General features: G+C 47.6%; 1 protein-coding gene across 2 annotated transcripts; it reads left to right on the top strand.

The window, feature by feature from the left end:
• Positions 1-123,141: 123,141 nt before the first annotated feature.
• Positions 123,142-125,420, top strand: LOC123071013 (uncharacterized). 2 transcript variants are annotated; one of them, XM_044494469.1, is made up of 5 exons: positions 123,142-123,400; positions 124,117-124,367; positions 124,448-124,517; positions 124,627-124,822; positions 124,913-125,420. In XM_044494469.1, the coding sequence occupies exons 2-5, from the start codon at positions 124,186-124,188 to the stop codon at positions 125,140-125,142; spliced, it is 678 nt and encodes a 225-aa protein (XP_044350404.1). In that variant the 5' UTR covers positions 123,142-123,400; positions 124,117-124,185; the 3' UTR covers positions 125,143-125,420. The 2 variants fall into 2 exon arrangements, with proteins under 2 accessions (XP_044350404.1, XP_044350405.1); XM_044494470.1 differs by having other exon boundaries at positions 123,156-123,400; positions 124,197-124,367.
• The last annotated feature ends 18,759 nt before the right edge of the window (positions 125,421-144,179 follow it).

The following is a 144,179-nucleotide window of genomic DNA, read 5'->3' as shown; positions in this document are numbered from 1 at the left end:
CCCCCGCAGGCGGCGCCCGCCTTCCCGCCGGGCTTCCCGCCCACCCCACCAGTCCCCTTCCCGCCGCCCCAGCCGGCGGCCAATGGAGGAGGCCGTCGCGGCGGCCGCCGGGGTGGCCGCACGCAGGGAGGCGGCGGTGGTGGTGGCGGAGCTCAGGGAGGAGCGCCACGCCAGCAGCAGCCGGCTCCTCAGCCGGCGGCCCCGTGGTACGCCGGTCAGAACCCGTGGACCGGCGTCGTCCATGCCTATTCCATGCCGGTTCCACGGGCTCCAACTCCGGGTCTTCTCGGCGCTCGGCCTCCGTCACACCAGGCGTATTACGCCGTGCCGCAGCCCTATGCGGCGCCCTACGGGCAGCAGCCGCCGCCAGGCGGGCCGCCGCCGCTGCCCCTAACGTCTGCGCCGTGGGACCCGGCTCTCCTGGCGGCTCTCCACACCGCCCCCTCCCCGTCCAGCTACACCGGCGGCGGCGATTGGTACATGGACAGTGGCGCCACCGCTCATATGGCGGCGTACCCCGGTAACCTCCATACTGCTCACCCTGTCCACACCTCCAACCGCATCACCGCCGGTGACGGTTCTTCTCTTCCTATCACCCATATTGGACATACATATTTTCCGTCTAACTCCACTCCTATATCCATGTCTAATATTCTTGTTTCTCCTGATCTTATTAAAAATCTTGTTTCCGTTCGTTCTCTTACACGTGAAAATCTGGTGACCGTTGAATTTGACGAATGTGGTTTTTCTGTTAAGGACGCTCGCACGCGGATGGTGCTCCACCGATGTGACAGCCCCGACGAGCTCTACCCGGTTCACTCCGCCGCCTCCACCACTTCCGCCGCCCCTGTCGCTCTCGCCACCGGAGTGGATCTCTGGCACGCTCGCTTGGGTCATCCTAATCATGCCACCCTTCGCCACATACTTCGGAGTTTTTCTTTCACGTGTAATAAGAATGAGGATTACTCGTGTCATGCATGCCGCCTTGGCAAACATGCTCGCCTTCCGTTTAGGGCTTCTTCCTTTGTTGCATCGTACCCGTTTGAGTTGATTCATAGTGATGTTTGGACATCTCCTGTTGCAAGTAACACGGGCTTTCTTTATTATCTTGTTATCCTTGATGATTTTTCGCATTATGTGTGGACCTTCCCGTTGCGCCGCAAGTCGGACGTCATCTCCACTCTTGTCGGTTTCTACTCTTATGTCCGCACGCAGTTTGGCCGGCCCATTCTTGCGTTGCAGACAGACAACGGGAAGGAGTTTGACAACACCGCTGTCCGCGATATTCTCGCCACACATGGCACGATTTTTCGTCTCACTTGCCCGTACACCTCGCAGCAGAACGGTCGTGCTGAGCGCATCCTTCGCACTCTTAATGACTGCGTTCGGACTCTTCTCTTTCACGCCAATGTGCCCCCGCGCTTTTGGCCTGACGCTCTCGCCAGCGCTTCTCTTCTCATAAACATCCGTCCATGTCGTACTCGCGGGAACTTTACACCTCACCACCTTCTATTCGGTGCACCCCCCTCTTATGAAGGGCTTCGCATCTTCGGCTGCCTGTGCTACCCTAGCATCGCTGCCACTGCGCCTCATAAGCTCGCACCCCGCTCCGTCGCCTGCATCTTTCTCGGCTACCCACCTAACACTAAGGGTTACCGCTGCTACGATCCAGTCTCTCACCGTGTTTTCACCTCCCGACACGTTTACTTTGATGAGATGGTCTTCCCGTTTCAGTAGCAGGCACCCCTCGTCGTCTCGTCACCGCCGGCCACCGGCGGCCCATCGACGACCTCGTCAGGTGGACGAGCACGCCTGGTTCGTGGACCGCCTCCGGGCTTTGGCGGTCCACGGGCCCTACTACCGGCGCCCCCCACGGCCGGCGCCCCGCCTTCACCCGCCGCCCCCGACTCGGGCGCTGCGGGGTCGGGCGCCTCTACGCCGGCTCCGTCGCCGGCCGCTTCACCGGCCGCCTCGACGGCCTCGCCGCCGGCCGCCTCGCCGGCCTCGCCACCGGCCGCCTCGCCGGCCGCCTCGCCGGCCGACTCGGGCGCCGCGGGGTCGGGCGCCTCCTCGCCGGCTGCGACGCCGGCCTCGACACCGGCGGTGACGCCGGCCTCCTCGCCGGCCGCCTCGCCGGCCCCGGTGGCCCCGTCCGGCCCTGTCACCCGTGCTCGCGCCGGCATTCACTGCCTGAGCCTCCGGTACTCGCGTGATGAGTACGTCCTCGCCGCCTCTGCCGCGGAGCCGTCACCTATTCCTGCGTCCGCCCGCGCCGCCCTACGTGATCCTCACTGGCTTGCGGCGATGCAGGAAGAGTTTGATGCTCTCCAGCGGAACCGCACCTAGACTCTGGTGCCCCGGCCTCCTCGCGCCAACGTCATCACCGGCAAGTGGGTCTTCCATCATAAGACCCGCTCAGACGGTTCACTTGAGCGCTACAAGGCTCGCTGGGTGGTCCGCGGTTTCCGCTAGCGCGCTGGAGTCGATTTCACGGAGACGTTTGCCCCGGTTGTCAAACCGGGCACGATCCGCACTGTCCTCCAGCTCGCCGTCTCTCGCGGCTGGCCCGTTCACCAGATGGATGTCTCCAACGCCTTCCTCCACGGCCATCTTGAGGAGCAGGTGTTTTGTGAGCAACCCACCGGTTTCGTCGACGCCTCATTGCCCGGCCATGTGTGCCTGCTGTCGCGCTCTCTTTACGGGCTCAAGCAGGCACCCCGCGCCTGGTACCAGCGGATCGCCGGGTTTCTTCAGACACTGGGCTTCAGCGTCACTCGCTCGGACGCCTCACTGTTTGTCTATCGCCACGGTGACACGACTGCATATTTGCTGCTCTACGTCGACGACATCATCCTGACAGCCTCCTCCGCAGCCGTTCTTCAGCAGATCACTCTATGGCTGCGTGACGAGTTCGCTATCAAGGACTTGGGTGCTCTCCATTACTTCCTTGGCATTGAGGTTGTTCGGCGCCAGGACGGCTTCTTTCTTCATCAACAGAAGTATGCCCATGAGCTTCTTGAGCGCGCTGGCATGCTCAACTGCCATCCGGTTGCTACTCCTGTTGACACGAAGGCCAAGGTTTCTGCTCTTGAGGGTTCGCCTGCGTCGGATGCTCCATTCTACCGGTCTATTGTCGGCGCTCTTCAGTACTTGACTCTCACCAGACCGGATCTTCAGTATGCTGTCCAGCAGGTGTGTCTCCACATGCACGCCCCTCGTGACTCTCACTGGACTCTCGTGAAGCGGATCCTTCGCTATATCCGCGGTACGATGTCCCTTGGGTTGACACTCACGACGTCCACTTCTTTGGAGATGGTGGCTTACTCCGATGCAGACTGGGCCGGCTGCCCCGACACTCGCCGGTCCACCTCTGGCTACTGCGTCTACCTCGGTCCTTCCCTCGTCTCGTGGTCGTCCAAGCGACAACCCACGGTTTCGCGCTCTAGCGCCGAGGCTGAGTACCGAGCTGTGGCCAACGCTGTCGCCGAGTGCACCTGGCTTCGACAGTTACTTCAGGAGCTACATCACGATGTCTCCCAGGCTACGGTTGTCTACTGCGACAACGTCTCTGCGGTGTACCTCTCCGCCAACCCCGTTCATCATCGCCGGACGAAACACATCGAGCTGGACATTCACTTCGTGCGCGAGCAGGTGGCTCTTGGACGCATGCGGGTTCTCCATGTGCCAACTGCTCAGCAGTTCGCTGATGTGATGACGAAGGGACTGCCGACTTCCACCTTTGAGGAGTTTCGTTCCAGTCTCTGCGTCACTGGCGCCGCTTCGACCGCGGGGGGGTGTTGAGTATATTGTGTACGTGTATATGTGTGTGTAGGCCCACCTCCTGTTTTTCCTGTATAGTTGAGGTTGTGGCCTACCTCTGTACTTATATATACGTGCCTGGTGCACCGATCAATACATCGCGATTGCACAGCCCATAATCTGTCTCTCTACATGATGGAAGAGACTAGGCAGCACATTATACGTCAACACTCCCCGCGCCCGTTGTACTCCTGCTCCACCGCCGGACGAGCAATGTGCTCCCACGACCACGCCGCCGGGAGAAACTGACGTGGGTCACCACCAACGCCCAGCGTCGTCGCACACCAGAAACGCATGGACTGAATCCAGTGCCTCCAACGGAAGAGAAACCTTGTGCGAACCAACAACGGCGGGACGCCATCCAACCCCCTAGGCACGGCCAGGAAGATGTCTGCAGCTGCTCCAAGCTCTGCGTCGGCTGCAGATCAGAAATACACATGCATAGTACGTACGTTAGGAATGTGATTTCAGTATCTGCAGTTTAGTTCAGTTCAGCACCCCCTTCACACGTTTTTTCAACAAATTTACGCATAATATGCATCATTCTCAACAGAGATTAGGCAAACTATCTAATTGAAATCTATAACAGCACATATAGGACACTTTGTTTGAATCAGGGACACTAGCTAGTATGAAACCAGCTGCAATGCTATTCTTATGTGCAAGTTCTACAAAAGTCTTACATACTGTACTTTAGTTTGAGCCGGCCACTTCCACGTTCTGTTGTAGGCCCGTTTTTGTAACAATTACCTAAGTGTTTTGTAACAATTGTACCTAGGAACAGTGTATACAGTGCTAGACAGCAGTTCAGCACCAGTTCACACGTTTTCCAACAGAGGATTTACACATAAGAGTAATATGCATCATTTCTAAACAGATTAAGCAAAAGACTCAATTTGTCACAGTATCGAAAGAAAACCAAAAACTAGTTTCTTGTCAGACTCAGGGGAGGGAACTACTTTCAGCAAACTGTTGCCACAAGCCTGGTGGGCCAAGATGCTCTCACCTGGAATGTCGCTGCTAGTGCTTGGCTCCCGGATGTGCGGGCCCTCCAGTACCCACTCGTACATCCCACATCGGAAGCTGAACCTGCCGTCGTCGCCTGCCCGCCGACGCCGGAGCCTGTACTCATCGGTTCTCTGCAGTTTAGTTCCAAAGAAGATAGTTATGTTTAGGAGACCCAAAGATCTAACTTGAACCAAAAACAGAGCACACGCGGATGCAAAGAAACAGAGCTAACTTATCAAGAACATGATTGCGGGTCCGGCCAAATTTATAGCCGACGGAGGACACGCGAATGCAAATTAAACACCCAAGAACCAAGCACAGAATTCGCAAGAAAAGATTGCAATCGGGGTGACGAGGGACCGACAAGAAACTGCGGCGAGCAAGAACCGCACCCCAAATTGCCCGACAACTGCTACAAAGAACGGAAGAGGGGGGCATGGCCAACTCACCGGCATGCTGTTGTTGTCCACCGTTGCCGCCTGCGGTGGCTCGTCGTAGCCGTGCCCCTCCGCGGGCGCAGCGGCAAGGTAGCGGCCGTCGGAAGCGCTGGCGCACATGGGGTTGCCCTGGTAGATGTCCGCAGGCAACGGGCCGTTCGGAGGTGCGCCGCGCGCGCTGAGGGTGGCGCCCTCGCGGGGGTGGGGGGAGGCCGCGTGCGTGCAGCTCCGCAGCCGCACGCGGTGCTCTGCGGGCGGCGCGGTCGAGGTCCTGGACGTGATGCAGAGGGGCCCGTCGCCGTGGTAGATGCGCACCGGAGGCACGCCGCTCGATCCGGGCGTGACGCCCTCCCCGCCCTCGCCGGGGTGGGGTGACGCCGCGTGCGCGTGGCTGCGGAGCCGCATCTCTTGCCCGTCGTGGAACTGGACCATCGGTCAGCTGCGGTGGCTGGTGTCGGGAGAGACGGAGGCGGTGGACGCGGTGGACAGAGGAGGGAGGTTGAGAATGGATTCTTGGTTTCTTGGGGTTCAGGCGAGGGCTCTTGGAGCGGAGAGCGCGAGGTCCAATATTTAAGGGGAGAGAAAGGTGTAGCTGCTCCTGGGTGCAGGTGCACCCGTGTGATCAGTAAATTCAGAAAAAAGATGCATAATAAATTCAAAAAATTGTGATTTTTTTATCATCAAATAAAATCAAAAGTTTTAGCTTCTTGAAAAATTCCGTCCACGAATAGCAATCCAGGAGCCCTCACCAAAAAGCAACAAAAATCCATGCTCAAAATTTAAGAGAAATTGATTCGACGTCGACCGTCGGAACGTGCCCGATTGTGCGGCGCTGGGAAGTCGGCAATGATTCACACGGCGCTGCTATCGCCAGGTGCTGCATGAGGGCCCTATCCGGGGTGCTCACCAGCGATTCAGGCGGCGCTGCATGAGGGCCCCGCCCTGGGTGCTCGTCAGTGATTGATGCGCCACTGCATAAGGGCCCCATCTAGGGTGCTTCCACCAACTTGATTGGCTCTCCACCAGATCTCGTTGCGCTCACTTGCAGAGAGGAAGAGGGCAGACGAAGCATGTGCGATTTGGGGGGTGATTGTGGCGGTGTCGGCGAAGGTAGACGACAGGTATGGTTGTAACACTCGCAACAACTCGTTGATTCAGACATTTCGCATTATAATCGGTAGACCAGAGAACACGGGGGTTGAATTTTGAGTAGATCGGAGGCAAGCCCTAAGGTTTCAGGGTCTATTTGACCCTATTCTTCACCCCCCTCCCCCCGCCCCCCAAAAAAATATTATGCAAGGGTTCTACTATTCATGTCCCCAATGGCTCAAGGCTTTATCATATCCAAAACATCTTATCATAGGCAATCCTATAGCTTCGGTCAATTAACCGAATCCATGACGATCTGTTTTCAACTACTTAACAGTTGGCTTAGTGCCCAGGTCACAAGCCTCGATCTTCGCACTTAGATGGCAAAGTAAAATGATGATGGTTTTTTATAAGAAAACGGAAACTAAGAAAGTATCACACTAAAGGAGTTGATCATTAGGCAATAGGGAAGCCTTAAAATCGATATTAGTGAAAGGAGTAGGAGTATCCATGCAACAGATGCACCAGAGTGAGTATATGAAAGCTCTCCAAATAAAACTACTGGGTCTGCATCCAACTTGCTTGCTCATGAAGACCTCAAGCATTTTGGGAAGTGTCGTGGTTCTAAGTCTGACAGTAGAGTGGGGGTAGGTATGGAGAGGCAAGGTCCTAGCTATGGAGAGGTTGTAAACACAAGCGATGTACGAGTTCAGGCCCTTCTCGGAGGAAGTAAAAGCCCTACGTCTCGGAGCCCGGAGGCGGTCGAGTGGATTATGTGTATATGAGTTACAGGGGTGCGAACCCTTCTGCCTGTGGAGGGGGGGTGGCTTATATAGAGTGCGCCAGGACCCCAGCCAGCCCACATAATGAAGGGTTTAAAGTACATTAAGTCCGGGGCGTTACTGGTAACGCCCCACATAAAGTGTCTTAACTACCATAAAGTCTACTTAACTACTGACCGTTGCAGTATAGAGTGCTTCTTGACCTTCTGGTGGTCGAGTGAGTCTTCATGGTCGAGTCCTTCAAGTCAGTCGAGTGGGCTCCTCGTAAGTCGACTGGAAGGCGATCTCTTCTAAGGGTGTCCTTGGGTAGGGTACTTAGATCAGGTCTATGACCCTACCCTAGGTACATGAATCCATCATTAGCCCCCGAATGGATTGAGGCTTGAGTGAGGAAGGAGTTGATGCAGTTTCCGATTGACTTTTGCATACTGGTCATGCGTTGTTTTGGACTAAGAATCTCTTTGTTGATAACGAGCAACTTTTCTTCAGTCGACTCGATCCATTCTTTTCTTTCGTCGAGTGATCTTTTGGACTTTGTGCCGATTTCCGAGCGACGGATCGCAGGAAATCCCGCGTCTGACAGACCGATCTGCCGTTCGCGGATTCTGCGGGATATGAAATTTGGGGAAGCGCGCGAAGCGGGGCGGACCGCGGCGCTCGGATGGGATAGGGCATAGACGCCTCGATCCTCGCGCCGCTTTTTTCGCCACGTATCGCGTCCGCGCAACTGTTTCGGGATATGATTAGATCGACCGGGCCCACCTGTCATCCACTCGGAAGGGATCTTATAAATGCGCCCGGCAAGGGTTTTTGAACAGTGCCTCAACATTCCCTCTCTGCTCTCCTCGTCTCTGCCCAACGCGCCCGCTCTCGCCTCCACACAACTTCTCCTCGTGCGTCTCGCCGGCAGCCATGGTGAAGGAGAAGACGGCGGCGCTGGAACACATGAAGAAGGCGTCGGCGACGGAGAAGGCGAAGGGGAGATCCACCAGCCGCGGCGGGTCTTCGTCCAGATCCCGTCTGCCGAACGGCTGGGTCCAGGGAGACTGGATCCGGTCGACCATCACGGAGAAGGACCTCCTCGACATGGCCAACGACTGTCTGATCCCCCACGGAGCTGCAAGGCTTCCAGGAAAAGAGTGGCAGCCCCAGCCGGCGGAGGGTGAGTGCGTGCTTCTGGCTACCCACGTCGACCGCGGATTTTCTTTGCCACCGAGTGTTTTCTTCCGTGGTTTTTTGAACTTCTTTGGAGCCCAACTCCACCACTTCACCCCGAATTCTATCGCCTATCTTGCCGCGTTTGTGTCCATGTGTGAGAATTTTCTAGGCTGTCGACCGCACTGGGGCTTGTTCAAGCACATATTCACGTGTCGCTCTCAGACCGTGAGGAAGGCGAGCCCAGGCGACGAAAAGACCCAAGTTGTCCAGATGTGTGGTGGTCTGGGGATCCAGATGAGGAACAAGAGCACCTTCCCAGCCATGTCGTTTCCCGAGTCAGTCAGAGGCTGGCAGTCGACCTGGTTCTACTGCCAGAATGAGCCGACGCCGGGGCAGTCGAGTGGGCTCCCTCAGTTTACCATGGACCGAGTGAACAAACCTTCTTCACTGAAGGTGATTCCGGAGGAGAAAGCCGACGTGAAGATGCTGATGGAGCGTGTAGTTCAGCTGGTTCGAGATGGAGTAACTGGTATGGATCTCTTGGAGGTTTTCCTTAGGCGGCGTATCCAGCCTCTTCAATTCCGGAGCCACTGCATGTGGTTGTACTGCGGGACTGAAGATGAGACTCGGATCCACCCAGAAGCAGTCGACGATGCCACGCTGGAAAGGTGGATGGCTGCGGTCACTGGGAACAAGGATAACCCCCGTGGAGCCAGAAGGATCCCTCCACTCGACCATCACAGCGTTCCAGACAAGGTATGTCCGCTCTACTTTCCATTGTATTCTTGTCATATTTATTTCTGTTTCATACGCAAATTGGTCGATTGATCTTTGTCTTGACGTCTATCAGGCCCTCACCGAGCTGTACTCGATGCCCAATGGAGCTCAGGCTCCGACTGAAGAGGGAGAAGCAAGCGGGGGCGAGAGCCAGGAGGAGTGGGACTCGGACGCCGCCGAAGATGATGATGATGACGATGATGATGAGGAGGAAGAAGAAGAGGAGGAGGAGGAGGTCGCACCACCGCGCTCGGAAAGGCGGTCGAAAATTGCCCATGGCCCTGTGACTGAGCGTGGGAAGGGGGTCGCGACTGTCGCGCAGTCGACCAAGCGCCCTCGGACCACTTCTCTGGTGCCGACTGAAAAGGCTCCGAAGCAGTTCAAGGTGGCCCCGTCAAAGCCGACCAAGCTCCTGCCGAAGATGAAGGTGTCCATCCCCACCATATCAGGGTAAACATGTTGCTTAAATCTTCTTGTTTTGTGTGAGCTTTATCTCTGACTGACACTTGAGTTAACCGACTGATTCTTTGGAATTGCAGCGCTGCTACTTCTGAGACTTCAGCCAGGGCTGACGACCATGAGATGGAGGACGCAGCAACCTCAAACCCTGATACTATACTCTTAATTCCATTTTAGTCGATTGACTGTTCGTCCCTAATTCTGATTCTTTTCTGTAGTCTCATCCAATGTCGTTATCACTCTTCCTGATGATGATGATGACGAGGAACCACTGAAGCATAGGAGGAGCAGGAAAGCGTCTACCGGCAGGGTGGCCCAGGATGTGGTGGCGCCCGAGACTCTGGTTGCGGAGGAGGAGAACACCACTCGACACACCGTGTCTTTCGCGGTGCCGTTGACGAGTGCTCATCCTGCTTCGTCGAGTGTCGCACAACCTTCTCTCTTCACGATGCACCACGTCCCAGAGGACCAAGCCAGTGCTGCGAAGGAAGCGATACACCAAGCAGGGGTCATGATGGAGCAGGTGAAGGCCATCTGGGAAGCAAGTCAAGCAGCTTACGACGCTAGCTCCGCCCTTCAAAGCAATGTTCAGGTCAGTCGACCATCGCTTGTTCTGTTAGGATATGCTATCAAGAACTTTTCTTTCCGGAATCCATAGCAGTCACCCACTGGGTGTGTCAATTGAAACTCCGTGTTAGCGGGGGCACGTTGAGTGCACCCGCTGGGTGTAGTCCCCAAGGCTAAGGTCGACTGCTGGCAGCCGGCCTTAGGCTTTATAAGTAAAGTCTTTCCGTCATTCGACTGAGGCGAATGAATTTCCCAAACCGGTGGGGGCACGCTGAGTGCACCCACTGGGTGTAGTCCCCGAGACTGTGGTCGACTGCTTGCAGTCGATTACAGTCTAGAGAATACGTCTTGTTTTTTTAGGGGGTCGACTGGTCGACTCTGTCTTTAATAGAACTAGTGGGGGCACGCTGAGTGCACCCACTGGGTGTAGTCCCCGAGACTACGGTCGAATGTTTGTATTCGGCTGTAGTCTTAGAAACGTATGATTTTCTCTTATTCACTCTGAAGTGAATTATCCTTGACATTTTGTCGATTGGTTCTTCGCAGAAATCCTGTGACGTTGCGGCTCGTTACACCGAGCTGGAAAACAAGCACATTCAGCTCGAGCTGGATCTGAAGCTGGTTCAGGAGAATCTGACAAAGGCGAAGGAGGAGACCAAAGGTATGTTTGGTGAGACCTCGACGACTGCTTTTTCCCTTCATTTGTTTCAAAATCTAATCTTGCCGTAATTTGCAGGTAAGGTGAAGGAGGCCCAGAAGAAAAAAGACCTTGAGCTGGCTGAGAAGATCAAGCTTGCTGACGAGAAGCTAGCTTCAGTCACCAAGCTCGAAGAAGAAAATACTAATCTGAAAGCTGCTCTTGGGATTGCCAACAAGGAAGTCAGTCGACTGAAGACTGACAAAACTGCCCTGACCGACAAGATCAGTCAGTTGACTGGGAAGAAAAATGATCTAGAGGCCTTCCTGAGTGGACTTGCCAAGAAGTTGTTCCTTATGCTCAAAGGTAACCTTTACGCTCGACAATTATTTTCAACTGTGATCTTTCCATTCGACCATTGTCTTGACTCGGTGATTGTCCTTGCAGAATTTTGCCAAAACTTTGAAGAAGAGACTAGCCAGCTGGAACCAAACCTTGACCCCGTCAATTCTCCAGTGAACGACGAAGTTGCCATGAATGTTTTCCGACTGGAGTCCCGTGTTGCAGCTGTCGTGGACTATCTTGCAAGGCTGAAGGTCGCCACTTCTCGCATCGACTCAACGCTCTGGCCCAGGGAGACACTCCAGAACGACCTCGAGTCGCTGATGGCTCGACTGAACACGGTTCCTGATCGAGTGCAGGAGTGGAAAAAGTCCTCGGCTCGGTGCGGTGCAGATGTTGCTCTATGTCTGGCCCGAGTCCACTGCAAAGATGCGCGAGAAGACAAGCTGGCGGCTCTCCGGGTGGCCAACACCAAGAAACACGACTTCAGGTCCTTCATGGAAACCTTCATCGCTGCTGCCACTCGGATCGCAGACGGAATCGACCTTGATGAGTTCGTTGCACCTTCCAGCCCTCCACAGGAGGGGTAAAAAACTTCTTTTAAGCTCGACACTTTAAATTTGCCTCGGTATGCCGAGTGGAGTTGTAACCGATAAACCTTAACAGGCTTAGCGCCTGAGCACTTTCGGTTCCTTTAGGTATCGATCTGAACTTGGATTTGATGTTTGAATATGATTGCTTTTGGCTCGAGATGTCTTTTGCAGGTTCAAAGCAAAACGCTCACTGCAGTCGACTTATTCCTTAATCCACTTAGGCGAGCGTTGGGCTGCAGCTAAGCCCCCGAGTGAGAGGTTTGCTCTTCACTCGGTAGGATTTTTATATCTTAGGCGAGCACTGGGCTGCAGCTAAGCCCCCGAGTGAGAGGTTTGCTCTTCACTCGGTAGGATTTTTATATCTTAGGCGAGCACTGGGCTGCAGCTAAGCCCCCGAGTGAGAGGTTTGCTCTTCACTCGGTAGGATTTTTATATCTTAGGCGAGCACTGGGCTGCAGCTAAGCCCCCGAGTGAGAGGTTTGCTCTTCACTCGGTAGGATTTTTATATCTTAGGCGAGCACTGGGCTGCAGCTAAGCCCCCGAGTGAGAGGTTTGCTCTTCACTCGGTAGGATTTTCACGTTGTACTTGTGGTGAAGCTCAGAGGAGAGGGTCGCAGTCGACCTGCACCTCGTCCTCCTTACGAGCGCACATTGTACTTATGGCGTAGCTCTGAGGAGAGGGTCGTAGTCGACCTGCACCTCGTCCTCCTTACGCGTGCACATTGTACTTATGGCGTAGCTCAGAGGAGAGGGTCGCAGTCGACCTGCACCTCGTCCTCCTTGCGAGTGTACATTGTACTTATGGCGTAGCTCTGAGGAGAGGGTCGCAGTCAACCTGCACCTCGTCCTCCTTACGAGCGCACATTGTACTTATAGCATAGCTCAGAGGAGAGGGTCGCAGTCGACCTGCGCCTCGTCCTCCTTGTGAGCGTACGTTGTATTTGTGGCGTAGCTCAGAGGAGAGGGTCGAAGTAGACCTGCACCTCGTCCTCCTTGCGAGCGCACATTGTACTTAGGCGAGTGTTTAAACTGCAGCTAAGCCCCCCGAGTGGGAGTCTGGCTTGCCACTCGGTAGGATTTATATAACTTAGGCGAGTACTTGGACTGCAGCTAAGCCCCCGAGTGGAAGTCTGGCTTACCACTCGGTAGGATTTTTATAACTTAGGCGAGCACTGGACTGCAGCTAAGCCCCCGAGTGGAAGTCTGGCTTACCACTCGGTAGGATTTTTATAACTTAGGCGAGTACTTGGACTGCAGCTAAGCCCCCGAGTGGAAGTCTGGCTTACCACTCGGTAGGATTTTTATAACTTAGGTGAGTACTTGGACTGCAGCTAAGCCCCCGAGTGGAAGTCTGGCTTACCACTCGGTAGGATTTTTATAACTTAGGCGAGTACTTGGACTGCAGCTAAGCCCCCGAGTGGAAGTCTGGCTTACCACTCGGTAGGATTTTTATAACTTAGGCGAAACGGATTCGCAGCTAAGCCTCCGAGTGGGAGTCTAGCTCACCACTCGGTAAGGATTTTTACAAACTTAGGCGAAACGGATTCGCGACTAAGTCACCCACTGAGGGGAAAATTTTATTGGTCAAATAAAAAGTGACAAAAATTATGGAGGAATTATGACACTATTATTTTGAAATCCATGAACTACAGAAGTACTTTATTACAACTCATCCGAGTGAAAACTTTAAGTGTAAAATGGGCGGAGTAGTTCCGCGTTCCAAGCTCGGGGCTCGTTGATATTGTGTTCGACGTTGTAGAGACGGTACGCCCCGTTGTGGAGAACCTTGGTGACGATGAAGGGTCCTTCCCAAGAAGGAGCAAGCTTGTGTTGTTTCTGCTGATCCACTCGGAGAACTAAATCCCCTTCCTGGAAGGCTCGACCTCTCACATTTCTGGCGTGGAAGTGACGCAAGTATTGTTGGTAGATGGTCGATCGGATCAGAGCCATCTCCCTTTCTTCCTCTAAAAGGTCGACTGCGTCCTGTCGCGCTTGTTCAGCTTCTGCTTCGTTGTAGAGTTCAACTCGAGGAGCATTGTGAAGAAGGTCACTCGGCAAGACTGCTTCAGCTCCGTAGACCTGGGTGTGGTCCGCAGTCCCCAAAGCACCGATGGAAGTTCGTCGACCCATGCTCTAGCCGTATGCTTGAGATCACGCATCAGTCGGGGTTTCAATCCTTTGAGGATCAGGCCATTGGCTCGCTCTGCCTGTCCATTCGACTGCGGATGGGCGACTGAAGCGTAGTCGACTCGTGTGCCTTGAGAGTTGCAGAAATCCCTGAATTCCTCCGAGTCAAAGTTCGACCCATTATCTGTGATGATGCTGTGCGGGACTCCATATCTGAATATCAGTTCCCTGATGAAGCTAACAGCAGTACCGGCGTCAAGGTTCCTAATTGGCTTAGCCTCAATCCATTTGGTGAACTTGTCGACTGCCACCAGTACATGCGTGAAACCACTTCGACCTGTTCTCAAGGGGCCGACCATGTCCAATCCCCATACTGCGAAAGGCCAGACGAGTGGAATGGTCTTCAGAGCTGACGCAGGCTTGTGTGACATATTTGAGTAGAACTGACATCCTTCGCACTTGTCCACTATTTCCTTTGCCATCTCATTCGCCTTTGGCCAATAAAATCCGGCTCGGTATGCTTTGGCCACGATGGTCCAAGAGGACGCATGATGACCACAGGTCCCCGAGTGGATATCATTGAGAATGATTCGACCTTCCTCCGGCGTTATGCACTTTTGACCAACTCCAGTCGCGCTCTCTCTATACAACTGTCCTTTGATAACGGTAAAGGCCTTGGATCAACGGACGATCTGTCGAGCCTCTTCCTCATCCTCTGGGAGCTCTTTTCTCAGGATATACGCGATATATGGAATTGTCCAGTCGGGTGTGACTACCAAGAACTCCATAACCAAGTCGACCACTGCTGGGACTTCTACCTCAGTCGGATCCGTGGCACTCTTGGGTTGTGGGGTTTCTTCAGTGAAAGGGTCTTCCTTAACTGACGGAGTATGAATATGCTCCAAGAACACACCACTCGGAATGGCTTCTCTCTTGGAACCTATCTTTGCTAGATCATCAGCTGCTTGATTTTTCAGTCGGGGTATATGATGGAGCTCCAACCCCTCAAACTTCTTTTCCAGCTTCCTCACTGCATTGCAGTATCCAGTCATGGCTGGGCTTCTCACGTCCCACTCCTTCATCACTTGGTTGACCACTAAATCTGAATCGCCATAGACCATCACGCGACGGACGCCGAGTGAAATGGCCATGCGCAATCCATATAAGGGGGCCTCATACTCTGCCTCATTGTTGGAGGAATCAAAGTGAATCTGGAGCACATATTTAAGCTTATCTCCTCTAGGGGAAACCAAGACCACCCCAGCACCGGAACCATTTAGCATTTTAGAGCCATCAAAGAACATGGTCCAATGCTCCGAGTGAACTTCAGTCGGCTGCTGTTGTTCAATCCACTCGGCGAGGAAATATGCTATTGCCTGGGACTTAATGGATTTCTTTGCCTCAAACTTGATATCAAGGGGAAGAAGTTCAATCGCCCATTTCGCTACTCGACCAGTTGCATCTCTGTTGTGCAGAATCTCTGAAAGTGGAGCGTCGCTGACGACTGTGATGGAATGATCAGAGAAATAATGAGCAACCTTCTTCATGGTCATGTATATCCCATACACAAGCTTCTGATAATGAGGGTATCTCTGCTTGGATGGAGTCAAAACTTCAGACAAATAATACACTGGGCGCTGAACTTTGAAGGCTTTTCCTTCTTCTTCTCGCTCGACCGTAAGCACTGTACTGACGACTTGTCCTGTGGCTGCGATATAAAGCAACAGAGGCTCTTTGCTGATTGGAGCAGCAAGCACCGGCTGGGTGGAGAGCAGAGCTTTTAGCTCGGCAAACGCTGCATCAGCTTCTGGAGTCCACTCGAACTTGTCTGCCTTCTTCATCAGTCGGTAAAGAGGCAATGCCTTTTCACCGAGTCGTGAGACGAATCGACTTAATGCGGCCAAGCATCCAGTAAGCTTCTGGACATCGTGCACTCGCACAGGGCGTTTCATTCGGAGAATTGTGCCGATCTTCTCTGGATTAGCGTCGATCCCTCGCTCGGAAACGATAAAACCGAGTAACTTGCCACCAGGAACTCCGAATGTGCACTTTGATGGATTGAGCTTGATATCATACCTTCTGAGGTTGGCAAATGTTTTGGCGAGGTCAGCGAGCAGGTCGGAACCTTTTCGTGACTTGACGACGATATCATCCATATACGCTTCCACATTCCGACTGATTTGAGTGAGCAGACACTTCTGAATCATTCGCATAAATGTGGCTCCGGCATTCTTGAGGCCGAATGGCATGGTGATATAGCAGAAGCACCCGAATGGAGTGATAAAAGCTGTTTTTATCTCATCGGGTCCGTACAGACGGATCTGGTGGTACTCGGAATAGGTGTCTAGAAAAGACAATCTCTCGCATCCCGCAGTCGAGTCAACAATTTGATCTATGTAAGGGAGAGGAAAATGATCTTTCGGGCAGGCCCGATTGATGTGCTTGAAATCAATGCACATTCGGAGTGATTTGTCCTTCTTAGGGACCATGACGACATTAGCGAGCCACTCGGAGTGGTATATCTCGCGGATAAATCCTGCCGCCAACAGTCGAGCCACTTCCTCACCAATAGCCTTTTTCTTCAGGACGGCAGACCGCCGTAGATGCTCTTTAACTGGTTTTGCTGATGAGTCGACTCTAAGACGATGCTCAGCCAGTCCCCTGGGAACACCTGGCATGTCAGCTGGCTTCCATGCAAAAATGTCCCAGTTCTCACGGAGGAACTGGATGAGCGCTTCTTCCTATTTCGGGTCGAGTGTTGTGGAGATGTGGGTCGGGGCTGCACTGGGGTCGGTCGGGTGAATGTGGACAGGCTTCGTCTCACCGGACGACTGAAATGCAGATTCTGTGGCGGGTTTCTTGGATCGCAGCAAATCACTCGGATCTGCGCTTTGCTTATACTCTTCAAACTCGACCGCTGTCACCTGGGAATCGGCAATCTTCGAGCCCTTCTGAAAGCACTCTTCTGCCTTTTTCCGATCACCGGTGACAGTGATCACTCCTTTGGGACCGGGCATCTTCAGTTTGAGGTACACGTAACATGGTCGAGCCATGAACCGTGCGTAAGCTGGCCTCCCCAAAATGGCGTGGTATGCGCTTTGAAAATCCACGACCTCGAACGTCAACTTCTCTTTGCGAAAATGTTTTGAATCACCGAACACCACGTCCAGAGTTATTTGGCCGAGTGACTCGGCTTTCTTTCCTGGTATAACTCCATGAAAGCTCATGTTGCTGGTGCTCAGTCGGGACATCGGAATGCCCATTCCTTTCAGTGTGTCTGCATACAACAAATTCAACCCACTACCACCGTCCATCAGCACTTTCGTCAGTCGAGTGCCTTCGACAACTAGGTCGACCACCAAAGCTTGCCTCCCAGGGGTGGCAATATGAGTCGGGTGATCTGACTGGTCGAATGTGATGGGTGTTTGGGACCATCTCAGATAACTTGGTTTCGCTAGGGCAACCATGTTCACCTCACGATTAATGACTTTCAGTCGGCTCTTGCTTTCCACATCTGCGAAGATCATCAGAGTGGAGTTGACATGTGGATATCCTTCCTCACTGTCCTCCTTGTCTTCGGCCTTGTCCGACTCCTTTTCCTTGTCCTTAGACTGTTTTCCTTGAAACTGCTGGATCAGGAGTCGACATTGGCGAGTGGTATGCTTTGGGTAAATGATATTGCCCTCTTCATCCTTCTTCGTGTGGATGTGACACGGCATATCCATCATGTCGTTCCCTTCTTTATCCTTTACTTTATTAGGGTTCCAGGATCCTTTTGGTTTCCCTTTGAACTTTCCCTGAGTCACGGCCAGAGCCTCTCCAGGAGCTGCTGGTTCAGTCTTCCGCTTCTGTTTCCGACTGGTGTTTCCCTTCTCCGACTGACTAGGCTTGTACTTGCCGCTTCGGAGTCGGTCTTCTTCTTCGCCGTTGGCGTACTTGGTAGCAATCTCCATCATCCGACTCAAGGTCATGTCTCCGGTTCGACCAAATTTCAAACTCAATTCTCTGTTCTTGACACCATCCTTGAAGGCGCAGACTGCCTGATGATCAGACACGTTCTCCACGGTATGATGCAAAGTGATCCATCTCTGAATATACTCTCTGAGAGTCTCATTCGTCTTCTGCACACAGACTTGCAGCTCCGTCAATCCAGCTGGTCGCCTGCAAGTTCCTTCAAATGTTCCGACGAACACTCGGGACAGATCTTCCCAAGTGTAAATGCTGCTAGGAGGTAACTGATTCAACCACGCTCTGGCAGAACCTTCCAACATGAGGGGTAAATGCTTCATGGCCACCTCGTCATTCCCACCACCAATCTGAACCGCCACTCGGTAGTCCTCAAGCCAAGTTTTAGGCTTAGATTCACCAGTGAACTTGCTGACTCATGTTGCCAACCTGAAATTGGGGGGGATCACTGCGGCTCTGATAGCCCTGCTGAAACACTCTGGACCAGAAACATGCACTCGACTGCTCGTGGGCGCATCTCTGTCAGGCCCACCCCGATGGGCTCTGTTCCGGTCGACCAAGCCTTGCACGATAATAGATCGCGCGTCGAAGCCTGGTTCCCTGGGGTCGACTGGAGCTCTTCGCCCCACACTGAACTGACGCCTGTCATCTTGCTGCCGAGGAGCGTAAGACCCGCCCCTCGGAGGGGAAGTGGGTGCTCGACACCTATAATCTCGGTCGTGTCGGTCTCCGTACTGGTCCCACCGATTCTCGCGTCCTTCACGCCGCGGAGGCGATCTGGGACTATGAGCCGACTGAACCGTATTCGCAGCGACGGATCGACTGTGAATTCTGTTGCGCGACTGCGACACGGCTGAATTCTGGTCTCCTGCTGCCCGGAGAAAATCTCTGATCTGCATCAAACCTCTCCCAGCTTCCGACTGAGAGGGCTGGATGGACTCTGCTATACGGGTCGCAGCTGCTAAATTCTGGATTGGGGTTCGATATACCTGAGTCAGCGGGAAGAGTTGACGTCGATTGGCGTCGGGAACTCGTTGCCGCGCGCGCTCGTCGAGTGCTCGCTGAAGGTTCTCCAGACGAGCGCGTTCAGCCAAATTGGCCAAACGTGCCTCCTCCAAGGCGCGAGCCTCGGGGGTTTCTCCCGCGATGGGAGTATGCAGGGCATCCATGTTCCTGCGGCGAAGCTCTTCCCTCTGCAGAGAGTCGAGTGGCTCGGGCTGGTACTCTCCGTGGTCCCGTACGGGGTCGTCTCCGCCGCCTGCCCCGCCCTCATGGGCGAAGCCAGGAGGACTGCGGGGTCCGTTGACCATCAGGATCTCCACCGCTGGATCACTGCTATCGCACTCGGATGCAGTCTCTACGGAGCCAGTCGACAGATCGAACAGGCCGTAGAGAGACTCGTCGGGCTCGATTGTCGCAACTTGGGTGGTGGCTGTCTGGCGAGCCACCGCGTGCTTCACCCACCGCTGGAGCCTCGACCTACCAGAGCGCTTGCGCTGGTGGGAGACCGGGAGGGTGACCGATAAGGGAGTCGACCGATATGGGGTCGACGGTTGTCGCAGCAGAACGCCGCGGACACATGCGCGAAAATGCGTCGCACCGCGGATAGGGAGCGCATCAACGTCGAGTGGAGCCTCCTGGAGCCAGGCGGAGTCGACGGCGACGAAGGTGAGAGCGCCGAGACGGATCTCGCGACCCTCGACCAAAACTCCAGCAGTCATCATGATGAATATACCCGGAAGAATCGCAACTTCTCCAAAAAATCGCTAAAACACCGGCCCCATGGTGGGCGCCAACTGTCGTGGTTCTAAGTCTGACAGTAGAGTGGGGGGTAGGTATGGAGAGGCAAGGTCCTAGCTATGGAGAGGTTGTAAACACAAGCGATGTACGAGTTCAGGCCCTTCTTGGAGGAAGTAAAAGCCCTACGTCTCGGAGCCCGGAAGCGGTCGAGTGGATTATGTGTATATGAGTTACAGGGGTGCAAACCCTTCTGCCTGTGGAGGGGGGCTGGCTTATATAGAGTGCGCTAGGACCCCAGCCAGCCCACATAATGAAGGGTTTAAAGTACATTAAGTCCAGGGCGTTACTGGTAACGCCCCACATAAAGTGTCTTAACTACCATAAAGTCTACTTAACTACTGACCGTTGCAGTACAGAGTGCTTCTTGACCTTCTGGTGGTCGAGTGAGTCTTCATGGTCGAGTCCTTCAAGTCAGTCGAGTGGGCTCCTCGTAAGTCGATTGGAAGGCGATCTCTTCTAAGGGTGTCCTTGGGTAGGGTACTTAGATCAGGTCTATGACCCTACCCTAGGTACATGAATCCATCAGGAAGCTCGTCCTTGGAACATACATGCCAAGTTCTATCAGGTAAAATTCGCACTAGCATAATCATGAAGCATATGAAAACTCCATATATGAAAGGCATGGTGCTACTCTGAAGCTAAAGTGTGTATAAAGGATAGTAGTGCGCCCCTTTCTCTTTTTCTTTCATTTTTTGGGGGGATCTTTTTGGCCTCTTTCTTTTTTTGGGGCGCTTTTGGCCTCTCTTTTTCTCACGCGTAGAGGCACAATCTAAATGACATCACATTTTATTTACTTACAACTCAAATAAATATGATGGCTACTATTAATGTGACCAGGATGTGCAATGAAAAGGAAGTCATCCCACATGATTTGGATGCACCAGTGAACTATGCACCATGTCGTGATGCAAGAGTGGGCAATGCACGGTACCAAAGAGGCTAGAAAATATTTGTATAGGTGGAAGTTGTTGGGGAACGCAGTATTTCAAAAAATTTACCTACGATCACGCAAGATCTATCTAGGAGATGCATAGCAACGAGCGGAGAGAGTGTGTCCACGTACCCTCGTAGACCGAAAGAGGAAGTGTTTAGTAACGCGGCTGATGTAGTCGAACGTCTTCGCGATTCAACCGATCCTAGAACCGAATGTACGGCACCTCCGTGTTCAGCTTACGTTCAGCTCGATGACGTCCCTCGAGCTCTTGATCCAGTTGAGGCTGAGGGAGAGTTCCGTCAGCACGACGGCGTGGTGACAGTGATGATGAAGTTACCGGCGCACGGCTTCGCCTAAGCACTACGATGATATGACCGAGGTGTATAACTCTGCAGGGGGGCACCGCACACGGCTAAGAGAAGACTTGGTGTGCCTTTGGGGTGCCCCCCTCCCACATATATAAAGGGGGGAGGAGAGGTGGCCGACCCAAGGGCGGCGCGCCAAGGGGGGGAGTCCTACTTGGACTCCCGGTCCAAGTAGGATTCGGCCCCCTCCTTTCCTTTTCGAAGAAGGGGAAGGGGAAACAGATGGAGGAGAAGAATGAAAGCCCCCCCCCAACCCTAGTCCAGTTCGGTTTGGGCTTGGGGGGCGCGCACCTCCACCTGGCCGCCACCGCCTCTCTCCATTAGGGCCCAGGAAGGCCCATTAACTCCCCAGGGGGGGGGTTCCGGTAATCACCGATACTCCGAAACTTATCTGAGACGACCCGAACCATTCCGATGTCCGAATGTAACCTTCCAATATATGAATCTTTACCTCTCGACCATTTCGAGACTCCTCGTCATGTCTGTGGTCTCATCTGGGACTCCGAACAAACTTCGGTGATCAAATCACATAACTCATAATACAAATCATCATCGAACGTTAAGCGTGCGGACCCTCCGGGTTCAACAACTATGTAGACATGACCGAGACACATCTCCGGTCAATAACCAATAGCGGAACCTGGATGCTCATATTGGCTCCTACATATTCTACAAAGATCTTTATCGGTCAAACCGCACAACAACATACGTTGTTCCCTTTGTCATTGGTATGTTACTTGCCCGAGATTCGATCGTCGGTATCATCATACCTAGTTCAATCTCGTCATCGGAATGTCTCTTTACTCGTTCCGTAATGAATCATCCCGTGACTAACTCATTAGTCACATTGCTTGCAAGGCTCATAGTGATGTGCATTATCGAGAGGGCCCAGAGATACCTCTCTGATACACGGAGTGACAAATCCTAATCTCGATCTATGCCAACTCAACAAACACCATCAGAGACACCTGTAGAGCATCTTTATAATCACCCAGTTACGTTGTGACGTTTGATAGCACACAAGGTGTTCCTCTGGTATTCGGGAGTTGCATAATCTCATAGTCTCAGGAACTTGTATAAGTCATGAAGAAAGCAATAGCAGAAAAACTAAACAATCATTATGCTAAGCTGACGGATGGGTATTGTCCATCACATCATTCTCTAATGATGTGACCCCATTCATCAAATGACAACACATGTCTATGGCTAGTAAAAATAACCATCTTTGATTAACGAGTTAGTCAAGTAGAGCCATACTAGGAACACTCTGATTGTCTATGTATTCACACATGTACTAAGTTTCCGGTTAATACAATTCTAGCATGAATAATAAATATTTATCATGATATAGGGAAATATAAATAACAACTTTATTATTGCCTCTAGGGCATATTTCCTTCACTCTCCCACTTGCACTAGAGTCAATAATCTAGATTACATAGTAATGATTCTAACACCCATGGAGTCTTGGTGCTGATCATGTTTTGCTCGTGAGAGAGGCTTAGTCAACGGGTCTGCAACATTCAGATTCGTATATATCTTGCAAATCTCTATGTCTCCCTCCTTGACTTGATTGCGGATGGAATTAAAGCGTCTCTTGATGTGCTTGGTTCTCTTGTGAAATCTGGATTCCTTTGCCAAGGCAATTGCACCAGTATCGTCACAAAAGATTTTCATTGGACCCGATGCACTAGGTATTACACCTAGATCGGATATGAACTCCTTCATCTAGACTCCTTCATTTGCTACTTCCAAAGAAGCTATGTACTCCGCTTCAAACGTAGATCCCGCCACGACGCTCTGATTAGAACTGCACCAACTGACAGCTCCACCATTCAATATAAATACGTATCCGGTTTCAGACTTAGAGTCATCCGGATCAGTGTCAAAGCTTGCATCGACGTAACCGTTTACGACGAGCTCTTTGTCACCTCCATAAATGAGAAACATATCCTTAGTCCCTTTCAGGTATTTCAGGATGTTCTTGACCGTTTTCCAGTGATCCACTCCTGGATTACTTTGGTACCTCCCTGCTAAGCTAATAGCAAGGCACACATCAGGTCTAGTACACAGGATTGCATACATGATAGAACCTATGGTTGAGGCATAGGGAATGACTTTCATTTTCTCTCTATCTTCTGTAGTGGTTGGGCATTGAGTCTGACTCAACTTCACACCTTGTAACACAGGCAAGAACCCTTTCTTTGAATGATCCATTTTGAACTTCTTCAAAACTTTATCAAGGTATGTGCTTTGTGAAAGTCCAATTAAGCGTCTTGATCTATCTCTATAGATTTTGATGCCCAATATATAAGCATCTTCACTGAGGCCCTTCATTGAAAAATTCTTATTCAAGTATCCTTTTATGCTATCCAGAAATTCTGTATTATTTCCAATCAACAATATGTCATCCACATATAATATTAGAAATGCTACAGAGCTCCCACTCACTTTCTTGTAAATACAGGCTTCTCCAAAAGTCTGTATAAAACTATATGCCTTGATCACACTATCAAAGCATATATTCCAACTCCGAGAGGCTTGCACCAGTCCATAAATGGATCGCTGGAGCTTGCACACTTTGCTAGCACCTTTTGGATCGACAACATTTTCTGGTTGCATCATATACAACTCTTCTTTAAGATATCCATTAAGGAATGCAATTTTGACATCCATTTGCCAAATTTCATAATCATAAAACGCGGCAATTGCTAACATGATTCAGACAGACTTAAGCATCGCTACGGCTGAGAAAGTCTCATTGTAGTCAACTCCTTGAACTTGTAGATAAACTCTTGCAACAAGTCGAGCTTTGTAGACAGTAACATTATCGCCAGCGTCAGTTTTCTTCTTGAAGATCCATTTATTTTCTATGGCTTGCCGATCATCGGGCAAGTCAACCAAAGTCCATACTTTGTTCACATACATGGATCCCATCTCAGATTTCATGGCCTCAAGCCATTTAGCAGAATCTGGGCTCATCATCGTTTCCTCATAGTTCGTAGGTTCGTCATGGTCAAGTAACATGACTTCCAGAACAGGATTACCGTACCACTCTGGTGCGGATCTTACTCTGGTTGACCTACGAGGTTCAGTAGTAAGTTGATATGAAGTTTCATGATCATCATCATTAGCTTCCTCACTGATTGGTGTAGGAATCACTAGAACTGATTTCTGTGATGTACTACTTTCCAATTCGGGAGCAGGTACAATTACCTCATCAAGTTCTACTTTCCTCCCACTCACTTCTTTTGAGAGAAACTCCTTCTCTAGAAAGGATCCATTCTTAGCAATGAATATCTTGCCTTCGGATCTATGATAGAAGGTGTACCCAACAGTTTCCTTTGGGTATCCTATGAAGACATATTTCTCCGATTTGGGTTCGAGCTTATCAGGTTGAAGCTTATTCACATAAGAATCGCAGCCCCAAACTTTAAGAAACGACAACTTGGGTTTCTTGCCAAACCACAGTTCATATGGTGTCATCTCAATGGATTTAGATGGTGCCCTATTTAACGTGAATGCATCCGTCTCTAAAGCATAACCCCAAAATGATAGTGGTAAATCAGTAAGAGACATCATAGATCGCACCATATCTAATAAAGTACGATTACGATGTTCAGACACACCATTACACTGTGGTGTTCTAGGTGGCGTGAGTTGCGAAACTATTCCACACTGTTTCAAATGAAGACCAAACTCATAACTCAAATATTCACCTCCACGATCAGATCGCAAAAACTTTATTTTCTTGTGACGATGATTTTCCACTTCACTCTGAAATTCTTTGAACTTTTCAAATGTTTCAGATTTATGTTTCATCAAGTAGATATACCCATATCTGCTCAAATCATCTGTGAAGGTAAGAAAAGAATGATACCCGCCGTGAGCCTCAACACTCATCGGACCGCATACATCAGTATCTATTATTTCCAACAAGTCAGTTGCTCGCTTCATTGTTCCGGAGAACGGAGTCTTAGTCATCTTGCCCATGAGGCATGGTTCACAAGCATCAAGTGATTCCAAAAGCCCATTAGCATGGAGTTTCTTCATGCGCTTTACACCAATATGACCTAAACGGCAGTGCCACAAATAAGTTGTACTATCATTATTAACCTTGCAACTTTTGGCTTCAATATTATGAATACTAGATGACACCCCGCGTGTTGCTGCGGGACTTTGTAGAAAATTTTCTGAGTAATACCCACGTCGCAAATATAACAATGGGAATCAATTAATGATGGATTTGACTTACATGCAATGAAATGTGTAGTCATTGGTGGTAGCATGAACAATGTTCTTAGCGATACTAAACTACAATGTAGTGCATTCATTATCTGTTGAAAGAAGGCACTCTCTAAGTATTCCCAGCATTATGAACTACATTACCATTAGCAGGTCATGAACACATGACCATGATGATTTAAAAAAGTTAATTACAGTTGCTGAAATATATAAGATGTTCAAAAAAACAACCTGCAATGTGAGTGAACATAGCAATATGCCCCAATAGCTAGACCAGTTCTAGCACCGACTGCTTCTAAAATTGTCAAAATGCCATATAAAAGGAACAACATCAAGATGTAAACCATTCAATATAGTAGCCCTTGGTATAGGAAGAACTAGTAGTAATCCATCGCAAAATAAAAGATATTAGATGATAGATCGACATAGTATATTTTCGTACAGAAGACAACATTAATATTACAATACCACAACAATGTTGCAGAATTATGTACAGATAAGTGTACCACTTGTGAAGTCAGAATGTAGTTGAAATTTTCTAAAGAGCCCACATGCGTGGCCATGATTGCGACAAAGAAACGGAGATTGTAGGTGTGTTGCATAAGTACAGGTATGTGCAAAGAAACGGCGACTATCAGCAGCAGAAGGCATAATAAAGTACAACAAAATAAGACAATTGTTTAAGGGAACATAAAATATAATTTCTTCTTTCAAACCTTGGTAAACTATTACTCAGTTTTATACATGAAACTAAGAAAATAGTACTCCCTTTGTACACTAATGTAAGATGTTTTTCCTATACAAATTGAACTACAAAAATGTCTTATATTAGTGTACATAGGTAGTAGTAAAAAATTGAATGGCTGCCAACATCTTTCAAGAACATATCGTCAAATCTAAATGGTGGCAGCAACATTCTTCCTCCTCTACAACACAAATTCTAACTTGGATCCTAAGTGATCTCTGCGAACACGATCTTCATACCAAAATAAACTCCAAAATGTCCTCAAGAATGCTGAGATCCCTCGGGTCTGTGACGCCCCCGATTTGACCATACACTAATCATACACACAAACATGTACGATCAAGATCAGGGACTCACGGGAAGATATCACAACACAACTCTAGACACAAATTAAAATAATACAAGCTTTATTTTACAAGCCAGGGGCCTCGAGGGCTCGAATACATCAGCTCAAAAACACAAGAGTCAGTGGAAGCAATAACATCTGAGTACAGACATATGTTAAACAAGTTTGCCTTAAGAAGGCTACCACAAAAGTAGCAACGATCGAAAAGGCAAGGCCTCCTACCTGGGACCTCCTAACTACTCCTCGAAGCCGAACTCCACGTAGAATCATCCTCGGAATCTCTAGCTCCTGGACTCCAGCATCTGGTTGCGACAACCGAGAAGAATGCAAAGGGGGAAAAGAGGGAGAAAAGCAACCGTGAGTACTCATCCAAAGTACCCGCAAGCAAGGATCTACACTACATATGCATGGGTATCTGTGTAAAGGGGCAATATCGGTGGACTGAACTGCAGAATGCCAGAATAAGAGGGAGATAACTAGTCCTGTCGAAGACTACGCTTCTAGCAGCCTCCATCTCGCAGCATGTAGAAGAGAGTAGATGGTAAGTTCACCAAGTATCATCGCATAGCATAATCCTACCTGGCGATCCTCCCCTCGTCGCCCTGTGTGAGAGCGATCACCGGGTTATATCTGGCACTTGGAAGGGTGTGTTTTATTTAGTATCCAGTTCTAGTTGTCATAAGGTCAAGGTACAACTCCGGGTCGTCCTGTTACCGAGGATCACGGCTATTCGAATAGATAAAATTCCCTACAGGGGTGCACCACATTACCCAACACGCTCGATCACCTTTGGCCGGGCACACTTTCCTGGGTCATGCCCGGCCTCGGAAGATCAACATGTCGCAGCCCTACCTAGGCACAACAGAGAGGTCAGCACGCCGGTCTAAATCCTATGGCGCAGGGGTCTGGGCCCATCGCCCATTGCACACCTGCATGTTGCGAACACGGCCGGAAGCAGACCTAGCCCCCTTAATACAAGCGCAGGCTTACGGTCCAATCCGGCGCGTGCCGCTAAGTCGCTGACGTCAAGAAGGCTTCGGCTGATACCACGACGTCGAGTGCCCATAACTGTTCCCGCGTAGTTGGTTAGTGTGTATAGGCCAGTGGCCAGACTCAAATCAAATACCAAGATCTCGTTAAGCGTGTTAATTGATGTAACCGCAGACGCCGACCAGGGCCAGGCCCACCTCTCTCCTAGGTGGTCTCAACCTGCCCTGTTGCTCCGCCACAAAGTAACAGTCGGGGGCCGTCGGGAACTCAGGCCCACCACTACCTGGATGGAGCCACCTGTCCTTTCAGCCCCCAGATCAGAATCACTTGTGAGTACTCTACGAGCCGACCTGACTTTAGTCACCACATGTATCATATAATATGTATGTAAGTATTTACCCGTGATCACCTCCTGAGTGATCATGGCTTGATAGTATAGCATGGCAGACGGACAAGAATGTAGGGCCACTGATGGAATACTTGCATCCTGTACTAAGCATTTAGGATTGCAGGTAAGGGTAACAACTGTAACAACAATGACAGGCTATGCAGCAGAATAGGTTTAACTGAAAGCAGTAACATGCTAAACTACTCTAATGCAAGCAGTAGAGAGAAGGAATAGGTGATATCTGGTGATCAAGGGGGGGGGGCTTGCCTGGTTGCTCTGGCAAGGAGGAGGAGTCAACAACGTAGTCGATCGGGGCACCAGCAGTAGCGTCAGTCTCGTAGTCTACCGGAGAGAAGAGGGGGAAGAAACAATGAATACAATGCAAACAGATGCATATCGCTGCATGACATGACAAGTAACGGTGCCACGTGTGCCCTAGCGCGTTAGGAGGTGATACCGGGGAAGGGGGGAAACATCCGGGAAAGTATTCCCGGTGTTTCACGTTTTCAGACAGATGAACTGGAGGGGGAAGTTGCGTGTTCACTATGCTAGGGATGTGTGGCGGACGAACGGGCTTCGTATTCAGATTCGTCTCGTCGTTCTGAGCAACTTTCATGTACAAAGTTTTTCCATCCGAGCTACGGTTTATTTTATATTATTTTTAAAAGATTTAATCAATTTTCTAGATTTATCCATCTAATTAATTCTAACATTATCCAGAATAGTGTCTGCTGCTGTCAACATGATGCAATGCTGAGGTCATCAGTCAACAGTGTGGTTGACTTGGTCAACAAACATGTGGGTCCCGGTTGTCATAGACTGTTAGCTAATTAACCTAGTTAATTAGTTTAATCTAAACAAACTAATTAGGTTAATTAAACACAATTAATTTAGTTAATTAATAATAATAATAATAATTTTTTTTAAATTCTTTTTTAACGTTCTGGGGCTGGGCCCTAGGAGTCAGTGGCCCAGAAGCCACCGTGGGTTAACGGGCGTGGGTGCAGTGATTGTTTGGGCTCACGAGGCAGGGTGGGGCGGAGGCCGAGAGGGTGCTCGCCTGCAGGGATAGCGAGGCCATGCCCGCGGCCGGTTTCGAACTAACGCGAGATTAGCAACAGTAATCGAGGTGACGTGGCATCATCAGCAGAGGTTCACTGTAGCTTAAATATCCGAGCGTCACAATTCTCCTCCACTACAAGAAATCTCGTCCGAGATTTAAGAGGTAGAGTAAGGGGCAAAGGTCTGGTTACGATATTCTAACATATCTTCTCAAAGAAGTTAATCCCTTTCATTGGTGTATTCATTTCCCCGCTTTAGTTCATTATGATGAAGCCAACATCCTTTCTTCAGGATCTCCATCGTACTTATGGAAAAGATAAGGGGGGAGACTCGGGAAGGACGGAGCTCAACACATGTTTGGTACCTGGGGGCTATCTCAGTGAACGAGGTATAGAGGCATCTCTCGAGTTGAAATTCGAGAAAGTCATCGAGAGCAAGGTAAGAAGGTGAAATAAGAAATTTCAAGCGGATAGGCAATCGTTCATTGCCTGTAACAGAGTGTGAAAGGGTTCAAAGCGATGGGAATAAGTATTGTGTCTGATACCAGAATTGATGATCTCTCGGAAGGTGGCTCGTGAATTACTTACGAGGCCACGTGCGAGTAACAACCTTGGGAAGAGGGGGTGTACAGAGAGTCAGGTTTCGATCCTGTGGAACTGTGGGTTATGGGCCCACCATGTGGGTTAAAAAGTAGGAAGGCAGTGACGTCTTGCACAATCATGTAAGCAAGGCATTGCTACCTCTTGAGCACTACGTTGGTATTCCCTTGAAGAGGAAAGGGTGATGCAGCAAAGTAGCGTAAGTATTTCCCTCAGTTTTTGAGAACCAAGGTATCAATCTAGTAGGAGGCCACACGCAAGTCCCTCGTACCTACACAAACAAATAAGAACCTTGCAACCAACGCGATAAAGGGGTTGTCAATCCCTTCACGGCCACTTGCAAAAGTGAGATCTGATAGAGATGATAAGATAATTTTTTTGGTATTTTTACGATAAAGACTAAAAGTAAAGAAAGCAAATAAATGACGATAGAAATAGCTTGTTGACGGAAGATTAATATGATGGAGAATAGACCCGGGGGCCATAGGTTTCACTAGTGGCTTCTCTCAGGATAGCATAAGTATTACGGTGGGTGAACAAATTACTATCGAGCAATTGATAGAAAAGTGCATAATTATGAGAGTATCTAGGCATGATCATGTATATAGGCATCACGTCCGCGACAAATAGACCGACTCCTGCCTACATCTACTACTATTACTCCACACATCGACCGCTATCTAGCATGCATCTAGAGTATTAAGTTCATAAGAACAGAGTAACGCATTAGGTAAGATGACATGATGTAGAGGGATAAACTCATGCAATATGATATAAACCCCATCTTTTTATCCTCGATGGCAACAATACAATACGTGTCATTTCCCCTACTGTCACTGGGATCAAGCACCGCATGATTGAACCCAAAGCTAAGCACTTCTCCCATTGCAAGAAAGATCAATCTAGTAGGCCAAACCAAACTAATAATTCGAAGAGACTTGCAAAGATAACCAATCATACATAAAAGAATTCAGAGAAGATTTAAATATTGTTCATATATAATCTTGATCATAAACCCACAATTCATCGGATCTCGACAAACACACCGCAAAAAGAGTTACATCAAATAGATCTCCAAGAAGATCGAGGAGAACTTTGTATTGAGATCCAAAGAGAGAGAAGAAGCCATCTAGCTAATAACTATGGACCCGAAGGTCTGTGGTAAACTACTCACACATCATCGAAGAGGCTATGGTGTTGATGTAAAAGCCCTCCGTGATCGATGCCCCCTCCGGCAGGACGCCGGAAAAGGCCCCAAGATGGGATCTCACGGGTACAGAAGATTGCGGCTGTAGAATTAGGTTTTCCTAGTGCTCCTCGATGGTTTCGGGGTACGTAGGTATATATAGGAGGAACAAGTAGGTCGGTGGAGCCACGACGGGCCCATGAGGGTGGAGGGCACGCCCCCTGCCTCGTGGCCTCCTCGTATGTTTCTTGACGTCCACTCCAAGTCATCTGGATCACGTTTGTTCCAAAAATAACTCTCTCGAAGGTTTCATTCCGTTTGGACTCCGTTTGATATTCCTTCTCTATGAAACACCGAAATAGGCAAAAAAACAGCAATTTGCACTGGGCCTTGGGTTAATAGGTTAGTTCCAAAAATAATATGAAAATGTATAATAAAGCCCATTAAACATCCAAAACAGAATATATAATAGCATGGAACAATAAAAAATTATAGATACTTTGGAGACGTATCAGGCATGTCAGAGGATAGCCTATCAGTTATGTCGACAACAACATCGGTACCAAGGGCGAGGGACGAAGAGAACCATTCTTCTGCTCGTTGAACGAGGCGGACCAATAGGCAAAGTTCTCGTCCATCGGTGGCTACCGGAATGCTACCAACTAGCTAATAACTATGGACCCATAGGTCTGTGGTAAACTACTCACACATTATTGGAGAGGCTATGGTGTTGATGTAGAAGCCCTCCATGATCGATGCCCCCTCCGGCAGGACGCCGGAAAAGGCCCCAAGATGGGATCTCACGGGTACAGAAGGTTGCGGCAGTGGAATTAGGTTTTCGTGGTGCTCCTCAATGGTTTTGGGGTACGTAGGTATATATAGGAGGAAGAAGTAGGTCGGTGGAGCCACGACGGGCCCACGAGAGTGGAGGGCGTGCCCAGGGGGGTAGGCGCGCCCCCTGCCTCGTGGCCTCCTCGTATGTTTCTTGACGTCCACTCCAAGTCCTCTGGATCACGTTTGTTCCAAAAATAACTCTCCAGAAGGTTTCATTATTTTGATAAGCTCGTCTTCGTGACATAAAAATAATAATACTTCAAGCATGCTAACCAAGCAATTATGTCTTATCAAAATAACATAGCCAAAGAAAGCTTATCCCTACAAAATCATATAGTTTGTCTATGCTTCATTTTTGTCACACAAAATGCTCTCATCATGCACAACCCCGATGACATGCCAAGCAATTATTTCATACTTAGCCTTTTCAAACTCTTTCAACTTTTATGCAATATATGAGCGCGAGCCATGGACATAGCACTATGGGTGGAATAGAATATAATGATTGAGGTTGTGTGAGAAGACAAAAAAGGAGAAAGTCTCACATTGACGCGGCTAATCAACAGGATATGGAGATGCCCATCAATTGATGTCAATCCAAGGAGTAGGGATTGCCATGCAACAGATGCACTAGAGCTATAAATGTATGAAAGCTCAACAAAATAAACTAAGTGGGTGTGCATCCAACTTACTTGCTCACGAAGACCGAGGGCATTTTGAGGAAGCCCTTTATTGGAATATACAAGCCAAGTTCTATAATGTAAAATTCCCACTAGTATATGAAAGTGACAAAATAGGAGACTCTCTATCATGAAGATCATGGTGCTACTTTGAAGCACAAGTGTGGAAAAAGGATAGTAACATTGTCCCTTCTCTCTTTTTCTCTCATTTTTTTATTTGGGCCTTTTTCTCTTTTTTTTCTTTTTTTGGCCTCTTTTCTTTCTCTTTTTTTTCGTCCGGAGTCTCATCCCGACTTGTGGGGGAATCATAGTCTCCATCATCCTTTCCTCACTTGGGACAATGCTCTAATAATGATGATCATCACACTTTTATTTACTTAACCAAATTAAACTCAATACTTAGAACAAAAATATGACTCTATGTGAATGCCTCCGGCGGTGTACCGGGATATGCAATGAATCAAGAGTGACATGTATGAAAGAATTATAAAGGTGGCTTTGCCACAAATACGATGTCAACTACATGATCATGCAAAGCAATATGACAATGATGATGCGTGTCATAATAAACGGAACAGTGGAAAGTTGCATGGCAATATATCTCGGAATGGCTATGGAAATGCCATAATAGGTAGGTATGGTGGCTGTTTTGAGGAAGATATAAGGAGGTTTATGTGTGATGGAACGTATCATATCACGGGGTTTGGATGCACCGGCGAAGTTTGCACCAACTCTCAAGGTGAGAAAGGACAATGCACGGTACCAAAGAGGCTAGCAATGATGGAAGGGTGAGAGTGCGTATAATCCATGGACTCAACATTAGTCATAAAGAACTCACATACTTATTGCAAAAATCTACAAGTCATCGAAACCAAGCACGCGCATGCTCCTAGGGGATAGATTGGTAGGAATAGACCATCGCTCGTCCCCGACCACCACTCATAAGGAAAGCAATCAAAGAACACCTCATGTTTCAAATTGGTCACATAACTTTTACCATACGTGCATGCTATGGGACTTGCAAACTTCAACACAAGTATTTCTCAATTTCATAATTGCTCAACTAGCACACCTCTAATATTACCACCTTTATATCTCAAAACAACTATCAAGTATTAAACTTCTCTTACTATTCAATGCACTTTGTAAACTACCATGTTGTTCTAAAGGACTCTCAAAATGATATAAGTGAAGCATGAGAGATCAATAATTTCTATAAAATATAACCACCACCGTGCTCTAAAAGATATAAGTGAAGCACTAGAGCAAAATTGTTTAACTCAAAAGATATAAGTGAAGCACATAGAGTATTCTAATAAATTCCGAATAATGTGTGTCTCTCTCAAAAGGTATGTACAGAAAGGATGATTGTGGAGAACTAAAAAGCAAAGACTCAAATCATACAACCGCTCCAAGCAAAACACATATCATGTGGTGAATACAAATATAGCTCCAAGTAAAGTTACCGATGGACGAAGACAAAAGAGGGGATGCCTTCCGGGGCATCCCCAAGCTTAGGATTTTTGGTGTCCTTATATTTTACCTTGGGGTTCCTTGGGCATCCCCGAGCTTAGGCTCTTGCCACTCCTTGTTCCATAATCCATCAAATGTTTACCCAAAACTTGAAAACTTCACAACACAAAACTTAACAGAAAATCTCGTGAGCTCCGTTAGCGAAAGAAAACAAAACACCACTTCAAGGTGCTGTAATGAACTCATTATTTATTTATATTGGTGTTAAACCTACTGTATTCCAACTTCTCTATGGTTCATAAGCTTCATTACTAGCCATAGATTCATCAAAATAAGCAAACAACACACGAAAAACAGAATCTGTCAAAAACAGAAAAGTCTGTAGTAATCTGTAACTAACGCAAACTTATGGAACTCCAAAAATTCTAAAATAAATTTCTGGACGTGAGGAATTTATCTATTAATCATATGAAAAAGAATCAACTAAATAGCACTTTCCAGTAAAACGTTGTAGCTAATCTCGTGAGCGCTAAAGTTTCTGTTTTTTACAGCAAGATCGCAAAGACTTTCCCCAAGTCTTCCAAAAGGTTCTACTTGGCACAAACACTAATTAAATCACAAAACCACATCTAAACAGAAGCTAGATGGATTATTTATTCCTAAACAGAACCAAAAAGCAAAAAACTAAAATAAAATTGGGTTGCCCCCCAACAAGCGCTATCGTTTAACGCCCCTAGCTAGGCATAAAGGCAAGGATATATCTAGGTATTGCCATCTTTGGGAAGCAATCCATAAGTGGCTCTCATGATAGATTCATAAGGTAATTTTATTTTCTTTTTAGGAAAGTGTTCCATGCCTTTCCTCAACGGAAATTGGAATCTAATATTTTCTTCCTTCATATCAATAATTGCACCAATCGTTCTAAGGAAAGGTCTACCAAGAATAATAGGACATGAAGGATTACAATCTATATCAAGAATGATGAAACCTACGGGCACATAATTCCTATTTGCAACAATAAGAACATCATTAATTATTCCCATAGGTTTCTTAATGGTGGAATCCGCAAGGTGCAAGTTTAAAGAACAATCATCAAATTCACGGAAACCCAACATATCACACAAAGTTTTTGGAATTGTGAAAACACCAGCACCCAAATCACACAAAGCATAGCATTCATGATCCTTAATTTTAATTTTAATAGTAGGTTCCCACTCATCATAAAGTTTTCTAGGGATAGAAACTTCCAATTCAAGCTTTTCTTCATGAGATTGCATTAAAGCATCAACGATATGTTTAGTAAAAGCCTTATTTTGACTATAAGCATGCGGAGAATTTAGCACGGATTTCAACAAGGAAATACAATCTACTAAAGAGCAATTATCATAATTAAATTCCTTGAAATCCAAGATAGTGGGTTCATTGCTATCTAAAGTTTTGACCTCTTCAATCACACTTTTACCAAATTTTGCATCAAGATTTAAAAACTCTGAACCATTGGACGCCTTTTAACTACAGTTGACTCATCTCCCGTCCCATCATTATCCAAGATTCATATTGCAAAACAAAGTTTAATAGGGGACACATCAATTACTTTTAGATCTTGATCTATTACTACCAAACTCTCAAAAATCTTCCGTTAGCGGCCATCTTATTGACTAGGTGTGCCTCTTATCGAATTTGGGTAATTAATTTTTCAAGATTGAGCAATACTTAAGATTCAAAGTTAAATCTTAGACAGATATATCAGTGCTCTTATTATTGTAACTCCATAAGCTTTTTTGTTCTTTAATCGTTTTAAAGAAACTAATATTGCTAAGTCATAAAGCTTGACTGTTGTTTTCATTTCTTCCAACCTTTTAAGTAAGATCACGTTTATTAAGGGCAGAGCCATTAGGGCAAACAGACAACAAGTTTAAGTCGACGAAAGAGGTCAACGGAAGAGAGGGCGAATAAAACGGGCAAGGGTGTAAGTGGGGGAGAGGAAAACGAGAGGCAAATGGCAAATAATGTAATGCGAGGGATAAGAGTTTCTGAGGGTACTTGGTATGTCCTGACTTGTGCGTAGACTCCCCAGCAACGACGCCAGAAATCCTTCTTTCTACCTCTTGAGCATTGCGTTGGTTTTCCCTTGAAGAGGAATGGGTGATGCAGCAAAGTAGCGTAAGTATTTCCCTCAGTTTTTGAGAACCAAGGTATCAATCCAGTAGGAAGCCACACGCAAGTCCCTCGTACCTACACAAATAAATAAGAACCTTGCAACCAACGCGATAAAGGGGTTGCCAATCCCTTCCACTTGCAAAAATGAGATCTAATAGAGACTAAAAGTAAAGAAAGCAAATAAACGACGATAGAAATAGCTTGTTGACGGAAGATTAATATGATCGAGAATAGACCCGGGGGCCATAGGTTTCACTAGTGGCTTCTCTCAAGATAGCATAAGTATTACGGTGGGTGAACAAATTACTGTCGAGCAATTGATAGAAAAGTGCATAATTATGAGAATATCTAGGCATGATCATGTATATAGGCATCACGTCCGCGATAAGTTGACCGACTCTTGCCTGCATCTACTACTATTACTCCACACATCGACCGCTATCCAGCATGCATCTAGAGTATTAAGTTCATAAGAACAGAGTAACGCATTAGGTAAGATGACATGATGTAGAGGGATAAACTCATGTAATATGATATAAACCCCATCTTTTTATCCTCGATGGCAACAATACAATACGTGTCATTTCCCCTACTGTCACTGGGATCAAGCACCGCATGATTGAACCCAAAGCTAAGCACTTCTCCCATTGCAAGAAAGATCAATCTAGTAGGCCAAACCAAACTAATAATTCGAAGAGACTTGCAAAGATAACCAATCATACATAAAAGAATTCAGAGAAGATTCAAATATTGTTCATAGATAATCTTGATCATAAACCCACAATTCATCGGATCTCGACAAACACACCGCAAAAAGAGTTACATCAAATAGATCTCCAAGAAGATCGAGGAGAACTTTGTATTGAGATCCAAAGAGAGAGAAGAAGCCATCTAGCTAATAACTATGGACCCGAAGGTCTGTGGTAAACTACTCACACATCATCGAAGAGGCTATGGTGTTGATGTAAAAGCCCTCCGTGATCGATGCCCCCTCCGGCAGGACGCCGGAAAAGGCCCCAAGATGGGATCTCACGGGTACAGAAGATTGCGGCTGTAGAATTAGGTTTTCCTAGTGCTCCTCGATGGTTTCGGGGTACGTAGGTATATATAGGAGGAACAAGTAGGTCGGTGGAGCCACGACGGGCCCATGAGGGTGGAGGGCACGCCCCCCTGCCTCGTGGCCTCCTCGTATGTTTCTTGACGTCCACTCCAAGTCATCTGGATCACGTTTGTTCCAAAAATAACTCTCTCGAAGGTTTCATTCCGTTTGGACTCCGTTTGATATTCCTTCTCTATGAAACACCGAAATAGGCAAAAAACAGCAATTTGCACTGGGCCTTGGGTTAATAGGTTAGTCCAAAAATAATATGAAAGTGTATAATAAAGCCCATTAAACATCCAAAACAGAATATATAATAGCATGGAACAATAAAAATTATAGATACTTTGGAGACGTATCAGGCATGTCAGAGGATAGCCTATCAGTTATGTCGACAACAACATCGGTACCAAGGGCGAGGGACGAAGAGAACCATTCTTCTGCTCGTTGAACGAGGCGGACCAATAGGCAAAGTTCTCGTCCATCGGTGGCTACCGGAATGCTACCAACAAGAGCAACAGGGTCTTACTGACAGGGTTGTACACCGAGGTGTTTTCATAAGCAGTGAATTATCACTGCTTAGATCATATAATTCACAAGAAAGGTTAAACAAAACAATGGAAAGGAAAATGTGATTATCAGATTGAACAAAACAATGGAATGGAAAAATGTGCTTTCAGGGGTCCTTCCCAAGGACAAGCAAAGCATGATATCCACGACAGGATAGAAAGTAGAAACCGTTTAGGTAAGGGGAGAGGAATTTCATGACATTACCCATACAACAGTGTTTGGATATTTGATAAAGAGAATTTAGCATTGCTTCAACTGTTCGTTTTGAAGATCGGAGTACCACAGACATGCTTCGAGATAGCATTGGCATGGTTTTCAAGCAAAGGTCAGACTTTGGATACACAAAGGATCCATCAGGAGCAACTTATAAAATAAGTCTTAAGATTTCCTCATGGAAGAATCGCTAAGCTTGCTAAAAAGAAAACTATAACAATAGGTCCTCCGGCCAGGTGTGCTAGGCATGACATCATCTTACTGGGTCATATAAAGACCAATGTTATAACTCTTGGAAATATGTTCCAACCATCATATCTGACCGAGATTCAGATCTGATTGGTGTCAGGATATCGCAGACTCGGGATGCCTGAGTAGAAAAGGGTGCGACACAAATTGACAAGATGACATTGCAAGATTCTCGGGAAATGAACTTATGGAAGCAAGTTCCGAAATAAGAGTTCATCATTAACCAAGGAGAGGAAGAGGATGTGGCTGATGGACTCAACGACAATTTATCGAGATTTTCAAAAGATGGGTTTCCACAATTATGTGAACAAGGAGATAACATTTGTTAGATCAAATGATATAATGTTGTATGCTGGAGGAAAGCATACACAATTAAACATTGGTTGAAAGGTGCACCCGAAATATGGGCTGGGTTGCACGACCAACGTCAGACTGGCGATTGAGCAACCCACACTAAATTGGAATTATTGTCCAATAACTCCAAAGAAATAGGATTGCTAGAGATACTAAATTCGCACAACAGAGTTCACTCAACACGGGGACCAAGAAAAGAATGGTGATGGCGAGAAGCATCACTGTATCACGAATTCTTAAGAGGTGGTGAAATTCTCACAACATTGATGACATAAGAGATGGTAATGTTCCAAGGTAAAGAAGAACAATTGCTGGATAGCAAGGAACTCAAGGTATAACACCAAACACTAACAAGTTTGTGTTGGTAGGAAGGCAATAAAGGGGTCGATGATAATACAAATCATCGAGGGCAAGAATGGTATTTCTCATCATGAATTCAATTGATATCCTAGAAGATCTCAGAATGCTGATGATGACCAGGACACAACTTTTGAGAGATTTCATGCAGGTGTAATCGATCGGCGATGACATCAATTCAAAGAAAAGATGAAGCGAAAGGTTATTGGAATCAAGGATAGGGCACATACTCGAAATGAAGCTTGTTGTTCAAGGCGAAATGATATGACGAGTAAGATCGACGTAGGGTTAACTCGTCATCGAAAATTGTGCTCCGTGAAGAAGGACCAGATAGCACAGTTAAAATTTAGCATGATAAGGATATAGCCAATCAGGCTAGGAATGACTTGAAGGATTATTAAACTCATAAGCAACAAAAATTACTTAGAGTTATCATATCGGAGTGCGGAATCGATTCACTTATCGATGTACTCGGTTGACGACAACCCAGAACTTGTGGAGTCAGGGAAGGCACTACTTCATCAGAAATTCATAAGATATATCCTCGAGATACCATGGGGGTAATACAAGAAGACAGATCAAAATAGAGGTTCGGCAGGCGTATTGATTTGCAGAAGGCAAGTACTCTAACTTGTCTGAGAAATGGAATCAAGAAGAAAATATGGTCAGAACCACGGTAGAAAAAGGCCAGATCCCAGATATAAGATGAACTTATACCAAGGGAATATTTAATTGAAGAGAAGCTTTAATGATACGATCTACATCGTGTCCATGGGCATGAACACAAAGTTCAAGGTCGACTCCCACTTCTCCAATGCATAACCTTTCATTCACTTCTCATTTTCGAAGAAGTTGTAGTGTTGAAATTTTATCTAGCAAAATACCAGAAGAGTATGACTCGTGAAAACTTTCGAGTTCACACATATTAAGGAAGGCATAGGTTCAACCCATCGGGGTATCGTTGAAACATATACCACAAGCTTCAATAGTAAATATCACCAGCTCGAAAGCAGAGCATGGTTGGACAAATCAGAGAATAGGCTTTACTAATGGTTTTATGTATCAGGGAAAAGAACTTCTCAAGGTTTTCGTATGCGAAGGACACTGTTGGATGATAATTCGACAAAGGATCTGATGGTCCATAACGGAGCTGATGTGAGCATCGACACACAATTAGAGGAAGAAACAATGCAAGGGCATTGGATTATAGAAACAACTGACTAATTCAAAGCTCAAATGTAAAGGAATTATGATTTTCAAATCAAGGGATCAGGAGAAAATGCTCTGATCCAGGATGGATAAGTTGAGTAGGCTTAGGGATACAATCGATGGCAATTTGATTAATCGAGATCCAGCCCATGTTTAAAATGACGTCTGAGCCGGAAGGATGAATTCTAGGATCTGAATGAGGATTGCGAGCATCCTCAACATATTGAATTAACGGGCTTAAAATGATAAAGACAAGGGATGCCAATAACATTACGAGACTTATGGGATCAACCATAATGCAAGCAAGAATTTCAAGAGCAATAGGCTGCTCGGGATTTTCGGAAGATCGAATGGTATTTTGAAGTCATTTGCGAAACACATGAACAACTGGGAATGAGCGGATACTCGATGGGTGCGAGGAATTATCCGTAGGGGTATTCATGCGGCAAAGATCTGTAAGGCAGTGGCTCAAGAGATTCTTAATAGTCGAAGAATAATTCGATGCATCTTGGAATAAGAAGAGCAGCTGGGAATGAAAGTAAGAAGGACATGTGTAAGTAATTATCGATATGGATGTATCGGTGGTAGGGGATTGCAAAAGCGACGGACACAGAGTCTCGAGAGAACATCAGAGAGTATCTTCGAAATCTTCTGATGCAGTAGGCGATCCTCTGCAATAAGGGGCTCTCCGGGTGGATGCGGTCACGGGATCCTAATGTCAGAGTTAGCAAATTCATTTAACCCGAATAGTAGAGAGATCAGATTCCTAGAGTATAGACGAGGAATAAAAGATCCTAATACCACCCAAATGGCGACGTGGGCCCGTAAGCCACACAGCCATGTTAGTAAAAGTTTTGCAATGACTAGAATCAACTTCGGCCAAGGAGTTTGGAAGGGGGATTCCTACAGGAAGTCGGCTTTGATACCAACTTGTGATGCCCCCGATTTGACCGTACACTAATCTTACACGCAAACATGTACGATCAAGATCAGGGACTCATGGGAAGATATCACAACACAACTCTAGACATAAATTAAAATAAGACAAGCTTTATATTACAAGCCAGGGGCCTCGAGGGCTCGAATACATCAGCTCGAAAACACAAGAGTCAGCAGAAGCAATAATATCTGAGTACAGACATATATTAAACAAATTTGCCTTAAGAAGGCTAGCACAAAATTAGCAATGATCAAAAAGGCAAGGCCTCCTGCCTGGGACCTCCTAACTACTCCTTGAAGCCGAACTCCACGTAGAATCATCCTCGGAATCTCTAGCTCCTGGACTGCAGCATCTGGTTGCGACAACCGAGAAGAATGCAAAGGGGGAAAAGAGGGAGAAAAGCAACCACGAGTACTCATCCAAAGTACTCGCAAGCAAGGATCTACACTATATATATGCATGGGTATCTATGTAAAGGGGCAATATCGGTGGACTGAACTGCAGAAAGCCAGAATAAGAGGGGGATAGCTAGTCCTGTCGAAGACTACGCTTCTGGCAGCCTCCATCTTGCAGCATGTAGAAGAGAGTAGATGGTAAGTTCACCAAGTATCATCGCATAGCATAATCCTACCTGGCGATCATCCCCTCGTCACCCTATGTGAGAGCGATCACCGGGTTATATCCGGCACTTGGAAGGGTGTGTTTTATTCAGTATTCAGTTCTAGTTGTCATAAGGTCAAGGTACAACTCCGGGTCGTCCTGTTACCGAGGATCACGGCTATTCGAATAGATAAAATTCCCTACAGGGGCGCACCACATTACCCAACACGCTCGATCCCCTTTGGCCGAACACACTTTCCTGGGTCATGCCCGGCCTCAGAAGATCAACACGTCGCAGCCCCACCTAGGCACAACAAAGAGGTCAGCACGTTAGTCTAAATCCTATGGCGCAGGGGTCTAGGCCCGTCGCCCATTGCACACCTGCATGTTGCGAACGCGGCCGAAAGCAGACCTAGCCCCCTTAATACAAGCGTAGGCTTACGGTCCAATCTGGCGCGCACCGCTCAATCGTTAACGTCAAGAAGGCTTCGGCTGATACCACGACGTCGTGTGCCCATAATTGTTCCTACGTAGTTGGTTAGTGCGTATAGACCAGTGGCCAGACTTAGATCAAATACCAAGATCTCGTTAAGCGTTTTAATTGATGTAACCGCAGATGCTGACCAGGGCCAGACCCACCTCTTTCCTAGGTGGTCTCAACCTGCCCTATCGCTCCGCCACAAAGTAACAGTAGGGGGCCGTCGGGAACTCAGGCCCACCACTACCTGGATGGAGCCACCTGTCCTTTCAGCCCCCAGATCGGAATCACTTGCGGGCACTCTACGAGCTGACCCGACTTTAGTCACCACATGTATCATATAATATGTATGTAAGTATATACCCGTGATCACCTCCGAGTGATCATGGCCCGATAGTATAGCATGGCAGATGGACAAGAATGTAGGGCCACTGATGGAATACTAGCATCCTATACTAAGCATTTAGGATTGCAGATAAGGGTAACTACTGTAGCAACAATGACAGGCTATGCAGCAGAATAGGATTAACTGAAAGTAGTAACATGCTACACTACTCTAATGCAAGCAGTAGAGAGAAGGAATAGGCGATATCTGGAGATCAAGGGGGGGCTTGCCTGGTTGCTCTGGCAAGGAGGAGTCATCAACAACGTAGTCGATCGGGGCACCAGCAGCGGCGTCAGTCTCGTAGTCTACCGGAGAGAAGAGGGGGGAGAAACAATGAATGCAATGCAAACAGATGCATATCGCTGCATGACATGACAAGTAACGGTGCCAAGTGTGCCCTAGCGCAGTAGGAGATGATACCGGGAAAGGGGGGAAACATTCGGGAAAGTATCCCCGGTGTTTCGTGTTTTCGAACAGATGAACCGGAGGGGAAAAGTTGCATGTTTGCTATGCTAGGGATGTGTGGCGGATGAACGGGCTGCATATTCGGATTTGTCTCATCGTTTTGAGCAACTTTCATGTACAAAGTTTTTCCATCCGAGCTACAGTTTATTTTATATTAATTTTAAAAGATTTCATCAATTTTCTAGATTTATCTATCTAATTAATTCTAACATTATCCAGAATAGTGTCTGCTGAAGTCAACATGATGCAATGCTGAGGTCATCAGTCAACAGTGCGGTTGACTTGGTCAACAAACATGTGGGTCCCGGTTGTCATAGACTGTTAGCTAATTAACCTAGTTAATTAGTTTAACCTAAACAGACTAATTAGGTTAATTAAACACAATTAGTTTAGGTAATTAATTAGTTAATATTATTATTATTTTAAAATTCTTTTTTTAACATTCTGGGGCTGGGCCCTAGGAGTCAGTGGCCCAGAAGCCACCGTGGGTGCAGCGGGTGTTTGGGCTCACGGTGCAGGGTGGAGCGGAGGCCGAGAGGGCGCTCGCCCGCAGGGACGGCGAGGCCATGCCCGCGGCTGGTGGCGGCCTCGGGGCAGGTAGTCGCTGGCAGGGATGGTGCGGCGGAGCCGCGGCCAGTGAGAGGGGCCTGGAGGAGCGTCGGGCGACGTCGTAGCGGTGCGCGCGGTGGCAGCAAGCCGCAGCGGAGCAGGGGCGGAGGGCAGGGGATGCTCCCACGGCTGCGGCGCGGTGCGAGGTGGAGTGGATGGCGTAGTGCGTAGGCGCGGCCAGGGGGGCGCAGGCAGCATAGGGAGGTCGGGGCACGAGCGGGCGGGCGGATGGCGGTGGTGGCCGTAGGCGAAGCGAAGCGGGAACGGCCAGGGGCGGCGGTTGCGGACTGGTGCTGCACCAGCAGCCAAGCAGCAGCGAAAGGAAGGGGACGCGCGGGGTCTGCGGGGCGCAGCAACCGCGACGAGCGCGAGCGCGGTGACGCGGCGAGCGTGCACGAGCAGGGAGACGGGGAAGGATGGATGGGGCGCTCACGTACAGTGCAAGGCAATGGCAGCCGGGGCGTGGGGAGGAGGACGAGGACGACGGCGAAGGGGTCGAGGCGGTGGTGCAGCGGTGGGGCGGCGTGCATCGACGATGGGTGGCCGAGGCGAAGGCGCTCCGGGCGGTGGCGGCAGGCAACGGGGTCTGGTGCGGCTCCGGGCTCAGGATGGTCCGGTGAGGAGGAGGACGAGGAGGGGGTGGCGACCTAGCCACCAGCGACGAGGGTGGCAGGGTGGTGAGCAGCAACGGGATCGATCCCGATCCAGGCGGATCGGGGGAGTGAGGGGGGGAGTGGAGACGAGCGGTTCGGGGGAGTGGGGGTGTAGCTAGGGTTCCGGTCGGGGTTTTTTTTTGAGGGGTGGTTCCGGTCGGGGTGGGGATAAGAGGAGTGAGGGGTGGCCGGTTGGGCCGGCCTGGTCGACGGAGCCGACTGCCCCAGTGGGGAAAGGGGGCGGCCTTTGCCTTTTTATTTGTCTGTTAGTTTAGTTTTCTATTATTGTTGTTTCACTTTTTCTTTATTTTTTCCTTTACTGTTTTATATTTAGTCCCATCATATTTAAGTTTTATAAAACATAAAAGTTGTACCAAAATCAGTATTACTAATTATACATCTGTTACTAAAGTTTAAACCCCTAAATAAAATATTTTAAAATTTTATAATTAACAAAAGGCATTTATTAATTTGGTATGATGTTGTTTCATTCCCCTTTGAGCATTTAAAAGTTTTATAAAAGTGTGGTTTCTCCGCCATAATTACCTATGCATTATTTGGCTCACTCCGAACATTTTAGTTTTAATATTTAAAAAGTTTATTGTTTGCTTAATTTTGAATTTGAATTCGAGCCGGTTTCGAACTAACGCGAGATTAGCAACAGTAATCGAGGTGACGTGGCATCATTAGCAAAGGTTCACTGTAGCTTAAATATCCGGGGGTCACAGGGTCTAAGAGTTCAAAGATAGTCCCTGAAAGAAGGATCTCTAAATGCCATTTGTTTCAAAATAGCACCTAAACCTACAAGGTACCAAGAAGGGAACAAAAATTACCTGCCAATTATGGATAAAGGTCAAATTTGGATGAGGATTATTTGTCTGACATCAACATTGAGAGGATGTTGTCTGATTGATACCAAGAACACGATGATCAAATGAGGTTGTAGAAAATCGATAGATATCATACAGCGAGACTGAAGATTTTAAGTGGCCTCATGAAACTAACTAACCTCAGTTAAGTTGCATATATACCTGCGGCAGTTCTCACTTCTCAGCAGAAGTAACTATGGTTGGTCAAGGGATTAGAATACATGGTGATGATTTCTGGCGTGGTCCATGTAGACGTCTACAACCCCGTCGAACAGCATGACCCTGTGAATAAATTTCTGGGACATCTATTTTGTTCAGTCTTATAAATAGAAGGGTTCGATAAAAATATTTATTACAAACCTATGATCAACCAATGGAATATTTGTACCTTCTGTTTTGTTTTGCATGCCAAAGAACCTTAATACCGTTGTAAGGAAGTGGCTTAGACAGTCAATCTAGCTAATATTGTCTTTGTTGATATAGTAAGTTTGGGAAAAATCAATAACACATAGGAGTAGTAGGTGTGTCTCATAATACAACACTGACTCGTTTTTGAATATACTGGAGGATGGTACTGCAAAAATAATCTGCATACCAAGCACATGATATAGTATAGAAGCAAACATAGCAGAGGAAGTTTGGGAATCAAGGGACCAGGAAAACCTGTCAGACGTTGTAGCAGGACTTTATTATAGATAATTTTATATTAATATTACGAGATAAAAACTGACATAGTGTGTCCAAATGTCCTATTTTGTAAGAATCAAGAGGCCTTAAATATCATATCGTTAAAGACATCTATTGGTAAATCATGTGGCTAGTAAACTGATTCCATGAATGAGTGTGGTGAGAAAGGCATGATCCATATTCAGATTGACGAAATACAAATTTACGGACAAAAAGCTAGTACTTGGGAAACTAATGAAAGGTTTTTCTCTGAAGAAAATAATACATACACATACTTTGAGATGAGTGTACCTGAGCTATCAACATGGCGATGTGCTTAGTGAGAGTTCTACCGATTCAGTATATGCCTGCAAAGTTACACGAAAGAAAGTAAGCCATATCCATCCAAGGGTCAGGGCCGCCGTTACTACATGAGGAGGTGATCTGCAACTGTACTACTGCAGAGAGGGGATTGAAACTGGTACCCGGCGATGGCTATAGATGTGTCTTGTCTAGCGGCCATAGCAGCATGCCATGGGGGAGGCTGCGACTACATGGGAACTGGCTGCTTAAAGGGAAAACCAACCGCATCATTTACTTATGCAGGGAAGTAGAGGAACGGGATTTGCTGGAGCGGATGAATAGAGAGATGATTAGAGGAGTTGCTACAGACAAGATTGGGACTTGCCATGGTGAAGATTAGAGGGGAGGAAAATAAAGCAAGCTCTGGACTCCAATCTCCCTAGCAACCGGTCCGTTTGGAGGGCACTGAGCGGAACCAACTTGCCCATCGGCGACGGAGCTACCTTAGCCAGAACAGAGACAAAGATGGAGGGGACGACCAAGGCACCGCGGTCGCTGTCTCGACGATGCAGGGCACATACTGACACACCAGCAACGGGAACGTAGCCCGATAGATTAACGGAGAGCTGCGGAGGCTAGCCATACCGGCAGACCTGCCGGAGGAGCACTCTGACTCGGAGATCGGCACTCCGCGTCCTGCTTAATAAATAGGGGAAAGCAATGAGTCCGTGGTTTAAGGCTGAAACGGGTGACGATTGGTAATCAAAGCGTCATGGTTTAAGGCTCCTCCCAAGATTTATGGCTGGAAACTGATGAGGGATGGTAACACAACATCGTTTCGGTCCGTTCTGTATGCCGGTAATAAAAGGTTCGATGTTATATGCACGTTAGGAGTTGCTGATGGGGCAGGTTGCTGAGTTGGACATCCTGCATGTTGAGATAAATACCTATGGTGGGGATCAACATCTTAGGTATATAGGATGTGTATCATTACTATCGAGATTCAACAAAAATAGACCACTCATCAAGGGTGCATGACCATAGAAGATATTACTCATATAAATAGAACAACCATTATTCTATGATTTAAATGAATAACCGTCTCGCATCAAACAAGATCCAGATAAAATGTTCATGCTTAACGCTGGCACCAAATAACAATTATTCAGGTCTAAAACTAATCCCGACGGTAGATGTAGAGGTAGCGTGCCGACTGCGATCACATCGACTTTGGAACCATTTCTCACGCGCATCATCACCTCGTCTTTAGACAATCTTTGTTTAATCCGTAGCCCCTATTTTGAGTTGCAAATATGAGCAACAGAACCAGTATCAAATACCCAGGCGCTACTACGAGCATTAGCAAGGTACACATCAATAACATGTATATCAAATATACCTTTCACTTTGCCATCCTTCTTATCCGCCAAATACTTGGGGCAGTTCCGCTTCTAGTAAGCAGTCTCTTTGCAGTAGAAGCACTCGGTCTCAGGCTTAGGTCCAGACTTGGTCTTCTTCACTTGAGCAACAACTTGCTTGCCGTTCTTCTTGAAGTTTCCCTTCTTCCCTTTGCCCTTCTTCTTGAAACTAGTGGTCTTGTTAACCATCAACACTTGATGCTCCTTCTTGATTTCTACCTCTGCAGCCTTTAGCATCGCGAAGAGCTCGGGAATTGTCTTATCCATTCCTTTCATATTATAGTTCATCACGAAGCTTTTGTAGCTTGGTGGCAGTGATTGAAGAACTCTGTCAATGACACTATCATCAGGGAGATTAACTCCCAGTTAAGTCAAGTGGTTGTGGTACCCAGACATTCTGAGTATATGTTCACCGATAGAACTATTCTCCTCCATCTTGCAACAATAAAACTTATTGGAGACTTCATATCTCTCAATTCGGGCATTTGCTTGAAATATTAACTTCAACTCCTGGAACATCTCATATGCTCCATGACGTTCAAAACGTCGTTGAAGTCCCAATTCTAAGCCGTAAAGCATGGCACACTGAACTATCGAGTAGTCATTAGCTTTGCTCTGCCAGACGTTCATAATGTCTGGAGTTGCTCCTGTAGCGGGTCTTGCACCTAGCAGTGCTTCCAGGATGTAATTCTTCTGTGCAGCAATGAGGATAATCCTCAAGTTACGGACCCAGTCCGTGTAGTTGCTGTTGGGGAACGTAGTAATTTCATAAAAAAATCGTACGCACATGCAAGATCATGGTGATGCATAACAACTAGAGGGGAGAGTGTAGTCCACGTACCCTCGTAGACCGTAAGCGGAAGCGTTATGACAATGCGGTTGATGTAGTCGTACGTCTTCACGATCGACTAATCCTAGCACCGAAATTACGACACCTTCGTGATCTGCACACGTTCGGCTCGGTGACGTCCCACGAACTCACGATCCAGCAGAGTGTCGAGGGATAGCTTCGTCAGCATGACGGCGTGATGACGGTGATGATGAAGCTACCGGCGCAGGGCTTCGCCTAAGCACTATGACGATATGACCGAGGTGGATTATGGTGGAGGGGCGCACCGCACACGGCTAAGAGATCAATGATCAACTTGTGTGTTCTAGGGTGCTCCCTTCCCCCGTATATAAAGGAGCAAGGGGGAGGCCGGTCGGCCCTTGCGGCGCGCCAGGAGAGGAGGAGTCCTCCTCCTAGTAGGAGTAGGACTCCCCTTTCCTACTCCTGCTAGGAGGGGGAAAGGAAGGAGGAGAGGGAGAAGGAAAGGGGGGCGCCGCCCCCCTTCACTAGTCCAATTCGGACCAGAGCGGGAGGGGGCGTGTGGCCTATCCTAGCCGGCCCTCTCTCTCTCCACTAAGGCCCATGTGGCCCATTAGTTCTCCCGGGGGGGCCGGTAACCCCTCCAGCACTCTGGTTTTACCCGAAACCACCCGAAACACTTCTGGTGTCCGAATATAGTCATCCAATATATCAATCTTTATGTCTCGGCCATTTCGAGACTCCTCGTCATGTCCGTGATCACATCCGGGACTCCAAACTATCTTCGGTACATCAAAACACATAAACTCATAATACCGATCGTCACCGAACGTTAAGCGTGCGGACCCTACGGGTTCGAGAACTATGTAGACATGACCGAGACACGTCTCCAGTCAATAACCAATAGCGGAACCTGGATGTTCATATTGGCTCCCACATATTCTAGGAAGATCTTTATCGGTCAAACCGCATAACAACATATGTTGTTCCCTTTGTCATCGGTATGTTACTTGCCCGAGATTCGATCGTCGGTATCTCAATACCTAGTTCAATCTCGTTACCGGCAAGTCTCTTTACTCATTCCGTAATGCATCATGCCGCAACTAACTCATTAGTCACATTGCTTGCAAGGCTTATAGTGATGTGCATTACCGAGAGGGCCCAGAGATACCTCTCTGACAATCGGAGTGGCAAATCCTAATCTCGATCTATGCCAACTCAACAAGTACCATCGGAGACACCTGTAGAGCACCTTTATAATCACCCAGTTACGTTGTGACGTTTGGTAGCACACAAAGTGTTCCTCCGGTATTCGGGAGTTGCATAATCTCATAGTCATAGGAACATGTATAAGTCATGAAGAAAGCAATAGCAATATACTAAATGATCAAGTGCTAAGCTAACGGAATGGGTCAAGTCAATCACATCATTCTCTAATGATGTGATCCCGTTAATCGAATGACAACTCATGTCTATGGCTAGGAAACTTAACCATCTTTGATTCAACGAGCTAGTCAAGTAGAGGCATACTAGTGACACTCTGTTTGTCTATGTATTCACACATGTACTAAGTTTCCGGTTAATACAATTCTAGCATGAATAATAAACATTTATCATGATATAAGGAAATATAAATAACAAATTTATTATTGCCTCTAGGGCATATTTCCTTCAGTTGCTACCATCATCTTCCAACTTTGCTTTCTCTAGGAACGCATTAAAATTCAAGGGAACGGTAGCACGGGCCAGTGATCTACAACAACATAGACATGCAAAATACTATCAGGTACTAAGTTCATGATAAATTAAAGTTCAATTAATCATATTACTTAAGAACTCCCACTTAGATAGACATCCCTCTAGTCATCTAAATGATCACGTGATCCATATCAACTAAACCATGTCTGATCATCACATGAGATGAAGTAGTTTTCAATGGTGAACATCACTATGTTGATCATATCTACTATATGACTCACGCTCGACCTTTCGGTCTCAGTGTTCCGAGGCCTATCTGCATATGCTAGGCTCGTCAAGTTTAACCCGAGTATTCTGCGTGTGCAAAACTGGCTTGCACCCGTTGTATGTGAACTTAGAGCTTATCACACCCGATCATCACGTGGTGTCTCGGCATGACGGACTGTAGCAACGGTGCATACTCAGGGAGAACACTTGTAACCTGAAATTTAGTGAGGGATCATCTTATAATGCTACCACCATACTAAGCAAAATAAGATGCATAAAGGATAAACATCACATGCAATCAAAATAAGTGATATGATATGGCCATCATCATCTCGTGCCTTTGATCTCCATCTCCAAAGCACCGTCATGATCACCATCGTCACCGGCTTGACACCTTGATCTCCATCATAGCATCGTTCTCGTCTCACCAACTATTGCTTCTACGAATATCGCTACCGCTTAGTGATAAAGTAAAGCAATTACATGGCGATTGCATTTCATACAATAAAGCGACAACCATTAGGCTCCTACCAGTTGCCGATAATTGTTACAAAACATGATCATCTCATACAACAATTTATATCTCATCACGTCTTGACCATATCACATCACAACATGCCCTGCAAAAACAAGTTAGACGTCCTCTACTTTGTTGTTGCAAGCTTTTATGTGGCTGCTACGGGCTTCTAGCAAGAACCGTTCTTACCTACACATCAAAACCACAATGATTTTTCGTCAAGTGTGTTGTTTTAACCGTCAACAAGGACCGGGCGTAGTCAAACTCGATTCAACTAAAGTTGGAGAAACAGACACCCGCTAGCCACCTGTGTGCGAAGCACATGGTAGAACCAGTCTCATGAACGCGATCATGTAATGTCGGTCCGGGCCGCTTCATCCAACAATAGCGTCGAATCAAAGTAAGACGTTGCCGGTAAGAAGTATGACTATTATCGCCCACAACTCATTGTGTTCTACTCGTGCATATAACATCTACGCATAGACCTGACTCGGATGCCACTGTTGGGGAACGCAGTAATTCAAAAAAATTACCTATGATCATGCAAGATCTATCTAGGAGATGCATAACAACGAGCGGGGAGAGTGTGTCCATGTACCCTCGTAGACCGAAAGCCGAAGCGTTTAGTAACGCGGTTGATGTAGTCGAACGTCTTCGCGATTCAACTGATCCTAGCACCGAACGTACGACACCTCTGTGTTCATCACGCGTTCAGCTCGATGACGTCCCTCGAGCTCTTGATCCAGTTGAGGCCGAGGGAGAGTTCCTTCAGCACGACGGCGTGGTGATGGTGATGATGAAGTTACCGGCGCAGGGCTTCACCTAAGCACTACGACGATATGACCGAGGTGTATAACTCTGGAGGGGGGCACCGCACATGGCTAAGAGAAGACTTGGTGTGCCTTTGGGGTGCCCCCTCCCACGTATATAAAGGGGGGAGGAGAGGTGGCCGGCCCAAGGGGGGCATGCCAAGGGAGGAGTCCTACTTGGACTCCTAGTCCAAGTAGGATTCGGCCCCCTCCTTTCCTTTTCGCAGAAGGGGGGAAGGGGAAAGAGGTGGAGGAGAAGAAGAAAGGGGGTCCGCCCCCCCACCCCCCAACCCTAGTCCAATTCGGTTTGGGCTTGGGGGTTGCACACCTCGACCTGGCCGCCACCTCCTCTCTCCACTAGGGCCCATGAAGGCCCATTAACTCCACGGGGGGGGGGGGGGAGGCGGGGTTCCGGTAACCCCCGGTACTCCGAAACTTATCCGAGACGACCCGAACCATTCCGGTGTCCGAATGTAACCTTCCAATATATGAATCTTTACCCCTCGACCATTTCGAGACTCGTCATGTCCGTGATCTCATCCGGGACTCCGGACAAACTTCGGTCATCAAATCACATAACTCATAATACAAATCATCATCGAACGTTAAGCATGCAGACCCTATGGGTTTGAGAACTATGTAGACATGACCGAGTCACATCTCCGGTCAATAACCAATAGCGTAACCTAGATGCTCATATCACTACAAAAAAAAGACACATCCGTGACATTTTGGGCCGAACGAAATTTTTTTCTGTCATACATATGACACTTCTATGACGATAATTGTGACAAAACCCGGTATCATCATAGATGTGGTGGGCTCCTACTTCTATGACAAAAAATCATGACAGAAAATGGGCTTTTCATCCTGGGCGGGCCGGAGACGCAGCTGCATGACATTCTTTGGGTCGTCCATGACGAAAAAAACCGTGGTAGAAGCGAGGGGGAGAAATTTCAGGGAGTTGCCAGTTACGGTGGGAGGTCGGGGGCGGAGCGATGTGCTTTTCTCTCATACGTACGCGCGTGTGTGCGAGGCGTTGGCTCTAACTGAAGCCGAGCGAGGCGTTGGGCTCTAACTGAACCCGAGCGATTGCACTGCAGGCTACGCGTTACTGAACCCGAGCGATCGATTGATGGCTGTTAACTGAACCCGATGGAGCGATTCCTTCGCTACTGCTGCTAACTGAAGTCGATCGATGCTGCCTCTGGGATGAACAGTGAGCGTTGCGGGGGGGGGGGGGTTGGATGAACAGTGAGCGGTGGCGTTGCCTCTGGATGAACAGGAACCCGTGGTGTGGAGGGCTGGATGAACAGTAGACGGTGGAGGGGTGGCCGTGGAGGGGTGGTTGAACAGGACCACGTGGTGTGGAGGGCTGGATGAACAGTTGACGGTGGAGGGGTGCCCGTGTGGAGGGGTGGTTGAACAGTAGCCGGTGGAGTAGCGTGCGGTGGAGGCTAGATGAACAGGAGCCCGTGGAGGCTGGAGGAGGTCGACGATAGCCCGTGGAGGCTGGAGGAGGTCGACGGTGGAGATGAACAGTATCCCATGGAGTCCCGTTTTGCGGTACGCCACACCCCTCCCCCCTTTCGACCGTAGCGCTCCAACACAAGTCCGTTTCGTCCATTTTGCGGCATGCCACACCCCTCCCGATGAACAGGACCCCCGTTTCGACCGTAGCGCTCCAACACAAGTCCGTTTTGTCCGTTTTGTGGTACGCCACACCCCTCCCGATCAACAGGACCCCCTTTCGACCGTAGGAGGTCCGTTTCCTCCTTCTGCGGTACGCCAGGCCTCGTTTCCATCGCCTGTTCCGTCCAAGCCGGTTGGCTCCCACGCGTTCCGTTGCCTCCCGATGAACATGACGGATTCCGTTGCCTCCCCATGAACACGACGCATTCCGTTGCCTCCCCATGAACACGACGCATTCCGTTGCCTCCCCATGAACACGAGCCCTCGCCATACGTATGCGTGACTAGGCGTTCGAGACCCCACCTGTATGTACACATACGTGGCTATTTTCTTTCTTGCACCCTAGCCGTTGTACGTACGTGTACATGCTACGTGCGCGCCTCTACTACGATACATACGCGCCTCTACTACGACACGTGCGCACCTCTACATCGACTAGTATATATGTACGTACAAGTTCGCGACCAGAATGACAACGCTACGTACGCTTTGACCAGGTGGGTCCCGACTGTCAGGCAGTTCCTTGCATGCGAAAATGTAGTTGGTGGGTCCCAGCAGTCAGAGGGGCGAATCATTTTTTTGCCCGGACGCACTTCCTGTGCGTGCGAAGATGTAGCAGGTGGGTCCCAGCAGTCAGGGGGGCAAATCGTTTTTTTGCCCGGACGCACTTCCTTGCGTTCGAAGATGTAGCTGGTGGGTCCTAGCAGTCAGGGGGGCGAATCATTTTGTTTTTTTGCCCGGATGCACTTCCTTGCATGCGAAGGTGTAGCTGGTGGGTCCCAGCAGTCAGGGGGAAACATTTTTCGCTAAATATGGTGGCCCGTCTGGTGGGTCCCCGCTGTCAGGTGGAGGAATAATTATTTTGCGCGTAATAAGGAGGCACTTCCTTGCTGCGGCCGTGGACCCAGCTGTCAGCCTCTCCACGTACAGTCCACGTCCGGTGGAAGCCGTTCCTTGACCATGTTGACCACGCCGCGCCGAGAGCACCAGGGCGGTGGACGACGGCGAGGCCTAGGAAGGGGACGACACGGAGCAGGGGAAGACGCGGCAGTGGATGCCCACGCATAGAGGAGTACGAGGGTTCACTAGTTCGCTGCGGTGTAAGGCTGCCGTCGCTGCAGAATAACAGGGGGTGTGGGTGAATAGAGGGATGGCCTGGCCAGCGGTGGGAGTAGTAGGGGGTGGTGAGGCCTCCGCCGCATCGCAGCCGGCCACGGGAGGCAGGAGCACGAGGCACGACCGGCGCTGGTTTGGGCGGCTGGAGCAAGAAGACCAGAGGTTTAAGAAGCACTACGGCCGTTGGATGGACATCGTACGGTCACTGGAGCTAGAATCGTGCATATTGACTAAGTTGACAAAGCCCTCCATCCCTGTCAACTTAGTAGGCCCACAAGTCAGCCTGCCACTATACTGGGTCCCGGCTAACAGGGGGAGTATTCATTTTTTTGTGCGTAATAAGGAGGCACTTCCTTGCGTACGAAGATATAACTGGTGGGTCCGAGCTATCAGAGCCGACCGCGGGAGGAGGGAGCAGGCAGTCCCGCCGGTGCTTGTTTGAGCGGCTGGAGCAGGAAGAGCAGAGATTGAAGAAGCACGACGGCCGTTGGATGGCCATCCAACAATCACTGCTTGTGCGTCAATCTTTTTTTAGGAAAGCCTCAAATCTGTAGAAAATAGCATACATCCCATCTGCCATTATTTTTCATAATTTACAGCCCATTTGCTAATTCTTAAGGTTTTTTTGGAGCCCATATTCTTTTTGTTAGCATTACCGCCCATATCGTGGCCACGGTCAAAAACTTATACGAAATTTTGCATATTTCGGTGCGGTCCGAACTGTTTTTAATCCCGAAATTTCGACTCACATTCAAACTGATTTTAAAAATAAATGTATATCAATATAAAATCCAACAAATTCTCCACGCATAAAAATTAATGTAATTTAAAATCTCGAAATGAAAAAGAAGATATTTGAAACTAACTGTCGGTTTGATGTGTTTAAAAAATGTACAGCCCATTTCTCATTACTGATGGGCCATTTTCTCGGCCAGCCGAATGAAAGCTCTCCTCGTCTTGAAAGATTTGCAGCCCAACAGGCCTGACAAAGCGACTTACTTGGCAAATCACAGAAAAACTGGGCTGTGGCCGTGGACCCAGCTGTCAGACTCTACACGTACAGTACTCTCCCGATGGAATGTCATTGACCACATTGACCACGCCGCGCCGAGAGCACCAAGGCGGTGGACGACGGCGAGGCCTAGGAAGGGGATGACGCGGAGCCGGGGAAGACGCGGCAGTGGATGCCCACGCGGAGAGGAGTACCAGGGTTCACTGGTTCGGCTGCGGTGTGAGGCCGCCGTCGCTGCAGGGCCTGGCTAGCGGTGGGAGTAGTAGGGGGCGATGAGGCCTCAACAGCAGCACAGCCGGCCACTGGAGGCAGGAGCAGGCGGTCTCCCCGGCGCTGGTTTGGGCGGCTGGTGCAAGAAGAGCAGCGATTGAAGAAGCAGCAGGACCGTTCGATTCAAATCCAACGGTTACTGCTGCTAGAATCGTTTGTTGACTAAGTTGACAAGCCCTGCGTACGCGTCAACGTAGTAGGCCCACAGGTCAGCCTCCCAACCAGTGCGCCCCAGATGTCAGTGGGAGGAATCATTTTTTTTCGCGTAATAAGGAGGCAGTTGATTGCGTGCGGCCAGGCCAGCGAAGGGAGTAGGGTGGGCCGGGGAAGCCTGCCCGGCATCACAGCGGGCCACAAGAGGAGGGAGCAGGCAGTCCCGCCGGCGCTAGTTTAGGCGGCTGGAGCAGGAAGATAAGAGATTGAAGAAGCACGACGGCTAGAATCGTGTGTTCACTGACAAAGCCTTGCGTAAACAAGTCAGCCTCAAAATCTGTGGTGTGTACAACCCATTTTCTATTATTTTTATAATTTTTACTCATTTTCTAATTCATATGGAATTTATTGCAGCCCGTTTTCTATTTTTAGAATTGCCGGCCATTTTCTGGTCAGTACCAGGGTCAAAAAATTAACTAAATATGTGGGAAATTTTTGCTGGGGAACGAAGTATTATTAATCCAAAAATTAATAGCCATACTAAAACAAATTTAAAAATAAGTTAGTACTATGTCATGTTAAATCCAATGAAATACATATAAGATATCAGTGAAGAACAAAATTAAAAAAAACTAATATCCCATTTGCTCGTCTTGAAAGATTTGCAGCCCAGTAATTTGGAGAAAACAAATAGGCCTAGCTTGGGTATTCTTCAAAAAGAAATACTGGGCTACCTATTTTCCAAAGAACTGGTGCATGAGCATTTAGCTTTATTTATTTATTTACTTATTTATGTTTAGGGGACCATGAGCATGTACCTGGGACGGATTCATGTGAGAGCGTCCCTTCCAGTTAATTATGGGCTTCTCTATTGGGCCTTCATCAGTGGGATGCATGTTATCAACAAGTGGAAAATGTGTTTCATACGAAAAATATTATGAGCTACGTACGGTACGGGGCACTAAAGGATCGAACCGTGCAACGACTTCCAAAACATTGTTTTTGTCGTTCTAACAACACATTTATATTCAACCAACAAACAAAATATACTACCGATTGTACATTGAAAACAGCAGCAGCAACAACCAGGGCTGGGGGTGCAACAGAAGCAGTAAGCAGGCCAGAAGAGTGAAGACGCAGCTCTCTCTTCCAAACCAAACATCAGCCATCATTACAAAAGGGCTACCAAAAAATAACAAGTGTATGCATCAAACTAAATAAAGATCCTACTACACCAAGTGTACACATCTAACTAACTGGCTCAGTTAGACGTTACTATTTATTAAGCTGTGGGGATTGGCTGATGTCTTGAACCAGATGGGTGCCTAACGGGGGAAACTCCAGCCAGCAGGTTGTCTGATACTTGCGACCCTCTCTCCTACTCTGGGCTGCAGAGCGTGGCAGCACATATCAGGGTATGATGCATGCAGAGATGCATGGTACGCTGTGTACACACAGTTTTGCCTAATAAACGAAACCGTGCTGTCGTCATGATCCTTGCCATCGGTTATCTCCTGGTTAATCGGATAATTCAGTCCGACAAACAGAGAGCGTGTGCCAAGGCTACTTACCAGCCTCCAGTCAAAAATTCCTGAAGGCCCAGAGATGCTGGGATCCTACTCAAAGACCTTGCAGTGACTGTGATTGTATTCCGCGAAACAACACGTCCGGTACGTGCGAACAATCATCAATCTTTCACCGTCGTCTGATCGAGCCAGGAACCACCTGCAACTGCCATGCCGCTTTTCTTTGAAAGGTTCTGAGATTAGGAATGGTAGGGACACCAGGCGGCCTACAACATCATATCAAGTTGGAGTCAAATAAAAAAGGGCTCTTGATTTAGTCAATCTTAAGAACAGCATGTTATGAGCATGAATATTTTTTCAGTAAATGTTGACAGTAATATAAGCAAGCCATCATGATATCATAGGAAAGTAACATACTGCTGTAACAGCCGTTTGTAGCGATGACTGGAGTAGGCCAGCAATACGTCCAGCCATAGAAGGAGTCAACAGCGTAAATGAAGCCCTTGTGTTCAATGGCATCAGAGAACCATGGAGGATGTATGATCCTATGATGGACGTGCAGATTTATCCACTTACCGCAGTGACCTATCAGATAGGCGAGACCGCGGTTGAAGAACGCAATTAGCCTGAAATCTTTATAATTCCCAGATCTTGTGGGCACTTGGCAGATTACAACCTTGAGCAAATCAAACTTGGTATCATGTTGGCTACTATAAGATTCCGAGTATTCTGGGCCGCGGTGCCAAAGTAGTGCAGTGTTAATCGAAGGAAGGGGGATCAATCGCCGGGTGTAGACCGCCACGAGCATCCAGCTGCCGCGACCGTTGACGAGCACCATCCAAGACGTGTTCATGCCGACCCAGTACATACCTTTATTGTAGCTGAGGCTGACGGGGATCGGATCATAGTGAAGGGGGTTGATCCTCGCCATCCTACGATCGTTATGCTGCGTGACACGCTGTTTCTGAAGATCAGGCGGCATCAGCAAGCTAGGAGCTGGCTTAAAAAGCTCCGGCCTGAGGGCTTTGAGTAAACGGTACAGCCCCGACGAGCACGCGGCGAGCGGCATGGTACTGAGATTGTCCACACGCGAAACAATGAGCTTGATTACCTCTGTGGGGAGCGAATTCCAGCCATTCTTTCGGCGGACGCTGCTCGGTTCTGCCATTGTTAGTGCTTGGGTTTCGGACGAGGGGGGTGGCGCCTTAGCGGGATGGAAGCTTGGACGAGATTATGTGCGGACGAAGATGGAGAAGCAAATATGTGTTGCGGGAAGTGGACAGGTGATGATGACTACAACACGCTGCTTGACTTACGAGACACATACGAGCAGCGTAGGGTCATATCAATGCCAGACAACTTGCTTGAGTGATCACAGTACTGGTACTCCCTACAGTACCTACTACAGTACTATGCCCTAGCTTGCTAGAGTAGAGTAGAAGAGTAGGACTCTGCTCTACTACTAGCACCGGAGGAGTAGTATATTCTAATCTAAAATAGTTACAAACTTCGATGCAAAATAGTAGTATATTCTAATCTATTGTAATTTGTGCTAAATTTTGACCAAATATTTAACTCATAAAATGTTAGTCAAAACACTTAGGCACGGTGCATCTAGGTGTGTAAGTCATCTTACGAAAACCAAATAATCCAAAAACACTTAGGCGCGATGCATTAACTTCTACCTCGTTTCTTGTTTCTTGACATATCAACCAATAAGAGATAAAGAGTGTGCATGCTTTTAATGAATTGAGATATCAAACACGACATGCAATGGTTAGTTCATTGCATGCAATACTATTAATTAGCAAATAAACATTAACGTTTCTTGTTTTCTCCTCTTCCTTGGTCATGGTGCACAGAGAAATAACCACAGAGAAGGAAGCTAAAAGTAAACAATCAAACGAGCATTTTTGTATTTGTTTTGCATTGAATCGTTTCACAAGCTTGACTAGTGCTATTTTTCCACTTTTACAAAAACCGCATCGTAATGTTCAAACGTGCATTTGCACGTACATAAGTAATAGTAGTACTCCCTCCGTCTAGGTGTACAAGTCTTCCCTCCTTGGTCACCGTGCACAACCAAAGATGACTTATTGACCTGGACGAAGGGAGTAGCACAGTCTGCAAGCATATATCAAGAGAGACGTGTAGTCCGATAGTATATAGTAAAGTTTGTGCTATATGCACGTACTTGCAAAATGCGTAATAATACACAACGTTTCCAAACTTTCCCTTTTACATACTTAATTAAGGACGTTAAAAATTCCTGAACGTTCGGGATTTATCATTTGCGTCCCAAAACTAATGAGATCGCCTTACGAAACAAAAATTATACTCCTCCTAAAAGCCACGGCGCTCGCAGGAGCGCTTGCGGCGCGCCACGAGTGCCCTGGTGCACGGCCATTTCCCAGCGCACCGACACAACGCCTCTTCCTCAGCCTCGCAACTCGTGAGGTGATGATTGGCGGCTTGCCGGCGGGCGAGAGTGATCTCACCGATGTGGTGATCCGGCGCCAACAGGTACTCCTCCTGGCTGGAAGCATGCACCCGGTCCACGTACCGCCAAGCGTAGATGAGGCGCTTGGGCCCGACTGCACTCAGGGCGTCGGCACGGGCGTCCTCCGCCACCCTCACGGCCCTCGCACGAGCCTTCTGCCAAAGAACCAATTGCTTGACTCTCTCGGACGCGACATAGATCTCCTAGAAAGCTTGTTGCGCGGTGCACTTCTCTTCCTCGGCCTTCTTCTCCGCCTCTATTTTGGCGTGCTCTGCTGGAGGCAAAGCCTTCCACAAGGCGACATCCATTTCTTTCCAAAGCTCCTCAAGGATGGGGGGCTCGGCGGGCGGCGCGGTGTTCTCCTCGTAGCGGGGAGCCAACGCGTCCTCCGATGCGCGTGCCGGCGAGATTGAGAACACCGACGCGTCCACCTCAACGCGTCGCGGCGAGGAGTGGAACGCCGACGCGTCCTCCTCGACTAGTGGCGGCGAGGAACGGAACGGTGACGCGTCGCGTCGCGGCAAGGAGCGGAACACCGACGCGTCCTCCTCGACTAGTGGCGGCGAGGAACAGAAAGGCGACGCATGACCGTCCGCACGGTGCAGCGAGGGGCTCCTAGGGCTTGGGAGGGGAGATGCCATGGTGTTCGACGTGAGAGGGAGGGGGAGGAGATAGCGATGAACGTGAACGTGAGGGGAGGAGATAGTGATGTCGTGGGAGGCGCAGTATTTATAGCGAGCAATGGCACACCTGCGTAAGATATGGACTGAGCTGCACTGACTTAACTGCAGGTCCAGTTGCGTCACTGACATGTGGGCCAGTACACTGCTGGGCCCGTATGTCAGTGACCCAATGCACCTGAAGTTAAGTAAAAGCTACATGGGCATATTTGTAGGAGTAAATTACGGGGGAGCGAAGGGGTGGAAAAATTGCTGGTCACAACGGATTGGACGAGCGTGGGGGGAGGAGAGTCATGCATGCAGATTTTTTCACACGGGGTGGAGTGGTGGGACCGCCAGAGGGAGAAGGAGAGTTTCGCAGGCATATTGTTTCCACACATGGAGAGGAAAAGATTTGGAGACGAACGGGCTTCCTGTAGGTATGGGGAACGATGCATAATAAGTCATCTTGCATGCCGGGCTAGGTATAGTCTCAAGTCATTAAAAACATACACGCCCCACACATGTTCATATTTCAAGGTGCACTAAATTATCCTGTAATTTTAGAGACTGATTGCGCTTTTGTGGTAGCGTCTCTTGCATCGGGGGACTATGACAGGTCTGCTATGCGTGACCTGAAGATGAAAGCGTTGAGCATCTCGAAGTTGATCAACAATCTTCAATTGTCAAAGATTAGCCGTTCGGCCAAGAAGGTGGCACACTTAATCGCTAAGTATAGCTTTGACAATAGATTAGATGGTATTCTTGTAAATAACGTACCGCCCTGTGTGGTGAATATCGTATCAAATGAGTGTACTAGTGTGGCTGGTTAATTAATATAAGGTGGTTTTTAAAAAAGTATATATTTGGTCAAACACTTTGCAAACGGTTGACGGGAGTAAAAAGGACCAGAGGGAGTATCATGCATGCGGAGTAGGCAAAAAAAATTGCTCATTTTTAGCCGGTCGAAGTCTCAAAGGACGCGACCGCGCGAGGGAGGCGAAGGTCGTGGGAGGCGCGACGGTTAACGGAATTAAGTGAAGTTACATCCACGCGCCGGCATGGCGTGCGAGCAGGCAGAAGCTATACCGTCAGGCCTACGATATGGGTCTAGTAGACATGACATCTAGTGGGTCCCACATAGTTCTCGAGAACTCTTTGGGGGCTTGCAGCCGTTTATCCGCCAGGCAAGCCAGGAACCCCACGCCGTTCGCACGCCCTACTCGTCCCCGTCTTCTACCTCACAACAGTTCGCTCCCAGTCGTCCCGTCCGTTCACATTAGTTCGCTCCCAGTTTTTGCGGGGTAGAATAGTTCAACTTCTCCTAACCCTCCTCCAAAATCCATGGCCTCCCAAATCTCCATGGTCGCCGCTGAGTACCAGGTTAGAGCCATCACCGGTGATCAGTTCATCGTCATCTACACACGTGGATCTGCGACGGTGAAAGCATGGCTTGCTCGCTTCCTACGCATGTTCAACAGTTCAACGGATGAGTGGGTCGCTGGGCTAGATGTTGAGTACACCACAGTCCTGGGACGAGAGAAGGATTTAAAGGACGAAGAGAGGAAGAAGCCTGCCGTGATCCAGGTTTGCGTACATAACGTTTGCTTGGTCTACCACATATGCCATGCCGACGTTGAGTGCCAGGATTTTAAGAACCTCCTCAAGGACAAAAGAGTGAAATTCGTTACTGTAGGCTTTAAGAACGAAAAAAAGTCCTGCGTCAGATAGGTCTCGTTGTAGGCCAGCCCTTCGATCTCCAGAAGGCAAGCCTGGTGTCCTCCTCTCAACCTTCAATGCTGACCCTGGCAGTAGCCATGATTGATCCTTCGTACGCTAAACTGAAGAAACCTCATCACGAGTTTCATCATGCATGGGAGTCGAAGACATTAGATGAAGATCACATCCTGTACGCAGCAATGGATGCCTACCTTTGTTTAAATATCTACATGGGTTGGATGAAGAAGCAGAGCCCAGTGTCCGGTTCAAGCAAAGAAGCGTCAGCGAAGAGGAAGAGGAAGAGGGACGAGGACGAAGTCGAGGACGTGGACTCGGATTCGGAGTAGGTGGCAGTGGTGTCGCTCATGCTGGTTCTACTGCAGTGTCAAGCTGACTAGTTGCTTAGTTTATTCTCAAGGGTGTGTTGTGCTGAGGCCCCAGCAGAACTATGTTTATGTTCTTTCTCGTTATTTGAACTGTTTAGTATGTAGAGTAGTACTAGTACTATGTCTTACTACTGTTCTTCTTGCAGTTGGTACTACTGCTCGTACCTTCGTGTTCCCACTGTACTTAATACGTTCGTACTAGTAGTATAATTTGGGTTAGTCGATTTGTGAAAGAAGTTCGACGGAGCGAAGAAAGAAGATGGCAGAAGAGGTGGAAGAAGCCCTTCTAGCCATCCATGTTGCATCAAACGGCTCACATGAGTCGACTGACCCAAATTGCTCCTTCGGATTGCAGGATCCACGTGGCATTCAAGGTCTCGAAGGTAGATTCCGCGTCCGCACCCGGTTTGCGGGCTCGACGCGCGCGCGACCGGCTTCCGCCGCGACAGCCACCATGCGCGCCTCCTCCGCGCAGGCGGAGACGACAATGACACGCTAGTTCCTCCTCGCCGGCGTGCTGGAGCACGCGCTCGTCCTCCTCTTCGTACGCTACGTGCATAGACGCGGCTCCACCAGCTGCTCGCGTGCTTGGTAGCGCGGCGGCATGGCGAGGAGGGACTGCAGACGACGTGAGCGGGTGAGCCTTTGGCTTCATTGCACAGGGATGGTGGCGACACAGCGGTGATGGGCGAGAAATTGTTGGCCAGAGCAGGCGGGCGTCGGCATGCGCAACAGCGGTGGCGGCATATTGATGAGTGCGCGTATGGGAGCTTACTTTAGTTTTATATGAGGTTGGTCAAACTTAAAAGAAAACCGTACTAGTACACGTAAACATTAGACTTAGGCAGCACTTTTATTATTTATTTATTTTGAAGTTAGTACCACAGCCATGATACGGAATCCTGTGCAAGCGCGTGAAGCGCGGCCGCGCGGTCGATCGAACGGTGCGTCACCGTGTCGCGCTCGAAGGACATCCACCGAACTTTTTTTTGTGTGTGAAAACAATTCTCGAATATTACTCAACTTTTTTTTCCTGGGAAAGTTCTTGACGCTGCAATATTTCCATATATTTGAATTTAGCTCCAGTTTGTGTTTATTTGGATTTGGACGTTTTAGGTGCGCCCTAGTTTTCTTTAATACTTATTTTGTGTGTGTGACTGATAGAGAACGTGTGTATGTGTCCATATGTGTGTTGTGGCAGAAGGGCAATGTGGAGACGGTGTGCGTGTGATACAGACATAGAGAGGTGTGAATGTGCAAACGATCATGCATGATTGAGACATAGACAGATGCCGATACGTTGTGTATACATGAGAGAACAGTCTTCTAGTTTACTTGTGTGTGCGTGTGTGTGTGTGTGAGAGAGAGAGAGAGGGAGAGAGAGAGAGGAGCATCCGTAACACAACAACCATCTCTCTCGATTCGTCGGTCCCTCGCACGATCGCATGCAACATAGGCATCAACGCGCACATTTTGACACCCTCATTCGCCCCCTGCCCACCTCAAGGCCCGCGCATTCTCTTCGTGAATACCCATTTCTCTCCTTAGGTTTGTTTTCATTCAATATCTGACACACACACACAAACACGCACGCACGCACGCACGCGCGCGCGCACACGCACACACGCACACACACACGCAGCACAACACACACACACACTCCCCCGAGCACACAGTTCATCCCCATCCAAGGTTATACGGCGACCACTCTCGCTTGTGCTTCTTTGCACCCGAACATGCACAACACCTCAATCTTCAAAGAGGGCATCGAGCAGATCGAAGACGGTGACCACACCGCGCTAGAGAATGCGGGGTCATTTGGAAGCAGGGTGATGTGACGACGGCTGACTGACTCCTCCCCCCCACCCTCTCTCTCTCTTGCACAAAATTACCAATCCCTCTCTCCCCCGCACAAAATTGTCAATCCCTCAACCCATGAGATCCTTCCCCTCTCGTCCATGTTTTTCCAGCTCTCTCATCAAACATGTTGTCTCTTCTCCTTCCACGTATACAGAATCACGTATATTACATGTCTCCATCTTTCTCACATACCTAACTTCTTCCTCTCTCTCTTTCTCTCTCTCTCTCTGTGTGTGTGTCTCGTTAGGTTTGTCTCCTACTCTCTCGTCCACATACATACAATCTTTCCTACCCTATCTGCTCCATCTTCAAAAGCTCTCTCTGCACATTTCATTCACACAATGGGATATGTCAAATTTTTGCTTCTATAATGGCTGATGTAGAGTTTTGGTTGTTTTTGTTGCATCCTACAAAATAATAACTATGAAATGCATTTAGATTCTCATTTGACTGGGATTATGTGAGTTTGAGCATGTTGTGAAGTACTATAGACCTTGTATACATCTTGGGATTCGACAATGATTGTAACTATTGAATTGTATAGACCATTACATTCGAAGTCAATAGCCTAATATATTTATTTCACAATTTCAACAAATGATTAGTTCACTACAAACTAAGAAAACAAATGTGTACTCCCTCCGTTTTTATTTAAGTCCGCGTATTAGCATTGGTCAAAGTCAAGTTTTGTAAACTCTCAGAAAGCTTATAACAAAAAATATTAACATATACAATAACAAATAAATACCATTAGATTCATTAGTGAATGTACTTCCACATCATACATATTTGTTATGGTGAATGTTTATATTTTTATATAAACTTAGTCAAAATTTAGGAAGTTTGACTTCGGTCAAACCTAATATGCAGAGTTTACTACTACTACTCGCTAGTTGCTTAGCCGAATCACTCAACACGCCACACGGGGAGTCCAGTGTCACAAAATTTTGAGGTCGGCGGGAAAATCTCCCGCAACCCTGATTCGAGCAGTGGGAAGTTACCATCATAGCCTTCGGAACATGCCTACGTACGACGCTTGGTAGGGGGCTGTTTTTGTAACTTTAGGTTCACCGTACCCAGCCAGCCCCACCCCAGCACCCAGAGTAGTACACCTGAATACTCCCCACTTTCTATCCCCACCGCAAAATAGACTTCTCCACGGCACCGCAACCTTCGTGCTCCTCCCCTTTACATCGGCACACTCATCCACCGCAGTGCATCTGCCTCATCGACGACCTCATACACCGCACTGGAGCCGGTCCACCGTCGTCGTCGTAGATGGAGCCTCTTCCACGGCATCATCTTCCACGATCTCGGATCTGCTTCCCGGAAGCCGAGCCAAGCGCAGAAGTACCACCGTCATGGACAATGAACTGACTCCCGTTGCCGACCATGACTCACAGAGGCCGCCGCGACCATCGTTCTCCTCCTCGATTGGTAATGTGTGTATTGAATCACTTAGCAGTACATGTGCAGTTCCAATTTTGTTCATACCTACCCTTCAATTTTCCTGGGTGCTATTGTTCCCGTAAAAGTAATTGGTTATAGCCTCCATTGTCCAACAGAATATCAGCTTGTAATTGTGCGTCGCTCCTGTATCGCGCTGTGCTTGGGTAGGTTTTTCATCTGCAACCAGCAATGTGGCAAATGATGGAAAGGTTTTTAGAACTAGCAAGATGCCCATGCGTTGCACGCATCAAGATGCATTTGTATGAGTAGTTTATCTTGTGGGAGAAAAGGATGAACGAGGGAAGGCCTTATTTGCAAATGTGGAGAGGGGTATGGGTATCTTTTTGCAAAATTCCCATTTGTTTCCTTCCTATCTATCAGATATAAGTCGGACGGCCTATATTGCAAGAAAAAAAGTATAGAGAAAAAATATAGACAGTAAAGGAAGTAGAGATAAATATTAAATATTAAATATAAAATAAATATAACCGTAGAGAAGAGAGTAGAGATAGCATAGACGTCGGGAAATGATCGCGCGCGCGCAGGAAAAAGCGTCCGGGCGTGCGCTAGTTTTGGCGCGCGGCGTCCGGCGCGCTTTATAAAATCCAACGCCCTCCCACTGCTCTGTGCATTGCCACCGCTCTGTGCCTCGCCACCGCTCTCTCCCCGCTCTTTTTCGCCTCGCCGCCGCCGCGCCACCATGCCGCCGCGTCGCCGGGAAACTTGGGGATACCACGTCGTTCGCGCGCGCCCCTCCGGCGGCTTCTCCGCCGAGATCCGGTTTCGCGGGATGCGCCTCAGCCTCGGCAATTTCGACACCGCCACCGAGGCTGCCCGCGCGTACGACGCGGTGGCGTGGCGCCTCCGGTGGCCTCATAGAACATTGAACTTCCCCAACATGCCGGCGCGGGAGCGGGCACAGGAGCTCACGCCTCTACCGCGTCTTAGCACCGACGAGGATCGTCGCGACAACCGGAGGCGGGAGCACCGTCTCGGCATCGCCGAGATGGACGAGGAAGCCATTGCGCTGTGGCGCCAACACTTCCCGCAGGACATCATCAATGAGCGCGAGTTCTACGTGCAAAGGAGGGCGGAAAGGGATAAGAGGAGGGCGGAGCGAGCCGCCTATCGCGAGGACAAGCGTAGGTGAAAAGCGGACGCTCAATTCAACATGAGGCTAGGAGCAGCGTCGCCCTTGGAATCCGACGATGATCGGTATCTTCACGCCTATAGTCAGACGTCGGAGGAGGACATCACCGAGGAGCAGTCGTATGACGAGGAGTAGTTGAATTATCTTTTTTGTATCTATCTATGCTGAGAACTATCCTCTACTCTCTAGTATCTACTTCTCGATCTCAGCACTGTAAACGTTTTTTTAAAGCGCCGCACATTGCGATTCTGTTGGAGATGCTCTAACATGGAAGACGAGTGCTTTAATGTTGCCCACAAGATGCGCGAGTATTACTAGTAGTATTTTTCTTGCCATGATGAGATTTTGAAACCACGAGTGTGAACATGCAGAGGAGCAATGAAGACCAAACACGGGATATTCGGGACATCTTCAAGGAGCATGGCAAGTTAAAGAGGAGCTGCACCGAACCTGTAAAACGAGCTGTGGTAAGTAACACCCTTTCAATTACTTTCGTTTAGCCTCGTGTTCTTTGATGTGTATATGTTGTAGTTTCTGTTTCTCTTAAGCGTGGTGTTCTTCGATGTGTAATAAGAAGAGTCTTAATCGTCCTAATGCTTTCGTTTTTAACTTGATGTAGGAAGTGGGTGTTCTCACCGTGTAGTCTGTTTTTATATTTCTTTTCCTTTTGAATTCACTTCTTCGAGTTCTGTTTATCTGGCTTCTACTAAATGGATATAGGTTTCTCTGAGTATTGATCCAAAAAAGAAGTAACTTCATGTCAGGATGTAGTTCCTGTGAGGAGGGAAGTATGGTCAACCTCGAGATCATGTTTCCAAAATGAGGCTGGATTACACACAAGGTGCCAGTTCCCTAATGATGCTGGATTAGACACAAGGTGCAAATTCCCAGATGATGCTGGATTACACACAAGCCAGGTGGAGTCGTCAGCTGTTCGTGTCCTCGTGGCATTAGTAAAGGCTGAAAGAAAGCGTGCAACAACCCTTGAGAATGTAGCTGAGTTCCTGAAGAAGCGAAAAGAGCAATCAGATGATTTCTTCACCCAAGCCAAAGAAGAGATGGAAGAAGCCAGAAATAAGCTAGCAGAGGCAGAGCGGGCTAGGCGTCTCCTGCTATCTAAAACTGTTGTCAATACAAAATTTCCTTCATAATAGCTAGGTTCAAATGTTTATCCAGTCAGCATGCCCATTGTGATGTCTGTGCATCTACTGATGTGGCACAAAATGTTTTTTTTGGGTCGTGTAATAACAGCAATTACTTTCCAAACAATAACAGCCGAAGCATTGGACATGGTATAGTTCACGCGCAAGCCCGACATTCCAACTCCAACTTCCACATCAAACTCATGTTCACAGATATCTGCACATTCATACATAATGTCCACAACCATGATTCACTTCAAAGACAAAAAATGTGAGGAGAGTTATAAATAAAGAAAAACCTCTACTAGTTCCTGCTACCAGTGCGAGCACAACAAGTCAAGACCATGCATAAATTAATTATATTTTAGTCATTTTTTGTGTTCTAAAATGCCTGCCGGCTCGCGGAAGGACGTGTTGCCGACACACACGCGGATTCAATGAAGGCAGGCGGGGCAGTCTTAAGCTGGTTGCACGCGGCGAGGAGGCGTGCTCAGCCAGGCCTGCAGCGAGTGCGGTCCTCTTGGCTGGCGCGCTGGTTCAATGCCTGCGCTATGAGAGGTCGCGTCCGTGTTAGAGCAATCACTCCCTCCAGTGCTTTTTTTCTTGGGTATAACAAAATCTCGTTTTCCATTCACATTTTACAAGTAAAATTCGTGAACAAACTTTGACCCAAAGTATGATGGGGACTAGTAAACCAGAATGGAGGTAGTAGTTTTTTTTAATCAAAGAAGGGTTTCCCCTTCCGATTACTAAAAACCAGCATCTAAATCTAAACCATAGTATTTGCCCTAGAACTACCAGGTTCAACATCTCGTAACATAAACCCATACAACCATACGCCAAGGAGGTACGTAGTACTATGAATTCCATTTTTGCTCCATACCAATCGTTCTAAAAACTACTTACTACTTATAACGTGCCATTTAAAATCGGAACTCTTAACCCCGCTAAAAAAACGATATTTTAAACGTGGCTACTCGGTTTGTGGAAACTGGCGAGCCACCGCGCTCCAAGTCGTTCACCTGTGGTCCCGACCATCAACTCCTACAAAGGTGCTCCACCATGTACCCGGTACCCGCGAATGCAGCAATCATGCACCTAGGGTTTTAGGGTTTATTTGTTAACGTCGCCTTTACGTAACACTCATGTGTGCGAGACAGCGAGAGGCTGACTGCGTGCGTGCGCCTCTTCTCTTCATATATGTACTCCACCGTTTGTCGGGTGTCCAAAAAATTATAATAACTACTAGCAATCTGCCAATGCGTTGCCACACGATCAAAGTAGATTAATACATATTCACCGATTTGATAGAAAAAAAGTCTAGTTTTGAAATACGTATATCACTAAAAATATGTTATGTTTCACTCAAAATATATTCCTTTGGCGGTTTTGATGAGATAAGGGAGGCATGTTGTTGGTTTCAAGATTCCAGAAGTGGTATATGTCTAATTTCTACTCTTACTAGCAAGATGCCCGTGCATTGCACGGAACATCAAAATCTCGTGGGAGAAAAGAATGAACGAGGGAAGGCCTTATCCGCAAATGTGGTGAAGAGTGTGGGTAAATTGCCATATTTTCCTTCCTAGGTATCCGTCAGATATAAATCGGACGACCTACATTGCAGGATGGCAGGCCCACCATCATCACCAACTCTATTTTTTATCCCTACTCTTATAAAAAGCATTGTCAGTGATGATCATGTGCCTGCCATCCTGCAATATAGGCCGTCCGATCTATATCTGACGGATAGGAAGGAAACTATGGCAATTTTGCAAAATGATACCCACACCCCTCTCCACATTTGCAAATAAGGTCTTCCCTTGTTCATCCTTTTCCCCCACAAGATAAACTACTCATACAAATGCATCTTGATGTTCCGTGCAACGCATGGCATCTTGCTAGTTGTTGCAAAAAGCCCATGTGTGTGAGAGAGAGAGGGAGAGTGGAGGAGGACGGAGTGCATGTGTGACAAAGACACAAGTAGTGTGTGTGTGATAGGTATCAGCTTAAAATGAGGCGATAGTTTTGTGTGTGCACGATCTAGAGGGCGTGTCTCAAGAAGGGAAGAAAAAGCTACATAGATACAAGGAGCGAGAGAGAGACATGTATGCGATGGTGGAAGCATGAGTGTGCGGGTGTATAAACCTATCTAGAGGCTAGCTAGTCGATAAATGCTTGTGAGAGAAATACAAGTCGGGGTGCGAAAGCGAGAGTTTTGTGTGTGAGAGAGATACGGTAGTCGGGAAGGGGGTGGAAGCAAGAGTTGTGTGTGTGTGTCTGTGAGAGAGAGAGGAGACGGTAGTCGGGGTTGTCTGATCGGTGTCAGTCTGGGATGGAGACGAAAAGGAGACCGCAACAAATGTTGTGTCTACAGGAGAGAGAGAGAGTAATTTTAGTGGTATGAGTCATATGTAGAGACATATAGGGTGTGTGAGTGAATCCCATAGAGAGAAAGACAAAGTGAAAGACGAGTGGAGACTGTGTGTGTGGCGGTGAAAAAGAAAGCTTAGGTACCGAGTGATACCATAGAACAGTAGAGACGTGAGAGATAATGAAAACCGTGTAATGTATAATGATAGGGAGAGTGTGACACTTCTCAAGGGAGATGTCGAGAGACCATGTTTGCGAGGATAGGAGAAACATGAAGTGAGCGTGCGGGTGAGCTGGAGAAAAGAAAGTGATGGCTACCTGAAGGAGCATGCATGCGAGAGAGATGGGCGTGAAAGGAGTGAACAAAAAAGGGATTCAAATATTTGAATTCGAGATGATGATACATGTAATCCATACTCGAACCAAAATTGATCTATCAAACATGCATACTCATATGAATTCACGCACATCTATGTTATTTAATATGTAGATATTACTGATCCATACATTTTAGTAGAACATAATTTGGTTAAATTTTTTCGAATTCAACCTTAAGATTTCGAGATCGTTGTATTTGTAAATCATATTATACATATAAAGGAGCAGAATTCTTTGTTGTGCTTTTGAAAGTATATATGTAAAAAAATGATGTATATAGAATGTAATTCCAATTGAAAATGGATCCCGCCCGAAAAAAATAGTAGAATACAAACGGGATTCGAATTGAGTTGGCACGGTAAACGTGCACTGTGCAAAATTTGAACGAAGCGGGGAAAGTCGCAGTAACCGCCCGAAACCAAAATCTGCGTGATGGAAATCACTACTGCCTATCCCTGCCGCGCAAAGCCTATCTGCTGGATTTCTATAAGTTTCGATAGGGGTAGGTTTGTAATTTCACCCAAACGTGATGTAACCGCCTCTCACCCGGATTCATACACGGTGGGTGCCAAAACACAGTGTGCCCTTGGCCGAAATCGACTCCCTCCCCGATTCATATTCATACACGGTGGGCGCCAAAAACAAACTCTCGTCGGCAAATATTCGGTGTATGCGAGATTACCGTCCTATCCCCAACCGACTAATGTTGCTGTGATGTAGTAGAAATTTGAAACGGGGGCTAAGTTTGTAAATTTCCTCGCATTTGATACAAGCGCGCCCTGACTACATGGTTCCCCCCTTCCTCTCTACCTCCCTTTTCCCCATTCGTACTATGTGGGCGCAAAAACACCCTCTCCACCCCCACCCTCCTCCGTCCGCCGCCGTCCGCCACCCCATCCACCGCTGTCCTGCTCCACCATGCCGGAGCTGATACCCCGACGCCGCCGTCCATTACAAGAGATCGACCTCTCTCATCCATGCCTTCGGACCGGGATCCTTGCATCCCGTCCTCTCGCTTCATCCCCGCCGTCGTCCACCTTGTCGGTGCCGCTGCTACGACCGCCTCGTCCACCGCGCCCCGCCGCCACCGTCTACCCTCCTAGATCTGCTTCCACGCCCCCGACAGCCATCGCTACCGCATCACCGTCAAATTCTCACCAGATGCGTACACGGCGCCGCACCAGAGGCGGTACTCTTTCGTATCTGCTCAACTTATTTATCGCAGCAAGAAAATAGATCGCCACTGCTTTACTCTAATTTCTTGTCTTGGTTGCGAAGTTGCCTTTGTCCGGTTTGCACCTTCAGATCCGCCATGGCATGCTCAACACTATACTCCCAATGCTTATGGTTTTCCCCTTTTATATTCCACACTAGTTAAATCATAGTAGACTAAATTTCAAAATTGGGTCAGTCGATTTTTAAGAGCTCGCCGGAGTTCGCCGGTGCGATCCAAGGGGCTCGGGTGGTTGTGGGGCCTCGCCGAACAAAGAAAACTCGACGCGGGTGGGGGGTGGGGGTGGCGGAGGAACACAGGCGGTGGGGGCCGGTGGTCTGGCCGGCGGCCCGTGCGGTGTTATGTATGGGAAGAATCACAGACGAGGAAGAAGAAGGGTTAGGAGACGTAGGATCTTCATCCAACCGCCTGAAATGGTCGAGAGATAGCTGGGAGTTGCATTCTTAATGCACTCTGGTTCATCATGTGTGGGCACTGCGCAACCAACATTTTATTATCCAAAACCTGCTTGCTCTTCTTTACCATGTTCGATAGAGCTGTGACACAAAATATAGGACCGACTCCAGCAGACTGTACCCATACTTCACTGGCCACACCACTAGCCCCACCACACAGGACCTGCACTCCAGCAAAAGGTATACCAATTCATTTGCCATAGCACCAGCTGTACCATAGAAAAATCTCACTCCAGCAAAAAGTACAGCAAGTCCACCGGCCGAAGACCTATCCCAACTGCAGAGACAGCCAATTCCTACAGATTGGAACCCCATTCCATTTATTCCCAGTTTAAAAGACAATGCTTTCAATGTTGTTAGGGACTACGTGCATATATTCCCATCATGGGAAGATTATTGTGAAGATAAACACCATTTTCACATCTTCCTGTCCAACTTACGTGTAAGTGCTATTATTCATGGTTATTATTTTCCTGTTTTCTGCTGATTGAACACATCAATGATTTACATTACATTGTTGTAACTAGGCGAGGGTCAATCTGGATAGTCATGACGAGGAAAGCTTGCTTGTGCTTTTCAAGGAAGCATTGCAGCAGTATCGGTGTTACCTGAGGAAATCACACTTTGGTGGCAAATCTATAAACGAATTTCCGGTGAAGTCTCCTGTGCTAAATTTAGAAGACATTGAATGGAAAAACATTGTTATGCACTGGTCTCGTTCCCAAGATGAGGTGCTGTCTATGAAATCACATGACAATTTGAACTTCTACTTTTCTGCATGTGCCTTACGGATCTTGTTTGCAGGAAATCTTCTCGAAGAAGAATTCCGGTTTGAAAAGAACGACAGGATATCGCAAATATGCTGCCCGCTGCTTTGCTCTTGTTAGTACATGTTGTCCTGTATCAATGTACTTGCATACATACCTGGTTCATTATGTGACAGCAGTATGCATGATAGCTTGCTTATCAATTGTTCGCTCCAAATTCTTTGGTATCCAATGCCAATGTTTTTTTAGCTCTGCATTGTTCTTGTAAGTACATGCTGTCCTTTATCAGTGTACTTATAATGACAGGTAGTTGTTCATGTACCATCACTCTGCAGCTTATTTTCCTTTGCCCTCCATTTTCTACACATCAGATCTATATTTACTCTTACCATAAGGTTGGTACTGAAGAAGTTTAGCTGTGCATTGCTCTTGGCTGTACCTTTTGCCTATATCGATGCACTTACATTTGTAGCTACTTGGTTATGTAGCATCACTCTTCATCTTATCTTAAATATTCTCCATTTTTTCATATATTATCACATCTATATTTACTCTTAACAAAATGTAGAATAAAGGCAATGCTTATGAAGAAGATTCTGTGGTAAACTTCTTGAATTGCCCCCCCCCCATCAGCATGGACAAGGCCTTTATAGAGCCCGTCTTCACCAATAATGTAAGTGTGTCCATCTCAAGCCTTCAAACTTTGTTGTATATATTTGGTTAGGCATGACTGCAACAGTTGTTTATTTTTGGTGTTTGCATCAAATTGCATGTTTAAAGTTTATTATGTACTCCCTCCGTTCCAAAATAGATGACCCAATTTTGTACTGAAGTTAGTATAAAGTTGGGTCATCTATTTTAGAACGGAGGGAGTAGTTCATAAACAAAAGTTTGTCCTTTCTCAATTTAAGTTTTCAGTTGTACAACCAAGTTCCTTATTCATACCATGTAAATTAAAGTATACAGAGCAAGTGATCTTCTTTTGCACTGCATGTATGCTTCTATTCTTCATCCGTAATCCAGTGGTGTGGTGAACCTACCCACTATAGCACAATGTCATATTCTGCAATGTCTTAACTATGAACAATGTCATATCATTCTACTACTCCCTCCGTCCGAAAATACTTGTCATTGAAATGGATGTATCTAGATGCATTTTAGTTCTAGACACATCCATTTTGATGACAAGTAATTCCGGACGGAGGGAGTATTATTTAAACCGTCTCTTTATTTGCCAATCTAAAATGGGATAAATTGACAGCACACTAACCATTGATACTTATGAGTTCTTGATCTGTAATCCAGTGGTGTCGTGAAGCTGCCAACTCCTTCACAATGTCATTTGCTGCCATGTCTTGACCTGAAGAATACCATATTGTGTTAATGCAATTTTAAACTGTGTCACTTTATTCGTCAGTAAGAAATGTGATGAATTGTCAGCACTAATACTTTTATGTGCAAAACCTGTCATCTGTCTGCTTGTTTATCTTTCAGAGTGAGGAAGATTTAAGTGTTGAACAAGCGCAGTCTCATCATCTTGCTCAGCTGCTTGCGCTGCAGCTCCCCAGCAGGGCTAACCTTTCTTGAACTCTATTGAAGTGTTGTCGGTTTTGTACATTATTTTGTCAGCGTGTTTATTTGCACTGGCGGCAATCTTTGATGCCCAGTGTATGTAATCTGCTGTCTGCTTGTGCTTTATTATCATAGTGGCGAACTTTGATGCCCAGTGGATGCAATATGCTGTAATTTCTTTATTGTATAGTCTAGGTTTTTTCTTATTCACGATGCTGCAGTTATTTTACTGTCTTCGCAGTAAACCGGCCAAACCGTAAAATTACGGTACATAATCGGGGCGTCATGCAATCATGATGTAGGTTAGGCCTGAAATGTGTCGAACAGCTAACGGGCCGGCAGCAGCCCGAAATGAACTCCGGACCATGATTGTGCGAATCAAATCACGGGCTTTTAACAGGCCAAAATTGTCTCGGTCCTTGTTTGGCCCAATCAGATATCGGCTGCGAGCAGGCCGGATGCAAACCGGGCCGTAGTTAGGCCCAACTATATGACGGGCATTTAACAGGCCGAAATTAATATAGGGCCGAAATGTTAAACGGGTCCTTAAGAGGCCAAAACTAATGTCAGGCCGAATTACTAAGTCGGCCTCTAGCAAGTGGGCCCAAATGCATAGTGTCCAGTTGACGGGCCGAATCTGATATGGGCCATAATTGAGCACATAGCCTCTTAAAGGGCCGTACCTGATCTGGGCTGTAATTTGGCCCAGAACATGGTAGGCTTTTAACGGGCCGGATCTCATATGGGCCACTATTAGGCCTGGAACATGGCAGGCCATTAATGGACCGGATCAAATATGGGCCGGCATTTGGCCCAAAACATGGCAGCCAGTTAATGCGCCGGCCTACTAGGGCCCCAAATTCTTGTGGGCCTACAGCTGGGCCGGCCCGTTAATGTCGGCGAAATCTCGTGGGCCTTTAGCCGGGCCGGCCCATTATGATTCGCAAGAATCTTGTGGGCCTTTACTTGGGCCGGCCCATTATGGCAAACCAAAATCTTGTGGGCCTTTACCTGGGCCGGCCCATTATGGCCCGCGAAATCTTGTGGGCCGTTAGCTGGGCCAGCCTATTATGGCCCGCAAAATCTCGTGGGCCTTTAGCTGGGCCGGCCCATTATGGTCCGCAAAATCTTGTGGGCCTTTAGTTGGGCCGGCCCATTTAAACTTGATGGGCTGGTCCACGTGTCAACATATCATAGGCACGTCTCGCCCATTAGATGAGTGACACATGTGCCAGCGCGGACCTGACACGTGTCTCCTCCAGCCAATGATGATTTTACACGTGGAAAATCCCCATTGGTCGGGGCTGTTAACGGGTTATCGGATCCAAAACCCGACCCGATAGCTTAACAGTGTTCTGTTATGGTGGATGCCACGTGTCGGTCACCCTTGACGAAAGCACTTCTGTGACGCGCGATTTATCGTCATGGAAGTGGACACTTCCGTGATGATAATTTTGGTAATGTCATGGAACACTTCTACGACAGCACATGTATGACTATCTTGATTCTATCATAAATTTGTCATGGATGTGCATGCATGACAAAAAACGCGACCTACTGTGACAAACACGTATCATCATAGAAGTGTATTTTTTTGTAGTGTATTGGCTCCTGCATATTCTACGAAGATCTTTATCGATCAAACCGCACAACAACATAAGTTGTTCCCTTTGTCATCGGTATGTTACTTCTCCGAGATTCGGTCATTGGTATCATCATACCTAGTTCAATATCGTCACCGACAAGTCTCTTTACTCGTTCCGTAATGAATCATTCCGTGACTAACTGCTACCTCTTGAGCACTACATTGGTTTTCCCTTGAAGAGGAAAGGGTGATGTAGTAAAGCGACGTAAGTATTTCCCTCGGTTTTTGAGAACCAAGGTATTAATCCAGTAGGAGGCCACGCACGAGTCCCTCGCACCTACACAAACAAATAAAAACCTCGCAACCAACACAATAAAGGGGTTGTCAATCCCTTCACGGTCACTTACGAAAGTGAGATCTGATAGATATGATAAGATAATATTTTTGGTATTTTTATAATAAAGATGCAAAGTAAAATAAAAGGCAATAAAAATAGCTAAGTGTTGGAAGATTAATCTGATGGAAAATAGACCCGGGGGCCATAGGTTTCTCTAGTGGCTTCTCTCGAGGGCATAAGTATTACGGTGGGTGAACAAATTACTGTCGAGCAATTGATATAATTGAGCATAGTTATGAGAATATCTAAGTATGATTATGTATATAGGCATCACGTCCGAGACAATTAGACTGACTCTTGCCTGCATCTACTACTATTACTCCACACATCGACCGCTATCTAGCATGCATCTAGAGTATTAAGTTCATAAGAACAGAGTAATGCTTTAAGTATGATGACATGATGTAGAGGGATAAACTCATGCAATATGAAATAAACACCATCTAGTTATCCTCAATGGCAACAATACAATATGTGCCTTGCTGCCCCTACTGTCACTGGGAAAGGGCACCGCAAGATTGAACCCAAAGCTAAGCACTTCTCCCATTGCAAGAAAGATCAATCTAGTAGGCCAAACCAAACTGATAATTCGAAGAGACTTGCAAAGATAACCAATGATACATAAAAGACTTCAGAGAAGATTTAAATATTGTACATAGATAAACTTGATCATAAACCCACAATTCATCGGTCTCAACAAACACACCGCAAAAGAAGATTACATTGAATAGATCTCCACGAGAATCATGGAGAACTTTGTATTGAGATCCAAAGAGAGAGAAGAAGCCATGTAGCTAATAACTATGGACCCGAAGGTCTGAGGTAAACTACTCACAGATCATCGGAGAGGCTATGGTGTTGATGTAGAAGCCCGTCGGTGTCAAAACCGGCGGATATCGGGTAGGGGGTCCCGAACTGTGCGTCTAAGGCGGATGGTAACAGGAGGCGGGGGACACGATGTTTACCCAGGTTCGGGCCCTCTCGATGGAGGTAATACCCTACTTCCTGCTTGATTGATATTGATGATAGGAGTATTACAAGAGTTGATCTACCACGAGATCGTAGAAGCTAAACCCTAGAAGCTAGCCTATGGTATGATTGTTGTTGTCCTACGGACTAAACCCTCCGGTTTATATAGACACCGGAGGGGGCTAGGGTTACACAGAGTCGGTTACAAGGGAGGAGATCTACATATCCGTATTGCCAAGCTTGCCTTCCATGCCAAGGAGAGTCCCATACGGACATGGGACGAAGTCTTCAATCTTGTATCTTCATAGTCCAACAGTCCGGCTAAAGGATATAGTCCGGCTGTCCGAGGACCCCCTAATCCAGGACTCCCTCAGTAGCCCCTGAACCAGGCTTCAATGACGATGTGTCCGGCGCGCAGATTGTCTTCGGCATTGCAAGGCGGGTTCCTCCTCCGAATACTCCATAGAAGATTTTGAACACAAGCATAGTGTCCAGCTCTGCAAAATAAATTCCACATACCACCATAGAGAGAATAATATTTCCACAAATCTAATCTGCTGACACATTTGGCAGCATGACATCATACCACGGCCCGGTCATTATTCGAACCGTTTTTCTCAACCAGCTACTGCACACATTGCGAGGCGGTTTTCTTGGCACGCCTTGTCGAAGCAGAGATCATGTCCCCTTATCACGGGATTCTCATCAATACGGGTGTGGGTAACCCAACCGCGCCATCAATTACGGCGCTTGGGGAATAAGCGAGTTTACCAGGTAGGTGGGGAGGCATATAGTTTCCTACGCCCTTATAAAGGGACAGGGATTCCTCTTTTTACCCACGCCATCTTCCTCCTTGCTCATCCATTCTTGCACACTTGAGCTCCAGCACCCAAGTTCGCATTTCCTCCTCAAACCACTCCAAGCATGTCTGGAGTGGGAGGCAAGTGGATGGTCTCCTCCGTTACGGAGGAGCACATCACAAAGCTACGGGGAGCAGGATATCTGGACGCGGATATCGCACACCGGCTGCCAGATGTGGGGCAGATCATCCCTACTCCAGAACCCCATGAGAGGGTGGTTTTCCTTACCCACTTTGTACGCGGATTGGGATTTCCCCTCCACCTGTTTGTCCGCGGGCTCATGTTCTACTATGGGCTAGATTTTCACGATCTGGCCCCCAATTTCATCCTCAACATCTCGGCGTTTGTCGTCGTGTGCGAGCCTTCCTCCGCATTAAGCCCCACTTCGGCCTGTGGCTGAAGACCTTCAATGTTAAACCGAAGGTGGTGGTCAGCCAGCAAGCAGAGTGCGGAGGAGCCATGGTGGGCAAAATGCCTAACGTCACCTGGCTCAAAGGCTCCTATGTGGAGACCATAACGAGATGGTAATCGGGGTGGTTCTACATCACCGAGCCGCGCGACACCAACTGGGTGGCGGCCCCCAAATTTTGACCCGGAATCCCCATGTGGCTCACCTCCTGGAAAGAGAAGGGCCTATCCTGGGGTTCCTCGGTAGAGCTGACCGGACTCCAGACCTGCGTCAAAAACATGATGAGCAAGAAAATCAAGCTCGTCAACGTGGTCCAAGACGTGCTCTTCCGCTTGATCCTCCTGTGTCAAAGACGGGCATTTAATTTGTGGGAGTTTGACCCGACCGAGCACCAAACGCTGCGAGAGCTCTTTGACACGACACACAAGGACGTCTGGAGGGTACTGTTCAAGGGTGCCGAGGTACCTCCTCCCCTTACCGAGGACCACGGACTAAGCGCAAAGCGTCCTGCCAATCCGGTAAGCCTTTTTACATTTCATGAGATGTTCTTTTACCCAGTATAACTGCGCGCGAGATCTAAGCCTCCACGCCATTTAACAGTACTGGGTAGAGATAGCGGAGCAGATCGATTGTCCGGCTCCCCTGCCCGAAGATCCGGCAGACGCTCTCCTAACGGAGATGCTGGTTCCGGCGCCTTATGGGGTGCCGGAGAAGAAGGCCAAGAAGAAGGCCACAGGGACTAGGAAGGGTCTCTGGTGCAAGGCTATATCGGACTCATCGTCCGAAAACACCGAGGCGCACTCCTCCCACGAAAACGAGGAGGAGGCAGAGGAAAGTTCTCCCCCCCCCCTAGCCGGGGGGGACAAGAAAAGGAAGGCCGCCCCATCCGGGAGGCCGAAGGGTCCAGGAAGGGAAGGACCCTCCTCCCGGACTGCTCCACGACGACCGCCTATAGCGACGATGAGTGGTTGCCCTGGGATAAGCCCTGGCAAAGTCGTGAGTATCCGGATACCATAATAATTCTTGGTACATCTTATTGTACTGTTTCTTATTACACTGCGCGTGATTATGCAGCCCCTCCTGAGCCCACATCGATGTATCTTCGTCGGATGATTCTTTGGGCCGTCGGACCTGAACAACGATTCACTTCCGACCGCCTCCTCCCCTCGCCCTACGGACAACATCGAGGTGTTGTCTCAAAGGGCACCGAACCAAGGGGAGGTAGTCCTGGAGGTGCCTCAACGAGACCTTCCGGACACTGGGCGCAAGGGGAGCAAGACTCCCATGGGCTCCGATGACGGGGGCAGCAAATTCGGCCCCCAGCCGAATAGTGCGCTGGAACCTCCAGTGGTTCCGGACTCTGTCAGACGACCCCTCGCTAAGAGGGGCAAGCCGCGTGTGTCGATGGCCTCTGTCCATCCAGAGGCGTCGGACAACTTGCTGGAAGCGCTTCGCGGCGCTTCTATCGACGAAGAGCATCGCACTATCATGAGTGCGGTGATCAAGAAGGTTCAGTCCGCCAAAAGCAGACTGACTGAAGCCTGTGCCAGCCTCCTAACAGGCTTTGAGGTAAGTTGTCGGCGTTCTGGGAACGGGGGTACCCAGAATTGCCTGCGTGTGGCCTACGGCGTGGCTCAAGGGGTGGCCCAGCACGGCCTGTCTTCATCAACACACGCTCAAGACCCTCGCGAGGGGCCAAGCCTCGCGGGGCGGACGACAGGAAGCCTCTTCAGGCACAGCCTCGTCAGGCTGGCTCACGAGGAGGCGGAGAGATCAAGGCGGGGTACCTCACGAGGTGCCCATGATGCAAGCCATGACGACCAAGGGCGCCAGGCGGGCGCCAGCCCGCGCAGTGTCCTCATTTCCTCTTTGGTGCAAAGGAGGCAAGCGCAGGCGAGAGTATCAAGCAAAGGCAACCATTTCGGTGCAACAAGACCAAGACCAGCCCAACGGCAGGAAGGAAGTCATTGTGGATCCCAAGCCGGCGTCATCGTCAGAGCCTTTGACAGGCGAGGACCAACTTTAGTCAGGATAAGTGTACTAGATGTTCCCCTTCAAAATGGCCAATTGTTGGCGCCCTTCCCGCTCAATATTTGGGGAAGAGGCCCAGGGCCTCCGCCTATAAATAGGACTAGCCACCCACATGGTAGAGGCATCTGGATATCGAGGGAAGGATCAATCATCCGGGATCTCGAGGAGAGAGAGAGAGAGAGAGAAGCGACTGAACTCCCCCTAGCAGTTCATCGCACCAGCCAAGAACAGACCCTCGCGAGGCTGTTCTTACTTGTACTGTCCATCATCAGCCCCAGAGGCAATCCACCACACCACAAACTAGAGTAGGGTATTACACCACAACGGTGGCCCGAACTAGTATAAACCTTGTGTCTCTTGTGTTGCTCTTTGTGTAGTTTAGATCCTTGCGAGGCGACGAGGTGTAGGTAGGTAGGAGGTGCGATCTCCGGGCGCACCCCAGAGTTCGAACCTAGAGGGTCCGCCGGAACCCGAAATCCGACATTTGGCGCGCCAGGTAGGGGTGCGCCGGAATCCGCCTTCCACCGCCCTATTCTTCGTCACCCCTCGCATCCATGTCAGACGCTCGTCGGGCCCGCGCAGAGCGCCGGGCCGCTCTCGCCACTCGCGTCGCCCAGACGGCCCCCGTCGGCGGCCGCCCCCGCCGTTCCCCGTTGCCTGCCGTCAACGCTGCCACCAGCCCGGCGGGGAATGAGCAGCAAGCATTGTCGTAACACCCATCCCTGAGGCGAGACGGCCGCACTGCTACTCCTTCGCTCGCCCCAGCTGGTTCTTCGTCCCGCGCTCCGTGCTCCCATGGAGGCTCGAGCCACGCTCATCGCGGCGAATGAGCTCCTGTGCTACTGCCCCATCAACGACATCTATGAGGAGTGGCTCGACCGCGTCGCCGAGCTCGTCCGTGCCGCAGGGGGCTCCCCCGTGTCGTCCTTCTCGCTACACCGTACCCCGCCTTGCGCAGGCGATGAAGCTCCGGGGGCGCCTCAGCCGCCTCCCCCTCAAGAAGGCGCCTTGGCCCCAAGACGCGTGGCCCCTGGGCGGAACCCGCTCCGTCCGGCACCAGCGCAGCAAGAGCAGAGCTGCCAAGAGGTTCCTCATCCCCAAGAAGCTGCCCGAGTGCTCCCTGCACCGGCCCGTCACGACCGCGCTTCTGCTCCGGCACGTCAAGACCCCACGCTGCTCCCAGCGGCAGCGCCCGGGGACCCGCAAGATCAAGCTCTCCGTAACCCAAGGCTTCCCGTGGCCACTGCAGGCTGCCGCGCCTTCACCACCGAACTATGCAGCGTCGCGTGGCCCAGCGAGTTCAAGCCAGACTTGCCTCCTCGCTACGACGGCACGGCCGACCCGGCGGAGTTCCTTCAGCTTTACGAGCTGGGCATCGAAGCCGCCAACAGGGACGAAAAGGTCATGGCGAACTGGTTTCCCATGGTGCTCAAGGATGGTGCCCGCACCTGGCTCCTGAACCTGGCTCTTGGCACGATCTCCTCCTAGGACGAGATGTGCACCCGCTTCATCGCCAACTTCCAAGGCACTCACGACCGGCCTCCTGCCATGAGCGACATGCGCCGCATCAAGCAGCAGCCAGGAGATACCCTGCAGAAATACATCCAGCACTTCAACAACGCACACCTCAAGATTCCCAAGGTGACCGAGGAGGCCATCATCTCAGCCTTCTCCGACGGTGTGTGCGACGTCAAGATGAAGGAAGAGCTGGCGATGCATGAAGACCTGTGCACATCCTTGGAGCTGTTCAACTTGGAGACCAAGTGCGCCAGAGCTGAGGAGGTGCGCCTCTCCCTCCTCGAGCTTCCAGCTGCCGATCCAGAAGAGAAGAAGCCCAAGGTCAAGGACGTGAAGCACATGGGGGCTGCCATGCTCGCGGCAGAACCAGACACCAAGCGAGGCAGAGATCAGCCCGAGTCTTCCAAGGGCAGCCGGTACTGTGTGTACCACGACCTCCACACCCACAACACCAACGAATGCCAAGAGCTCAGGGCCGTGCGAGAAGGGAGGATTGGTCGACGCCCCGACCACAGTGAACGAGGCTATGGCTGAGGAGGAGGAAGAAACGCAGGACGCTGTGAAGACCGTGGCCCTTGCCAAGGGTGGCGTGACTGACCTCGCGATGACCGCTGGCAGGATCAGCCTCGTGAGGGAGGATGGAGGGATCAGCTTCGCGAGGATCGCCCGCAAGGCAACGCAGGCCTCCCTCCTCTGCCACCGCAACCAAGGAGAAACGAAGACCATCATCAGGACGAGGGGGCTGTGGGCTTCCAGGAGCCACGTGCGATTGCTTGCATCCTGGGCGGAGCCCAAGCCCCAGCCTCTCAACGCATCTTCAAGCAGTTCGCCCGCAAAGTGAATGCAGTCCTCCCCAAGCTTGAAGCCACACGCCCTCTCAGGTGGTCAGCATGCACCATCACATTCAGCTCGGCGGATCAGCTCAAGTGCGCAGCCACGGCCGGAGTCCTCCTGATGCTTTGTTCCCCAATCATCAGCAACGTGCAAGTCACCATGACCCTCATCGATGGCGGAGCAGGGCTCAATGTCCTGTCCGTCGAGACGTTCAACAATCTCCAAGTGCCTTACAACCAGCTTTAGCCAACCAAGCCCTTCTCCGGAGTCACTGATGGCTCCATAGTTTCGATAGGGCAGGTCCGCCTCCCTGTCACCTTCGGGGCGCGCGACAACTACCGCACCGAGCTCATCGACTTCGACGTCGCCCACATTCGCCTGCCGTACAATGCCATCCTCGGGTACCCGGCTCTGGCCAAGTTCATGGCCGTGACCCATCATGGCTACAATGTCCTCAAGATGCCAGGAAGCGGTGGAGTCATCACAGTGCCTTGCGAAAAGAGAGACGCAGTGTGTTCCCTGGAGCGTGCCTTTCAAGCCGCGTCACCTGAAGACCCAGACCACCAGAGTAGGAGGCTCCCCGAGGCTGCTCCCAAGAAGAAGAAGACATTGCCTGGCCCGACCCCTCGGGAGGCAGGCCCCTCAGGCTCTGCGCCTATTCAGGGGGCACCACCTTCTATCGCATAGGAAGGCGCGCCCGGCGCCCTCCTCGAGCAAGGCTCGGGGGCTCTCTCCTGGAGGGCCACCGACTTTTCTAGGATCACGAGGGAGGCACTTGGGCACCACTTGGAGGCGTGTTTCAAAGCACGTTTACCTCAGGAAGGAGCGGGGCAAGGAGGGCCAAACCCTCGGGAGTTCATCAGCAAGATCATTCAGGAGCTGTAGGAGTCAAGAGTCATGAGTGGCAGCCGCCGCTTACCCGCCGCAGCTCCCCATCCAGGCAAGGATGGTGGGCTGCGCGTCTGCATCGACATACCAGGGCTCAACCGAGCCGCCTCTTAGGAGCACCTCTGGCCTTCACATGTGGGGCGCTATGAAGGTCCACCCCATAGCTACATTCGCATGCCTTACAGCTTGCTGAACGCGGCCGCCACGCGCCAGCGCCTCATGAGGAGCATCTTGGAGGCTCAAGTGGCCAGGCGTTCCGCAGTCCTGACGGAGATGGAGATTGTCCGCGAGGAGCCACCAGCGCCTCCGGAGCCTCCCGAGGCCCCTGGGCCTGGGGGCTCGTGAGGATTGGCTTCCACAGCGCATGGCGTCCGCTACCTCAACACCCCTTCGTCCTCAACGTTACCAGGTGACATCCTTCAAGTTTCATTTTCAGCTGGGAGCGCCCACCAGGGCTGCATCATTCCCAGGCCGCGTGGGTCTGGCCCTGCGGCGTGTATCCCTTTTGCTTCATGTTCCTAGCTTACTTCATTGGGGGCGCCCCTCGGGCTGCATCATCCCCAAGCCACTCGGGTCAAACCCAGTGGCATGTATCCCTCTTGCGTTTATTCGGGTTGTGCGTTTGACCCATCATGATTGTTATTTGGTGCCTGTCCACGGCACCCCTCTTCTGCCATGTCGGCTGCTTGCACATTAAAGGGGGGGTACCTGAGCATCGCGACTCATGGGCTCCTACTGGCTCTCCAGCCCTCACCCTGTGGTATTGTCCACGGCATCGCGACCTGGCATACCAGCGATGGCTGAGCCCCGCTCGAGGGCCGGGACCCGAGGACGTAGAGCATCGACATCTAACCAAATTACAGGAACACATCACAAGTTAAGGCCCAGTGCCAGGCGCAACCCGCTTTGAGGTAGGGCCCCGTGAGTCCCGTGCTGGCTCACGGGTGCCCAGATACACCTCGTCAGGCCCTACCGTGCCAGCCACGTGTCAGGGCGGGGCTGTACATGCCCCGGGGGCTCCTCCCAAAGGGGAGCCCCCTCCCACGCACCAGTGGAAGCACCATGCTCCGTGCTGGCTGACGACACTGCCGAGGAGCGGCTATGCCCGTACACATACGGAAGCGCTATGCTCCGTGCTGGTGATAAACAACTGAGGGTGGCCCCCGGCCGCATCAACCTCAGGGAGCCCAGAGCTCAATGTCTGGCCTCATCATAACGCCTCCCCTCGGGAGTGCCGCGCGAGGGGGCTGGGCACGGGGGCTACGCCAGGGTCACGCCCAGGCGCATGCCACCCAGTCAGGCCCCTCGGGCCTGGTTCGTCACATGTCTCTCCCCGAGCGGAGCCAAGGTACGAAGGCCGTTTGAACGTCAAGGGGGACTCCTGAGCATTGCGACTCAGGAGCCTAACTGGTCACGTAGCCCCTCACCCCTTAGTTCCGAAAGGCTAACGGCGGTTGAGGTATGCGCGGGGCCGGGCCCTTGCCGACGTAGAATGGTAAATTCACCCATACATCTCACCTCCCTACTTGCTGTTCGTGCGCCAAGGGGGGCTCCTGAGCATCGCGACTCAGGAGCCTAACTTGTCACGTAGCCCCTCACTCCTTGGTCCCGTCCTGGTTTCCGGTCGGGGCTAACGGCGGGTGTGGTATGCGCGGGGCCGGGCTCTGCCGACGTAGAACATAAGCAAGTAGGAAGGAAAAGCGCAAATCTCAAGGAATTCAAAAGCAAATATTATAGTCCATAATTGTTTTCACGACATCAAACGCAAGTTTAAACACCTCCACGAGGCATGATGCATGTCACAGGAGTCGAAGGCAGGACAGGAGCCAAGAAGGAGTCACTTGCTGGCAGCATCGTCGCTGGCGGCGGAGCTGCGCTGGGCAGGTTCGCCTCGTGAAGCCTCAGGATCGGCAGCGCTTCGCTTTGGCTTGGTGCTGAAGGCCCGGAACTTTGCCAGCAAAGCCTCCGCTCGACTCTTCACGGCCTCAGCAGCAGTAGCGGCAAGCTCGCCACTCACAGGCTCCAGCAGGCTGTTTAGATTGACGTGGGTGAAGACGTGCGTCAGCCCTGCAGAAGACAGGACGCGCGCCTCGGCCTCAGCCGTGGGGCCGAGGCCAAGGGTGACATCTTCAAGAGCGTGAACCAGGAAGGGAAGCAGCTTGGCGGGGGCCGTCCTCGGCGCCGGCCAGCGTGTTTTCCAGGCCACTGTCATAAAGCGACCTCAGCAAGGTGCGGGCCTTCACCTCCAGCTTCGCGAAGGCCACGCGGTCCTTGGCCAGGACCCGCGCCTTGCCGTCCAGCTCGACCCTCTTCGCCTCCAACTCCTGCTCCAGCGCATCCAAGCGGCTATGGCGCTCATCAAGCTTGGCTTCCCGGTCCTTGGTGTCTGCCTTGCGAGCCTTCATGTCCTCCTCCTTCTCCTGGCGGACGCGGGCCTCCTCAGCAAGCTGGTCACGCAGGCCCTGCAACTCGCTCTCCAGCACCTTGCAGCGACCTCGGACATCGGCAGCCTCCCCCAAGGCGGCGTCGCGAGCGGCCTTTGCCCCGAGGACGGCCTGCTTCTCCTCGTCACAAGCCGTCGTGGCCTGAACCAGCGCCGCTCGTATCGAAGCATCAGAGCAAACCCAGCCGGAGGCCAGCTCCAGACGTCCGGCCACCAAGCGAGGGTCAGCACCCAGAAGATCTTGCTGCAGCCGGTCTAGTTCAGCAGCAGCACGATCCAGGACAGTAGGAGGAGTCAAAGAAACGGCAGTTAGCAGAGTAGGAGGAGAGGACGGCGGCGTAATCACAGCACCATGAGTCGGGGCCTTCTGCGCCCCGGCGACTGTGGCAGTGGCATCAGGCAGAGGTACCTCGGGAGTCGCTTGGGCCATGGGGGCTGAGCTCGCTCCAGCTAGCCCCGTCAGGCCTCGCGAGGATGACCGGGAAGGAGAGGCCTGTGCCTTGTCGCCCCCTTCTTCTGCGGATGGAGGCGCTGCCCCGGGCGAAGCCTCAGGAGCCCCCTTCAGCTTCTTCGCCGCAGGCGCTAGCCTAGCCAAGGGATACGAATATCAAGCCTCAACGACAAAGCAAGAAGCGAAACAAGAATCAAGCACATACTGGTCATCGCTCGCGGGCTCGAGCAACCTCCGGCCGTACTTGAAGCCCGAGAGCTGGCTGCAGGGGTCAGCCTCAAGAGGCTCGGGAGCAAGAGACGCGTCCGCAGATCGCTTCGGAGCCGGGGCAGACCCGCAGGGAACCAGCCCCGTCCTGTCCTTCTTCGGGATCAGGGGCGAGCTCTCACCCCGCTCGTCGCCATCCTCGTCGTCGTCCGGCAGGAGACGGAGAGTGCGGGACCTGCGCCGGGGGAGAGGCGTTCTCGACTCCCCGTCTGTCGCCTCAGAGTCGGTCCCCTCTTCCAGCTCCTCTTCTTCCTCCTCTTCGCTGGAATCGCCGGAGGACATGTTCACTGTCAGCAGGGCCGCCGGGTCCTCGGGAACCTCCGTGAGCATAGGCCCGTCCCCTTTGAAAGCGGGCATGGATTCCACCACCTGCTCCCAATCATCTCGAAGGAACAGGGGCACAGGGGCGCCCTCCAGCCTCGCCACGTCTCCCCCGACCAAAGACTTGAGGACTACGGCCAAATCTTCGTCGGCCAGGGCTACGGGGCTCGGGCGAGGCCTCCACAGCGGAAGCGAGTATTGCCGAAGCGGGGCCACCCGATGCTCCAGGAACTCCCTCAGGAGCGACGCCCCGGTCAGCTTCGCCATCGCCATGTTGCCTGGCCACAGGTCCGCGTTCATCTTCTCCAGCACCAGCCTCGCACGGGGGTCCACGAGCTCCACGTGAGACCAAGCGTCGATGGACGTGGGCTGCTCCATGGGCAGAATCAGCCGAAGGTGGATGCGCCCAGCATCTACCATGACCCATTTGCTCCTAAAGCCCTCAATCCTCTTCCCGGGCTTCGAGATGGCATTGGATCTGCGTACGCGACAAAGCTCGCGCACGCGGTGACGGGGCCGCGAGAGGTCCGGAGGTAGAAGTAGTGGCGCAGCAGGGCCACTGAGGGCTGCACCCCGACATGAGCCTTGCAGTAGTGGGCGAAGATCGCCAAGAGAAGAACAGAGTTGGGGTGGAGGTGCAGAGCTTGCAGTTTGTAATGGTGAAGGACAGAAAAGAAGAACTCGGAGAAGGGAGGCACCAGACCGGCGGCAATGGCGCTCACGAAGATCGGATAGAAGGTGCTCTTTTGGTCCTCAGGAAGGGCAGAGCTAGCCTTGAGCACCGCTTCCCCGTCGTTGCCTTGCGCCGCCATCATCCAGCGCGCTCGAGCAAGGCTCTTCTCCGACACATTCGGGGAGTCCAAGGCGGGCGAGTACCAAGCTCCGGCCGGGGTCTCGCGAGGCGCCATACCTTGCTAGGGCGCGAGGTCGGAGCAGATCTGGGATTTCGGAAGCAGGAAGGATAGGCGCAAGAAAGGGGATCTGGGCAATGACTGGAGAAGGCAAAGGAGGAATGGCTCAGACGAGTACTGCTCCCTTGTCGATTCGTGCAATTGTCAAGGCGTTGTGGGGAAGCGGAGACACCCATGTCCAATTAACCGCCATGCGGTGCCCAAGGCCGCAGGCTGTTAGGGCCCGCGTCACTTCGCACTTGCCCCTTTCGCTTCCCGGCCAGGCCAAGTCCAGGCGTGCCTTGGGCCCGGGGGCTACTGTCGGCGTTCTGGGAACGGGGGTACCCAGACTTGCCTGCCTGCGGCCTGCGGCGTGGCTCAAGGGGTGGCCCGGCACGGCCTGTCTTCATCAACACACGCTCAAGACCCTCGCGAGGGGCCAAGCCTCGCGGGGCGGATGACAGGAAGCCTCTTCAGGCACGGCCTCGTCAGGCTGGCTCACGAGGAGGCGGAGAGATCAAGGCGGGGTACCTCACGAGGTGCCCATGACGCAAGCCATGATGACCAAGGGCGCCAGGCGGGCGCCAGCTCGCGCAGTGTCCTCATTTCCTCTTTGGTGCAAAGGAGGCAAGCGCAGGCGAGAGTATCAAGCAAAGGCAACAATTTCGGTGCAACAAGACCAAGACCAGCCCAACGGCGGGAAGGAAGTCATCGTGGAGCCCAAGCCGGCGTCATCGTCAGAGCCTTTGACAGGCGAGGACCAACTTTAGTCAAGATAAGTGTACTAGATGTTCCCCTTCAAAATGGCCAATTGTTGGCGCCCTTCCCGCTCAATATTTGGGGAAGAGGCCCAGGGCCTCCGCCTATAAATAGGACTAGCCACCCACAAGGTAGAGGCATCTGGATATCAAGGGAAGGATCAATCATTTGGGATCTCGAGGAGAGAGAGAGAGAAGCCACTGAACTCCCCCTAGCAGTTCATCGCACCAGCCAAGAATAGACCCTCGCGAGGCTGTTCTTCCTTGTACTGTCCATCATCAGCCCCAGAGGCAATCCACCACACCACAAACTAGAGTAGGGTATTACACCACAATGGTGGCCCGAACTAGTATAAACCTTGTGTCTCTTGTGTTGCTCTTTGTGTAGTTTAGATCCTTGCGAGGCGAAAGGTGTAGGTAGGTAGGAGGTGCGATCTCCGCGCACACCCCAGAGTTCGAACCTAGAGGGTCTGCCGGAACCCGAAATCCGACATAAGTGATCAAACTATGAGAAAATGTTACAGCATAGACAGTAGCCCCTGATGCTCTGTTTGGTGTTCGCAAAGAAAGGCCGAACAGAGGATCAATCAATAACCACAGGAGTCTAATCAAAATATGTCTATGTGCATATGCAGGCTTCACTGATGGCCGCTGCCGCATGTACTGCGGAGGTCGCCGCACTAAAGTAGGACCTTGAGCGGTCTAAGGAAGAGCTCCCTTACCAAGAGGCAGCTCGAAGAGAACAAAGGTAAGGATACCAGTCTGTATATATATATATATATATATATAAAGTTGGTTGTAAAATAATAGGATTATCATGAATTTACTAGGGGCCACGACCGAAGTGGCGACCCTGAAGAAGGCGCTATCCAAGGCCGAAGACAAAGCGGCCAAGGAGCACACCGAGCGCGAGAAACAAGAGGCCCGAGTAGGCGAGGTGCAGCAAGAGCTCCAGGCTCTCGTCAAGAAACACGAGGCCTTGGATCTTGACTCTAATACGCAAGGGTCCGAGCTTGCGAAGGCCCTCGAAAGCGCACAACATGCCAAGGCTGAAGACCAAAGGGCCCTCCAGGAGATTGAGGCGGTTAAGAAGATAGCGGCGGGTAAGGCATTCATTATGCAAAGCAAGCATGTGAAGGAAACTTTCTTTTTACTTACCCGAGTTCGGAGCTCTCCAGGAGCGTTCGCAGATCTACCCCACAGTGTGTCAGATGCCGCGGAGTTCTATCGAGCCGAGGAGGGGAGCTCGACGGAGAAGGTGTTCTGGTCTCAGTATACTGGGACCAAACACCCAATGCCCTTGAGCAACCAGCTGAAGCAACTGGTCGAGCTCCATAAGGCGACCGAACAGGCCCTGAAGGGTCTTATAGTCCGGATGTGGCCTGGCGATCACCTGCCTGACAACTACTTCGGTTTGGTGAGGCGGCTTGTGAATGCCTTCCCACGGCTTGAAGTCATAAAGCGGTCCGTATGCATCGAGGGTGCGTGCAGGGCTTTTGCTTGGGCGAAGGTGCACTGGGGGAAGATGGATGCTGAGAAGCTGGTGACCGAAGGGCCGCCAGAGGGGAAGGAGCACCGCAAGCCCAAATTATATTATGACAGTGTCCTGAAGGGTGCTCGCCTCGTGGCAGAGGAATGTACTAAGGATGTAATATTCGAGTGAATGTACTCATGTGATCCTGTGATATGAAACGAGTTTATTCGCGCTATACCACACTTGTTACTTTAAAATATTACCTTCTGTGCGGCCGTTTATAAAATCTGAGAGTTGGCCAATCGTCAGCTTCTGCCCCCATGTAACTAGTACTGAGGTGTTCGGGATAAACCTGAGCACTCTTTATCCCAATTTTGGGTCCTTCGAAGGAGGTGTTCAGCACAATGAACCAGGCAATCGGACTATAAGGCTTTATTACTCTCACTTAGCCTACAATTTTAAACTTTGGCGAAGCCCCTAGTATTCGGAAGGCCGAATTTGGGGCGCTATATACGCCTAAGCCGGACAAGGCCGACTCCTCGCCCAAAGCAGAAAAAGTCTTTAAGGATTTGAAACCTCTCAAACAGCGACCAGCTCTCGCCTTATCATGACAGTCAGTTTTTGGCTTTCTCTACTGAGGTGCTCGTCCAGTAGAACCGGGACACAATCGCAGTAGTTCTCCCAGTGCTACCTTAGCCGATATTGTGGAACGTATGGTACCAAAACATGGGAGCCCGGGCAAACCCAACTATTGACCCAAGACATGATTCGGAGCTGATGCATATAGTGCTATAAGTTCGGGGTGCCGCATTGTCGAAAGTGTTCGGACTTCTAACGCCATATTTATGGGGTATACTGAAGCCCCTGGCGTATTGGTCATACCAGAATGTACGAGTGCAATTTGTCGTAAATAAGCAGACAAGAGGAAAAAAAAGAAAAGGTAATGCAATATTAGACTAATGCTATGCATTGTTATTAGATAATACGTCGAAGCATACGGATACAAGTATTGCAATAAGCAAAAAATAGGACTATTTGACATGTCCTATCCAAGGGCAAGCTGCGTATGGGTATTTAAAACAGGTATTTCGATCGTTATCAGAGACCACATGGGGATTCTCTTGTACATCAGAGCTTCTTGCTTCCTTGGTATTTCCTTCCCGTAATGCGTCCGGAAATCAGACTGCTGAGACGGGCTTCCAGAGAGTAGGGTCCTAAAAGAGAAAAAGTGATAAAGGTATACAGCCCCTGGGGCGGTTGAGCCACATTGTGGGACGTGCCCTAGCCGTGCCCCCGCCTATGCCCATGGTATTTTTAGTTCGTAATTATGTACACGTGGCACATATTTCGTCGCTTGACTGGGACTAGGACGGAGGCCGAATTGCTAGGCGAGCTCTGAACGTGCCAGGTGATCCTGTTGCAGATTATTCTGGACTCGCTTAAAGGTGTCCAGGGGATTTATCGCCGAATTGGCGGTTTGCCTTAAAAGGCTACTTTGTGCTTCTGCTGCGAGGGCCGCAGTGTGCTCCTCCGTGCGGAGTGAGCGTTCTGTGTTTCCATTGACTGTTATAACCCCATGAGGTCCTGGCATTTTGAGCTTAAGGTATGCATAATGCGGTACCACATTGAATCTAGCAAATGCAGTTCGCCCGAGTAGTGCGTGATAGCCACTACGGAATGGGACGATATCGAAGATTAACTCCTTGCTTCGGAAGTTGTCTGGAGATCCGAAGACCACTCCAGTGTGATTGAGCCCGTGCAATGGGCCTCTACACCTGGGATGACACCTTTAAAGGTGGTTTTAGTGGGTTTGATCCTCGACGGGTCTATACCCATTTTGCGCACTGTATCCTGATAGAGCAGGTTCAGGCTGCTGCTGCCGTCCATAAGGACTCGAGTGAGGTGAAATCCGTCGATGATGGGGTCGAGGACTAATGCGGAAGAACCGCCATGGCGGATACTAGTGGGGTGGTCCCTGCGATCGAATATGATCAGACAAGAGGACCATGGGTTGAACTTTGGGGCGACTGGCTCCATTGCATAGACGTCCCTTAGTGTGCGCTTCCGTCCCCTCTTGGGAATGTGGGTTGCGTATATCATATTCATCGTTTTCACTTGTGGAGGGAACCTCTTCTGTCCTCCTGTGTTCGGCGGCCGAGGCTCCTCCTCGTCGTCGCTATGCAGCCCCTTGTCCTTGTTTTCGGCATTCAACTTGCCGGCCTGCTTGAACACCCAGCATTCTCTGTTGGTGTGATTGGCTGGCTTATCGGGGGTGTCGTGGATTTGGCACGAGCACTCGAGTATGTGGTCCAAACTGGACGGGCCCGGATTACTTCTTTTGAACGGATTTTTCCGCTGACCAGATTTAGGGCCATTGAATCCGACATTGACTGTCGTGTCTTCGGCATTATCGCCGTTGCTGTGGCGCTTGTGTCTGTTATGATGTGGTCTACCGCTAGTATCTTTGGTATCTAAAGTTCCAGGATTTCTTGATGTGTTGTTGCTGTGAGCCAGCCAGCTATACTCGCCCGCGCAAAAGCGGGTCATGAGTATCGTGAGGGCTGCCATGGACTTCGGCTTCTCCTGGCCGAGGTGCCGGGCGAGCCACTCGTCATGGATGTTATGCTTAAATGTCGCTAAGGCCTCTGCATCGGACAGTCGACAATTTGGTTTTTCTTGGTTAGGAACCTGGTCCAGAATTTTCTGGCGATTCCCCTGGCTGCTGAATTATATGGCTCAAGTCATCAGCATCTGGTGGTCGCACGTAAGTGCCTTGGAAGTTGTCAAGGAATGCATCTTCCAAATCCTCCCAACTGCCAATGGAGTTTGCTGGCAAGCTATTCAGCCAATGCCGAGCTGGTCCTTTGAGTTTTAGTGGGAGGTACTTGATGGCATGTAGATCATCACCATGGGCCATGTGGATGTGGAGGAGGAAATCCTCGATCCATACGGCGGGGTCTGTTGTACCGTCATATGATTCAATGTTTACGGGTTCAAAACCCTTTGGGAATTCATGATCCATTAATTCATCAGTGAAGCATAGGGGGTGTGCGGCACCTCTTTGCCGGGCTATATCACGACATAGTTCGTACGAGTCTTGTTTGCTGTATTCGGCCCGGCCAGATTTGCTTTTAATATATCCAACGTGACGGTCATCGTCCCGCGTTGGGGCGCGCCCCCGTGATCGGTAGATCAATCTCGCATGTCCTGCTTTGTTTTCCAATACGTCTTGCAGGTCTCGCGTGTTGCCCCGGGCCTTGGTATTTTTGTTTGAATGGCGGGATGCGGACTGGTCTTCGGGCTGGTATGCCCCTCTGTCTTGGCCACGAGGTGGCCGATCAGCCGCATCATACGCTGGTGATGTAGGTTTCAATGCTTCCTCCTCGAGTTGGGGTAGCAACCTGTGCTTTGGGTAACTTTTGGTTGGGCGCTCGAGCTCGTATTCCTCGGCCGCCAGGACTTCAGTCCATCTGTACGCTAGTAGATCTTGATCAACTCGAAGCTGTTGTTGCTTTTTCTTCAGGCTGTTTGTTGTGGCTATAAGCCGGCGCTTGAAGCGCTCCTCCTCGACGGGATCCTCTGGCACGATAAATTCTTTGTTGCCGAGGCTCGCTTCGTCTTCGGAGAGAGGCATGTAATTGTAATCCTTTGATTCTCCGTTTGCTGCCTGTTTTAGAGGGCTAGCTTGTTCATCCTCCCGCTCGAGATCTGGCTGGAGGGGATTGTCATTGTCTTCGGCACTATTCGGAGTGTTATTGTCTCCTAGGCCGGTATCGCTGTTATGGCGGGACTTAGGGCGGCGCCGCTGATGTCGGTGCTTGGATTGCTGCTTGGAGGGATTATCTTCTGTTGTCTTATCGCCATCCCCCCTTTGGGGGTGTCCACCATGTATATATCATATGATGAGGTGGCAGTCCAGCGCCCTGTGGGTGGTGATTCTTGTTCGTCTCTTGCATCATCATCCATACCGTCGTTGTCTTCGGAGCCGAAATCGAGCATGTCGGTTAAATCGTCGACAGTGGCTACTAAGTGGGTGGTGGATGGGGAGCGAATTTCTTCGTCGTTCGCATCCCATTCTAGCCGGACATAGTTCGGCCAAGGTTCTCCCGACAAGGAGAGGGACCTTAATGAATTTAGCACATCGCCAAAAGGTGAGTGCTGGAAGATATCCGCGGAGGTGAACTGCATGATCGGCGCCCAATCAGATTCGATAGGCATGGATGCAGGCGGTTCGGGGCCTGCGGCCGGGCATGAATCCGAGGATCCGGCGGCATAGGTCCCGTGGGGGGTGAAGTCAGTATTCGGCTCTATCGCCACTAAGTGTGTAACCTTCGAGGCGGGGTCCATCCACCCGTCCTCGGATGGCGTAATCGACTCCGGATCTAGGGCCGGAGTAGGCACAGGTGTGATCTCCCGAACACCGTCCGGCGGCAGAGCTAAGTCGTGCTCGTCGTGACTGTGCGGCGCACCTGACATGTGCTCGAATCCGTCAAAGATCAAGTCTCCACGGATATCGGCAGTATAGTTCAAGTTTCTAAACCTAACCTGATGGCCAGGGGCGTAGCTCTCGATCTGCTCCAGATGGCCAAGCGAATTGGCCCATAGTGTGAAGCCGCCGAACACGAAGATCTGTCCGGGGAGAAAAACCACACCCTGGGTTGCATCGTTGCTGATGATCGAAGGGGCCATCAAACATTGTGGTGACGACACAGTGGAACTCTCAATGAAAGCACCAATGTCGGTGTCAAAATTGGTGGATCTCGGGTAGGGGGTCCCGAACTGTGCGTCTAAGGCGGATGGTAACAAGAGGCGGGGGACACGATGTTTACCCAGGTTCAGGCCCTTGATACGTCTCCAACGTATCTATAATTTTTGGTTGCTCCATGCTACTTTATCTACTGTTTTGGACTATATTGGGCTTTATTTTCCATTTTTATATTATTTTTGGGACTAACCTATTAACCGGAGGCCCAGCCCAGAATTGCTGTTTTTTTCCTATTTCAGTGTTTCAAAGAAACGGAATATCAAACGGAGTCCAAAAGGAATGAAACCTTCGGAAACGTGATTTTCTCACCGAACGTGATCCAGGAGACTTGGACCCTACGCCAAGGAACAAGAGAGGCGGTCACGAGGGTGGGGGCGTGCCCCCTTGCCTCATGGGCCCCCTATTGCTCCACCGACGTACTCCTTCCTCCTATATATACCTACGTACTCCCAAACGATTAGAACAGGAGCCAAAAACCTAATTCCACTGCCGCAACTTCCTGTATCCACAAGATCCCATCTTGGGGCCTGTTCCGGAGCTCCGCCGAAGGGGGCATCCACCACGGAGGGCTTCTACATCAACACCATAGCCTCTCTGATGAAGTGTGAGTAGTTTACTTCAGACCTTCGGGTCCATAGCTAGTAGCTAGATGGCTTCTTCTCTCTTTTTGGATCTCAATACAATGTTCTCCCCCTCTCTCGTGGAGATCTATTCGATGTAATCTTCTTTTTGCGGTGTGTTTGTTGAGACCGATGAATTGTGGGTTTATGATCCAGCTTCTCTATGAATAATATTTGAATCTTCTCTGAATTCTTTTATGTATGATTGGTTATCTTTGCAAGTCTCTTCAAATTATCCGTTTGGTTTGGCCAACTAGATTGGTAGTTCTTGCAATGGGAGAAGTGCATAGCTTTGGGTTCAATCTTGCGGTGTCCTTACCCAGTGACAGAAAGGGTTTCAAGGCACGTATTGTATTGTTGCCATCGAGGATAACAAGATGGGGTATTTATCATATTGCATGAATTTATTCCTCTACATCATGTCATCTTGCTTAAGGCGTTACTCTGTTTTTAACTTAATACTCTAGATGCATGCTGGATAGCGGTCGATGAGTGGAGTAATAGTAGTAGATGTAGAATCGTTTCGATCTACTTGTCATGGACGTGATGCCTATATACATGATCATACCTAGATATACTCATAACTATGCTCAATTCTGTCAATTGCTCAACAGTAATTTGTTCACCCACCATAGAATACTTATGCTCTTGAGAGAAGCCACTAGTGAAACCTATGGCCCCCGGGTCTATTCTCATCATATCAATCTCCATCACTTTAATACTTGCTTTGTTTTTACTTTGCTTTTTACTTTTCACTTTGCATCTCTATACCAAAAAACCAAAAATATTATCTATCATCTCTATTAGATCTCACTCTCGTAAGTGACCGTGAAGGGATTGACAACCCCTAATCGCATTGGTTGCGAGTAGCTATCGTTTTGTGCAGGTACGAGGGACTTGTGCGTGGCCTCCTACTGGATTGATACCTTGGTTCTCAAAAACTGAGGGAAATACTTACGCTACTCTACTGCATCATCCTCTCCTCTTCGGGGAAAACCAATGCAAGCTCAAGACGTAGCAGGAAGATTTCTGGCGCCGTTGCCGGGGAGTCTACGCACAAGTCAACATACCAAGTACCCATCACAATCCCTTATCTCTTGCATTACATTATTTGCCATTTGCCTCTCGTTTTCCTCTCCCCCACTTCACCCTTGCCGTTTTATTCGCCCTTCCTCCGTTCAATCTTGTGTTACCATGTGCCTTCTTTTTGCTTGCATCTTCGCTTGCTAAAAGTTTATGGATCCTCATCCACTTGTTAATCTCTTTAAGAGATCCAATTATGATGAACCTATTGCTAGTGAATTGAGTGCACTAGATTATCTTTATGAGGTTTTGCCTGAAATTTGTGAATCTAAAAATTGTTATGAAGTACTTTATGAAGCGATTCACGATAGATCTTTGAATAAAAAGCATGATTGCAATGATTTTACTATAAATTCTATTGATATCAGTTGTGCTAAAAATATGCAAAACCCTAAGCTTGGGGATGCTAGTTTTGCTATGTCCTCTACTTGTTGCAATGATCATGATTGGGGTGATTCTTCTTATGATCTTGAAAATTTATTTAATCCCCATGATGAATATGAGATTGATAATAGTGTTTGCGATAATATTGAAAGTGGGTTTGGAAAAGTGTCAACTTTAGATCCCACATATTTGGATAATGTTCAATATTATGAAGTTTTTGATAAAAGTGGGTTTGGAGAGGTCATGACTTTAGTTAATATTAATCCCACTATTTCGGAAGAGTGTCAACTTTGCATGCATGTGGATCGTGTTGAGAATATGTTATGTGATAGCTATATTGTTGAATTTTCTTATGATCCTACATGTAATTATTATGAGATAGGGAAATATGGTTATAGAAATTTTCATGTTACAAAATTACCTCTCGTTATGTTAAGATTGCTATTGTTCCTTTCCGCTTCCTTGCATATGCTAGTTTTTGCTTGCTATGATAATTTGTTTGCCTATAATATGCCTATGCATAGGAAGTATGTTAGACTTAAGTGTGTTTGTCACATGTTTTATGATGCTCTCTTTGTGCCTCAATTCTTGTCTTTCTTGTGAGCATCATTGAATCTCAATGCCTAGCTAAAAAGGCTTTAAAGAAAAGCGCTTGTTGGGAGATAACCCAATATTTTTCCTTGCTGCTTAGTAATAAATAATCCATATAGCCTCTGTTTAGATGTGGTTTAATGTTTTAATTAGTGTTTGTGCCAAGCTAGACCTATTGGATCTTCTTGGATAATAGTTATTTGATCTTGCTGTAATTTCTGGAAACTTTGCGCTTAGTGCCCGAATTATTACAAATCACCAGAACGTGATAAAATACTGATTCCAATTGCTGCCGAACAATAAACAAATTGTCTAGGTCGTATAATGTTGGTAGATTTTTTGGAGTTCCAAAAGTTTGCGTTAGTTACAGATTACTACAGACTGTTCTGTTTTTGACAGATTCTGTTTATCGTGTGTTGTTTGCTTATTTTGATGAATCTATGGCTAGTAAAATAGTTTATAATCCATAGAGAAGTTGGAATACAGTAGATTTAACACCAATATAAATAAAGAATGAGTTCATTACAGTACCTTAAAGTAGTCTTTTGTTTTCTTTCTCTAACGGAGCTCACGAGATTTCTATTGAGTTTTGTGTTGTGAAGTTTTCAAGTTTTGGGTGAATTCTTTTGATGGATTATGGAACAAGGAGTGGCAAGAGCCTAAGCATGGGGATGCCCATGGCACCCCCAATATAACCCAAGGACACCAAAAATTCAAAGCTTGGGGATGCCCCGGAAGGCATCCCCTCTTTCGTCTACTTCCATCGGTAATTTACTTGGGCTATATTTTTATTCACCACATGATAAGTGTTTTGCTTGGAGCGTCTTGTATTATTTGCGTCTTTGCTTGTTAGTTTACCACAATCATCCTTGCTGCACACACCTTTTGAGAGAGCCATACATAAATTGGAATTTGATAGAATACTCTATGTGCTTCACTTATATCTTTTGAGCTTGATAGTTTTGCTCATAGTGCTTCACTTATATCTTTTGAGCGTGTTAATTTTTGCTCTAGTGCTTCACTTAGATCTTTTAGAGCACGGTGGTGGATTTGTTTTAAAGAAACTATTGATCTCTCATGCTTCACTTAGATTATTTTGAGAGTCGTTAATAGCATGGTAATTTGCTTAATGTTAATATACTTGGTATTCAAGATATGTGAAACTTTCTTTAGAGTGCGTTGAATACTAAGATAAGTTTGATGCTTGATAATTGTTTTGAGATATGAAGATGGTGATATTAGAGTCATGCTAGTTGAGTAGTTGTGAATTTAAAGAATACTTGTGTTGAAGTTTGTGATTCCCGTAGCATGCACGTATGGTGAACCGTTATGTGATGAACTCGGAGCATGATTTATTTATTGATTGTCTTCCTTATGAGTGGCGGTCGGGGACGAGCGATGGTCTTTTCCTACGATTCTATCCCCCTAGGAGCATGCGGGTAATACTTTGCTTTGATAACTTCTAGATTTTTGCAATAAGTATATGAGTTCTTTATGACTAATGTTGAGTCCATGGATTATACGCACTTTTCCCATCCTTCCACCATTGCTAGCCTCTCTAATACCGCACACTTTTCACCGGTATCATACACCCACCATATATCTTCCTCAAAACAGCCACCATACCTACCTATCATGGCATTTCCATAGCCATTTCGAGATATATTGCCATGCAACTTTCCACCGTATCGTTTATTATGACACGCTCCTCATTGTCATATTGCTAGCATGATCATGTAGTTGACATCGTATTTGTGGCAAAGCCACCGTTCATAATTCTTTCATACATGTCACTCATGTTTCATTGCATATCCCAGTACACCGCCGGAGGCATTCATATGGAGTAATATTTTGTTCTAAGTATCGAGTTGTAATTGTTGAGTTGTAAGAAAAATAAAAGTGTGATGATCATCATTATTAGAGCATTGTCCCAAGTGAGGAAAAGATGATGGAGACTATGGTTCCCCCACAAGTCGGGATGAGACTCCGGACGAAAAATGAAAAAAAAGAGGCCAAAAAAAGGGAGAAAAGGCCCAAATAAAAAAATGAGAGAAAAAGAGAGAAGGGACAATGTTACTATCCTTTTACCACACTTGTGCTTCAAAGTAGCACCATGATCTTCATGATAGAGAGTCTGTCATTTTGTCACTTTCATATACTAGTGGGAATTTTTCATTATAGAACTTGGCTTGTATATTCCAATGATGGGCTTCCTCAAATGCCCTAGGTCTTCGTGAGCAAGCGAGTTGGATGCACACCCACTTAGTTTCTTTTGTTGAGCTTTCATATACTTATAGCTCTAGTGCATCCGTTGCACGGCAATCCCTACTCACTCACATTGATATCTATTGATGGGCATCTCCATAGCCCGTTGATACGCCTAGTTGATGTGAGACTATCTTCCCTCCTTTTATCTTCTCCACAACCACCATTCTATTCCACATATAGTGCTATATCCATGGCTCACGCTCATGTATTGCGGTGAAGATTGAAAAAGATTTGAAAATGTTAAAGTATGAAACAATTGCTTGGCTTGTCATCAGGGTTGTGCATGATTTAAATATTTTGTGTGGGGAAGATGGAGCATAGCCAGACTATATGATTTTGTAGGGATAACTTTCTTTGGCCATGTTATTTTGAGAAGACATAATTGCTTAGTTAGTATGCTTGAAGTACTATTATATGTCAAAATGAACTTTTGTCTTGAATCTTTCGGATCTGAATATTCATACCATGATTAAGAAGATTTACATTGAAATTATGCCAAAGTATCACTCCGCGTAAAAAATCCTCTTTTTATCATTTACCTACTCGAGGACGAGCAGGAATTAAGCTTGGGGATGCCTGATACGTCTCCAACGTATCTATCATTTTTGATTGCTCCATGCTACTTTATCTACTGTTTTGGACTATATTGGGCTTTATTTTCCACTTCTATATTATTTTTGGGACTAACCTATTAACCGGAGGCCCAGCCCAGAATTGCTGTTTTTTTTGCCTATTTCAGTGTTTCGAAGAAACGGAATATCAAACGGAGTCCAAACGGAATGAAACCTTCGGAAACGTGATTTTCTCACCGAACGTGATCCAGGAAACTTGGACCCTATGCCAAGGAACAAGAGAGACGGTCACGAGGGTGGGGGGGTGCGCCCCCCTGCCTCGTGGGCCCCCTGTTGCTCCACCAACGTACTCCTTCCTCCTATATATACCTACGTACCCCCAAACGATCAGAACAGGAGCCAAAAACCTAATTCCACCGCCGCAACTTCCTGTATCCACGAGATCCCATCTTGGGGCCTGTTCCGGAGCTCCGCCGAAGGGGGCATCCACCATGGAGGGCTTCTACATTAACACCATAGCCTCTTTGATGAAGTGTGAGTAGTTTACTTCAGACCTTCGGGTCCATAGCTAGTAGCTAGATGGCTTCTTCTCTCTTTTTGGATCTCAATACAATGTTCTCCCCCTCTCTCATGGAGATCTATTCGATGTAATCTTCTTTTTGCGGTGTGTTTGTTGAGACCGATGAATTCTGGGTTTATGATCCAGCTTATCTATGAATAATATTTGAATCTTCTCTGAATTCTTTTATGTATGATTGGTTATCTTTGCAAGTCTCTTTGAATTATCCGTTTGGTTTGGCCAACTAGATTGGTAGTTCTTGCAATGGGAGAAGTGCATAGCTTTGGGTTCAATCTTGCGGTGTCCTTACCCAGTGACAGAAAGGGTTGCAAGGCACGTATTGTATTTTTGCCATCGAGGATAACAAGATGGGGTATTTATCATATTGCATGAATTTATTCCTCTACATCATGTCATCTTGCTTAAGGTGTTACTCTATTTTTAACTTAATACTCTAGATGCATGCTGGATAGCGGTCGATGAGTGGAGTAATAGTAGTAGATGCAGAATCGTTTCGATCTACTTGTCACGGATGTGATGCCTATATACATGATCATACCTAGATATACTCATAACTATGCTCAATTCTATCAATTGCTCAACAGTAATTTGTTCACCCACCGTAGAATACTTATGCTCTTGAGAGAAGCCACTAGTGAAACCTATGGCCCCCGGGTCTATTCTCATCATATCAATCTCCATCACTTTAATACTTGCTTTGTTTTTACTTTGCTTTTTACTTTTCACTTTGCATCTCTATACCAAAAATACCAAAAATATTATCTATCATCTCTATTAGATCTCACTCTCGTAACTGACCGTGAAGGGATTGACAACCCCTAATCGCGTTGGTTGCGAGTAGCTATCATTTTGTGCAGGTACGAGGGACTTGTGCGTGGCCTCCTACTAGATTGATACCTTGGTTCACAAAAACTGAGGGAAATACTTATGCTACTCTGCTGCATCATCCTCTCCTCTTCGGGGAAAACCAATGCAAGCTCAAGACGTAGCAGCCCTCTCAATGGAGGTAATACCCTACTTCCTGCTTGATTGATCTTGATGATATGAGTATTACAAGATTTGATATACCACGAGATCGTAGAGGCTAAACCCTAGAAGCTAGCCTATGGTATGATTGTTGTTGTCCTACGGACTAAACCCTCCGGTTTATATAGACACCGGAGGGGGCTAGGGTTACAAAGAGTCGGTTACAAGGGAGGAGATCTACATATCCGTTTTGCCAAGCTTGCCTTCCACGCCAAGGAGAGTCCCATCCGGACACGAGATGAAGTCTTCAATCTTGTATCTTCATAGTCCAACAGTCCGGCTAAAGGATATAGTGCGGCTGTCCGAGGACCCCCTAATCCAGGACTCGCTCAACGCCCTCAGTGATCAATGCCCCCTCAGTCAGGACGCCGGAAAAGGCCCCAAGATGCTCACGGGTACAGAAGGTTGCAGCGGTGGAATTAGGTTTTCGTGGATGCTTCTGTTGGTTTGGGGGTACGTAGGTATATATAGGAGGAAGAAGTACGTCGGTGGAGCAACATGGGCCCCACAAGGGTGGAGGGCGCGCCCAGGGTGGTAGGCGCGCCCCTACCTCGTGCCCTCCTGGTTGCTTTCTTGACGTAGGGTCCAAGTCCTCTGGATCACGTTTGTTCCAAAAATCACGTCCCCAAAGGTTTCATTCCGTTTGGACTCCGTTTGATATGCCTTTTCTGCGAAACACTGAAATAGGCAAAAAAACAGCAATTTGGGCTGGGCCTCCGGTTAATAGGTTAGCCCCAAAAATAATATAAAAGTGTAAAATAAAGCCCATTAACATCCAAAACAGAATATAATATAGCATGGAACAATAAAAAATTATAGATACATTGGAGATGTATCACTAACTCATTAGTCACATTGCTTGCAAGGCTCATAGTGATGTGCATTACCGAGAGGGACCAGAGATACCTCTCTGATACACGGAGTGACAAATCCTAATCTCGATCTATGCCAACTCAAGAAACACCATCGGAGACACCTGTAGAGCATCTTTATAATCACCCAGTTACGTTGTGACGTTTGATAGCACACAAGGTGTTCCTCCGGTATTCGGGAGTTGCATAATCTCATAGTCTGAGGAACATGTATAAGTCATTAAGAAAGCAATTGCAGAAAAACTAAACGATCATTATGCTAAGCTAACAGATGGGTCTTGTCCATCACATCATTCTCTAATCATGTGATCCCCTTCATCAAATGACAACACATGTCTATGGCTAGGAAAGATAACCATCTTTGATTAACGAGCTAGTCAAGTAGAGGCATACTAGGGACACTCTGTTTGTTTATGTATTCACACATGTACTAAGTTTCCGGTTAATACAATTCTAGCATGAATAATAAACATTTATCATGATATAAGGAAATATAAATAACAACTTTATTATTACCTCTAGGGCATATTTCCATCAGAAATGCATTGAAGACGTTAAATCATAACCCAAAACATCTCACTAATTCTTAACCATGAGACCGATTAGTACTAGGAGAAGAGTTTGGCGAGCCGAGGCCCATTGCGCCTCCTGGCCATTCTATGTGAGTGGTTACTTACAACATTCTTCAACCTAGACCTCTTACAATCAGTTTCACGTTGATGACGACAAGTATTGATGTTTATGACCTTATGACACCTTCCCACTACTCTAGTAAAGTCTTTTCATCGACACATCCATTACTTATCTCAAAATTATTGCAAGTAACCCAATTATCAAGTTCATGCAAGTTTTTATTATACCACCGATGAATACCTATTATTTTTAGGACCAACATACAATTCATGCAAATTACCATTTATTATTCAACTCTCCAAAAAGATTTAAGTGGAGCAAGAGAGACCTAATCTTTTCTATAAAGCATGTTTATTCCACCATGCTCTCACATGTATAAGTGAAGTGCAAGACCAATTCTATAAGAGCTTCAACTCCAAAGATATAAGTGAAACATAAAGTCCAATTCTACAATTATGACCAATGTGTGTCTCTCTCATACATGTGCAACCAGAATATGATGATTTTAAAGACCAGAAAACAAAGGAAAAGCAAATGACGCTCCAAGCAAAGCACATAATATGTGAATGCACAAATTTTTTGATCCAACCGAGACATACTGATAGTTTTTAAAGAGGAAAGAAGGAATGTCTTCTAGGGTATCCCCAAGCTGAGAGGCTTGAGTATCCTTAGATATTACATTAGCATGCCTTGGGCATCCCCAAGCTTAGGTTCTTGCCTCTCATTGTTCATCTCATACCGATGTCTCACATTGACTTTAAAATTTTCATTCACGCAAAACTCAACAGAACTCATCAACGAGGTTAGTACACGTAAATGTAAATCACATGATCATGTATTTTCAAGACAAGTTGAAAAATAATTTTCAAACACTAGCTAATATATACTATTATTCTCGCATTTTATATCCCCCAATATAATCATAGAATTTGAGAACAAACAAATAACAAAACTACCGCGTCGCCCCCTTCTGGCGACATGGGGGAAACGCCACCGCCGGTGACTCCCGAGGCCGCCTCTCCTTCCCCTCGTCTTGCCGCTGCCTGAGGGGACCATAGACGAAGCTCACACGAAGTCCTATGACGGCGGTGGCAGGGCCTCTCGTGGCAACAGCTCAGATTTGGGCACCTCCGTGGGATCCTGACAGCATCTTCCTCGTTCGCCGGTGCAGCTGCTCCTGGTCGGCAGCAAGTTGGTCGTTCGTGACCGTGTGGTGTTGCGGCATGGTCGGTGCACGTCCTGCAGCCTTGCTGGTTCAGATCTTGTCCCGTATGAGTCTGCGGGAAGGTGTACTCTTGCATGCTTCTAGACACCATGGTGGTGCCGGCGGCCGGCTGGATCTGGGCAACGTGGGGGTCTGCTACTGTGATGCTTATGGCGGTGGTCCTCGTGCTCTTTTCGCTTCAAGGGAATGTCTTGCAAGACCGGTCCTCCTTGATCTAGTCATCGACATGTTCCGGAACTACTGCTGGAGATCTTCCCCAGGATATCTGGATAGGACAGAATCCGGTCGTGCACATCCATACCAGCCTATGAGGTTCTGAGGACGTGGCGCGAAGCTCTATTGGTTGATGACACCTTGGGACATGTCGGCTTCTCGATTTCCATGGTGGAGACAACGATGGAGAAGGTCATGGTGGTCGGGGTCGGAGGATCAGCTAGACGGACGGAGCCTTGGTGGCGATGGAGTTAGCCAGGTGTCCAATAAGTCTCGGGAGCAGCAACGATAAGTCGGGGCGGCAACACTGGCTGATTTCATTTTTTGTGGTACTCCTTGAGTACCGAGTCGTGACTTTTAGGGTGAAAAACTAAGGTCTGACCTTCATTGGTTGTGTCTGGCGATTGCCTATCTGAAGGAATTGTTTTGAGAGAGCGAACTTTCTCCAGGGTGAAAACCTAAGGTTTTGGACCGGGCAAGGACGATGCTTGTGCATTGTCCCCTTCTTGGAGGCGTTGCTTTTGGAGACCTTTTATGTTTTTCAGGTGTTGTATTAGGTGGTGGTATGTGTGTCGGTGTTGAGAGGAGTCAGTCGTTGTGGTGGGATCTTTTTCTCCTTTCTTTTATTTTTCTCCTTTGGCTGTGTGCATCCTGGATGTCTATGTGACATCTTGTTGGTGCAGAGGTTGGGTGTAATTGGTATCTCCGCGGTATTAATATATTCCCCTTTCAAAAAAAAATTAACAACAATATTCAAAACCAGAATAGTCTATAGTACTCTAACTATAACACATACTTCTACAACTCTAAAACTTTTGGAAATTTACGAAGTAATAGAGAACTTATAAGACATTGATGTGTAAAATTTTCAAGAAATTATCACGCTCCAATAAGAATGAAAATTCAGCTACTAAAGGCAAAAGTTGTTGTTTCTGCACAGAACTTAACAAACTCGCAATTGCAACCTCATAAAGGCATTACTTAGCACATTATATAAAAGATACATAAGAAAATTACTACGGAGGTATTGATCATGTTTGACGGTGTCCTGGATTAGGGGATGCACAACATGTTAGCTCGCCATTCATGGGTCGGCCCGAGGACCCACCAACAACTGAAAGATGGGCCGCATGAGCTGTGACCCTCGACGTACTCAAGATGGAATCCATGCAAATGATCGACATGCTATACCTAGTTGTAGCCAACATACTTGTAACCCTAAATACCCATGGTGTCCTATATAAGCCTGGGGATTTAGTCGTAGAGGCAAGTTTTTTTAGATAGAACACATTCATACAATCTCGAGGTAGATCCTTGTACTTTGTACCCCTTCCATAATCAATACAATACAATAAGGACATAGGATTTTACCTCTTCGAGAGGGCCCGAACCTAGGTAAAAACTGTGTCCCCTTTACTTCCTGTTACCATCAAGCCAAGATCACCAGCTCGGGACCCCCTACCTGAGATCCGCTGGTTTTAGCACTGACATTTTGGTGGCCCATACAGGTCCCGCCGTGTGGTTGCAAAGGAGCGATGGAAGCATCATTTGACAGTTAGATCCATAATGGCGTGCCCCTCATGTTGGAAACTCAAACCCTTGGTTCAACCGAGGATCAGGAGCACTTTGGTACTCCTGCCCATCATTAGGACTTGAAGCCTGATGAATCAAACCTGGTGATTTAACCCCTCGTGGGATCTTCAGATATAGCCGAGGATCCTCAGGCGGTCGCCATCCAAAAATGGGTTCTATGTACATTAAATCACGACCACAACCGGTCGGACCAAGCTCGGAACTCATATCCAAACTCTCATCAAAACGACTCGGTTAAGGTTATCGCATGGTCATTCCCGAGGGCCCTGTCAGGATTTCCTTGGGAGACTGATGTCAGATCAGTCTGGAATCAAATTTTCTCTCGCACCCACTACCCACATCGCGTATTGCCCCGATAATTCAGGGCCAACCAATGTCTGGGATTTGGATTATTTCAAAAAAAAAAACAAAGAGACAGTTCGACAGTTTTGGATGAGATTCTTCTTTGTATGTAGAATAAGTTCCCAGATTGATATGACATGGAGGATCTAGCAGCATTCCGCTTCAGTTGCCACGATGAAGGCATCTCCAACGTCTTGACACGGAGACGTGTTAGAACCTTCCCTGACATATTAGACATTGTATCAAGATATTGCATCATGGAGTGCACCCGGCTAGCAGAGAAGGAACAAAGGGATTTGATCCGGGATCTATCAGACTCTGGTGATAAATGCACGCGTCTCAACCGGTGCCCAAAACGCTCTAGAACCGACAAGCGAGTCGATGAGCCTGCATAGAAAAAGAAACAACCGGAGAAAGGACCCCAATCAGCGCTGGACGTGATCTTGGATGAACCCTGCTCCATACATTCGGTCTCGTTGAACACAAAACCAACCCACATGCTTCGAGCATGTTGGGTCATCAGGGAGGTGGCGGAAGGAGGGATAAACCTCCTAGACAACCTCGGAACCCAGGAAGGCCGAGAAAAATTACCAAACTGGCAGGAGCAATCACCCGACGAGGACGGGATCCTAATGATCCGTGAGACTCATCCATCAAGGAACCAACGAAAAATAGCTCTCCGAGAGATCAACCACGTTAGCCACGTGGCCACCTCGGACAGCAGATGGCTGGACACCCCGATCACCTTCGGACAAGATGATCAGCCCACATCCAACCCTAGACGAGGAGCCACTTCCTAGTCGTCGACCCCATTGTTGACGGCTTAGACTAACCAAAGTTCTGATGGACGGCGACAATAGTTTGAACCTCATTTATGAGGACACTTTACAAAAGATACAGTTCAATAAATCACGCATACCTTCAAGGGAATCATTCCAGGAAAGGAGGCATGGTGCAACAGTAGGGTCACACTCGATGTTGTGTTCAGAACACCCGAGAACTATCAAGTTGAGGAATTAATGTTCAACATCGGACCCTTCCAAAGTGGTTATCATGCTTTAATCAGACGAGACGCGTTCGCTAGGTTTCACGCCATCCCCCACTATGCATACATGAAGCTGAAGATGTGGGACCAAATGGAGTGATCATGGTGGCCAGCAACGTACATAGATCTCTTAAAGCCAAGAACAAAATAACCACACTCGCCTTAGAGGCAAAGGCCAAGGCCCTCATAGCCGAAGAATTGACAACACGACGCGCAACCATGGACAGGGACGCCATCATCCTCGAGAAGAGGTGTAAGTCTACGTCATTTAAATCAGCCGATGAGATAGTTAAATTTCAAGTGCATCCCAAGGACCATTCTGAAACGGCCTCCATCGGAGCACGTCTGAACCATCATTTGATGAAGCACTATGCACTTTCCTTCAGGAAAATTGGAATATCTTTGCGAAGCATCCTTCAGACACGCGAGGAATCCCAAAACATCGCAGAGCAGAGCCTCAATATAATCGGGGGATTTAAAGCCTGCTATACAAGTGCTCCGCCAGTTCTCAGAACCAAAAAGACAAGCAATGGCAAAGAGCAGACCAAGCTATTAGAGGCTGGATTCATCCGCGAAATCTAGCACCCCGAATGGGTGCCCAACCAGGTCAAGATACCAAAGAAGGACGAATCATGGCACATTGCATCAATTTCAAGGACGTCAACAAGACCTGCCCAAAAGATCCCTTCCTGCTACCTCAAACTATTGTTCGAATGTATGAGGGCAACATTAAATAGCGGCCCCTGGTATCAGTGTGTGCGGACTGGTCCTCCGGCCTATTGCAGATGCTCCCTCCCACCCCCACCCACCCCGCCCCTGATGTCTAGTATGCAACTTTATTCTTGTAGACTCGCGTTGGGCCTCCAAGCGTAGAGTTTTGTAGGACAGTAGCAATTTTCCCTCAAGCGGATGACCTAAGGTTTATCAATTGAGAGGCGTAGGATGAAGATGGTCTCTCTCAAACAACCCTGCAACCAAATAACAAAGAGTCTCTTGTGTCCTCAACACACCAAATACAATGGTAAATTGTACAGGCGCACTAGTTCGGCGAAGAGATGGTGATACAAGTGTAGTAATGATAGTATATATTAATTTTTGTAATAGTAACAAGAAAAAACAGCAAGGTAGCAAGTAACAAAAGTGAGCACAAACGGTATAGCAATGCTTCAAAATGAGGCATAGGGTCTGTACTTTCACTAGTGCAATCTCTCAACAATGCTAATATAATTGGATCATATAACCGTCCATCAGCGTGCGATGAAGAATCACTCCAAAGTTTCTATCTAGCGGAGAACATAAGACGAAATAGTTTGTAGGGTACAAAGCCACCTCAAAGTTAACTTTTCCGATCGATCTATCCAAGAGTTTGTACTAAAATAACACCATATGATACACATCAACCAACTCTAATGTCACCTAGATACTTCAATGTCACCACGAGTATCCGTGAGTTGATTATACGATATGCATCAAACAATTTCAGATTCATGATACTCAATCCAACACAAAGAACTTCAAAGAGTGCCCCAAGATTTCTACCGGACAAACAAAGACGAGAATGTGCATCAACCCCTATGCATAGATTACTGCAATGTCACCTCGGGAATCCGCGAGTTGAGTGTCAAACACACATCAAGTGAATCAAGATGATACCCCATTGTCACCACGGGTATTCATAGCAAGACATACATCAAGTGTTCTCAAATTCGTAAAATTATTCAATCTGATAATAACAAAATCTCAAAGGGAAAATTCAATTCATCACACAAAGATAGAGAGGGAGAAACATCATATGATTCAACTATATTAACAAAGCTCACAGTACATCAAGATCGTGCCAAATCATGAACGCGAGAGAGAGAAATTAAACACATAGCTACTGGTACAAACCATTAGTCACGAGGGTGGACTACTCCCTCCTCATCATGGTGGCTGCTGGGATGATGAATATGGCCTCCGATGATGATTTCCCCCACCGGAAGGGTGCCGGAATAGGGTCCAGATTGGTTTTTCGTGGCTACTGAGGCTTGTAGTGGCGGAATATCTGATCTAGGTTAACTTTTGGGAGTTTCTAAATATATAGGTGTAGGATCAAAAGTATGTCCAGAGGGGGGTGATTAGACTACTTGACCAAATAAAAACTTATCCTTTTCCCAATTTTAGTCTTTGGCAGATTTTAGCTAACTTAGCACAAGTCAAGCAATCTTAACACAATTCAAGCAAGCATGCAAAGAGTATATGAGCAGTGGAAAGTAAAGCATGCAACTTGCAAGAATGTAAAGGGAAGGGTTTGGAGAATTTAAACGCAATTGGAGACACGGATGTTTTTGTCATGGTTCCGATAGGTGGTGCTATCGTACATCCACGTTGATGGAGACTTCAACCCACGAAGGGTAATGGTTGCGCGAGTCCACGGAGGGCTCCATCCACGAAGGGTCCACGAAGAAGCAACCTTGTCTATCCCAGCATGGCCGTCGCCCACGAAGGACTTGCCTCACTAGCGGTAGATCTTCACGAAGTAGGCGATCTCCTTGCCCTTACAAACTCCTTGGTTCAACTCCACAATCTTGTCGGAGGCTCCCAAGTGACACCTAGCCAATCTAGGAGACACCACTCTCCAAGAAGTAACAAATGGTGTGTTGATGATGAACTCCTTGCTCTTGTGCTTCAAATGATAGTCTCCCCAACACTCAAATCTCTCTCACATGATTTGGATTTGGTGGAAAGAAGATTTGAGTGGAAAGCAACTTGGGGAAGGCTAGAGATCAAGATTCATATGGTAGGAATGGAATATCTTGGTCTCAACACAAGGGTAGGTGGTTCTTTCTCAGAAAATGTAGGTTGGAAGTGTAGGCCCGTTCTGATGGCTCTCTCCATGAATGAAGAGGAGGTGGAGGGGTATATATAGCCTCCACACAAAATCTAACCGTTACACACAACTTACCAAACTCGGTGGGACTGAATTTTTAAACTTGGTCGGACCGATTCAGCAAATCTAGTGACTGTTAGGATTTTCGGTGGGACCGACATGCAACTCGGTAGGACCGATATGGTTAGGGTTAGGGCATAACGTACTCTCGGTGAGACCGATTACACAAACTCGGTGAGACCAATTTTGGTAATAAGCTAACCAGAGAGTTGGTCAGGTAAACTCGGTGGGACCGATTCGCTCATTTCGGTGAGACCGAAATGTTACAAAAGGGAAACAGAGAGTTTACATTGCAATCTCGGTGGGACCGATCGCTCATCTCCGTAGGACCGAAACATTACAAAGGGAAACAGAGAGAATACAATCCCATCTCGGTGAGACCGAGATCCCTATGGGTGAGACCGATTTGCCTAGGGTTTGTGGCAGTGGCTATGACATCTGAACTCGGTGGCGCCGGATAGAAAGAATCGGTGGGGTCGAGTTAGACTTTTGGTTTAGGTCATATGTGGATGTGGGAAAGTAGTTGAGGGTTTTGGAGCATATCACTAAGCACTATGAAGCAAGAACCTCATTAAGCAACACCTCATCCCTCCTTGATAGTATTGGCTTTTCCTATAGACTAAATGTGATCTTGGATCACTAAAATATAAAATGTAGAGTCTTGAGCTTTGAGCTTGAGCCAATCCTTTTATCCTTAGTATTTTGAGGGGTCCACTTTCCTCATCCATGCCATGCCATTCATTGAGCTTTTCCTGAAATATTTATCTTGGAATAATGTTAGCTCAATGAGCTATATGTTGTTAGGAATTACCAAAACCACCTAGGGATAGTTGCACTTTCAATCTCCCCCTTTTTGGTAATTGATGACAACATATAGATCAAAGCTTCGACAAATGATAATAAGAGTGAAAAACATTGTCGCTTTGAGAAGTATGTGATAAGCAAGAGCTCCCCCTAAATTTGTGCATAGTTTAAGATTTGCTTTGGACTGCAAATGCACAAAGAGTTAGGCTGATGGGTTACTCTTCCATTGGTGGAGCGCTCAAAATGATAACAATATAATACATGCACTCATCACCAAGCAAAGTGAATGATCATATAGAGATAAAAGGATAATGTCATCCAACAAGCATTAATGTAGCATATGATCAAACACATGATCATCCAAGTATCACATAGTCATAAGGTATCTCAATCAAGCAAATAAAGTTCAACCACCAAAGCGAGAGAGAATAAAAGGCAATGCTCTCTCTCGAAGCCTATGATCTATGCATTTTTCTCCCCCTTTGGCAACAAGTTACCAAAAAGTTCATAGAAAATGCATAGCACTAAATCGTCTCTCAGGCTTGATCTTCAGGTGGTGGTGTAGACAGAACTCCAAGGACAAAGACTTCAGTAGATGTGGATGGAGCTGGTTGCACTAGGGCTGTAGCTGGTGCAGATGAAGTGGCCCCGGTGTCTGTCACTGGCACTGCAGCTAACCTCTGACCTCTAGGCACTCTGGCAAATGCCTCAGTGGTTGTCTTGCCCTTCCTCTCCTGCATATCATCCTGGAGTTGCTCAACAACAGACTGGATCTCAGTTACCTTCACATCCAAGTCATAGAACTTCTGCTCCATGATCCTCTCCAGGCTCTCCTGGTTTTGAGTCAAGGTGGCCAGCCCCTTCTCAATCCTCAGAGTGGATGCAATCAAGTAGCCAAGCTGATCCTGTTTGCTCTTCAAGAAGTACTGAGATGCCTCTTCCATTGTTGGCATTTTGGCAGCCTTCTCAGTCCTTGCCTTCTCCTTCTTTCCTTGTGCTTGCACAGAAGATGGTTCATCTTCATCCATAACCACTTGGTTGTCCTCAAAATCTGGATAGATAGGCATATGATCCTTGTCCAACAAGTATGTGCCTGTGCCCATCTTGGAGTTAATCAGCTCCTAGATCTATGGGGCATACCCACAACTTCTTTTTTGGTCAGTAGCTGCCCTCTTGATAGTTTCAACTATAAGACTCATGACCTTGAACTTTTGTGGCACATCAAATAAGTGTAGCAGATTTGTTGCATGGCCTCTGATCATGTTGTGATCACCTGACTTGGGCAAAAGAGTGTGCCTGAGGATCCAGTTGATGGTTGGCAGTCCTGACAGAAGGTAATGTACTGATCCAAACTTGTGTGTTTCAATAGCAGCATCTGGGATCTCCTTGTACATATGTGCCATAGTGTTGTGATCCATCTTCTTCTTGGCATAGACATCCAAGTCATCCTCTTTCTCCTTAGGTGCATTGATCAGATTAACCCATTATTCAATTGATGATTGGTACCTAGTACCTTCAGACATCCATACTATCCTGCCATCTGGATAGAAGTGTGTTATGGAGTAGAATTGCATTATTAGCTCATCATTCCACTTTGTGAGCTTCTGCCCAACAAAGTCTGCCACTCCACAAGCACTGAAGCTATCATACACACCAGGATAGTGTTCTTCATTCTCCTTGATGTATTCCCAGTTCACCCATCTCATGTCACACACTATTGGCTTCTTGTCCAGCAGCACTGTCTCATAAAAATCCTGTTGTTCCTTTGTGTGGAACTTGTAGTCTACAGCAGTTCTCCTTCTGGTGGCATATGGATCTGACTCTCTCCATAGCCTCAATCCTGAATACTTCCTTATCTTCATGTTCTTAGCTACAGGATGGGCATCATTATGATCTGGAATTTTAGGCTTCAATTTTCTCAAGACCTGTGACTCATCATCTTCTTCTTCCATTGCAGCTTCAGGCACTGGGGCCTTGTTCTTCTCTGCAGCTGGAATGCTCCTGGTACTCCTCTTGGGTGCAGTTTTGGATTTTGGAGCAGCTGCCTTGGGAGCTTCTTTGGGCTTAGATGGAGCAGCCCCTGACCCTATAGCATCTCCCATAAGCTTCTGTGCCTTAGGTGCTGGTGCAGCAACCTCTTCCTCTTCATCTTCCATCATTGAGGGCTTCCCAATTACTCTGGCCATGGTCTTCTTGACCCTTTCTTTTCTTTTCTTGCCATCTCCAGTTTCTTCAGCAACAGTTTTTGAGGCTTCAACAGTTGAAGCTCTGGTTTTAGACATGTGAATCCTTTTGGCAGGTGCTTTGGTCTTCATACCAGGCTTAGTAGCTGCAGCTGAGCCATATTCTTTCTTGAGCACCTTCTTCTTGGAAGTGGCCTCATCCTCAACGGCCACATAGTCTTCATCCTCAGATTCTGAGGTTCTCTTCTTTCTGGCCCTGGTGGCAGCTTTGGGTAGGTTGCTTGGGGTGCTCCTGCTGCCATCATCATAGCTGCTAGAGGGACTAGTGCCCTCACTCACTTGAACCTGCTCCTCTTTCATGTTCTGGTTGTCACTTTGATCAGACATATTGCAAACACTGACAACAGACCCTGTGAGTAGATATAGATGAGATAGAGTGGATGAGCATCACAAAATACAGAGGTTTTTGCAAAAGAATGAGTCAAAAACTTAGTTTTAGTTTTCCACAGAAAGCATTTCAGATCTACCGATTTGTGAACTCGGTGATACCGAAGCAGCTTTTGGAACCTAAACTAGTGAACTCGGTCAGACCGAGTCACAGTTTAGTGGTACCGAGACTGCTAGGGTTTCACAAAGTCCTGAATTCGGTCACACCGATTTGCAATTCTCGGTCTGACCGAGAATTACATGTGCTATGGCCCTTAGCCGAATCGATGGTACCGAGTTCTACAACTCGGTTGGTCCGATATGGTTTCGGCGGAAACCTAACCCTAAATTTTCAATTCATCTCTTATCTACGGAGTGTTTTGACTAGATAAGATTGTTTCAATCGTGGCAAGATTCATGGCGAACACAATGTGCTAGGAATCAGATTGGGATAGCACAGTGATCGAATTCATACCCTAGTTCGGCGATGAACTTGCTACGGTGGCAACGGTGGGGATGATTCCCGTTGACGGCGGCGGACCAGCGGTAGGAGGCAGCTGGCGATGAGGAGGACGATCCGGAGACCCTGGAGGCAGAGCGGGCTGAGCGCGGGCAAAAGAGTTCGGAGAAAATTTCCAAAGTTTTGCCCGTGGGTATATATAGCCCGACCCTGTCGGTGTGACCGAGTGGAACAACTCGGTCGCACCGAGATGCATAACTGCAAGCAGTTACAGCAACTTGGTGTGACCGAAAAGTTCAAATTGGTTGCACCGAGATTGAAAACCTAGATCAACTTAGTGATCTCGGTATGACCGAAATGGAAGAATCGGTCAGACCGAAACGCACAAAGAAGTTTTGGAAGTTTAAGTCTATGACGAATCGGGGACTCCGAGTGCTCCTCACACAGAGTGGTTCGAATCTGACTTGATCAAATTTTGCGATGCATCATGAATAGAGTTTGAGACGAGAAGAGCATAGATAGCTAGAGAAGGTTCTTAGGCATTCTTGTCCATCCACTTGGCAAAAGAAAAAGAAACCAATCAATCAAAACAACAAGTGGATGTCCTCGAATGAGTAAAATATGCAACCAACATGCTCACACAATAAAATGGCAAATGAAATATGTGGCGAAGCATGCACAACAAATTCTAGCATCTATCAAGCAATTGGCGATGACTAGGTCATCTATATATGAGTATATTGACTTAGGAGTCAAATGAGAACATTTGATCATAGGTCATACTCATCGTTTAAGCTCAAGTGGGGTTACCACTTTTACATAATGCATTGTTGTGTTCACACCATTAGAGTTGCTTTGACTCAATTCTTAGAGTAAAGCTCCCCCTAGATGTGAGATCCCCCCTTAGAGGGATGAACTAACCTTGGGTTTTTCGATGATGATTTCATGTAGGTGTTGAAGATGTGGATGCTCAATGTTGATGTAGATCATTTGGAGCAATCCTTTGGAGTGAGTTGCACTTTCAATACCTACACGGGTTAGTCCCACAAGGAACAAACAAGGATATCCATAGACATAGAGTGATGCACACACAAGATGATGTCTATGAGAGCATTAGCTTACCTTGTCCCTTGTCTTACCAACAAGAGGGTTTGTGACTCCTTGAACTAGTGCAAGATGTGGAAGTTGATTGCACTAGTTATTGCCAAAATGATATGAGTGGAATATTTTAGCGGAGTCACCCTCAAGAACTCTCTAGTTCTTCTTCTTCGGGATCCACATCATCTTGATGGGAATCCTTGGAGTTGTAGTTGTACTAGATGAAGTAGAGCTTGACGTAGTCTTGGGAACCCACTTGACCAAGGCCTTTGGAGCTTCTTCAAATGCATCGATCTCTTCTTGAAGCTTGTCCTTGCCTTTTTGCTTGTGGTCTTGTGGTGGAAGATCATCTTGGGCTTGTGTCCCCTTGAAGGAAGTAGGATCATACTTCTCTTGTTGAGGAACAAATTCTGTCTTGGGGTATTGATCTTCTTCCCACTCAACTCCATTGGCATTAGGGATGGCAACGGGGCCCCATACTCGCCAAACCCGTGGGGATTTCATCTATTAGGGGGTGGGGATGGGCGAAAAACATCCCCATGGGGATATTTACCAAACTATTTTATTCCCCATAGGGTACAACGGGGACGGGGACGATATCCTATTCCCCAGACCCAATACCCATCGGGGACCCGGTTAGTAACTGTGATACTACTGTCAACCTTAAAATATTCACAAACAAACATGTGAAAACAAAAAAAAGTCTGAAAAAACCTTAAACCTATCTCACATCCTCACCTCAGCTGCCACCATGACCAAGAAGTCAATACGACCTAGACAGGCATTAGCAGGACAAGGACAACACCATGTATGTATGTTGATTATAGGGTGTCATATTATGTATATGATTATTTGTTTATGGGGATGGGGACCCTAATGGGCCCCCGTTCCCCAGTGGGGCATGGGTATGGGGAAATTTCATCCCCAGTCATGTAAACGGGGATGGGGATGGGATGTTAGGGAATAGATGGGGATGGGGATGTTGTAGGTATCCCCATAGGGGATTGTCCCCATTGCCATCCCTAATTGGCATTGAACTTTCGTTCAAAACCAACACCTTGATTCTTCCGGTGCCTTCCTTGCTTGCGTACAATTTCCTCAAATTGCTTACTCCCGGCAAGGCTCTTGTAAACACATTTCTCTATAATTCCCTTCAATAAGCTATTTTCTTGCTCAAGTGTAACTTGGCTAAGAGAATCATTAGTGGAATCAAGAGAACTACTAGAAGCAACAACATTGGATTTAGCATGATTATTGTTACTACTAGAGGAAGAATCCTTCTTGTTCTTGTTACTAGACTTGACTTGAGGCATGTAAGTAGATAAGAGTAAACGCTTGGCAATGTAAGAAGAACTTTTCTTACGAAGATCATCATTGATTGCCTTTAAGAACTCATGCTCTTGCTCAAGGTTGAGCTTTTCAAAGCGTAACTTCTCATGAGTCCTTAAAAGTTCTCGATGATCTTCTAAGATAGTTTTATGAGCTAACTTAAGAGTGTTTAGTTCTTTAGTTAGAAGCTCAATCTTCTCCTTATCATTGTCATTCATTTTATCTTGATTAGCATGATTAATTAACGTTCCATCATAGTATTCATCACTAGAGTTGTCAACAAGTAAATCATCATCACCTAACAAGTCATCTTCATCACTATTGAAATCAACATACTCAGGGTGGGATACCTTTGGAACTTTGGCCATGAAGCATCTTCCAATTCCTTCATTTGGTGAATCAAATCTGTCGTAGGAGTTGGTTGGCACAAGTGCTAGACCGGCAACACCTTCATCTTGAGTATATTCGGAGTCGGAGTGATAGCTTCTCTCGGAGTGATTGTCGGAGTCGGAGCCGGATACCCATTCACCAACATGAGCTTAATGTCTTCATTTTGTCTAGCTCCTTGATGACTTGTCCTTCCTTTCTGAATCCTTGCTTCTCCGGGATGTTCTTCGTTCATAACGATCATATCTACTCCTTCTCTCTCTTGGTGGTGATTCTTCTCTTATACTTCTCTTCTTAGGTGATTCTTCTCTTCTTTTGTAGGGTGTCGTACACTCATTGGAATAGTGTCCGGGTCTTCCATAATTGTAGCAATTACACTCTCGACTAGAAGATCTTTTGTCATTGTAGGACCTTGACTTGGAGCTTCTCTCTTTGCTTCTACTCTTGTAGAATTTGTTGAAGTCCTTCACCATTAAGCTCAATTCTTCATTGAAGATTTGTTTCTCACTTGATGATGTGGGGGCTTCACATGAGGCTTTGTAAGCACCACTTGATTTGTTGTGAAGTTCCTCCTTATCCTTGAGGGACATCTCATGAGCAACAATTCTTCCAATGACTTCCGTTGGCTTGAGATCTTTGTAATTGGGCATCATTTGGATCAATGTGCACACGGTATCATATTTTCCATCCAAGGCTCTTAGGATCTTCTTGATGATGAATCTGTCGGTCATCTCTTCACTTCCTAAGCCGGCGATCTCATTTGTGATAAGATCAAGCCTAGAGTACATTTCAGCGACACCTTCACCATTCTTCATTTTGAACTTGTCAAGTTGACTTTGAAGCACATCCAACTTGGATTCCTTGACGGAGTCGGTACCTTCATGCATATCAATCAAAGTATCCCAAATTTCCTTTACATTCTCAAGACGGCTGATTTTGTTGAATTCTTCGGGGCACAATCCGTTGAAGAGGATATCACAAGCTTGAGCGTTGTATTGCAACATCTTCAACTCTTCCGCGGTAGCTTCACGGTTCGGTTCTCTCTCATCAAAGATATCATCTTGCAAGCCAATACACACAATAGCCCAAACAGCGGGGTTATGTCCAAGAATATGCATTTTCATCTTATGCTTCCAACTAGCAAAATTAGTACCATCAAAGTAAGGACCTCTACGGTGATAATTTCCCTCGCTAGACGCCATACTCTCCTAGGTTGTGAAACCAAGGCTATGACTACCAAAAGCTATGGAAATCAAAGCAAATGGAGACCAAAGCTCTGATACCACTTGTAGGATCGAAAGTATGTCTAGAGGGGGGTGATTAGACTACTTGAGCAAATGAAAACTTATCCTTTTCCCAATTTTAGTCTTTGGCAGATTTTAGCTAACTTAGCACAAGTCAAGCAATCTTAACACAATTCAAGAAAGCATACAAAGAGTATATGAGCAACGAAAAGTAAAGCATGCAACTTGCAAGAATGTAAAGGGAAGGGTTTGGATAATTCAAACGCAATTGGAGACACATATGTTTTTGTCGTGGTTCCGATAGGTGGTGCTATCGTACACCACGTTGATGGAGACTTCAACCCACGAAGGGTAACGGTTGCGCGAGTCCACGGAGGGCTCCACCCACGAAGGGTCCACGAAGAAGCAACCTTGTCTATCCCACCATGGCCGTCGCCCACGAAGGACTTGCCTCACTAGCGGTAGATCTTCACAAAGTAGGCGATCTCCTTGCCCTTGCAAAGTCTTTGGTTCAACTCCACAATCTTGTCGGAGGCTCCCAACTGACACCTAGCCAATCTAGGAGACACCACTCTCCAAGAAGTAACAAATGGTGTGTTGATGATGAACTCCTTGCTCTTGTGCTTCAAATGATAGTCTCCCCAACACTCAACTCTCTCTCACAGGATTTGGATTTGGTGGAAAAAAGATTTGAGTGGAAAGCAACTTGGGGAAGGCTAGAGATCAAGATTCATATGGTAGGAATGGAATATCTTGGTCTCAACACAAGGGTAGGTGGTTCTTTCTCAGAAAATGTAGGTTAGAAGTGTAGGCTAGTTCTAATGGCTCTCTCCACGAATGAAGAGGAGGTGGAGGGGTATATATAGCCTCCACACAAAATCTAACCGTTACACACAACTTACCAAACTCGGTGGGACTGGGTTGTTAAACTCGGTCGGACCGATTCAGCAAATCTAGTGACCGTTAGGGGTGGGACCGACATGCAACTCGGTAGGACCGATATGGTTAGGTTTAGGGCATAACGTAATCTCGGTGAGACCGATTACACAAACTCAATGAAACCGATTTTGGTATAATGAGCTAACCAGAGAGTTGGTCAGGTAAACTCGGTGGGACCGATTCACTCATTTCGGTGAGACCGAAATGTTACAGAAGGGAAATAGAGAGTTTACGTTGCAATCTCGGTGGGACCGATCGCTCATCTCGGTAGGACCGAAACGTTACGAAGGGAAACAGAGAGATTACAATCCCATCTCAGTGAGACCGAGATCCCTATTGGCGAGACCGATTTGCCTAGGGTTTGTGGCAGTGGCTATGACATCTGAACTCGGTGGCGCCGGATAGAAAGAATCGGTGGGGCCGAGTTAGACTTTTGGTTTAGGTCATATGTGGATGTGGGAAAGTAGTTGAGGGTTTTGGAGCATATCACTAAGCACTATGAAGCAAGAACCTCATTAAGCAACACCTCATCCCTCCTTGATAGTATTGGCTTTTCCTATAGACTCAATGTGATCTTGGATCACTAAAATATAAAATGTAGAGTCTTGAGCTTTGAGCTTGAGCCAATCCTTTTATCCTTAGTATTTTGAGGGGTCCACTTTCCTCATCCATGCCATGCCATTCATTGAGCTTTTCCTGAAATATTTATCTTGGAATAATGTTAGCTCAATGAGCTATATGTTGTTAGGAATTACCAAAACCACCTAGGGATAGTTGCACTTTCAATAGGAATTTTCAATGTTGGAATCACGCGAAGATGGGCCTCGGGGGGCCCACCACCCACCAGGGCGCGCCAGGGGGCCCTGGTGTCTTGTAGGCAGCAGGGCCCCCCTTTGGTGGTTCTTTGCTCCATTATTTATCTTTTCTTCCAAAAAAATTGTCAAAAAGTTTTGCCAATTCCGAGAATTTTTATTTTTGCACAAAAAACAACACCACGGTAGTTCTGCCTAAAACAACATCTGTCTGTGTTAGTTCCATTCAAATCATACCAAAACCATATAAAATTGTTGTAAACATGACATGAATACTTCATAAATAATAGATACATTGGAGACGTATTAGCACCCATGCAGAATTTCATGGGGGTAGGGCTCTTCCTCCCTTGATTCTTCGATGCTAACCTTTTCACTTGGCTAGTTACATTAAATCCATAATTAAATTTATGTAGGCGTAACATCTCTCAAAATTATGTAGGCTTAGAGCAACTCTAGCAGACCCCCTATACTCGCGAGAACTGAAAAATTCCAACGACTATGCTGGGTTGGCCAATTTTTTGGGCCGGGCCAGAGCCTGTATAGTTGCTCGGCCCATATTTTTTTACAGTGGCCCGCAAACTGCCCCCACGCGGCATATCTACGAGTTTCGCGCGAGGATACGGGCCGAAACCCTATCCCTCGCCGCCGTGACTCACCCTATCCCCTCTCCAATTTGTCGTCGCCGTTGAGAAATCAGCCATGCCCCGCCCCCCAATCTACGAGGATGTGGAACTCCGGTTGGCGTGGCGGCGGCGAAGACCTGGATTGCAGGTGTTGCATCACCTCCGACGTGGCGCGCAAGCATGCGGCTAAGTGATACATGAAGTGCGGGGCTCCTAGTGCCGGAGTCCCTCCTCCACCGCGAGACGGAGGAGTACGACTTCCGCCATGCATGGCGCTCCGGCGCGGGGAGCTCTTCAGGGTCGGGGTTGCTTCCGGTGAAGAGGGAGAGGGAGCCATGCGACCTTCCCGCCGGCAAGGTCGAGCCGCAGAAGGAGCGCCCGCGCGACTGCGGCATCATCGGGCCAGAGGACTACTTCGTTGGGCCCGACGTGCACGCTTTCGAGGCGGCACTCACTGAGTGCATTGCGCGCGAGCAGCAGGAGGAGGGCGCGCGTCACCGGCGAGACGACGAGCTCAGCGGCCTCTTCTTCAAGCAGGCGCTCGCTACCGGCTGTGATTTCCACGAGAAGCAGGCCACATGGGGTCGCGAGCAAGAGGAGCAGGACAAGAAATACGTCGATCTTTTCTCCTCCAACTCCGACGATGATGAGTGAGCGCTACTGCCGTCGCAGGGTCGCCGCCGCACCCAAAGTGCTCCGGTGAGCTCTAATTTTGCCTAGTTAGAGTACGGCAGTATCACATTGTAGTATAAGGGTTCCTTTGATTCAAAGGAATTTTATAGGATTTCTTAAGGATTGAAATCCTTAGGATTTTTTTCTATGTTGGTTCTTTGATTCATAGGATTGAATCCCATAGGAATTTTTCTCATGAAATCTTTTATATTACATTTCATAGAAAATCTAACATCCACTTCAATCTCTTTTTACAATTCCTTTGTTTTTCATGTGCCATCAAACACTCATTGCTAATTCTATAGGATTCAAGTGAGTATGCCACTCCAATCCTATACTTTTCCTATTCCTACGTTTTCAAAATCCTACAAATCAAAGAGGCCCTAAATGAAGCGACGATCGACCTATGTAGCCATGATCTAACTATGATGAATGGACTGTTCTTCAATTTCGCCCGTGAATGCTTTCTTTTGAAATTTACGATTTCAAATATGGTGTCTGTTCGGCCGCAGCAGAAATGGCCCCTCAAATCTCTGCTTTCGCGGTTTTTATGTCACGTTTACGGTTCCTGAGTATAAGGGTCTGCTAAGGTTGCTTTTAGAAAAAGACCTGTAAACTACTACCTCTATCCCATAATATAAGAATGTTTTTGACATTAGTGTAGTGCCAAAAACGTTCTTATATTATGGAACGAAGGGAGTATTATATCCGCACACTAATAAATTAATTATCATCTTTATTATGCAATCCCTACGCTAAAGAATTGTACTACCAAGGGGGTGCTTTTCCTAGTAAAATAACAAAATATATATCTTATCATCAGGAGAGTCATCATAGCAGCACGCCTTCTCCCTTTGTTTACTCTTCCCCTTCCACCCCTGGCGGATCCCGCCGTGCCGTACCTTAGCGTCGCCGCCGCCGCCGCCGCCGCCGCCGCCCCTCAATCGCCTCCCACCCACCAACACTGGGGACGCGCGTCGCCGCCGCCGCCGCCATCGCCGTTCCCCTTCTTCGTCGACTCCCAGGACATCGCGCCAGGGCTGTCCTGCTACCGTCTCCCTCCTTTCGAGGTACTCCCATCATCAGTTCCCCTTGTTGTTAAACCAATCCGTCTCACCAGGAGAAACAATCATCCGATTAGGAGTTCGATTAGGAGTTGCCGATCGATTAGGAAGTACCTCTCTATATGTATATCTACAGATCCCATTGGTTCGGCGATCGATCTTGACAACGATGAAAATAGCATGCTATTTCGGCGTTTTAACCTCCCTATAGACAATTTACTGCAAAATAGAGCTCCTGCCATGGATAATCTACTGTAATATCTCACCTTATGGAAGTCTGTTTCCTTCTCTTGATTGAAGTAGAACATGGTTTGGTGCTTTATGCAAGTTTGTTTCCTTCTCTGCTTTGGAGCATCATGCCATCCGAACATAATACTAGCTAAGGAGGTTTATGCAAGATTGTTTATGCAATATCATTCTAGTAGTTTTTCCTTTAGTTTCCTTCCCTTTTTGGATGCAAGTTTGTTTCCTTTAGTTTATTGCATGGTACAACTACAAATTTTGATGTAGTTTAACCATTGCAGGTCATGCCCTAGTTTAACCATTGCATGTAATTTAACCATTGAGTGTACGTGCCCTGTTTCCCCTGTTTTTCCTGTAGTTTAACCAGTGCTTAGAGCAATAGACTGATCTCCTTGTAACTACAAATTTTAGATGTTGAACTCCTTAATTTCTGGGATATATTTGGCATATTTTTTTTCACAACGCTATTTTGAATATAGGATGCTATAACCGATATAGCATTTGGAGAAGGGCCACACTATTTTTTACATTGATCTCGGCACCGACCGATGACGCACAGGAAGGCAGCAGGTGGATCAACCGACTCCACCATGGGGGCCTGGTTCTCTTTCCCGGGTAACGACGGGCGTGCGATCCCAAGAGAGTGGGCAGTTGCAGCTGGATTGGATGCCACTCCCTTCAACATGTGTCGACTGAAGAACGTGGGTCGCCCCGGCCCGCGCACACCAGAGTATGCAAATTTTACTTCTTTGCTTTGATTGGTTGTGTTGAATCAATGAAACGGTCCCTGATTTTTCTGTTTGATGACAGAGAATTCGACGCCTACCACATTCGCAATCTCGCGCGCTGGGCCCTCCAACATTACAACTCCAGCCACCTGGTACAATTCCGGCTAGTGTTTCATCCATCTCGATTCTTGCAGCGCATACATGTCCTGTTTTACTTGGTTATGCTTGTAATAATATGTGTGTGTGTGTCTATGTGTGCAGGGTGCTGAGTTCCGGTGCCCTGATCAGCCCACCACCGAGGCGAAGGCAGCCTGTGTTGGCTTCAGGGAAGATCTCTGGTACCACCTCAACTTCTTGGCCTGCCTAAAGGATGGCGGCGACGAGCAGAGCTTCTTCGCCGAGCTACGCTATGTCCGGTGTTCCAGCACAATAATCATCGAAACATGCACCATCTTAGGTACGCAGATATGTGTGGTTCTATTAATGTTCATGTTACACAACCCAGTTGATCCTAGCTGACCCCCCGCCCCCGCGCCTCCCTCTCCAGAAAAACCGTTTTGCCCCTTTAGAAGCAGTTGCACATTGTGTCCAGATGAATCCAAGATTTTGCATCCAAGCGATGTGGAGCTTGGGTGTGGGAAGGAGGGCCACCAAGAGGAATTCTTCCGCGAGAGGTGTGGATGGAACGGACATGTAAAGGAATTTTTCAGTCCAAGGGAGATGCTAGCGATACCCTCCAAGTTAGGAGGACCAGTGCCTCGATATAGACTGGAGTAACCATGATTTACTCCTACTTTCAGTTCAGTTGTAATGTTATACTACTTTTAGCCTTGTAAATTTATTATTTCCTATCGTCAATGCATTGGGGGTACAAGCTTTGTGTTTTCTCTAGAAGAAATGGATCTCCACGAGTGAATCTGTGAGAAATTAAATTTGTGGCAGTTTTGGCACAAAGAAGTAAGCCTTTCGTTTCACCTCTAGGTTGTTCAATGTAAACAATGCATTCCGTAAAATTATGGACTATACAAGCTTTGCGCACGTAGAACTTTCTTTTCTTTGTTATTACTGAGACTGTTTGAGTGTTTGCGTTGCCACGAAATAACACTTTTCATAGAAAAAATATACATCTATTGCAATCACTCGAGTGGTGACAAAAAACGTATGCTCGTTTTTCACCTCATGTGTAAAGATGTGCTCTCTGGAACGTGCCTTGCCCCAGCTCAATCTCGCCTCCAAACCCATTGTGACATTCTCCTCATGTCTTACAAAACTTCCGTGACCTTGTTAGTGAAGCTGCCATGTCCTCCAACAAAGGTCAGCACTCAGCAATGCATTTGACATGTCAACTTATGTGAGGATAATTTAGAAACATAAAACAACCCGTATTTTGTAGACTGATGACCTTCCATTCATGGCCAGACAAAGCTCCTGCAGTTCTCTAATAGGAAGCTAGTATACTTGAATGGCCTCCGGCGTCCATTGATCACCCATGGAGAAGAACTGGAGAGCTCAGCTATAGCCAGAGCAGGTGGTAGTACCAATTACATGCTGCTGGTACCAATGGCAACTTGACCACTTCAAATTGGAGGGACTATTCAGACCAATTCCCATACTGTAAAGCCTTTTTTATGATATATCAGAGGTTTTGTGTGAAAAGGCCGTGATCTAAATCATGTGGTCGGTTTGGACAGTGGCATTGCAAATGAGCTATGCTCTATGATTTCGTTTTGTTTACACCAGTGAGTGACCTATACCTTCCAATATATGGATTTGCCCGCTCCATAGAACTTTTCTCTTATGCTTGTGCCTTCCTTTATAAGCATCCACTGCTACTACTTCTTTAGGACATGGTTGACTTGCTTATCCCAATTCGTCTCCCAAAAGGGCAAATATCAAGACTGGGATGCTGCTTGGAGTCGATTTTTAGCAAGTACAACTACCAAACCAGAGACCACAGCAGGGCTCGGCAAAACATAAAGTATAATGGTACGTCATTCTCCGTGAAATTGAACTTGAATTCTAGAGCAACAAGAAGCTGAGGTATTTTCACTGGCCGTCCACGTTCTGTAGTTGAGTTCTTACACATTTCTAGTATATCCTCTCAGCCCCCCCCCCCCCCCCCGCGTCGTCTCCTCCGAGGCGACTCGGGGGCCAACCCTAGCCGCCGCCACCTAGTCCCCCCGCCCCCTCCCTCCCTCCGCCGCCGCCAGAGGTGGCCAGCGACGCGGCCGCTCGGCACCCATGAAGGTGGCGGCGGGGACTTTGGCGGATCCACTCTGAGTGGAGAGCCTCGGCATCCGGGGCGGCGGCCCCGGGCGGCGGCCAGTGGCGTGGCCTGTGCGGCGGGCGGCGCCGCAGGGTGCAGGTGGGCCGCCTTCCCGGTCGTGCGGGCGGCATGAAGGCGGTGGGCGTCGGCGGCTGCAGCAGCTCCTCGTAGGCCGGCTGTACCTTGGAGAATTGGCGTCCTCTTCCTCGATCTGCTCCGATCCGCGCCGCCCCCTGTCCCAGGTGGCTCCGGCCGCCGTTCGGGATGCCGGGTGTGCGGATCTGGTGGTTGGGTGCGGATCCGGGGGAAACCCCTGGCCGGCGCCGCGACCACACTGAAGATGTCGCCTTTGGGCGTCGTTCCCCTTGCTGAAGGCTTCGGTGGGCTTCCTGCACCTCCCACCCCACCCAGCAGCTCAGGTGAAAGCCTCAGTTCCTCGTTTCATGGCGACGACGGCACCTTGGTGGCGTGAACCTTCCTGAAGGCGTCGTCAGGGAAGTGCTCAAGTGGTGGTGGAGTCGGTGGTGGTTCGATGGCGGATTGTAGTGGCCTGATCCTCATCTTTGGCAACTTGCTCGGGTCCAGGTGTGGAGGGTTGCCTCCTATCCTTGACCGATCCGTGGTGCTGCATACTCTTGGCCTTCTCCGGGGTTTTCAGCGCCTTCGTCTCGACAACTCTCGCCCGGTGCTCTGTCTTGCTGCTGCCGGCAACGGTGACTGGGTGTTCGGCGCCCTGTTCCCGTGTGGGTTTGTTCCTGGTGCATCTCCTTCGGTTGCTTGGGAATGTTGATCTGGGTTATAGGGTGAACCACTCCGCAGGCCGCCGGTGCGGCACCCGCCGAGCCCGGGTGAAAGGGTAGGGGCCCTTTGCGGAGGCGGAGTCAGGTCATGTGTTGCCCCTGTTTTCCTTTTGATGGCAATCAGTGACACAATACATGCACGGTGGTGCCTTCCTCCCATAGCCTTAGTAGGTTAGCTGGTTTCGGCTTAGCGGCGTTCGATTTCGAGTTGTTCTACTGAGCACATTGTATCTGTTTTTCCGCTCTTTGTTTCTTGTTGTTAGTGGCAGTCCTGTAATCCTGGCCGGTTGATGGCTTTGTTAATTCAAAGTCGGGCTCTTTCTTGAGCCTTCGTTCTAAAAAAAAATATATCCTCTCATCTTCAATAGTATTCACACATATCCTCTCAAACTTATGCATCCGTAGCAATTTATAAAATAGAAATCTAAAATAAATAAATTAAAGCATCCATATCATATAAATATTATCCATTCATTTTTGTGTTTGAAGTTTGGGCCGGCCCATTTTAGTGTTTATTCCCCATCGTTTTTTCCTTCCTTTTTTCTTTCTTTTTAATTTTTCCTTTTCATTTTTATTTTACGTTTCCTTTCCCTTTTTATTTTACCTTTTCCTTTTTATTTCTTTTCTTTCCTTTTCTCCTTATTTTTATTTTTTGCGAACATATTTGCAGTTTGTGGACATTTTTGAAACTCATGAACAAATTTTACAAATTTGCGATCTTTTTTTAGATCGTGAACATTTTTTAAAACTCATGAACATTTTTCGAATCGGCAATCTTTTTGAAATTTGGTCACAATTTATGAAATTTGTGAAACATTTTTTTTGTTTTGATGAAAATTTTCTGAAATGCATGAATGTTTTTAAAATCAGTGAACATGTTCTGAATCGATGAACTTTTGTTGTAATTCATGAACACTTTTTATTTTTGTTTACAATTTCAAAATTTCATGAACATTGTTTCTCAATTCATGATTGTTTTTTCGAATAAGCGAACATTTTTTTTCAGATTCATGAACCTTTTATTTCAGGAAAAGAAAATCCAAAAATCATGACATTTTTCTGAATATGTAAACATATTTTCAAAATCACGAACATTTTTCCAGTGCACGAAGAATTTTGGATTTTTTAACAGTTTTTCAAAATTTAATGATATATTTGAAGTTCCGTTGAAATCTCAAATTATTTTAAGAAGAAAAAACTGAAACAGAATAAAAGAAAAAAATACAGTTGGCGTCCCGGCCCGCGCTAGGGTTGGCCCAAAATGGCAAAAGGAGGTTGCCCGCCAACCTGCACCACCCTTCTACTCGAGGGCGCTTGGCTCGGCAGAATGGTGTGCCCAGTTCCCATTGGCCGCGCTAGAGCATCTTACAGCAGCCACATCTAATCACTCTCCCATCCTTTTGAGGCTTTGTTCCAGCAGACAACCAGAGGCGTGATAAGCAGTTTCAGTATGAAGTGATGTGGGACACGCACGCATATATTAAAAGGGTCGTGCGATCGGCATGGAATATAGACAGCGAAAATCCTACCATTGTGGAAATTCGCAAGTAGTTGGCTGATTTAGCTTCAAACCTGGGTGATTGGAGCACGTCCACTTTTGAAAGTGTGAGGGGTGAAATAAAAAGGCTTAAAAGAGAGCTTGACAATCTACGAAGGGACCCCTTGCGCACGGCTCCTACTCATGCCGAAATAAAGATTAATGACAAGCTTATAAAGCTATATTTATGAGAAGAATTGATGTGGCGCCAATGTTCGAGGGTGGAGTGGCTATCGGAGGGGGACAAGAATACTCGGTTCTTCCATATCAGGGCGTCTATGCGGAGGAAAAGGAATCTAATAAAAGCTTTGCAACGACCCGATGGCCAGATGACAGAGGATCTGACCGAGATGCAGGCGCTAGCACTGGTTTTTTACAAAACTCTATATACATCTGAAGGGGTCCAGGGGGTGTCTGATGTGCTTCAACATGTCCCGACCAAAGTCAAGAGTGAGATGAACGTGATGCTCATGGCTCCGTATGCGATGATGAAGTCAAGAGGGCATTATTTCAAATGTTTCCCACAAAAGCCCCAGGGCCCGACGGTTTCCCGGCGCATTTTTTTCCAACATCATTGGGATGTTTGCGGCCATACAGTAACAAAGGGGGTGCTAGGGATTGTGCGGGGAGAGGATAGTGCAGCATGCATCAACAACATCATTATTGTGCTGATTCCTAAGGTGACCAATCCTACACTCCTTACTCTATTTCGACCAATCAGTTTATGTAATGTGTTTTATAAGATTGCGTCGAAGGTTCTAGCAAATCGCCTGAAGCAGATTCTTCCCGAGATCATATATGAGGAGCAATCAACTTTTGTCCCAGGAAGGCTAACCACAGATAATATTATATCAACTTACGAGTGCCTGCATTTTATGAAGAAGAGCAGGTCAAAGAATAATAGTTATGCCTCATTGAAACTCGACATGATGAAGGCTTACGATAGGGTTGAGTGGAGTTATCTAAAGACCATTATGGAGAAGCTCGGTTTTGCTCATCCCTGGATCACCACTGTTATGCATTTGGTGAGCTCAGTATCTTTCTCAGTTCTCTTTAATGGCACTAAACTAGAAGAGTTTAAACCCACACGAGGTATACGAGAGGGAGATCCTATCTCTCCATATCTCTTCTTGCTTGCAGCGGAGGTCCTTTTGTACCTGATTCAGTCATCCCAGCTCAGTGGAATTAAGGTGCCCCCATCAGCTCCGGTAGTGAATCACCTTTTATTCGCGGATGATAGTCTGCTGTTTTTCAGGGCGAGTGTTAATGCAGTAGAGGAAGTTTCAAACCTACTAGATACCTATTGCTTGGCCTAAGGTCAGAGAATTAATAGAGACAAATCTTCGATATTTTTTAGCAAGGGGTGTCCTCATATTGTTCGTGCTGCAGTGAAAGGACACTTGCATGTCCCTAATGAGTCTTTGTCAGATAAATATTTGGGTATGCCCACGAGGTGGGATAGTCCAAAAGGGGAACTTTCAAATATCTGAGTGACCGAGTTTGGGAGAAAGTTAAAGGATGGATGGACAAATTTCTCTCAGCTAGAGGCAAAGATGTCCTTATCAAAGCAGTGGCCCAGGCAATACCGGTGTACTCGATGTCCTATTTCAAACTGCCCAGAGGCCTTTGTGAACATTTGAACTCAATAATTAGGAAATCTTGGTGGGGCTGTAAAGAAGGCCGGAGAAAGCCGCCCTCGGTTTCTTGGGAGGTCATGACTAAACCCAAATACTTGGGTGGAATGGGGTTTTGAGACCTTGAGATCTTTAACCTAGCACTTCTTGCGAGACAGACATGGAGAATTCTGCAAGAGCCTAATTCTTTGAGTGCTAGAATTCTAAAGGCAGTGTATTTCCCTAATGGTACCACATTCATAGCGGAGCTGGGACCCCAACCATCGCAGGTGTGGCGAGCGATACTTGATGGGAGGGATCTATTAAAACAAGGTGTTATCAAGAGAACTGGTAATGGCCAAACCACTAATATCTGGCTCGATAACTGGATTCCAAAGCAATCATCGAGGCGACCGATCCTGTCTCTTGTAGCGGACCCACCACAGAGGGTAGATGACCTCTTACAACCAGCTATGGGAACATGGAATGAATAACTCATTAGGAGTTTATTTCTGCATATCGATGCCGATGAGATCCTTTGAATTCAAGTGTCTACAAGAAATATTGAGGATTTTTTGTCCTGGTTTCTGGACAAGAATGGGAGGTTTCCGGTGAGCTCGGCATACAATTTTTTTGTGCAAACGAAAACTGGTCGTGAGATCTGGCTCGAAAGCCAAGGTGCTTCATCAAATAATGCCAGGGAGGAGAAGGCATGGTCTACTCTATGGAAGATCATAGTGCCAGCGAAGGTCAAGGTTTTCCATTGGAGGTTAGCAAGGCACTCATTGCCGACCACTGGTGTTCTTAAGAAGAGAGACATGTCCCCAGCTGATTCGTGTGCACTATGTGGTGGTGAAGATTCATGGCGCCATGCACTCATGGGATGCACTATGGCCAGATGCGTGTGGGCATTGTTAGACGAGCATTTAGTGGAGAGCATTACTGAAAATCATGAGCCGTTTGCAAAAACTGGTTGTTTTAGCTTCATGAAAATCTCGGCGACGACCAGTTCACAAGGCTAGTTGTCACTCTTTGGTCCATCTGGTATGCACAAAGGAAGGCAATACATGAGTCTATTTTTCAAAGCCCACAACAAATAGATCACAACTGCAGGTTGCTGCTAACGCGACACTAAAATCAGAGACCCTTCAACGAAACTGTGTGTGATGTATTAATCACACACGGTGGTGTAAAAACCATCAAAAAGGTGCAAAATGTTTGCGATGGAGGATGCATCAAACACGGTTCAGATTTTAGTTGCGTGTGCGATGCTGGGCATACGGTTCAGTACAATTAACTGTTTGCGATGTGGCAGAACAAAAGAAACGGGCAGCCAGATGAAGGCGTGTGCGATATACGGCTTATGGTTCACTCGGATGAACTGTTTGTGATTAGGCAACACAAAAGAAACGGCCAGCCAGATCAAGGTATGTGCGATATACGGCATGCGGTTCACTCAGATGAACTGTTTGCATTGAGACAAGAGAACTTAAACAGTTCAATATATCAAGATGTGTGTGATACGCGGCAAACAGGTCTGTAATGAGAAATGTGTGCGAAAACCGATAATAACAGAGACGATTGCTTCTAATAAGACGTATGTGATATGCTCTGTCTACACAACATCTATTGGCCATAAGGATGCTAAGAGGCATCCTATATCAGCAAGGACTAGCTGTTCCACCAGTAGCTCATCTAAGAGAACTCTCAAGTTAAGTGTGCTCAGGTTGGAGCAGCCATCAGATGGGTGACTGGATGGGAAGTTGTCTTGATGTTAAATTAACTGATGGGATGGGTCATCCTGGTCAAATTAAATTACCTTTGACATGGATGATCCATCCCACGAGTTAATTTAACCTCGAGGTCCTTGTTTTTTTAACGCATGTTAAAGAAGGTCTACCACATTACTTTTTGACAATGTGCAATACATGACATACAGTTGATCCATCCGACCTGTTTATGATGGAATAAGCCGTGTGTGTTGTGGGAACCGGCTTGCTAGTGTTCAATAGTTTGTGATTGACGAATTCATCACCGACGGGTTCCCTAGTGTGGTCCGTGTTCATCTGATCATCATCTACTTCTTGTGCTAGCTCGATATTCCTTCTATGCTAAATCTCCGTTAATTGATGACATTTTATGAGCACGCCACCATTTCCCGCCATTTCCTCACCTGTTTCCCGCCACCCAGCGATATTGCGCATAAACCTAGGCGGCGAGAGACACACGGAGGCGACAAGCATAGCCTGTAGCACATCCACCTTTTCCAAGCATGCCAACCCACCAAAGCACAGCCTCTGCCATCAACTTCGTCGACGAGGAAAATGAGCAGGCGCCACGGCCCGTCGAGGCTGAGGCGCTCCCCGGCAACGCGATGGACGATGCCATGATGCGCGTCATCGCCAGGGTTGAGCAGACCTTTCATGCATGGCGCTTGAGTGCCGCGGATCAAGATAGGTATGTCAGTGCCGACAGGCTGCAGCTCATCGCACAACGTGATCGATGGCGCGCCGCAGAGCAAGCTAGGAGCGTCCGTGTCAATAGGCTGCGGCTCGCCGCGCGGCGAGACCGTTTGAGCACCGCAGAGCGAGAGGCGCGGCGCGCCGCACAGCAATAGCGAATCCATCGGTGCTTGCCTGCTATCGACACAGCGTCGCAGCTGGGTACACGTCCCGTCAGTACCCCCATTCCTCGCCATGAGTGGGCAGAGGCCCTCAGCACCGTACTTGCACCAGAGGCCGGCCGCGCCGTACTTGCATCGGACGCCCGCCGCGCTGTTCGCATGGATGCCACCGTTCGCCTTGTCCGCGGCCCGCTAGAGCCAACACGCTGGTCCGTAGGCTCGACCGCCTCCTTGGCCCAGCGCAGTAGAGGAACATGGCCGTCACATCCTCGAGCTGGTGATCTCCAATGAAATAGCCAACTTGGAGCCCGAGATCGTGCTCCAGATGTACCGCGAGCGTGTCGACCGCTTGGACGAACGTCTACACGAGTTCAGGCACAGCCAAGAGCTACCGTAGGCAAGGGCTGCTGGTCATGGTCTCATGGACGCGTTTTATTTTGTTGAGTCGTTTCAATGTGGATAGCTATGTATTCACATCAATCATAGTATTGCTCTGTTTATTCCTCTGTTTCAATGTGTGTACTCTGTTTTTCGTTTTTATATGTTCTGTTTCAATGTGTGTATATACGCTTTCCATTCTGTATATGTGGATGATAACACCTAGATTCAAATTAGTATACAAAAACAGATAGAAAAATGAAATTCATAATATATATATATATATATATATATATTAATTGTTCATTAGTTCATCACAGAATATAGCAATGGTAGTTACCACTACTTGCGTTTTGTATGTTGTATGTAGTATCTGTAGAAACCGAGAGTATGTACATGTAGTATGTAGTATATAACAATAATTAGGTAATATATATACTAATTTTTAGGTAGTATGTACCATTTTTTGAGTATGCTCTTTTTTGCGTACAAATATGTATGTATTTCACAAATATAACAAAAACTATAGGCTCATATGCAATTTTTTCATATAACTTGATTTGAAATATCTTAGATATAGTATATGAACATATTTAAAATAATAAAATAGTATATATAGTACCACATGCTAGTATATGAGACATGTGGGGTAACTACCACCGGGTGGTAGGATGGATTTTCCCTATATATATGTGGCAGTGGAGGATGAGGCAAGCTCCAAGAAGAAAGTGCTTAAGAGGGAGTTCAGCACATCAGCAGTGAAGCCTGGCTTGAAAATCAAAAGGCCAACAGGTAGACAGCCTATGTCCAAAGCCAGAGTGTCTACACAAGCTTCTTTGGAAACCCAACCCAAAGAGCCAGTTGCTGCAGAGGGAAAGAAAAGGAAAGAAAGGGTCAAGAAGACCATGGCAAGGGTGATTGGGAAGCCTTCCATGATGGAAGAGGAGGAAGAAGAAGAGGTAGCAGAACCAGCACCCAAGGCACAAAAGCTGATGGGTGATGCCATCAAATAAGGGGCTGCAACATCCAAGCCCAAAGCTGCCCCCAAACCCAAGAATGCACCCAAGAGGAATACCAGGAGCATACCAGCAGCTGAGAAGAACAAGGCCCCAATGCCTGAGGTAGATGCTGAAGAAGATGAAGAAGGGCAGGTCCTAAGGAAGCTCAAACCCAAGATCCCAGACCAGAATGATGCTCATCCTGTGGCTGAAAACATGAAGATCAGGAGAGATCATGGGTTGAGGCTATGGAGAGAGTCAGATCCATATGCCACGAGGAGAAGGACTGTTATGGATTACAGGTTCCACACCAAGGAACAACATGACTTTTATGAGACTATCTTGTTGGATAAGAAGCCTATCGTTTGTGATATGAGGTGGGTCGACTGGACCTACATGCAGGAGAATGCAGAACACTACCCTGGAGTTTATGACAGCTTCAGTGCGTGTGGAGTTGCAGATTTTGTTGTGCAGAAGCTCACCAACTGGAACGATGAACTCATCATGCAGTTCTACTCCACAACACACTTCTATCCAGATGGCAGGATAGTGTGGATGTCAGAAGGAACCAGATATTAGTCTACCATAGAGGAATGGGCAAAGTTGATCAATGCCCCAAAGGAAACTGAAGATGACCTGGACATATATGGGAAGAAGAAAATGGATCATAACTCTATGTCTCAGATGTACAAGGAGATCCCAGATGATGCACTTGAGTCATTCAAGTTTGGATCAGTATATTTTCTGCTGTCAGGGCTGCCTACGATCAACTGGATCTTAAGGCATACTCTTTTGCCCAAATCAGGTGGCCATAACATGATTAGAGGGCATGCAATCAATTTGCTTCATGTTTTTGATGTGCCTCAAAAATTCAAGGTCATGAGCCTCATAGTAGAGACTATAAAGAGGATAACAACAGATCAGAAGAGGAGCTGTGGTTATGCCCCACAGATTCAGGAGTTGATAAACTCGAAGATGGGCACAGGAAAGTATCTCTTGGATAAGGAACACATGGTTCTCTATCCTGAATTTGAGGACAATCGAGTTGTCATGACTGAGAATGAACCATCATCAGTGCAAGCTCAGGAGAGAAAGGAAAAGGCAAGGCAAGAGAAAGCTACAAAGATGCCCACTCTAGCAGAGGCATTAGAGTACTTTCTGAAGAACAAGCAGGAGCAACTCGGTTACTTGATAGCATCAACTCTGTGGATTGAGAAGGGGTTGGCCACCCTAACTCAAAACCAGGAGAGCCTGGAGAGAATCATGGAACAAAAATTCTATGATCTTGAGGTCAAAGTGACTGAGATTCAGTTAGCTGTGGAGCAACTACAAGATGATATGCAGGAGAGGAAGGGCAAGACGACAACTGATGCGTTCATCCTTGGAGTCCTGTCTACACCACCACCAGAAGACCAAGCTTGAGAGACGACATAGTGCTATGCATTTTCTAGGAACTTTTTGGTAACTTGTTGCTAAAGGGGGAGAAAAATGTATAGATCATAGGCTTCGAGAGAGAGAGAGATTTGCTTTTGTTCTCTCTTGTCTTCTTGGTTGATACTTTATTTGCATTTGCTTGCTTAAGATACTATGCATTACCTGTGAGATATTGATGATCATGTGTTTGATCATAAGCTACACTTATGTTTTTTACGATATTATCTTATTTATCCTTATGTGATCATTCACTGTGCTTGGTGATGGGTGCATGTATTCAATCTTTATTATTTTGAGCGCTCCACCAAGATGTATGTGACATGGAAGAGTAACCCATGAGCCTAATTTCTTGTGCATTTGCAGTCCAAAGCAAATCTTAATATATGCACAAATTTAGGGGGAGCTCTTGCTTATCACATACTTCTCAAAGCGACGATGTTTTTCAATTTTATTATCATTTGTCGAAGCTTTGATCTATATGTTGTCATCAATTACCAAAAAGGGGGAGATTAAAAGTGCAATTATCCCTAGGTGGTTTTGGTAATTCATAACAACATATAGCTCATTGAGCTAATGCTATTCCAAGATGAATATTTCAGGAAAGCTCAATGATTGGCATGGCATGGATGATGAAAGTGGATCCCTCAAAATATTAAGGACAAAGGATTGGCTCAAGCTCAAAAGCTCAAGACTCTACATTTTATATTTTAGTGATCCAAGATGACATTGAGTCTATAGGAAAAGCCAATACTATCAACGAGGGATGAGGTGTTGCTTAATCAGCCTCTTGCTTCATGTGCTTAGTGATATCCTCCAAAACCCTCCACTACTTTCTCACATCCACATATGACCTAAACTCAAAGACAAACTCAGCCCTACCGATTCTTTCTATCCGGCGCCACCGAGTTCACATGTCATAGCCACTGCCACAAACCCTAGGCAAATCGTTCTCACGATAGGGATCTCGGTCTCACCGAGATGGGATTGTAATCTCTCTGTTTCCCTTCGTAACGTTTTGGTCTAACCGAAGTGAGCGATCGGTCCCACCGAGATTACAATGTAAATTTTCTGTTTCCCTTTCGTAACTTTTTGGTCTCACCGAAAGAGCGAATCGGTCCCACCAAGTTTACCTGACCAACTCTCTGGTTAGCTAATTACCAAAATCGGTCTCACCGAGTTTGTGTAATCGGTCTCACCGAGATTACGTTATGCCCTAACCCTAACCATATCGGTCCTACCGAGATGCATGTCAGTCCCATCGAAAACCCTAACGGTCACTAGGTTTACTAAAATCGGTCTGACCGAGTTTGTTGATTCGGTCTCACCGAGTTTGGTAAATTGTGTGTAACGGTTAGATTTTGTGTGGAGGCTATATATACCCCTCCACTTCCTCTTCATTCGTGGAGAGAGCCATCAGAACAAACCTACACTTCCAACTTACCAGTTCTGAGAGAGAACCACCTACTCATGTGTTGAGGCCAAGATATTCCAATCCAACCACATAAATCTTGATCTCTAGCCTTCCCCAAGTTGCTTTCCACTCAAATCTTCTTTCCACCAAATCCAAATCCTGTGAGAGAGAGTTGAGTGTTGGGGAGACTATCATTTGAAGCACAAGAGCAAGGAGTTCATCATCAACACACCATTTGTTACTTCTTGGAGAGTGGTGTCTCCTAGATTGGCTAGGTGTCACTTGGGAGCCTCCGACAAGATTGTGGAGTTGAACCAAGGAGTTTGTAAGGGCAAGGAGATCGCCTACTTCGTGAAGATCTACCGCTAGTGAGGCAAGTCCTTCGTGGGCGACGGCCATGCTGGGATAGACAAGGTTGCTTCTTCATGGACCCTTCGTGGGTGGAGCCCTCCGTGGACTCGCGCAACCGTTACCCTACGTGGGTTGAAGTCTCCATCAACGTGGATGTACGATAGCACCACCTATCCGAACCACGACAAAAACATCCGTGTCTCCAATTGCGTTTGAATCCTCCAAACCCTTCCCTTTACATTCTTGCAAGTTGCATGCTTTAATTTCCGCTGCCAATATACTCTTTGCATGCTTTCTTGAATTGTGTGAAGATTGCTTGACTTGTTCAAAGATAGCTAAAATCTGCCAAAGTCTAAAATTGGGAAAAGGTTAGGTTTTTATTGGTCAAGTAGTCTAATCACCCCCCTCTAGACATACTTCAAGGTCCTACAGTGGCACGCTCACGGAGCAACGAGGCGCCCAGCGCCTATGAACTTCCTCGCTTAGTAGCCGTCTTCGTACACCTCCTCGGCACGACGACGCGCCCGCCCCCAAAGCTCCGCTTCCTCCTTTTTCTAGGCAGCATCATGGGCTTCACAGGCTGCCTGGTACCTGGCTTCCTCCTCCGCCATCTCCTTCTTGAACGCCACTTGCCTGGCTTTCTCAGCCGGTGGCAGCGACTTCCACAGACAAAGGTTGTACTGGCCCCAAAACCATTCCAAAGTTGGGGGGTCCGGGGCAACCTCGTCTAGCGGCACGTAGGGGTCCTCGTCGTTGCTATTCAAGTGAGCATCCTCCAGGGTGCGGGGGGGGGGGGGGGGCGGCGACTCCTCGTTAGCGCGTGGGCAGACCGGCGGCGCCATGGCAGAGATTTGAGAGAGAGATAGGGCGAGCGAGGGGAGGATGTAGATGAGAATGCAGGCGGGACGACGTGAGCAAGGTAGTATTTATTGGCGGCTGAAATCTAGATCAACGGGGACAATACACATGCCGGTCGTCGGAATTTACGAGTATTGTAGTTTGAATTACACACGATGCCCGCAGCAAAATCTGTGTGTGAACATAATAGCTGACGGTTTCCAATACAGAACCGTGTCTGATTAATGATCCCCACCACTCACCTACCAAACCTCGAGCAGCGAGATAGAGTGCCAATCATGTGGGGGCCGGTTGTCTTGCCAGATCTTTACATTTTCTTTTTTGAACACCAAATATTTACATCGTTTGATGATTTTTTAACTCGCACACAAGTACACAAAAATATGATTTTTCAAACCGTTATGGTTAGGTGTTGCATGTAGATGTAGTTCAAATTTGAATTACGGTCATTAAATGGCTAGAAAATCACTTAAATGTCTTTAAAAGGTCAAATGACCACTGAAATTTTCCAAATTTTCACATGACAGTTGTATTAGTGCACGTTGAACATAGAAAAAAAATTTGAAGGCTGTAATAGGAAGCTATCTCCCGTTTGTCATTAAACATGCATTCTTCCCTCTCGAAACCATGAACCTTCTAGTGAGTTACTCCGGTTTGTGAGGGGTGTGTGTCCAAACTTTTGTCAAATAGGTCAATTTTTTTACCACATCATCTTGGTGGCATGACATTAAATCAAGCAAGGTTTCATGTTCTTCTGATCATTTTTTCATTTTTTGGAATTAAATGCCATGGCACTCCATGCATGTGCCCATGCCGTGAGACCAATATGTTTCAAAATTCCTTCTAATTTACTGCACATGGAAATAACTCGCACACAAGTACACAAATATGATTTTTCAAACCGTAATGGTTAGGCGTTGCATGTAGAGGCAGTTCAAATTTGAATTACGGTCATTAAATGGCTAGAAAATCACTTAAATGTCTTTAAAAGATCAAATGACCGCTAGAATTTTCCAAAATTTCACAGTACAGTTGTAGTAGTGCACGTTAAACGTAGAATAAATTTTGAAGGCCGTAAGAGGAAGCTAGCTCCTGTTCGTCATCAAACATGCATTGTTCCCTCTCGGAACCACGAGCCTTCTAGTGAGTTGCTCCGGTTTGTGAGGGGTGTGTGTCCAAAATTTTGTCACACATGCCAATTTTTTTACCACATCATCTTGGTGGCATGACATTACATCAACAAAGGTTTCACGTGTTTCTGATATTTTTTTATTTTTTTGGAATTAAAATGCCATGTCACTCCATGCATACATATGCACGTGTCCATGTCGTGAGACAAATATGTTTGAAATTTCCTTCTAATTTATTGCACATGGAATTAACTCGCACACAAGTACACAAATATGATTTTTCAAACCGTTATGGTTCGGCATTGCATGTAGATGTAGTTCAAATTTGGATTACGGTCATTAAATGGCTAGAAAATCACTTAAATATCTTTAAAAGGTTAAATGACCCCTAGAATTTTCTAAAATTTCACATTACAGTTGCAGTAGTGCACGTTAGACGTAGAGAAAATTGAAGGCCGTAAAAGGAAGCTATCTCCCGTTTGTCATCAAACATGCATTGTTCCCTCTCGGAACCACGAGCCTTCTAGTGAGTTGCTCTCGTTTGTGAGGGGTGTGTGTCCAAACTTTCGTCAAACATGCCAATTTTTTTACCACATCATCTTGGTGGCATGGCATTACATCAACCAAGGTTTCACGTGTTTTAAATATTTTATTTTTGGAATTAAAATGCCATGTCACTCCATGCATACATATGGATGTGTCCATGTCGTGAGACAAATATGTTTGAAAATTCCTTCTAATTTACTGCACATGGAATTAACTCGCACATAAGTACACAAATATGATTTTTCAAACCGTTATGGTTAGCCGTTGCATGTAGATGTAGTTCAAATTTGAATTACGGTCATTAAATGGCTAGAAAATCACTTAAATGTCTTTAAAAAGTCAAATGACCCCTAGAATTTTCCAAAATTTCACATTACAGTTGTAGTAGTGCACGTTAAACGTAGAAAAAAATTGAAGGCCATAACAGGAAGCTATCTCCCGTTCGTCATCAAACATGCATTGTTTCCTCTCGGAACCACGAGCCTTCTAGTGAGCTGCTCCGGTTTGTGAGGGGTGTGTGTCCAAACTTTCGTCAAACATGCCAAATTTTTTACCACATCAACTTAGTGGCATGACATTACATCAACCAAGGTTTCATGTGTTTTTGATATTTTTTTAATTTTTTGGAATTAAAATGCCATGTCACTCCATGCATACATATGCATGTGTCCATGTCATGAGACAAATATGTTTAAAAATTCCTTCTAATTTACTGCACATGGAATTAACTCGCACATAAGTACATAAATATGATTTTTAAACCGTTATGGTTAGCTGTTGCATGTAGATGTAGTTCAAATTTGAGTTACGGTCATTAAATGGCTAGAAAATCACTTAAATGTCATTAAAAGCTCAAATGACCCCTAACATTTTCCAAAAATTTCACATTACAGTAGTAGTATTAGTGGATGTTAAACATAGAAAAAAATTGAAGCCCGTAACATGAAGCTATCTCCCGTTCGTCATCAAACATGCATTGTTCTCTCTCGGAACCACGAGCCTTCTAGTGAGTTGCTCCGGTTTGTGAGGGGTGTGTGTCCAAACTTTTGTCACACATGCCATTTTTTACCACATCATCTTGGTGGCATGACATTACATCAACCAAGGTTTCATGTGTTTCTGATATTTTTTAATTTTTTGGAATTAAAATGCCATGTCACTCCATGCATACATATGCATGTGTCCATGTCGTGAGAAAAATATGTTTGAAAATTCCTTCTGATTTACTGGACATGGAATTAACTCGCACACAAGTACACAAATATGATTTTTCAAACCGTTATGGTTAGCCGTTGCATGTAGATGTAGTTCAAATTTGAATTACGGTCATTAAATGACTAGAAAATCACTTAAATGTCTTTAAAATATCAAATGACCCCTAGAATTTTCCAAAATTTCACATTATAGTAGTAGTAGTGCACGTTAAACATAGAAAAAAAATTGAAGGCCGTAAGACGAAGCTATCTCCCGTTCGTCATCAAACATGCATTGTTCCCTCTCGGAACCACGAGCCTTCTAGTGAGTTGCTCCGGTTTGTGAGGGGTGTGTGTCCAAACTTTCGTTAAACATGCCAATTTTTTTGCCACATCATCCTGGTGGCATGACATTACATCAACCAAGGTTTCATGTGTTTTTGATATTTTCTATATTTTTTGGAATTAAAATGCCATGTCACTCCATGCTTAATTGTGTCATAGCCGTTAGACCTATATGTTTGAAAATTCGTTCCAATTTACTGCACATGGAATTAAATCGCACACAAGTACACAAAGTATGAGTTTTCAAACCGTTATGGTTAGCTATTGCATGTACATGTAGTTCAAATTTCAATTACGGTCATTAAATGGCTAGAAAATCACTTAAATGTCTTAAAAGGTCAAATGACCCCTGAAATTTTCTAAAATTCGACATGACAGTTGTATTATTACTACAAAATTTCTCGTACATTTAAAACACCATCTGTTGCCACTTTACTCCAAATTCATCTTTCACAGCTAATAAAAAATATCTACAACATCACACACATTTGTTTTCTAGGAACCGTTTGCGATGAAAATATCTGGGTCTATTTAAGTCTCCCTCCTTAAGCTTTGCCGACTTGTCTGCTTCAGTGCTTGCAATGCCCGAATCAAGAACCCCGATCCCCATTCCTGCACCCCCTTCTTGCAAAGATGACGCTGTGGAAACGCTTCGTGAAGGCCCGTACGGTGGCTGCATCCCCCTCGAGCGCCGCCGCCTGCACCGAGAGCACGGCCGCCTATGCCGAGAGTGCCGCCGCATCCGCATTGAGTGCGGCCGCTTCCGCCGAGAGGGCGTCTGCGACAGCTGACAGGGCAGCTGCAGCAGCCGAGACAGCTACAACTGTTGCCGCGACGGCGGCTGCAAACGCCGAGAGCGCTCGAGCTGCCATCTGTGCCGCCGATGTCACCCTGGCCTGGGTTGAGGCCATCCACGCCAAGGTCGAGGATGCACACGCCAAGATATTCCAGGCCACCTCGGACTCCAGCATGCAACCCACGTCCGAAAAGGCGGCGGTGGCCATGGAGCACCTGCTTCCTCATGAGGTCGCCAAGCGGGAGCTAGAGATGCAGGAGGTGGTGGAGATCGAGGAGTGGCGGGAGGAGGAGTTGCGCGTGGCCGAGGTCGAGGTAGAGAAGAGTCTGTCCGTCAAGGAATCATCGATGGAGTACCAACATGAGCTCTGGCGCAGCCACTACTACGAGTACTACAACCTTGAGGGCGGCGCCGAGGACGAGGACGTGGTCGACTTTAGCAGGGGGGCGCAGAGTCCACCAACGGCGGCATGTCGCCAGGACAAGTCATTGACATCTCATCTCACACCGGCGATGCATAGGCCGGCACGGTGGTGGATTTGTTAAAATTATGTGTACTTAGGCTTTGTTTTTAATGCTGGTCTTTTGTTAGAGCAATGTTTAAGTCAACTGACTCTGTTTAATTACTAAAATTGCTCGACTCAGTAAGTGTGGTCTGTGTGCTGTACGCTCTTTTGTGTGCACAAATTAGCAAGCGATGTTAAATTATGCAATGATGTACTGGGGGAAATTTCCACCAAAATTTGAATTATCAAACTCATTTGATGCACTTAAAGCAAAAGAATCATTTGCGATGCACACAATCATTCAAAGTGAATGGTCTGGCGGCACCACGCGCAAAGTTTCCCTCCACATTTCCAAAATTTTGGCCTACCGCCAAAATATCTACCCTGCCCCCTCCCCCCTTCCCCACCCCGTTTTCTCGCCGACCACAAGTCACATTTCCCTTGTTTCCTCCTTCCTTCCTTCCTTCCTTCCTAAGCTATAGCCGCTTCCTCGCTCTCGCCGTCTCGCATCCTACCGCCGGGGTCACCATGGTCTTCTTCAAAGACCTCTCCAGCGGTTCCTCCTCTGGCGACGACTCCTTCACCACTCGGGTATGCCTCTCTTCTCTCTCTCGGGCTATGACTTGGAATGAAGGATTTTTACCCGGCGGTCAATTTGAGTCATTTCTTCCTCTTGTAGCTCCCTAGGACCAGCAATGGCAACGAATGGAGCAGGGTGGCTGAAGATCTATCTGCTCGTTGTCACCATCAATCTCCATGCATGAAGCTAGTTGCGTTTGAATCTGTGGACAGTGAGAGGAAGTTTATGGCATGTGCAGAGAAGGTTAGACCCTATTTCATTGTTACAAATCATTTGTTAGATGTGATTCAGACACTTACACGGTCCCAACCCATTCATACCACACCTTCAATCAAACGCATCCTAAGACAGTGTCACAGTTTGTACCTAGTATCTTAAATTGTTGCCATCTCATCAGCGGCACCATTATAAAATTATTTGGCACTGCTTCAGCAGTTTGTGCAGCCAACT

The sequence above is a fragment of the Triticum aestivum genome, chromosome 3B, assembly GCF_018294505.1.
Source record: "Triticum aestivum cultivar Chinese Spring chromosome 3B, IWGSC CS RefSeq v2.1, whole genome shotgun sequence".
Lineage (NCBI taxonomy): Eukaryota > Viridiplantae > Streptophyta > Magnoliopsida > Poales > Poaceae > Triticum > Triticum aestivum.
Note: the sequence above shows the minus strand (reverse complement) of the source record. Positions and strands in the feature narration are given on the sequence as shown.

What these genes read in the sequence shown, in the direction of transcription:
- LOC123071013 (XM_044494469.1), top strand. Translation starts at nt 124,186, where the DNA reads ATGACGCACAGGAAGGCAGCAGGTGGATCAACCGACTCCACCATGGGG. An exon ending in ATTACAACTCCAGCCACCTG is followed by an intron (nt 124,518 to 124,626) that starts GTACAATTCCGG and finishes CTATGTGTGCAG; the next exon opens with GGTGCTGAGTTCCGGTGCCC. An exon ending in CGAAACATGCACCATCTTAG is followed by an intron (nt 124,823 to 124,912) that starts GTACGCAGATAT and finishes CTCCCTCTCCAG; the next exon opens with AAAAACCGTTTTGCCCCTTT.